This window comes from Erythrolamprus reginae, chromosome 1 (assembly GCF_031021105.1).
Source record: "Erythrolamprus reginae isolate rEryReg1 chromosome 1, rEryReg1.hap1, whole genome shotgun sequence".
NCBI classification, from domain to species: Eukaryota; Metazoa; Chordata; class Lepidosauria; order Squamata; family Dipsadidae; genus Erythrolamprus; species Erythrolamprus reginae.
Window position 1 is genome coordinate 377,282,296 of NC_091950.1, and position 115,730 is coordinate 377,398,025.

The 115,730-nt window shown below is 41.2% G+C and overlaps 1 protein-coding gene across 1 annotated transcript; it reads right to left on the bottom strand.

Annotated features, from left to right (window-relative positions):
• Nucleotides 1–47,117: 47,117 nt before the first annotated feature.
• KCNK12 (potassium two pore domain channel subfamily K member 12) lies at nucleotides 47,118–106,094 on the bottom strand. Its single transcript, XM_070734714.1, has 2 exons — nucleotides 105,752–106,094; nucleotides 47,118–48,013 (listed from the first exon to the last, which is right to left on the bottom strand). The coding sequence occupies exons 1-2, from the start codon at nucleotides 106,092–106,094 to the stop codon at nucleotides 47,118–47,120; spliced, it is 1,239 nt and encodes a 412-aa protein (XP_070590815.1).
• Nucleotides 106,095–115,730: the final 9,636 nt, after the last annotated feature.

The following is a 115,730-nucleotide window of genomic DNA, read 5'->3' on the forward strand; positions in this document are numbered from 1 at the left end:
TGATGTGTCAGGCATTTTCTTGTAACTTCAGCAGATGATAAATGCATGTGAACAGACCCAGTAATAAATGGGTAACACTTGCATCTTTCCCAAGTGAATTATAGCCTTCCCTTCCAGAAGGGAAGAACACGCACAGGAAACACAGAATCACATCTATATTCCCAATAGAAGGGTAACTACAAACAAAAATAAAATATAAATAAATATAAATATAAATAACAATCCCCCCCAATAAAAAAATTGGGTCAACATTTTGATGAGTATCATTTTGTTTTAAAGGATAACTTCAATGTCTCCCTCTCTGCCCTCCAGCCAAGTCTAAGGGAAACACTAAAAGAAAGAGTGTAAACAAATTTGTCTTCACACACGCTGAAGAAGGAAGAAGTGAGACAGGTTAGAATCTTGAAATGTTAGTACATTACATGTGTGACATATGCTAAACTGGATAGTTTTTAGGATATGCTGCCATATTTTGTGTTAGTGTGATATATGAACAGTGAAGGGCTACCAAAAGTTTTACTACCACACTGTGGGCATGGCCTATGCAGGATGCCCTGCATTTTCATTCAAACATCTTTCAGAAATTGGGTGCTCTGGGGTGGAGCTCCATTTTCGCTACCCCACTGCATTCCCCCCAAATGGAAATGTTGGAGTAAATGGGGCCTCTAGTCCGTAATCTGTTTTGTGGGTCATATTCATGATTTGCTCTGATGGTTAACCACTGTCTGTTTTCACATCCTTGTCTTCTGGCTCTATCTGTCTGTCTATCTATCTATCTATCTATCTATCTATCTATCTATCTATCTATCTATCTATCTATCTATCTATCTATCTATCTATCTATCATCTATCATCTATCTGTCCGTCCATCCATCCATCCCTCCATCCCTCTATCCATCCCTCCATCCAGATGAGCTGTATTCGAGCATTGGTCTGGCGAAAGTTTTATATGCTCTGGTTAGTAGAATGAGCAGAAGCAGCGTTAACAACTTTTGCAGCCATTTTGGCGATGTTGTTGCAGTGGGCTTTGGCACTTAGGTCATTTGATATCTCCTGTGATCATCAGTTCATCTCAGATCAGACTGTCCTGGCAGTATCCGAAGGAAATATCGATATCAGGGCTGCATGAACTGAATTTCCTGAGGTGTCTTATTTATCTTAGAAGTCACATAAAAATCTCCATTTATACCAGGGGTGAAATGCTACCAGTTTGGTCCAGTTTGGATGTACTGGAAGCTATGGCTGCTGGTGGTTTGGAGAACTGGTAGCAGCAGCAGCACGTGGCTCCACCTACCTGCCCAGACTTCGCCATTTTATTTTTTAACCCTCTGGGCATTCACAAAGCTGCCTGTGCATGCGCAGTGGGCGAAAGAGTGCATGCACAAAACACAACCTTCCAAACTAGTAAGGAAAGTAAGTAGATTACACTGGTCCTTTACATGTGTAACTTCAGCCATGTAACCCCTAAGATCCCAAATCCAAATAAAACTTCCCACACGCTCTTGTAAGTAATTGATATTTACTTGGGCAAGAAAACACCAGAAAAAAATGGAAGCAGGAGTTAAATGGAAAATTAATTTTCTGTCAGGAAATTTGGCCAATTACTGTGGGTAATTTCCAGTTTAGTCGACTAGGTAATCCTCTATTCTGTATCACAATAAAAATTATTTGGGATAGGGATGATGTATACAACAAAGAGAAGCAGAATTGCAGAAACACTTAACATAAAGTATTATTGTAAATACATTAATTTGCTGTCGTTCAGCTGAAAGACTCGGGACAATTTATGCAAAGCAAACACGATTTCAGAATTACGGCCATCTCAAGCCTGAAATGCTGCATTTGGTAGCTCTAGTACTATCAAACCTCCTCCTCATCAGAAATTTTAGCAGGTCTACTGGATAACTTAATTAGAAGCAATGATTCTCTCACCACTGAGCTGTTACCAAATTGAATGTATTAAAGAAATCCAGCCTTTACATTTGTGATCAGGCCACAAGCAAAGCACATTTTGATGCTGCATTTGAGGAGGAAGTGTTTTTCCTGGTTTTTAGAAAATAAAATGGTTTTGAGCTCAAGAAAAATCTCATCCAGGAAAAATCTTGCTTTCCCCACAGGTTGCAAAAACTTGAAGAATCTGTTGAAGCTCATGCACGATTGTTGTATGAGAAGTACATGATTATGAGCATGGGGGCTGTTTTAATGAAACAATAGGACATTTGGGTTGTGGGCATTTTGGGCAAGGCTATACCCAAAAGTTATTGAGGAAATCTTAAAAGATGCTGTGCAGAAGATAAGAAATTAATTGATCAAGAATCCTCAGTAGGACTGCAGAAGTTGGTAAAGGCCTTCTACACAAACAACACAACTGAGGGAAAAGAAACAACAACAACAATAACAAAAGTATGAGAGACAAGCTTTGTCCACAGCATGATAATCTGCACTTTTGCTCTGAAAAAGCTGTAGATCTACTTGCTGTATGATTAACCAAATGAGTTTTTGGATCAATTGTATGCCCTGACAACTGCCATATTATAGGGAGAATCTTTAGAAATAATAGCTATGTATTGTCCTCTAACAGATAATGATGTATTAACACAATTGTGATTTCAGAAGCTTACAGAGCCTGCAATAATTCAGAACACTACTGCGTTTTACAGGCACTGGTGAATATAAATTAAAATACTCCATAGTCAGATTAAACGGTCTTCTGGACCAAGAGACATTTGCTATAATTAGCCGGGTAAGAACTCTTTGGAGAGCATTAAAAAAGTAGGAACCTTAAATATTTCTCCAGTGAAGATAAGGTTCAAGGAAGGAGCTGTTTTGGGTGGGGGGGGGAGACATATAAAATTAGGGAAGCTGAGTTCATTTAGAGGGGTCACTGAACTAGCAGACATCTGTCTACTAATAAAGTCCAGTAAGCAGGAGAAATAGCATCAGTGATTGCATAATTATAGATCTAAAGCTGCTGAACAAAGGTATGAAAAGACAGAGAAACTTTATCCTGCCCTTCTGTCACAACAATGGGTTTCTGGAATATTCACACAGCTTAAAGCAATAGTCCTTGTTTATATTCAGTTAGATGCAGATTATGACAACTTTTATCATACAGACATAGATGCAACTTAACAGTCTTCAGAACCAACACTATAAAGGTTTATAAGATCCAACAGGGGTGCTGCATGTCAATTGCACTTGTGTACAAACCAGGGGTGAATTCCATTTACCTTCACCACCAGTTTGCAGCATATTTGCGTCCCCTCATGCAATTTCGCTTCCGCTCTTGCTCAGTAGCAGAATTCAGCCCAAAACACAGCTGAGGAGCTGATCAGCTGTGCTTCGGGCAAAGAAATAAAGGTCGGTATTAACACAGGGGCATGTTTTTTTCAAAGTAGAGGATGAAGAGAAGCCACCCAAACACTGAAAAAATGGGCAAAAATTCTGAAAAAAGATGGTGCGCATGAACGACATAGACCGAGCTGGATCCATGATGCCATCTTCACATCACCAGTGGGTCGCTAATGGTTCAGGCAATCTGGTACAAACCAGGAGGAACCTATCCCTGGTACAAACCTCTAACCCCAAGAATGATTGCAGTGCATAGGAATAGGGCATTGCTAGATATCCATTATGTCAGCTTTCAGAGGGGAGATAATCCCATAATCTGCTTGATGTCCAAAGTAGACTACTTGATTCAGCCCCTAGACATTTCTTGATCCTGATTTTGGTGCATTAGAAAACCACTTCTAGATGCTGTTCACAGGGCCAGGTTATCTTCGAGACCGCCTTCTACCTCATAGTTCCCAGCGACTGGTAAGATCCCACATTGTTGTTATTCTCTAGGTCCTGTCAGCTAAACAGTGTTGGCTGGTGGGCCTTCTCTGTGGCTTCCCAGATCTCTGGAACCAACAATCCCCAAGTCTGCCAGAAAAGTCTGAGATCTGGATTGGCACCCAGTCTATTGGCTTTCTGGAAAGTATTGAAGACCTGGCTTTTCTGGCAGACTTGGGGCATTGATCTTGCAATTGTGAGGTCTGGCCTAAATGATATGTATGTGATTTTTAAAAACTGTTTTAAAATCTTTTATGTTGTTTTTAAATGTATTTTCTATATTGTGTTGTAAGCGTTTTTACCCTCCCCCAACTCCAGGGAAGCCTTTGGAGCTTAGGGAGGGAGAAACATGAGCCTACTGGGCCCACCAAAAGTTGGGAAACAGGCAATTTTTCGGCCTCCAGAGGGCCTCCGGGGGGTGGGGGAAGCTGTTTTCACCCTCCCCAGGTATTGAATTATGAGTGTAGGTGCTCACGCATGCATGACAGCTCTTTCGGCTGCAAGGAAAAAAAAGGTTCTCCATCACTGGTCTAGGGAATTACCGGGCCAGTGCCTCACATGTGGAAAGAGTTCAGTATAGCACCTGCTCATCATTTATTTCTAGAAAGTTTGCCCGAACTGAGTTTTACAATGATTTTGTTCACACATACTTTATTAGTCATTTTCTTGATGCAGATTTCAGCTTAAATCCCTGATATTTATTGCTTTGGACTGTATATTCTTTTATTTCCACAGAATATTCCACAGAATATTCCTGAATGAAATGACTCAAATATTTAGAGATCAGTACCATGTCTACATGGAAAATGCTGCCTGCTTTAAGCACCGTCTTTGCTACTCTAAGTTCCCATTTGACTGTGGAGCAAGGGGTCAGCCATTCTTCCTGAGCCTAATCAGAAAGGGTGCATTATTTCCTTATCTTGTCCATTTCTGTGATAGCCAGCACTTTCATCAATACTAGGGAAAAAAATCCCATAAATGTATGGGAGCATTTCATTTCATTTGATTTGATTGGATTTGTATGCCGCCCCTCTCCGTAGACTCGGGGCGGCTAACAACAGTAGTAAACAGCATATGACAATCCAAAATAAACAGTTAAAAAACCCTATTGTAAAACCAAACATACATACAGACATACCATGCATAAAATTGTAAAGGCCTAGGGGGAAAGAGTATCTCAATTCCCCCATGCCTGGCGGCAAAGGTGGGTTTATGATTAGTGTTATGGATACAAAAATTGAATGCGATATACAGCATATATTCATATTTATGTACTTATACGTACCCCAGACAATGGCAACATTTCACAAAAGAGCAGAACCAAGGTTAAAAATAAATGACATAATTAATCATTATTGATTAAAATTGATTTGTTGCAATATAAAGTCTTCCCTTATTCATAATCTATTTATCTTCCAACTGTATTTACACATACTATCGATTCATATATAAATTATTCTCTCAACACACACCACACACACTTCCCTGTGTAAATCTGGGCTCAGGAAACATAAAGCACTAGATGTTTACTTTACATCAAGTCCTAGGAGTTCACCGATGTTCCTGGGATGGATGCACTTGGTTGTTGCTATATTTAGCTGAACTGTTTAGCTCAGCTTATTCCATATAAACTGCATTGCAAATTGGGGAAATGAGGTAGTGAACTATTTCCATCCCCCTTTTTGTTTGCAAAGAGAAAATGGGAAATCTCTGCAGTGCACTATAAGGACTCAGAGACCTATAAATGCTTAGTCTGTAGTAAGTGTGCTGGTTCCTTCAGAACCAGCACACTTCCTAAGCTATGGTCGAAAGCAATGGTGAACCCCATCTTCAAAAAAGGAGACCCCTCTCTTGTCGATAACTACAGACCAATATCACTATGCTGCATCCCATGCAAAGACATGGAATCAATTATAAACAAATCAATTACTCTCCATCTAGAAACTAATAATTTGCTCTCTAACAAACAATTTGGATTCAGAAAAAAACTATCTTGCAACCTGCAACTCCTCCACTGCAAAAATATATGGACAACTCATCTAGATCAAGGGAAATCTATAGATGCAATTTATATCGATTCCCGCAAAGCCTTTGATTCAGTGGTCCACAATAAACTACTCCTAAAACTCAAATCCTATGGCATCTCAGGATCCCTCCACAGCTGGATTACAGCATTCCTGTCAAACAGACAGCAAGTGGTCAAAATAGGAAGCACCATATCCCCGTCCCAGTTAAAAGCGGTGTTCCCCAAGGTGGTGTACTGGGGCCAACGCTCTTCATTCTCTACATCAATGACCTTTGCAATTACATCACAAGCAACTGTGTCCCCTTTGCCGACAATGTAAAACTCTTCATCACTACCGATAACACAACTACTCTCCAAAAAGACCTGAATATTTCTGAGTGGTCTAACACATGGCAACTCCAAATCTCAACTAGCAAATGCTCTGTCCTACACATTGGGAAAAAGAATCTGAACTCCAAATACGAACTGAATAATCAAATTATCACAGATAACCCACACTTGGTTAAAGACCTCGGTATACTAATAACAAAAGATTTAAGTGCCAAAGCCCAGTGCAACAACATAGCCAAGAAGGCTGCAAGAGTTGTAAACCTAATCCTACGTAGCTTCTGCTCTGGCAATCTTTCACTACTTACCAGAGCTTACAAAACTTTCGCCAGACCCATCCTCAAATGCAGCTCATCTGTTTGGAACTCATATCATATCTCAGACATTAACACCCTTGAAAATGACCAAAGATACTTCACCAGAAGAGCCCTTCACTCCTCCACTCAAAACAACACCCTACGAGACTAGACTTTCAATCCCAGCTTAGAAAGCTTAATACTAAGACGCCTTAAACATGATCTAAGTATTGCCCACAAGATCATATGCTGCAATGTCTTGCCTGTTGGCGACTACTTCAGCTTCAGCTTCAACCACAACAACACAAGAGCACACAACAGATTTAAACTTAATATTAACCACTCCAAACTTGACTGTAAAAAATATGACTTCAGTAACCGAGTTGTCAAAGTGTGGAACACATTAGCGGACTCCAAAGTGTCATCCCCAAACCCCCAACACATTACCCTTAGATTATTCATGGTTGACCTCTCCAGATTCCTAAGAGGTCAGTAAGGGGCGAGTACAAGTGCACTAGAATGCATTCCGTCCCCTGTCCTGTTGCTCTCCTATATCTCCTATACCTTTCTTCTATTCCTATATCTCTTCTTCTATTCTTTCATTGATATGTTTTATTCCTATATCTTCTCTTCTATTCTTTTTTAGATATATTTTACTATGAGTATATCCTCTATAACCTTCATTATATATTTTACCATGTGTATACCCACTAAAACCCTCATTGTGTATTGGACAAAATCAATCAATCAATCAATCAATCAATCAATCAATCAATCAATCAATCAATCAATAAGTTCTTTCTTTGACTTAGGATTCAGTCTGCATGCTGCCATCATTCCCCTCTCATCCCACTTCATATGTGGAAGATGAATGCCTGCAATTGAAAACCTCTTTATCCACAAAAACTTTCAGCTGATTGAGAATCCTAATTTCTCAAGATGCTCATTCATCTGAAGAGCCTTTATGAAAGTAATGTGTTTCACTTCCTTTGCTACCAGTTCGGAGATGTGTGAGCACATGCACAGATCATCTGTGATGACATCTGGGCAGGAGGTGGAGCCTCCCGCCACTACAGTTCGGTCAAACCAGGGCGAACCGGTAGCAACCCACCACTGCTTTATGGGTAGGGCTGGCTCTTCTGTGCAGATATGCATCCTCTAGAGGTAGAGGGTTCAAGAGAACTGGGCTTCCTGATACCGCTTGCAGTAATGCCAGTAGCTTCTTTTTGTCTTTACCTGCCTCTACGTTAGCTATTTGCTTTCATTATTTGCATCTATAACCCATTCATTATTTTGCTTAATAGTATTCTGCTATATTTTTAGTAAAAATGTTTTGTCTTGATTCATAAGTATTTAGAAAAAGACCTTGTGCTCTTTCTGGGAGATGATATCAGATATTTAGGGCAGTGCTTATGAAAATATTCTACAGTATTTCAGTATATTTGACCAATCTTTTATATACTGACTTTCTAAACAAGCATTTTCCCCTATGAATAAGAGATATCGCCCCGAGTTTTCGGAGAGGGGCGGCATACAAATCCAAATAATAAATAAATAAATAAAATAATAATAATATTAAGTTAGTGATAATTATTTCCCATTTTAAATTCCTACTGAAGCTATCAGAAATAGGAAACATTTACTGATATTTATGACTTATGGAATAAATTATTGGAATATCCAATAATGAACATTAATAGATCAAAGTTTTAAAAATTGTCAACTTTGTTTCTTTAAAGCTGAAATTAATTCATCAAAAGGTTTTATTCCAAGTTAATTGGACTCCTCAAATTATATATCAGAAAGGCTAGACTTTTGGTGATGTCAGAAAGGCTAATTCAAGAAATGTGTAATTTAACCATTTTTGAAAAGGCTATTCATAAAACATTTTTATTTAGCATAGATTTAATAATATTTCACAAAAATAAACATATGTATAATATATTTTATTAAATTATTAGATATATGATATAATATATATATAATATATATATAATATGTTAATTGCAATTTAGTATATTACATTTTAATATTTTTTATGTTTGCTTATTTTATTGTATTATTTGCTATGGTATTCATAACTTAGTAATGCATTGGAGGTGTGTATATGACTGTTTTTCTTCTAATTTGTATATAGATTTATCTGCATTTTTTTCTTTAAATTGACTTTTGGGATAAAGAACATTGTTTTTGAACTTTCAAGTGTGTGTGCGTCTGAAATTTGTACCTTTGAATTTTCGGGAGACTCATACCATAGAGCCCGACAGAACAATCTTTAAGGGGCCAAAGTTAAGAAACAATGTTTAACTACTGCATCAAATGCTCTCTTTTTTACTTATTGGTATTTCTTTTAAAAATTGGTTCGAATAGCATATATTTTTTGGCAGGCAGGGGCTGCTACTTACCACCGCTACCGGTGCATTGCGCATGTAGATTTGGGTCGCCGGCGTATACATGCACATGTCCCAGCAAGATTTTGCTTCTGCGCATGCGCAGGAAGCAAAAATCTCACAAGAGAATGTGTGTGATTTCGGCATTGTTTTTGCTTCCACGCTAGTGCAGAAGCAAAAAATTGCCAAAATTTCACATGCGCACGCATCCTCTCCCAAGATTTTGCTTCCTTGACATATGCAGAAGCAAAATCTCACTGGAACGCGCATGCGTGCACGCTGGCAACCCAAAGCTTCATGCGCAGCGCACATTTTCCTATCAGTGCGCAATGTGGCCCGTACAAGGTAGGAACACAATACTGTTTTTAGGCCTTAAATAGTGTTTATATTTCTCAGAATCATTAAACATTATTTATCACTTTATATGGTGTCAAATTTAACCTGTATATATATCAGCAAAAATTAGAAAAAAACCTATTCCTTTACACATACATTCCTTTAAAAGCCCATATCTTTTAAAGCATTATCCTTGGAATCGATGCAACGCTGGATGCCAGGGAAATGCATAGAAAAGTGATTGTACAATGTGAGCCGTTTTTTTCAGATTTTGTTGCAAAATGCATACAATTGTAGTTCTGACCTTCTCACCAGTCATCTTTTAAGTAGAGAAGAACAAGCAGGGCTTCTTGCTGTGTGGTAGAGTGGGATGCAATCTCAGGCAACATGTCTCCACAGACACAAAGAAACAGATAGGTCAATTTTGATTTTCTTTCTGTGATATTCCCATTACCTTCTATTGTGAAAACCCCACACAAGTCTTTTGGGTGAATCATAACCCCTTATACACACACACACACACACACACACACCAAATCTTCCTTTTTGCTTCTCTCTGGGCCTGCATTTTACAGGGAGCTATGAAATCCATCATGGTATTAATGTAATAAATCAACAGTTCCTTTTCTTTCTTTTGGACGCCCTCTTGGAGTGAAGTTTTAGGAGTCCTTTAGATCAGGGGTCTCCAACCTTGGCAACTTTAACACTTGTGGACTTCAACTCCCAGAATCCCTCAGCCAGCAAAGCTGGCTGAGGAATTCTGGGAGTTGAAGTCCACAAGTGTTAAAGCTGCCAAGGTTGGAGACCCCTGCTTAAGATAACAGGAGAGAAAAGCTAAGCAATGCATGACCCGAAGTATGAATTTTTAAAAAAGTAAAATCTGAGAATTAAGGATTCTTTGCTTTGCTATGGGAACAGCTTACATAACCACTTTCTACATCATGAATGTTTTATGTTAATTGAAGCAAAACAAACAGGAAAATCTTCATGGCCTGAATCAAGTGCCATAGAAACTTATCGTATGTGCATTCTTAGAACTGTTGCCTTTCTTACAATATCAGTTTATTTAGAAGGCTGAGTCAAGGTTATTTTGACTTTGCACCCATTTGTCTGAAATGACAGCAAAGTTGGACATTTTGGCAGTCTGGGTCTTGCGCCAGATTTCTTCTTCTGTTTGCTTCATAACTCCTCCCTGGGTGAAAGCATTTTCCCCCCTTAGCCTCTGCTGCCAGTTTGAGTGGCTTCAACCAACACCCCAGAGAAATTGCCATTTCCCTGTTCATTGTCAGCCTATGCCTCCCTTGTTCACCATGTTGTGAGCCGCCCCGGGTCTCTGGAAAGGGGTGGCATACAAGTCTAATTAAAAAAATAAATAAAAATAAAATAATAATAATAATAATAATACAGAGTCTGTACTTTGAAAAATCAACAGACGATCCAAAGTGCAGACTCTGTAAAGAAACAGATGAAACAATCGATCACATACTCAGCTGCTGCAAAAAGATCGCACAGACTGACTACAAGCATAGACTTGATGCTGTGGCACAGATGATCCACTGGAACTTGTGCCAGAACTACCATTTTCCAGTGGCAAAGAACTGGTGGGATCATAAGCCCGAAAAAGTGATCGAAAATGAGCAAGCAAAACTACTGTGGGACTTCCGACTTCCGACTGACCAAATTCTGAAGCATAACACACCAGACATTGTGATCGTGGAGAAAAAGAAAGTATGGATCATCGACATCGCAATCCCAGGAGACAGCAGAATTGAGGAGAAGCAGCTAGAGAAATTAGTGAAATACGAAGATCTAAAAATCGAGCTGCAATGACTCTGGCATAAGCCCGTGAAAGTGGTCCCAGTGGTACTTGGCACGCTGAGCACAGTACCAAAGGATCTCAGTGGACATTTGAAAACCATCGGAATTGACAAAATCTCCATCTGTCAATTGCAAAAGGCCGCTTTACTGGGATCGGCAAACATAATTCGCTGCTACATCACGCAGTCCTAGGTGCTTGGGAAGCGCCCAACTGGTGATGAAATACGAAATCCAGCATAGTGATCTCATTTGCTGTGTTGTACTGACATAATAATAATAATAATAATAATAATAATAATAATAATAATAATAATATCATCTCCAGGATGGCTTAGGTCAGCAAAGACTCCCCGATCAGCTGAGATATCTATGTTTCCTCAGGTGTCCCAAGAAAGTGTTCATCTCACTGCGATGCTGGCCATGCCCTCTCAGTGAAACAAGTCCTATATGTGGAGCAGGTGTGGGTTCCACTTACCTTCCCTATCGGTTCACATAATGACAGAAGTGCGTGTTTTGTGAACATGCATGAAGTAAGTACATGCATCCCATCATATCATGCAAATGACCTTCTGCCCAGAGGGTTCTTTGCCAGCCATGGCAACCAGAGAATGGGTTCAGGGCCATGGACAACCGATTGCTCTTGGTTCAGCAAGCAGATGCAAATTTCCACCACCACTCCGAACTGGCAGCAACTTATTACTGATGTGGAGTTCTTGGTCTTTCAGAGCTTGCTGATATTTCATTATCCAACGAGGTGATATCATCTGAGTATAGGCTCCCTGCTTATATACAGTAGACTATCTACAGGACCGCCTCTTGCCACATACCTTCCAGAGACCAATAAGATCACACAGAGTTGGCCTCCTCCAGGTCCCATTGTCTAAACAATGCAGGTTGGCGGGACCGCAGGCTAGGGCATTCTCTGTGGCTGCCCCAGCTATATGGAACCAACTATCCCCCTCATGTCCATACTGCTCCCACCATAGTTCCCTCTAAGCTGAGCAGTGAGCAATGGCTCACTTAAAAATCATCATCAACTCAGAGTTTTTGAAACCTGCCCAGAAGCCGAGAGGGAAAGAGTGAGAGGGAAAGAGTGCCGCCCAGTCCCGAAGGGACTGCCGCTCAGACACTATACTTTTCCGCCCACCCCCCAAAAAAATTAGAGGGAACACTGGCTCCCACCCTAATGGCCTTCCGTAAAGTCACAAAGACCTGGCTCTGCCAGCAGGCCATGAATTGTACATCCTTCATGGCTAATCTGTGTGAATGGTGTGTATGCATGCGATTATGTTTGTTTTTATAATAAATGGGTTTTTATTATGGGTTTTAGTTTTAGATATTACATTCAACTTCTTTTATTGCTTGTGTCTTTTGTATTTGTATTATTATTTTGTAAGCTACCCTGAGTTCTTCGGGATTGAACGGCATAGAAGACAAACAAACAAACAAACAAACAAATAAACAAACAAACAAACAAACAAACAAGTTTTCCTACTGGTATTGGTGATGATGTGGTTTTCTTCTTGGTAGTTCCTTGATTAGGTAGTTCCTTGATTAGGCTTGACTTTCATATCAAAATTATGACTATGTTACACGTTTCTAATCTGGTTGAGAATTCTTTAAAAAAATACATGATAGGATAGGTCTTTGAAGGTTGAACACGGAGAACTAGAAGGAACTAAAGATTACAACTAAAGAAGAAGAGCACTTAAATTTGACTTACTAACATAAAATACAGCAGAATACTTTAACATTAGACATATTGAAAGATTATTTATGGACCCAGAAATTAATTTTAATTTTTAACATTAGAGATAAAGTATGTTATGGAAAAGGAATTAGTTTTACTGTACAAGACTGAGACTGATCTGAACATTGGTTTAAAAATGGAAAGCTGCAAGAAAGACATGAAAAGGCTGCTATGCTAATATTCAAATGAAACCTGCTGATGTCTTAATAATTAAAAGGAATACTCAAATAACAAATCAAAAGAGTGATCTGGATAACTTTTCTATATTGGATTTAAAAATGAGACTTGTTAAAGATTTGAAGAGTTTTATGGGAAGGGACAAGGAAAAAAATAAAAATAAATCTAGTTCTAGGTCGTCATTTGAAGAGTTTAAAAAATAAAGATTATTAAAAGTAAAAGGAAGCAACATAAAGTAGGCTTATTTAATTAAGTTTAAAATAGTTACCTTTGCAACTCTTAATGAACTTTAGCTGACTAGGATTGAATGATGAGGCTTTACAGATGTTTAAAATGGAAAAATGGAAACATGGAATATGGTGATTCAATTTAGATGATAAGTTACTAAAATGTTTATATCATTGCTTTATATATTTCCACTTCTTTTTCCTATATTCTTTTTTCATTTTTTTCCTGTACTTTCTATTTTTTCTTCTTTTCTGCACTTTCTAGCTTTGCTTTGTTCTTTAATTTTTTATTGTATTAGTTTTTATCTTTGTTTTATAAAATTACTACATAAAAAAAAGAAATGCGGAAGCAAGGAGTGCCTACCATAGGAAAACAAGTCGTACACACATTCTGCAAAGATTCAGGCCCAGAAATGAGGACATCATGTTTCCCTGTGATTTGTAGACTTAGCAGAATCAGAAATAAAATCACTCAGATACTGAATGCAGACAATGGTATAAGGTCACTTTGCTATTCTGGAATTGTGCAAAGACTTCATTAAAACTACCCCACATCTCCATAAACTCAATGGCTGGGTTTATGCAACATAATAAATCCTAAAGTTGGTTTACAACACACAGTTGCTATACTCACATAAAATGTTCTGCCTAAACAAATAAATCATATCATGGTCATTTGAGATGCTATAATATAGTGTATAGAGATGTTAGTACAGTGACTGCTGTAGTTTTACAATATACCAAATGACAAGCAACCCAGCCACATTTAATCTAGTGAAATTATATCTTATAGTAAAAGTAAAGCTTATAGTACTGGTTGAAAATGTGTTCTCAGAAAAAAATGGTAAACCAAAGTGGAAGAAATGCCAGAGTAAAACTGCTAATAGTTTGGTTTATGATAAAATAGATGTTCTATACCCTGTTTTCCCGAAAATAAGACAGCGTCCTATATTAATTTTTGCTCCCGAAGATGTGCTATGTCTTATTTTTTGTTATCTTTTCTTATTTTTTTCAATGAAGAAGAATTCACATTTATTGCTGAACAAAAAAGAAAAAGAACATTTATTATACAGTACAGTACAGTAGTTGTCATCACAAACCAGCATAACCAGACAAACTGCGAATCCTATCAAGAATTTCTTACTACTACCGTACCATTTTTTCCATGTACAACAAATACAGTATACTTTCTTCAAATTTGTTCAGAAATGCTGCAAAACGAAACGTCTCCTATGTCTTACTTTTGGGGAATGCCTTATATTAGGCAATTCTACGAAATCTCTCTTATGTCTTACTTTTGGGGGTGACTTATTTTTGGCAAAACAGGGGACTTAGTTATACTCACCCTAATCACTCTTTTGTTGGAGTTCTTGTAACATATTTTCAATAAATTGGGACCACTATTTGGGAGAACACCTTGAGTCCCTTAGCTGGAATAGTGTGAATTTATTTCTCTCTGCATTTATGGAGTATGGAGTAAAGTACCCTAAGGCAGTGTTTTTCAACCAGTGTGCCGTGGCACACTAGTGTGCCACGAGACATGATCAGGTGTGCCGCGAAGCTCAGAGAGAGAAAGAAAGTAAGAGAGAGTGAAAGAGAGAGAGAGAGAAAGAAAGAGAGAAAGAAAGCAAGAGAGAGAGAAAGCAAGAGAGAAAGAAAGCAAGAGAGAGAAAGAGCAAGCGAGAGAGAAAGAGAACAAGAGAGAGAGAAAGAAAGCAAGAGAGAGGGAGAAAGAGAGGGAGGGAAGGAGAGAGAGAGAAAGACATAGAGTGAGGTAGGGAGGGAGAGAGAAAGAGAGCAAAAAAGAGAGGAAGGAAGGAAGAGAAAGAAAGGGATGGAGAGAGAGAGAGAGAAAGAAAGAGGAAGGAAGGGAGAGAAAGAGGGAGGGAGAGAGAAATAAAGCAAAAAGGAGGAAGAGAGAGAGAGAGATAATTTTTTGTCCAAACTTTTTTTAGCCCCCCCGCTCCCGCTCAATGTGCCCCAGGGTTTTGTAAATGTAAAAAATGTGCCGCGGCTCAAAAAAGGTTGAAAATCACTGCCGTAAAGGATGAGCAGAAACTCTCCTGAAGTTTTTTCATTTTTAGGAATTTTCCAGATTTAATTCATACTTGCTATGGTGGGATTCAAATTTTTAAACAACTGTGGCTATGTGACTATGGCTTATTCGGGGATGGGGATTGGTGGTTATGTGACAGGATGGTCGTGGCTAGTTGGTCATGTGACCAGATGGGTGTGGCTACATGCATAGGGACTACTCAGAGGGCTGAAAAAAGTGAATTATGACTGATACTTGCACTTATGACCATACTCACATTTATGCCCATTGCAGCATTCTTAACAACTGTGTCACTCATTTCACAGCTGCTGTTCTTCTCTTCACCATGGTGACAAGATAGGGTGTAAAACTTGAGGACAATCATAAGTGTGAGGACCGGTCAAAAATCACTTTTTCAGCCCTCTTGGTAGTTCCTAGGTGTACCCAGCATGGCCAGGTGGTCATGTGACTGGGTGAGCATGGCCAACTTGATGTCACTCACATTGAGGAGTGTTTCTCCTTGCCTGGCCTCTCATGACCACGGAGATGCTTTAACAGTTGTAAGTGTGAAAACATCACTTTTTTCAGTGCCATTGTAACTTTGAATGATCACTAAATGAACTGTTGTAAGTCAAGGATTACCTCTACAAAAATACAAAAAGCTTCTTTGCTTATAAAAAGCTGCCCTAAATATCAATCATTAGATTAGAAATACCACCAAGCTTGAGTTACAAATTAGGCAGGGCCCCAGAGCACATTGAGGAATTAAAATATTTAAAATGAAATGATAACTATCAGCAGCTAACTGTTGCTCATAAAGTGAAGCCCTTTAGCAGAGAGGTAATTTAAGCTCTCCAGAAAGAGCACTCATAGGAGAAGCAACCCCTAGATTCATTTGCACCACTTAAAGATACTAGCTGGTTCCACTCATCTCATAAAACATCCTAAGGAAATAATCCAGATTTAAGAAAAGATCACATGCCCTCCAAGAAAGGCAGTAAAAAAATCAGTGCCAAGCTTGCATCCTGACTCTTGGAAGTACACCCCAAAAGGACAATGCCAAGAACCACTAAAGCAGTGAAGGAAGACCCCCCTCCCCAGATAAAAAAAATGCTTGAGATAAGCCTAACTAGAAGGAAGCAAAGGAGCAAGCACAGTAGCTGTCGCTTGTTAAACCAGTTACCAGAATAAATAGGCAAGGAACTAGCCAGATTTCTGAAGCTGCTTCTTTTCAGGAACATAGATTAACATTTTTCCTTCCAAGCAAAGCTGACTAGGGAAAATTATCCCATCAATAAACTCAGGATTAAATATCACCAAGCACAGAATTAAACTTCACCAAAAACCAATTTTAGACCAAAAGTCAGAAAGGGTATGTAAACTCACATTTGAATATCAATCTTTCTAGCTAGCCAAGAAGCCTTGCTGAATGTCACTCATCTTGGTTCCTTGTCATTAAAATCTTGTTTCCAGGAGCTCTGATTTGGAAGAACTCCAATAGGGGAGTATTCCTCCCAACAACAGTGTAAAAAGCTTAAAACAACCTTTCCCCTCTAAGAAAATCAAGCCAAAAGAAAAAAAAACCCAACAAAAAGGGAAGGGGAATCCGAAACAACATCAAAATTTTGCAGTGCCTTACAGGATTGACCCTGTAAAGTGAGGAAAAGCAAAATAAGATTTCTTGTAACAACTGATTCTCTGAACTGCTTAGAAAGTTAACAACCGGTTCTACAGAACCTGTTAGAACAGGTAGAATTTGAGGACCAACACATCTGGAAGTTGTCAGATTGGGGGATGGGGGGCTTATATGTTACATTCTTGGTCTCATTAATATAGAAGCCTTCTGGTGTTACCAATCAAAAGGCTTTATTCATCCATTTAATCTTTTCTTTCTCAATAGATTTTTTTAGGGATGAAAAGTAGAAACAGAAATTTGGCCCAATAAAAGCCTGAAAAAGTCCTCAACTGGCACTTACGGTATTCTCAAAAACAATAAGATGTATGTTGTTATCAAGTTAAGAGAGCATTTGGTACAATACTTAATATTTGTTATGAGGGAGGGGGATTTAAAGTATAATATATATCACAATAACTTGGAGAAAATAGTAGATTGTGTTGGCATCATAGAAAAAAGGTAGGAAGAGTTCTAAATGAATCTCCTTCCATAATATCAGGCTTCAATCAGCTCAGATTTATAGAAAATATATGACTAATTTGCAAGTAGAGTGCTTTCTAATTTCACTGCATTTTTAAATCCAGTTATCTACATTAAAAGGAATGTATAATTGCAAAAAAATTCCACCAGGCAGCTTTACCTGCTGTGGTTCATTAATTTTACACAGTCAGTCGAAACGATAAGTATACAAAGCACTTAATTATATTCTTTGTATGCAATGGACAAATTCAAGGGTGCACAACTAGTGAAAAAGGAATGCTGATTCTGTTAAAAAAAACAAACCACCACAAACAAGTATCTCCAGTGAGATCTGATCAAATGGAAGATTTAATGCAGTCTCTCTTGGTGGGAGACTTATAACAATGACAATATTTTACACGATGGACCTCAGGAAAAGAAACCCTGTTTCCTCTGCAGTGTTGCCCTGCATGGAACCACAATCTGAACTTACGGAGGAAATAGCCAAAAGGAAGAAATCTGGAAAACCTTCCATTTCCTTAAGAGATTTGCAGCCAGGGAGGAACTTATTAGTAACCAACTGGTCATCTTTCTGTAGAACAATATAACAGGGGCCAGAGGTCAATCCTAAATGCAGCAGGCTAAATACCAATTTCCTTTTAGTATCGCTCAAATGTAGTAATAGCTTTGTACCAGTTTAGCCTTGCAATCAGAGAGAAGAAAAGCAATTTATGCTTGACTTGGAGGAGTACATAGAAGAGGTCTAACATGTTATGCATTTTATAGTGTGTTGCTACAACAGACCTGCCCTGCTCTGCCCTCTTCTCTTATAGTGTGAGAAGTCTCGGTTTAAAATGGCTTCTGTGATAGCATTGAGCCTTTTATTGATACCTTACAAAATTTGTCAGATTCTTCCATCTCTGAAACCAGTCCCTTTGCCAGAAGGCCAATGATGAGCTTTGAAAGGGCACATTTGAAAGAGGCTATAGACTAATATAGATTCTCAACTTGTAGACAAAATTTGTGGACCATTTAGAAAGGAAAATGGATAAATTCCAAATGGTATTATTATTATTATTGCAGGTCACGGAGCTGTTCTTCCTGGATTTATCACATAGGCATCTTTGAAGGTAGGATGTGGGATGTGGGCAACAACAATGATAACTAAGTGCCATGATTTCCTTTGATGGTGGATTCTCTGTGGCGGCCCCGACCCTCTGGAATCAACTCCTCCCCGGAGATTAGGATTGGCCCCACCCCCCTTGCCTTTCGCAAACTCTTAAAACGCACCTTTGTTGCCAGGCATGGGGAAATTGATTCCCCTCGGCTGCTCCGTTTTATGTATGGTTTGTTTGGGTTGTATGATTGTTTTTAATTAAGGGTTTTAAAACTGTTTTTGCTTTTAACATTGGACTTGTATTTTGTATTACTGTTGTGAGCCACTCCAAGTCTTTGGAGAGGGGCGGCATACAAATCTAATAAATTATTATTATTATTATTATTATTATTATTATTTAATTTTTGTGGAAAATCAATCAGAAATTTTTACTTTAAAAAGTGATGCCTATGCTTCAAAGATCAGAAAGAAAAAAATACCCTTACATTAACAGGTTTCAATTTCTTATATACCTGTGACTCTCAGGAGAACTGGAAACTCTAAGGGATGTCATAATAATATGGCTTTTTAATAATGTTTCATCTTACACAATCTTACAGATCTTATGGATCTTACAGATTACTAGAGTTGGAAGGGATCTTGTAGGTCATCTAGTCCAACCCCCTATCCACCCACCCCGCTCAAGCAGGAGTCCCTATACCACTTTGGACAAATTGCAGTCCAGGTTCTTCTTGAAGGTGTCAAGTGTTGGAGCTCTCACAACAACCTCTGTAGGCAAGCTGTTCCACTGGTTGATCACACTCACTGTCAGAAAGTTTCTCATTTCCAGCTGCAGATTACTCCTAGATCATCAGACTATAAATACCTGAGTATTATTCAACAAATAGGGGCTGTTTCCATATAAGAAAGCAAGGATATTTCAAAACTCATGGTTGCATTTTTTTGTCCCTATCCTCATTAAATTAATGTTGTGGGCATTGACTTAAAGGATTTCACATGCAAGGCCAAGTTGTGTTGATGGGTGACATATAGGAAATAAATAATGTTCAAGATAGTAATTGTGTTGCCTCTTTTATAAATTGCATGCACTGAAAGTCCCAAGATGAGCAATTGCTTTAAAAGAAATGGGAAGCATATAAATAAATATTTGATTGTGTCTAGCTGAATAAATATTTCATATTAAGTTACTAAGATTTCTGTTCGGTTATGGGGCACTTAATAAACCATCTTACATTATTTGAGTTGACCTTTTTCTTCCAATATATGCATCTCACCAGGAAAAAATAGTTTGAGAGAGCTTAACGTCATGTTAAGTGGCTTATACAACATTGGTCTTTAGGGAACAAAAGTGGTGACCTCCTTAATCCACAGAGCCACAGTCAAAATGGGGTGCAGGAATTGAAATAATTGGGTGCCTCTACATTTTTCACTTAGGGAAGTACAATAGATCAATTAACACATTATCTCATTTATTACTATTTCCTGCACCATCATCAGCAGTGGACAGGAAAAAATGGAGGAAAAAGATACATTGTCCTGGGATGCAGGGAGAAAGCCTCCAGGTCATCTCTTGAAAATATGATGCTACACAGCTACATTGTATAGGTGCTGTTGTATTTGGGCTTGGGCCAGCTGTTGCTCCCACAGATGGGAGAGATGCAGCACAAAGTGAGTGCGAAAGCCTGGCTGACAGCCAGGAAGACGTGGCAGACAGCCAGGAGGATGAGGCCACTGGTTCATAGGAGTTGGCAGACAGCACGCAGGACGCAGCAGACAGCCCAAGGGATTTGGCATGCAGTAATTCAGACAGTCTTTCGTCCTTGGATTCCTCTGCAGACCAATTCATAGACATGCGTAGCCGAAGAGCTATGCAATGGAGGGCTCAATTGAAGGATTATTACAGGTGATCAGAGTAGCACCTGGGCTGGGTGTGGTTCCCTTAATGAGGGCTAAAGGTATAAAAGGGAACAGAGGCACAAGGCAAACTGTGGCTGTTTATCTGTGTTGCTTTGTGGTTCCTGCTCTGAAGTTTCTGTTCCGTGCCTTTGGATTTCAACCCAGCCTTTTCAGGCACATGGGAGGTGAAACCTCTGGGACTTGCTGTTTGCTCTACAGATTCAAGGGACTCCTGAAACGTTTCTGCTCCATGCAGGTTGTATTTGTTTGCTTTTTCCTGTGTTTTGTATTTGGCTGACTTAAGCCTTGCACTATCATTATTTCCTGACACTAAGGACTGTTTTGGTTAACCATTTTTTGTTTGTTTAATACAAGTTTGCTGATTAAAAGAGCATGTGTGTGTTTGATTTCTTTTCCTTGGACTGTTACGAATTGCCTGAACCCAGTCAGGCAGAACAGGTGCTAGAGCAGATAAGGGAACCAACAGATCTAGAGTACTTTTCAGAGCACAAGACACACCTTTTCCCCTCTTATAAATGAATGAAAATTTAGGTGCGTCTTAATACGGGTGTTTTTGGTCTGTTGAACCCTCTGTGTGTCAGAAGCTGGCACCCAGAAGTACTCTGCAATGCTCCACATGTCCTGTTTTCACCCAAAATGTGTCCATTGTTGGCCTGCAGAGTGCTTCTGGGGCTGGAGAGGGTGAAAATGCGATACACGGAGGGCTTGGGAACCCCAAAACAGGCAAACAAAATTTGCCATGCACCTCAACACCTAACTACCTTGTTTTTTCTAACGGTTCCTCTCTCTGGGGTTAGAGAGCACCAATGATTTCAGGTGTTTTTGGCCCCCAGGCTCATGTACGAATTCCCTCCTCTCCCCCTAATTCAAGGCGTGATTCAGGAAGTTATTGCAGAGGGAGCAGAGATCATAGTGGTATTCTGACTGGCCCCACAGGTCATGGTTTGCATCACCACCTTGGAGATTCCTCCTCAGCACATTTCCCCCAGTCAGGGGATTCTGGAACATCTGAAGCCTCAATGGCTCCAACTAGCTGCTTGAGGAGGGGAAATTACTCTAAGAAAGTCATTCAAACTATGCAGGCGGCCAGGAAACAATCTACCATCAAGATATATAATGCCACCTTTGTGAAATGGTGCTTTGCATTGAACCTGTATGAGCCTCTGTTACACAGGTTCTAGATTTCCTCCAGGATGCCTGGACAGAGGCCTGGGTCATGGCACCTTGCGATGGCAGGTCACAACATTGTCTATTATGATGGCAGATGGAAAGAAAAGCCCTCTGTCTCACCATCGTGACATTCAAGTCTTTCTCAGATGTGCCGGCAACCTGCACTCCTCATTGGTCCACAGATTCTCGACCTGGGATCTTCCCAAGATACATCACACCTTGACAGAGCCTCCCTTTGAGCCCCTGTGAACTACCAGTCTCAGGTATGTGATGCTCAAAGTGACATTCCTGGTCATCGTAATATGTATCCAATGTATCTCTGAATTGGAGGCCTTATCCATCAGAGCTGACCTCTGCATCTTCCACCAGGATAAGGTATTGATCCCTCCTTCATTTCCCAGATCAACTCCAATTTCCACTGGGCCCAGGATTTGGTTCAGCTGAATTTTTGCCTTAGAGCGAAGATAGCATAAACTGGATGTGTGGAGGGGCTTTAAAAATTATATCAAGCAGATAATGTCCACCAGGAGATTGGAGGCTTTCTTTGTCTCCTTATAAACCTTTTACATGGGCGCTAAGATGTCATCCTCAACTATTGGTTGACTATTGGTCACTGATCAGAGTATTCATCACTAGAATATATCACGCAGCCTCTCCCGGCTCCTAGATGCATCACCGCACACTCCATGAGAAGTGCACTATTATTGATGCGTAGGTCACGCAGGCCCCTCTCAAGGATATTTGCAGGCAGCCACTTGGGTCACCCCTCCCCTTTCATTAAACATTACAAATCAAATGACTTTGCCTATTCTCAGTTGGTGGTGGAATAGTCCAGCCCCATCCTACAGTACGCTCTGGGATCTCGAGCTGCCTTATCTCTAACATTATGTACAAGTCTCCTTTTCAGCCATCATTTCGTTGAAAACTGGGGCATGTGCAGAAAGACATGGACTCAGAAAGGCAGACTCAGTAATTATGGAGATCAGACTGTAGCAAAAAAAAAATAAAAAGATACTTCACCAGAAGAGCCCTTCACTCCTCCACTCGAAATAGAATACCCTATGAGACTAGACTTTCAATCCTGGGCCTAGAAAGTTTAGAACTAAGACGCCTTAAACAAGATCTAAGTATTGCCCACAAGATCATATGCTGCAACATCCTGCCTGTCGGTGACTATTTCAGCTTTAACCACAACAACACCAGAGCACACAACAGATTTAAACTTAATATTAACCGCTCCAAACTTGACTGTAAAAAATATGACTTCAGTAACCGAGTTGTCGAAGCGTGGAACTCATTACCGGACTCCATAGTGTCATCCCCAAAACCCCAACACTTTACCCTTAGATTATCTACGGTTGACCTATCCAGATTCCTAAGAGGTCAGTAAGGGGCGAGTACAAGTGCACTAGAGTGCCTTCCGTCCCCTGTCCTATTGCTCTCCTATATCTCCTATTCCTTTCTTCTATTCCTATATCTCTTCTTCTATTCTTTCATTGATATGTTCTATTACTATATCTTCTTTTCTATTATTTCTTAGATATATTTTACTATGAGTATCTCCTCTATAACCTTCATCATGTATTTTACTATGTGTATATAGATATATACCCACTAAAACCCTCATTGTGTATTGGACAAAATAAATAAATAAATAAAATAAATAAATAAATAGAGAGAAAGAGACTGTGGCAAAAATGGACCATGCGGACCACTGCAGAGTGCTTCTGGGGGCTGGGGGCAGCAAAAACATGCGAAAAACTATTTTTTTCTTGTTTTCTTCCTGTAAAGTTATGTACATCTTATAGTCCAGTGGATATTATAGTCCAAAAAATACGGTAATGGGGGTGGGAAAACTATTTTTAGATCAGACTAGAAAGGAAGAATTTAAAAGATAAACCATGCTCTCCAGATATTTGGGTGCCTCAAGCAAAGGATATAATGAGAAATGAATTTACATGCAAGGTAGATAAATGTCTTCACCACCGAAGGGAGGAAAGCAAAACATTTGCTTGTTAAAATCACCGAAGAATGACTATAATAGATTGACACTAATGAAAATGCATCTAAGGGTTGTGCCACCTACAGTCACTATGGTAACAATGAAGCTATTGTTGTGTTGTACCCATGTTTTACTGTGTTTCAAACAACTGCCCAGATCGTAGAAATCTCTCATTAGAAAACTGGATTGTAATAATGGTTTATCTGATCTTGCCCAGATTCTGAGAACTATTGGCAGTTTAGTTTCCAAGCTGTTAAATATAAATAAACGGTTGGAGATCAGATCTAGACTGCCATTAGATTAAGTACTATTTTAATTGTCTTTCTAATCATGTGGCTTAGAGGTGGTGCTCTTGCCCCACAATCAGGAGGTTGTGAGTTCGATCCTAGGTAGAGGCAGATGTAGGGTCTCCTGCTTGGGCAGAGGGATTGGATAGATGATCTGCAAGGTCCCTTCCAATTTCATTAATCTATTAAATACTACCCAAATTGGGCATCAGTGCTGATTCTTTCGACAGTCGTTATCCCCAAAATATATAATTTAGGCCAAGATCCCCAAGAATCACTCGGTGGGTGATATAGATCCTTGGATAAATAGACATTTGACATTAACATGCTTGAAATTTAGGGATAATCTTAGTGGTGCACCTAGCCCATTTCACACCCTTTTTTAAAATACCCATTGTTCATTGCTAGGAACTGTTGTGACTGGTCCACATCTGGCTCAGCTGGTCTCGGGTTTCAAGGATCAGGAGATGGATGCGCATTGGTATCTTAGGTCAGTGCTCTGCGCATGCGCAGAAGCAAAAAATTGGTGAAAATCACCAAAATCTCACTCACGCGAGCATCCTCAAACAAGATTTCACTTGCTGCGCATACGCAGAAGCAAAATCTGGTGTGTGTGTGTGTGTGTGTGTGCACGGGTCAGGGACACACAGCTGTGTGCACATCCCAAAAATCGCTATGGGAGCATAGCTCCTGAACGTTCTGGTAGTAGGCCATCTGTGGTTATACCCAGTGAAGGGCTACCAAAATTTTTACTACCACACTGTGGGTGTGGCTTATGCAGGATGCCCTGCATTTTCTTTCAACTTCTTTCAGTGCAAACTGGGTGCTCTGGGATGGAGCTCCATTTTTGCTACCCCAACCCCTGATTATAACAATAATTAATAATAATAATAATAATAATAATAATAATAATAATAATAATAGTATGGATCATCGACGTCGCAATCCCAGGAGACAGCAGAATTGAGGAGAAGCAGCTAGAGAAATTACTGAAATATGAAGATCTAAAAAATGAGCTGCAACGACTGTGGCATAAGCCAGTGAAAGTGGTCCCAGTGGTACTTGGCACGCTGGGTGCAGTGCCAAAGGATCTCAGCAGACATTTGAAAACCATTGGAATTGACAAAATCTCCATCTGTCAATTGCAAAAGGCCGCTTTACTGGGATCAGCAAACATAATTCGCCGCTACATCACGCAGTCCTAGGTGCTTGGGAAGCGCCCGACTGGTGATGAAATACGAAATCCAGCATAGTGATCTCGTTTGCTGTGTTGTACTGACATAATAATAATAATAATAATAATAATAATAATAATAATAATAATAATAATATATTATATTTGTATACCTCCCCTCTCCGAAGACTCGGGGTGCCTCACAACAACAATAAATAATGCGGTACAAATCCAATAATTAAAACTATAGCTAAAAACCCACTATCATTTAAAAACAGTCAACACTACCCAATCATAACCACACATAAATCTTACTAGCCAAAAAGAGGATACATCAATTACCTCATGCCTGGCAACATAGATAGGTCTTCAGAGTCTTGCGGAAGGTGAGGAGGGTGGGGCCAGTTCAAATCTCCAGAGGGAGTTGATTCCAGAGGGATTAAACTTTCCTCTTACAGAGAATCTCACTCACTGTGTCTTCAATGAGGTATTTTTTTAGGTTCCTGATAGCAGAAATCTAGGGGCATGATGGCTCAGTGGTTAAAGACACTGAGCTTGTCAGTTGGAAAGCTGACAGTCTGGGTTCAACATCCAACTTAGAGGTGGGTTCATTCAAACCTGTAGTGACCCTCTAGTGATGTCAGAATAATGTCATGGAAGTGGTTCTTTTTAATTTTTTAAAGATTTTTTTTTTAATTTTCCCCAGATTTTTTTTCTTCTGCACATGTGCAGAAGCCTCTTGTTTTTAACTTTTTTTGGGGGGGTTGTTGATTTTTTTTATTGTGGGGGGAGAAATGTTTTCTGTTTTTTAAAATTTTTTACATGCGCAGAAGTTGAGTTCCCAGCATTGTGCGTGCGGCTGCCATCTTGTTTTTTGGGGGGATTTGGGGGGATTTATCACTGTGTAGGTCACGTGACACAGGAGGAAATAGAGGGAAGCGAACTGGCAGTGAGGTAAGTGAGAACCCACCCCTGACCCAGCCCCTGCATGACTGGGTGAGCTCTCATTACTTGTTCCAGCTCCTGTCCACCTAGCAGTTCGAAAGCATGCAAAAGCAAGCAGGTACCACTTCAGTGGGAAGATAGCAGTATTCCGTGCAGCTTTGCATATAGTCATGCTGGCCACATGATCATGGAAATGTCTTCAGACAACGCTGGCTCCCTCAACTAAGAAATGGAGATGAGCACTGACCTCTAGAGTTGGAACACGACTGGACAGGGGAAACCTTTACCTTTAGCTAAGGGCTGAATGGAATATGATTTGCTACTACAAAAAGTGGCTTTGTTTTTATGAGTGGCTTCTGCGTAGGTTATCAGAGCATTAAAAAAATATGCGGGTATTTTATTCCCGCAGAAGCCTTATGAAGGAACTAGATCAGGAGCATTGAGAGGCCACAGACTGATTTTATGAGATTTGAATTTAGACTTAGTCTAACCAGGGGCGGGTTGCCTGCCTACCAGTGCACTGTGTGTACATCATGATGACATGTATGCTTGCTCGCTATGCTAACGCACATGTGCATCTCCTCACACAATTTTGCTTCTGTGCATGCACGGTGTTGTGGTTGGCTCTGGCCCAGCTCCTGCCCCAAGGACTGTGGATGTGGGGGAGACATCCATATGCTGCAGGCCTGTTTTGCCCCCGGTGGAGTCTGCTGATGAAGGCTCCTCTGACCAAGAAGACATGAGTGAAGGGGAGGAGGAGAGTGTGGCAGGCAGCTCAGAAGGAGATCAATTATCTAGCTCCTCCTTGGATTCAGAATAAGAGTTAATGATAAAGCCCCACATGCGGAGAGCGATGCATAGGCAACAACAACTGAGAGATTATTATCAAAGAAAATGAGGCCACCTGTGGTTTGGTGGGGCTGTGGTAATTAGTGAGGCTGCTATAAATAGCAGCCTGTGGGTTTGGCCATTGTGGAGGATTATCTGATCGTTGTGTTTCATGACTGCTTTACTGACTTTGACCTTTTGTGTGCTGATTTTCCCCCGCTTTGAAACTAAACCAGAGCAAAGTGTGTTTCACTTTGTGAAAGAATAAGGACTGTGAATTGCCTCATAGCTGCAAGCTAAGTATCACAGAACTGATAAGGGACTTGTACAAATTACCAATTTGTTTGGAGACAAGTGCTCTTTGCTAAACAAAAGAGGGCTTCATTTAGTTGCATTTTTCGGTATAAAGAACATTGTTTTGAATTTTCAAACGTGTGTGTGTCTGAAATTGTATCTGTGCATTTTTGGGAGGATTCTACCAGAGAGCTTGACAGAACACACAGGAAGCCAAAAAACACTGAAATCTCTCAAGGGGATGCTTGCACACGTGTGATTTCAGCAAATTTTTACTTCTGTGCATACATGTAAGCAAAAAATTGCCAAAATCACGCACATGCAAGGGAGAGATGTTGCTTCCGTGCATACACAGGAAGCAAAATAAAGCCAAAAAAAATTATGGCATTGCGCGACGGATCGGCGAAGACAGCACCAGAGTTGTCACACACAAAACGCGCAATCTGCGGGGCCCTATCGGAACACAGCTCTGGGGCGCACCAGTAAGGGCCCTTCACCAAGTCCAACCCTCTACCCATTGTACAGCTTTGTCTTACTGCTTGAGTTGTTTGTGAAATATTTATAAGCTTGCTTATTCAGTTAAAAGTACTACACTTAGTTTCCATGTTTAAACAAGAAACAAAACAGAATACAATATTGAACGACATTACAGTTTCAGGCCAGTTGGCAAGGAATGCAGCAGACATCTCCTCTATAATGTGAAAACTCCAAGGGAGAAGATTACAGTTTAGCACAGACATGGGAACCTGGATCTTCAGTTTATTTGTGGAAATATCAACTGTGCTGGCTAAGGCTACTGAAAGCAAAGGGTCAACGATTCTAGACAAAATGTGATGGTACAGTTCCATACAGTGTTTATTAATGCCATCTAATTTATAGAAATAGCAGTTTGGAAATCAACTTTGGCACTGAAACTGAATTTCTTTTATGAACGCTGCAGTTATTTAGAGTAAAACTGGTTGTGGAAAGAGCCTGAGCCCTTTATGATTAGCTCCAGTGTTCCCTCGATTTTCGCAGGTTCAAACTTCGCGAAAAGTCTATACCACGGTTTTTAAAAAATATTAATTAACATATACTGTTTTTTCCCCTCTATACCACAGTTTTCCCACCCGATGATGTCATATGTCATCACCAAACTTTCATCTGCCTTTAATAATTAAAAAAAAAAAACTTTAATAAATAAACATGGTGAGTAATAATCTAAATGGTTGTTAAGGGAATGGGAAATTGTAATTTAGAGGTTTAAAGTGTTGAGGGAAGGCTTTTGATACTGTTCATAGGCAGAAATAGTGTATTTACTTCTGCATCTCTACTTCGCGGAAATTCGATTTTCGCAGGTGGTCTCGGAATGCATCTCCCGCAAAAATTGAGGGAACACTGTACAGTAGTCCCTCACGTATCGCTGGTGTTTCGTTCCAGACCTGGCCGTGATAGGTGAAATCCGCGATGGGGAATTTATCGACTGATAGTACTTATTTAAGTATTTATATTGTAATTGTTTGGTAGTTTTCATTGTTTTAAGTGTTTATAAACCCTTCCCACACAGTATTTATTTTAGATACAGTATTTAAATACAGTATTTACAATTTTAGATTTTTATTTTTTTTTGAAAAACCTGCCGATCGAGTTCGGCGGGTTGTTTAAATCTGCCGATCGGCTTCCTCAGAAACCCGCGATGAAGTGAAGCCGCAGTAGGTGAAGCGCGGTATAGCGAGGGACTACTGTTTACTATTTTCCTCTGCTATTTCCTGCTCTCTTTCTTCCGTCTGCACCGAGTAATATTTCTCCAAGTGATGAAGCAATTCCCCCCTCCCTGCATTTCTTGCAAATATCTAGGACTTTCTGATATAAAATGTACCATAATTGGCCATATTTTGTAATGTGCAGGGACTTCTTCAAAAAACATCTCTAATATCTGGTTTCATTTATATGCTTTAGGTTGAGATTATAAATGTTGGCCTGCGATCAAAGCAAATTAAAAATGCTTGCATAAGTAAAAAAAAAAATCATTTGGTAGTATGCAAGAGCCTATTTAAATTGCATTCATTTGGAGGTGTTCCAGTGTGTACTTAAATGGTGCAAAGAACAAGCTGGCTTCCACCACAGAAGATCACGTTGTGAACCAATCTTTACAGTGCGTTAATGTTATTGAACAGAGGCTTGAATTTCAACTGTTCAATTTTATTGACTGCAAAAAGTCTTTTGACAGCATACTGGGAATCATTATGGGACATTGTCAGGAGTTATAGCATTCCAGAGATAAGTCAGTATTTGCCAGTCACTATCTGAATTCCAATTGCTGCATAAGAACTGATGGGGACACTATGGAATTTTTCAATATAAAAACTGGAGTTCAACAAGGTTCTATTCTGTTATCATTTTTGTTTGTTTTGGATATGAACCACAGCCAAACTTTGGAAGTCCAGGGAAAATACATTTTTAAATTTTTTGCCAAGACCTCAATTTTGCAGATGATATTGTATTTGCGCCAGATGCGGAGTAAGAACACGGACAACATATAGCTGGAATTAAATGGGGTCACTTTATTGAATAAACCAAAAACATTTAACGATTATTTACAGAGGCCACTAAAAACATTTGGGGGGGGGGATATTCTCCATAGCATTCCTGGGCAATTCTGGGTGTAACTTCTTGCTGAATCAGGCAAGGGGCCCAATGCATTCACCTGTTACCTGGCCCCGCTAAGCATGTGGGAGGGCTCACTGTCCAATCCCCGTCTGGTTATTGGGTTAAGTGAGTCCCAAGGGCATCCCCCTCCCAATTGCCCCGGCCGCAAGGTACGTTGAGTTCCTGGCGAGAGGCTGCCCTTCATCTTTGAAAGACTCCCAAAGGAGAACACGCAGTTGCTATACTGCCCTTTTTCCACCCCTAACCTACCAAAAAACCCCAGTGACCAAATGGAAAGCCAAATCGACCGAATTATACGCTAAAAGCAAGGCACCCCCTAACCAACCATCCCTTCTCCGCAGGATGGAATAGGCAAAAAACCGGCCGCAGCTAAAATGCCGAGGTCGCAAAAAAATCCTATTCGGCCCCTCAAGAGTGACCCCTATGGGCACACTGAAAGATAGGGAGGGAGGGCAGTTGTTTCCCGTCCGGTCGGGTCTGGGGGTGGAAAGGAAGTGGCTGCATGGCCAGGCCCTTTAAACAGGGCCAGCCAGGCACCGCCCCCCGGACCCAGAGGTTATGCTGTCCTCACGCAACCCCAGGCCGGCAATCTTGCACTTCTCGCGAGATTGCCAGACGCGTCAAAAGATGTGCACTGAGTTTTCCCAGCTCCGGCGCAACTCCTCGCTGGCCGCTGAGCCGGTCGGAGATGTAATACAAACAAAAATTAGGGAAAGCCTGCAAGTCCTGACTGATAAGGTGGAAATTGGGGCCTCCAGAATTGGGTTACAAACTAGTACTTCCATAGCAAAGGTATAATATGCTGGAAATGGTAGATGAGGACTCACAATTCTTTATCAGATGTAAGCATATTGAAGAGGTAGAACAACTCACTGTCTAGGAAGCATACTTTGTAGTGATGGAGATGCTGAGATAAACATCAAATATAGGATTGGAAGAACTTTGGCAGTATTTCAGCAGTTGCATCCAATTTGGTCTATATTAAGCTCTAATTTTATTACAGCATTGTTTTGCCAAATGTAACATATGTCAGTGAAAAATGGAAAATTACATGTCAAGTAGCTCAAAGACTCAAGATGTCCCAACAGTCCTACCCGTGAAAGATCTTTGGTATCATTAGTGTTACATTGCTGAAAACCTACAAAGAAGTGACTCACATCAGATTCAGGACTTTGGAGCAGAATGTCGGGTGACTTTTTCCCAGCTTAGGAAGAAAACAAAAGCAAACCACCACAGAAATCATGCCAAGAAGACTACAGGCAATAAGAAGATTAATCCAGGCAATCACTAAGAGTCAATATTGACTTGAAGGTACCAGACTACATGTCAACTACAGGGGTAGGTTCCACTTATCTTCACCACCGATTCGCATCACAACATTGTGCACGAGTTCCGTTGTGCATTTCTGCTTCCGCGCATGCTCACTAGCCCGATAGAGCCCAAAACACAATTGAGGAGCTGGTCAGCTGCACTTTGAGTGAAGAAATAAGGTCCAGGAGTAACCTGCAGGTGGGGGGGGAAAGCTTTTTTTCCAAGTAGAAAAAGAGGAAAGCCATCCAAAGATGAAAAAAAATCACTAAAAATTCTAAAAAAAAAGATGGCAGTCCCCATGGACCAGCACCAACAAAACCAGATCCATCACCAGTGGGTCGCTAACAGTTTGGGCGATCTGGTCTGAACCAAGAGGAACCCACCCCTGAACTACACCATAATCATTAAATCGGTTAAACTGAGGGATGCTGAATATAACAACATTAACAATAACTTTTTGAGTGAGTGAGGACCTGAATTTGGGTCTTGCCAGTTTTAATCCAACCTGTAAACCACTATAACTGGCGGTGGCCAGTGGGAGTGGCTGCTGTCTTGGGGGGAGTGCCCAGCAGAAGCTTTAAAGAACGTGCTGGCGGGAGCTTGCCTGTGTCAGCTGCAAAGCCAAAAGACTCTTGAAACGCCTGGAAACACCGAGGCACTTGGGGTGGTGGCCAGTGGGAGTGGCTGCTGTCTTGGGGGGAGTGCCCAGCAGAAGCTTTAAGGAACGTGCTGGAGGGAGCTTGCCTGTGTCAGCTGCAAAGCCAAAAGACTCTTGAAACACCTGGAAACATCGAGGCACTTGGGGCGGTGGCCAGTGGGAGTGGCTGCTGTCTTGGGAGGAGTGCCCAGCAGAAGCTTTAAAGAACGTGCTGGAGGGAGCTTGCCTGTGTCAGCTGCAAAGCCAAAAGACTCTTGAAACGCCTGGAAACACCGAGGCACTTGGGGTGGTGGCCAGTGGGAGTGGCTGCTGTCTTGGGGGGGGGAGCCCAGCAGAAGCTTTAAGAACGTGCTGGATGGAGCCTGCTTGTGTCAGCTGGGTGGGATGGGAGGACTACATGGATGTTTGGACCTGCTGGACGATAAAATCACGAAAGAGAAATGAGAAAGATGGAACTGGTTGCTTGGGAATTGGGACATTGCTAATATGAACTTGCAAATGACTATCATTGTCTGTCCCTCCCCCCTCCTCTCCCCCCTCCTGACTTCTGTGCACTTCTATGCACTTTATTGAAGATCCACGCCCCCTAGTGGACCGGCTGGGAAAAAACAGCAGCTTTTTAAGACCTTTTTAAAGTCCTTTAAGATCTAAGACTTATTGAAGCCATACAAAGACACTTCACCTGGACCGACTGACTAACCGATGTTTAACTAACTAATAATTAGTATTAAGATCTGATTTTTACTATTTTACCATTTTTACCATTTTATACTACTAATTATTAATTTTGTGAATTTTTCAATTTCTATTTATATGTATTTATATTGTGCCACATTTTATTAGCTTTTTACTTATTACTAATTTAATCTTTTTTAATATTGGGAGGGTTCGCTAATTAATGGATGATTGGAATGGAGTTAATCTTGTGCATGGAATGAATGATTGGTATGAGTGTGATGGTTGGGGTGGGTGGGAGTACAGTATGGATGAGATGATTGTGAGTAGTATGAATGATAGGTTTGGCCCACCTGACGCTCGGGAGACAGGAGAGGAAGGGGCACCGATCTCTGGGGTGGCAGAGGGCCGGAATATCCTTGTGTTGCTGGGGAGAGGCAGATACGGTGGGGGCCACAGAGTTAGCCGTTCCAGGGGAACGAGAGACCGTTGCTTAATAGCGGTCCCTTGTTCCGGCTCTGTGAGCCCAATCTTGGGTACTGGTGATGAGTGTAACTCTGGCCCTGGACTCAGGTTGCTGCTGCTCAATGCCAGGTCGGTGGTAAATAAAGCTCTCCTCATCCGGGATCTGATCCTGGATGAGGAGGCCGACCTGGCTTGTATTACTGAAACCTGGCTGGGCCCGGAGGGAGGTGTCCCTCTCTCTGAAATTTGCCCAGCCGGGTTTCAGATATGGCATCAACCTCGACCCCAGGGAAGGGGGGGAGGAGTGGCTATTATAGCCAGGGAGAGCCTTTGCCTGCGTAGACTCATTGCTCCGGAAATAGCAGGTTGCGAGTCTCTCTTGCTGAAGTTGGACTTAGGGGTTCAGGTGGGCTTATTTCTCACGTACCTGCCTCCCAGCTGCGTGTCAAAAGCCCTGCCTGTGCTACTCGAGGAGGTAGCCGGGTTGGCGGTGGAGTTCCCCGGACTCATTGTCCTGGGGGACTTCAACCTACCGTCACTCGGCGAAACCTCTGGGCTGGCACAGGAGTTCATGGCCACCATGACAGCCATGGACCTGACTCAAGTAGTAAAGGGTCCGACTCACGAGGGAGGGCACGCACCTGACATGGTATTCCTTTCCGAGCAATTGAGCAATGGTCCGAGACTAAGGGGCTTAGAAGCATTGCCTTTGTCATGGTCAGACCATTTTCTGCTACGGCTTGACTTCCTGGCTCCAATCCTTCCCCGCAGGGAGGCGGAACCAATGAAGATGTTCCGCCCCAGACGCCTGATGGACCCAGAGGGCTTTCAGACGGCGCTTGGGGTTATTCCAGAGGCACTCGTCCACAGTTCAGCGGAGTCCCTTGCTGAGGCCTGGAACAGGGCTGCGGCAGGGGCTCTTGACCGGATTGTGCCTTTGCGACCACTCCGCGGCGCTAGACCCCGTGGAGCCCCATGGTTCAACGAGGAGCTCCGGGTGTTGAAACGCCAAAAGAGACGTCTAGAGAAGCGATGGAGGAAGAGTAGGTCCGAATCTGATCGAACACTTGTAAGAGCTTTTATTAAGACTTACAAAGTGGCGCTCAAGGCGGCAAGATGCGCGTACCATGCCGCCTTGATTGCATCAGCGGAATCCCGCCCGGCCGCTCTGTTTAGGGTGACCCGCTCCCTTCTTAATCAGGGGGGAGTTGGGGAGCCCTTGCAGAGTAGTGCCGAGGAGTTTAACACGTTTTTCGCTGATAAAGTCGCTCAGATCCGGGCCGACCTCGACTCCAATTGTAAAACAGAGTCGACTGACAACGAGTCAGTCGAGGTGATTGGGGCACGTACTTGTCCACCTGTCTGGGAAGAGTTTGATCTGGTGACACCTGATGAAGTGGACAAGGCCATCGGAGCTGTGAGTTCTGCCACCTGCTTACTGGATCCGTGTCCCTCCTGGTTGGTCTCGGCCAGCAGGGAGGTGACACGGAGCTGGGCCCAGGAGATTACCAACGCTTTCTTGGGGAGGGGAGTTTTTCCATCACTCTATAAAGAAGCGCTTGTGCGCCCCCTCCTCAAGAAGCCCTCCCTGGACCCAGCCGTACTTAACAACTATCGTCCAGTCTCCAACCTTCCCTTTATGGGGAAGGTTGTTGAGAAGGTGGTGGCACTCCAGCTCCAGCGGTCCTTGGAAGAAGCTGATTATCTAGGTCCCCAGCAGTCGGGTTTCAGGCCCGGTTACAGCACGGAAACCGCTTTGGTCGCGTTGATAGATGATCTCTGGCGGGCCCGGGACAGGGGTTTATCCTCTGTCCTGGTGCTCCTCGATCTCTCAGCGGCTTTCGATACCATCGACCATGGTATCCTTCTGCGCCGGTTGGAGGGGCTGGGGGTGGGAGGCACTGTTCTTCAGTGGTTCTCCTCCTACCTCTCTGGCCGTTCGCAGTCGGTGTTAGTGGGGGGTCAGAGGTCGGCTCCGAGGTCTCTCCCTTGTGGGGTGCCTCAGGGGTCGGTCCTCTCCCCCTTGCTATTTAACATCTACATGAAACCGCTGGGTGAGATCATCCAAAGACATGGGGTGAGGTATCATCAATATGCGGATGATACCCAGCTTTACATCTCCACCCCATGCCCAGTTAACGAAGCGGTGGAAGTGATGTGCCGGTGCCTGGAGGCTGTTGGGGCCTGGATGGGTGTCAACAGACTCAAACTCAACCCGGATAAGACGGAGTGGCTGTGGGTTTTGCCTCCCAAGGACAATTCCATCTGTCCGTCCATTACCCTGGGGGGGGAATTATTGACCCCCTCAGAGAGGGTCCACAACTTGGGCGTCCTCCTCGATCCACAGCTCACATTAGAAAACCATCTCTCAGCTGTGGCGAGGGGGGCATTTGCCCAGGTTCACCTGGTGCACCAGTTGCGGCCCTATCTGGACCGGGACTCATTGCTCACAGTCACTCATGCCCTCATCACCTCGAGGTTCGACTACTGTAATGCTCTCTACATGGGGCTACCTTTGAAAAGTGTTCGGAAACTTCAGATCATGCAGAATGCAGCTGCGAGAGCAGTCATGGGCTTACCTAGGTACGCCCATGTTTCACCATCACTCCGCAGTCTGCATTGGCTGCCGATCAATTTCTGGTCACAATTCAAAGTGTTGGTTATGACCTTTAAAGCCCTTCATGGCATCGGACCAGAATATCTCCGAGACCGCCTCCTGCCGCACGAATCCCAGCGACCGATTAGGTCCCACAGAGTGGGCCTTCTCCGGGTCCCGTCAACTAAACAATGCCGGTTGGCGGGTCCCAGGGGAAGAGCCTTCTCTGTGGCGGCGCCGGCTCTCTGGAACCAACTCCCCCCGGAGATTAGAACTGCCCCTACTCTTCCTGCCTTCCGAAAACTCCTTAAGACTCACCTTTGCCGTCAGGCATGGGGAAACTAAACATCTCCCCTGGGCATGTTAATTTATACATGGTATGCTTGTGTGTGTGTTTGCTATTACATGGGGTTTTTCTTAAATCGTTAAATATTTTAATTAATTGGATTGTTGTGACTGTTTTTACTTGTTGTGAGCCGCCCCGAGTCTTCGGAGAGGGGCGGCATACAAGTCCAACTAATAAATAAATAAATAAATAAATAAATAAATAAATAAATAAATAAATAAATAACAAGAGTGGGCATGCAGCAGAATTCATGCAGTCCCCATATTCCTGAAATTGAGCAGGAAGTTGATTGAATTTCAGCAGAGCATTTTTTTAGTTTTTGCCAAGAGTATTTTTTAAGGGTGGCTCTTTCACTTCTATTCTCACTCTTCTAATAACAAAAAAAGAAGATTTGGATAATTAATTAAATTGCTTTAATTTTCATTTGTGAAAAAGTAACAAGTCATCCCTTTGAAGATTGCACTAAGTCATTGTGATCTTCTAAAACAGGGGTCTCCAATCTTGGCAATTTAAAACTTGCGGACTTCAACTTCCCAGAATTCCTCAGCCAGCTTTGCTGAGTTGAATTCTACAAATCTTAAAGTTGCCAAGGGTGGATACCCCTGTTTTAGAAGATTAAGAACCTGAGTTACAGTCCCCATCACCGAGAAGTAATCCATCTTTTCAACAACCAATATAATTAGACTGGTTGTGAGTTAGTTGCCTAGATAATGTATCTTCTTTTGGTTATTTATTTATTTGTTTGTTTGTTTGATTGATTGATTGATAGGCCGCCCTTCTCCTCGCGGACTCAGAGCAACTTACAGGATAAAATATAAACAAAGATAAAAATTGTACAATACAATTAAAACATTAAGAAAGATAGACATAGAACTCATCCCTCATTCATACTACTGGCTGGAGCGGAACTATCGTTTATGGCCCCAGCTTGCCAGCATAGATGTGTTTTTAACGCATTTCGGAAGGCAAGGAGAGTGGGAGCGGTACAAATTTCTGGGGGGAGTTTTTTCCAGAGGGTTGGTTATTTTTTAAAAAATTCTGAACTGGAGAGGGAAGATTCAAATTTGAAATCATGATGTTCTACAATAGTATTCTGTGATGCTGGGATTTGTGCAGCTAGCAAATCTCAGTAGATGGATATTGTATTATTTCAATATCTGTTTCCAGATGTTATTGTGCCTCATTCATTATCTTCAATTTCACCAGGAAGAGAATGATAGAATAGCTCCATTATGTTATTTTTTATTTGCAGTCCTAGGAAGTCTCTCTTAGAAGGTCAGCTATCACTTCTGAAGGTTCGGTGATTGTTAAAAAGGCTTGATATTGTTCTGCTCGATTGCTATAGTCTGGACTTCCTTTGGAAACCTGTTTATCTTCTGAGAAATGTGATGGTTCTGATTTTGGAGTAGTTTCTTTAGAAGTATAATGTATTATAATTTTTTAATGCACTTAATCTAGTACTGCATCTGCTTTGCAATTTTTCAATAGTTTTTCCCCCCTTGTGAGAGGATATTCTGTTTCTCAACTCTTTTGTCAGGGTGGTTGAAAACATTTACTTTACAAACATCTCTTTCATTTTTTACTTTATTTGGCCTTATTATAACTAAATGAATGCAAGAACACCAGGCCCACCATATCTGGAATGAAAAATCCTGCATAACCGTTAGAGAAACTCTTTGCAGCTGTTTAAGTTTTTACAACCTAGATATGATGGATCTAAAAACATATGACATTTGGTTTATTAGGATTTCAATAAAATTCTCTTGTCTTTGTGGAAAAAACACTGGATGCAAATTCTTTTTCATTAAATGGCATGGAAATTTAGATTACTTGTTTTGAACAACACAAGATGCATCCAGTAGTATTTATTTTAAAATATATATCATAGAGAAAATTGATTTATAATTCATCTTGGGATTTGTGCTGAAAAAAAGTAGTGAAAAGATAATTTAAAAATAAACAAATAATGTAGATCAGCCATCGTTAATGAAAAGCTGTGATATCAGCTACAGTATGGATTCTATTCATTCATTCAATGTGGTGTTACTAAATAATGAAAACGAAATATAATTGGGTATTTGTACATCAAAGAGACAGATAACAAGAACTGAGGCTTAATCTAGCGCAAGATGAATAGCTGAATACTTTCTTTGCAAATCCGTTAGCTGACAACACTGTGGTGGAAAATGTTTGTTACAATTTATGCTAGTCAAGAGCTCTTAAATGGTTCTGCTCTTTTACTGTTTATTGAACCTTTTGTTATTTAATCCTGGCTTTGTTTTGCTTTAACCACTGTACAAAGAACCAACATTCTAGAAGGAGATGTACTTAATATTTCCTTTTTACTAAATAGTCAACATGTAGGCTTCAACAATTTGTGCTTGCCTTACAACAAGCACACCCCCCACCCCGGTAAAGAGCTACTTTTAGTTTATCAGTAACATTAGTGTTGGAAGGAGACTCAAGAAAGCTGCAGTATAAAAGATACTTCACTTCATTTCACTTCATTCTACTTTACATCTTATGCGTATTTATCAGGGGACTGAATGTATTTATTAGATGGTGTGCGGTGTGGACAAAAGTGTGCATATTAGGCATAAAAGTGTGCATATTAGGATCTTTATTCTTGAGATAAATACTTGGGACTGTTTGCACTTATGGCATAATGGTTAAAATGTGCCGTAACTTATTGATATTGCCATTATCATTAGCAGGAAACGATTTACATGGCAAAGGTACAACTAGGGTTGGTAAGTGTGTCTATTTCTCTGCCTCACTAAAATGTGCTATTCAAAAACCTCAGTTGATGGGAAACCCAGATGGGTAGTAGAGATCAGTATGGTGATGCAAGACTGCCGGGTGGAATTATATTAGGGATATGTGCCTTCCATTGAGGACCTGTATACTGCACGAGTCAAAAAGAGGGCGGGGAAAATATTGACTGACCCCTCACATCCTGGACACAAATTGTTTCAACTCCTACCCTCAAAACGTCGCTACAGAGCACTGCACACCAAGACAACTAGACACAAGAACAGTTTTTTTCTGAACGCCATCACTCTACTAAACAAATAATTCCCTCAACGCTGTCAGACTTTCTACTAAATCTGCACTTCTATTCTACTAGTTTTTCTCATCATTCCTATCACCCATTTCCTCCCATGTTGACTGTATGACTGTAACTTGTTGCTTATATCCTAAGATTTTTATTAATATTGCTTCTTCATTGCTTATTTGACCCCTATGACAATCATTAAGTGTTGTACCACATGATTCTTGACAAATGTATATTTTATTTTATTTACGCTGAGAGCACATGCACCAAGACAAATTCCTTGTGTGTCCAATCACATTTGGCCAATAAAATTCTATTCTATTCTATTCTATTCTATTCTATATGTGTTGGAAGAAAAATCCATCTGATTCAGTTCTAATCCTGGAGGAAAAAACGCTGGAGACAACATGGGGGCTGATGGGAAAGGAGGTTTATTAAACAGAACCACACAGACAGTATGCAGTTTTGGGTCAGCTGAACAAGAACCACAAACCCTGGTGGTTCTGCTTCAGAGGTGGGTTCCTGACAGTTTGCACTGGCTCTATAGAACCAGTAGTTGGAATTTCCGCCCTGTTCGCTGAACCAATATCTAGATAAAATTGCTAAAATCTTAGAAGAACTTAATTGCATTACATGTCTGTTTAAATTCAGGTCACTGGGGTTTCAGGACAATCTCAGCAATTTATTTATTTTATTTATTGGATTTCTATGCCGCCCCTCTCCGAGGACTACAATGTATCTTAAATTCTTTAAATGCTGTCTGCTTATTTCAGTCAATGCTGGATTCAAGGCAGCTTTCTAAAAGAGCAGAAATTCAGCTCTTAAGAGTACAGCAAGATTGTACAAACGCATGAAACAAAAACTTCAAGACAATCCATCAAACAGATACTTCAGATATTCTGGAAGGAAAGAAACACTTCTTGTGTTATGTCAAGAAAATAACTTTGGATGAAATAATTTTGATTTCTGTTTTGTAGCTAGTTATTTTTTTTTAACATCAATGCGCTTTATATTCAGTATAAAAAGTTCCACAGGCTGCTGGGTTTTTATAGCTGTCAAAGTGAAAAACATGGCCATCAATACTGGCAGTAGGAGTTGTTAATGAAGACAACAGGTGCTTGGAGCTGTCACCTCAGTGAGAAAATTTGTAGCCTGCAGGTTTGTAACATACTGTATTAAAAGACGAGCAGTTGTTGCAGGCCAATCTACGAGGCATTTTGGAAAGATTCCTTATGTTATGGGAAGCTTTATAAGAAATGAAATGCGCACAATTTGGGACCAACGTAAGAAACCAAAGGTCCCAATCAACCTATGATGCTAGGGGCCAAGAACAAATCATTCTCCCATATCTGGAGTTTCAGGGGTGGGTTCCAATGTACCTCGCTGCCAATTCGTTTCTTCCCACGCCATGCTTTGCATGCATGCATGTGCAATGCAAAATATGAAAAGAAAATGGTGACACGTGGGCAGTGCCGGAAATTTGGTTCCTACACCTGGGCAGAAGGAAACATTTTAAAAATAAATAATAATAATAAAAAAGATGATAGCGGCCATCGACCGGCACCAACCGATCCAGTTCTGTGACATAATCGGGATGTCACCAGCGGGTTGATACCGGTTTGGGCAAACCGGTCTAAATCACGGGGAACCCACCTCTGCTGAAGTTTTATAAAGCCTTCTTGAAACAAAAGGCTGCTTGAATGTCATTATCCCTGGTTTGTGTTCTGTTGGGCTCTCTGGTAGAATCCTCCCAAAAATGCACAGGTACAAAGTTCAGACACACCCACGTTTGAAAATTCAAAACAATGTTCTTTATAATGAAAATTCACTTAAACCAAGCCCTCTTTTGGTATAGCAAAGAGCACTCGTCTCCAAACAAACTGGTAATTTGTACAAGTCCCTTATCAGTTCTGTGATACTTAGCTTGCAGCTGTGAGGCAATTCACAGTCCTTCACAAAGTGAAACACACTTTGCTCTGGTTTACTTTCAAAGCGGGGAAAAATCAGCACCAAAAAGTCAAAGTCAGTAAAGCAGTCACGAAACACATGATCAGATAATCCTCCACAATGGCCAAACCCACAGGCTGTTATTTATAGCAGCCTCACTAATTACCACAGCCCCACCCAACCACAGGTGGCCTCATTTTCTTTGATAATAATCTCTCAGTTGTTGTTCCCTATGCATCGCTCTCCGCATGCGTGGCTGTATCATTAACTCTTGTTCTGAATCCAAGGAAGAGCTAGATAATTGATCTCCTTCTGAGCTGTCTGCCACACTCTCCTCCTCCCTGTCACTCATGTCTTCTTGGTCAGAGGAGCCTTCATCAGCAGATTCCACCGGGGGCAAAACAGGCCTGCAGCATGTGGATGTCTCCCCCACATCCACAGTCCTTGGGGCAGGAGCAGGGCCAGAGCTAACCACAACAGTTTGTAATGGTAATAGCCCTTCATCTTGCTCTACAGGTTTTCTAACTGAATGCAAGCTCCCTATAAATGCCAAATTGGGCCTTTGGCATTCACATATGGATAATTGGTTTTCATTTAAAAACAACTAAACTTCTAGCCCTTAAATTTATTAACTTTGTAAGATTTAATACATGCATGTTGGGAATGGTCCTAGTTCTGATTATTGTTTATGCTACTGCTCAGGGAATTGGATTTCACTATTAGAGTGATATTCTTTAATATGTTGTTATTATATGTATGCTGCCCCGAGTCCTCGGAGAAGGGCGGCATACAAGTCTAATAAATAATAAATCATAATAATATCATATTGCAATAGGTATGAGTTCTATATTGATAAAAATTCTACACCATATAAAAACTGAAAGTAGGCCACAGGATGCTAATTGTTCACTTTGTTATTTGATGAGAGATAAATTTAAAGCAGTGGAAGTCTAGAGAATTTGCCAAAAAAAATTTAATGAAGGAAGCAGACTTGTCTTGAGATTCCTGGGTGAGATGGCTTCGAATATGAACTTTATTGTTGTTCTTGGAAAAGGGCAATTCATCCAAGTTGACCAGGGACTGCTGAGCATGTATGGCTCAATCCTGAGAGTGAGAGTATTGGATTAGGGCTATGAACACCACCTGGAAGAAAATGTTGTGGTTAGCTCTGGCCCAGCTCCTGCCCCAAGGAATGTGCAGGTGGATGTGGGGGAGACATCCACATGCCGCAGGCCTGTTTTGCTCCCGATGGAATCTGGCGATGAAGCCTCCTCAAGGAAGCGTGAGTGGCAGGGAAGAGGAGAGTTTGGCAGACAGCCCAGGAGGAGATCAATCATCTGTATCATCCTTGGATTCTGAACAAGAATTAATGACACATCCACGCATGCGTAGAGTGATGCATAGGAGACAACAACTGAAGGATTATTACAAGAGAAAATGAGGCCACCTGTGGTTGGGTGGGGCTACAGTAATTAGGGCTGCTGATATAAATAGCAAGGTGTAGGTTTGGCCATTGTGAAAGAGTATCTGATTGCAGTTCTTCAGGAATTGTGTGTTGCTGTTTTCTGGACTTTGTTGATTTTTCACACTTTTGAAACCACAGCAGAGCAACGTGTGTGTGTGTGTGTGTGTGTGTGTGTCTCACTTCATTGGAAGAAGAAGGGGTGTGAAATTTCTTCACAGCTGCTAGCTAAGTACTTAATGACTGCTTAAGGGAAATTGTACAGACTACCCGGTTGTTTTGGGACGAGTGCTCTTTGCAGTACAAAAAGAGTGCTTAGTTTATTTTGAATTTTGTGATAAAGAACATTGTTTTGAATTGTCAAACGTGTGTGTCTGAAATTTGTACCCTTGAATTTTCGGGAGGCTCCTACCAGAGAGCCAGGCAGAACAGGAAAGGAGACCCAAAGCTGCCAAGCAATAAACTAGGAAGGTGAAACTGGCAGCCTGGACATAGAGAAGATAAGAAGAATTGCATTTTGCTCATCACTGCAGCAGCTTCAGTACATATTCCCGTCAGCAGCACCAACATTTCCTGTACCAACATTTTTCATTCAATCCCCAATCCCCAAGATACAGAGCCCCTCCTCAAGAAAAGGTTACTACACCCAATTCTTCTAGACATCATTCTGGATTATAATGGATCCATCCAGGTAATGGATCATGTGGACTCATTTCAGTCGGGCCAGAGTACAGTAGGGAGACAATATTGGTCTTGATAGAGCTGGATTGGTGTTTGTGTATTTATGGCCTGCCCAGCGGTGGGTTCCTACTGGTGCGGTCCAGTACTGTAAATCACCTAGTGATGATGTAATTTTTGGCAATTTTTTCCTGGCTTTTCTGTGTTGAAAAAAGTCTGTCCACCTGCCCGCCTGCCCTTGCATTAATGCCGACCTTTATTCTTGGTCCGAAGCACAGCTAAGAAGCTCCTCAGCTGTGCAAAGTGAACAGGGGGCACAATCTGAGGTTAGTTGGGGGAAAGATCAGAAGCAACGTGAGAAAATATTATTTTACTGAAAGAGTAGTAGATCCTTGGAACAAACTTCCAGCAGATGTGGTAAATTCACAGTACCTGAATTTAAACATGCCTGGGATGAACATATATCCATCCTAAGATAAAGTACAGGAAATAGTATAAGGCAGACTAGATAGACCATGAGGTCTTTTTCTGCTGTCAGTCTTCTATGTTTCTATCCTGAGCATGTGTGGAAATGAAATCGCATGGTGGGACACGTAGATGCGCACCGGCAATGAAATGTGACTAGAACCCACTACTGGGCCTGTCCCCTTTTGGAGAGCCTCAGGACTTGATCTACTTTCCCCTCCAGTTTAATATCTACCTGAACCTGCTGAGTTAAGTCATCCATTAGTATGCGGTCCAGTATCATCAGTATCATCCACATGACGTCGACAATGTTGCCAATTTAGTTTAGAAAAATACTCATGTCTCACAGGTGGGTTCTGCACAAGAAGATAATCTACATGCTAGGGAAAGTAAATAAATCTTTCTTAAATTACTCCCCCCCCCCTGCACAACCTATATATAGAGACAAGCAGCATGACTAAAAAAATATTGAGAGATCTAATGTATGTGAAGAACGTCAATTGGAAAAGGTATTATACATCATGCTGGTTGGTTGACATGGAATACACAGTGTCTAGTAGGCAAAGACAATATGTTAAATACTATTCTGGAAAAATCTCCCTTTTGCAACAGTTGTTTGGAATCCCAGCAGCTTGATATAGACAATGTGAAATACATCCACCCTTAACAGGAATAGAGATTGACTGTAAAAAATATGACTTCAGTAACCGAGTTGTCGAAGCGTGGAACTCATTACCGGACTCCATAGTGTCATCCCCAAACCCCCAACACTTTACCCTTAGATTATCTACGGTTGACCTTATCCAGATTCCTAAGAGGTCAGTAAGTGGCGAGTACAAGTGTACTAGAGTGCCTTCTGTCCCCTGTCCTATTGCTCTCCTATATCTCCTATACCTTTCTTCTATTCCTATATCTCTTCTTCTATTCTTTCGTTGATATGTTCTATTACTATATCTTCTTTTCTATTCTTTCATAGATATATTTTACTATGAGTATCTCCTCTATAACCTTCATCATGTATTTTACTATGTGTATACTATGTGTATTCGTAAACTCCTCAAAACCCACCTTTGTCATCAGGCATGGGGGAATTGAGATAGCTCCCCCGGGCCTATATAATTTATGTAGGTATGTCTGCTTAAAAATGGGGTTTTCTTAACTACTTTAAATTTTAAATTGTAAATTATTAGATTTGTTATGAATTGTTTTATTATGTTGTGAGCCGCCCCGAGTCTACGGAAAGGGGTGGCATACAAATCTAATAAATAAATAAATAATAAATAAATAAATAAACAAACAAACAAACAAACAAACAAACAAACAAATAAATAAATAAATAAATAAATACCCACTAAAACCCTCATTGCGTATTGGACAAAATAAAATAAAATAAAATAAAATAAAATAAAATAAAATAAAATAAAATAAAATAAAATAAATAGGATAGCCAAATTATTACATCAGTGCACACACAAGGTCTCAGCATATGTAGTTTGCGAAGATCAAGTGAGCATTTGCCACTGAAGACACTGCATGAAAAATATTTTGTGCCAAATGGCTGCTAGTTTTAATATTTACTTTGGATTTAGCATAAACTAAATTAATTACTACTAATACAATCAGTGAAACTCATCTTATTGCTTGAAATGATGATAAAGGCTTTTTAGCCCCATCCTAATGGAGCAGAAAATCTGAAATCTTTTGACATGTGCATATAGAAGATAGTTTTGCTCAGTGGATTTGAAGCAGGACTGGATTTCCTGAGTTTCAGTTGCAACTCTCAGTCTACAATGTAGGATGAAAAAGAAATTGTCTTGGAGAATTATTATACATTTTCTTTTCTTTTTAACAAACGTTTTAATAAATTGAGTTTATATCCACATTTCTTTGCTGCTCCAGTTCATGAGCTCGACATAGAAGCAAACCAGAGTTTTGAACTACGATTGCTGCATGACCATCCTTTAAAACAATTAAGTTTTTTTGTTAGCTTAACACTATACTACATTTCCTCAGTCAACAATGCACTTAATTCTATCATACTGCATTTATATTATGTCTAGCAGCAATGTGGGAAATAAGAGTGAAGTAGCAGCAGAGATGTAGGCAAGGTAGGGCCAAAAAGTCAAGATGGCTGCCAAAACCCTGTGATTGAATCTCTGCTTGTTGTAATTCACAGCTTTGATTGCACTTCTTGACTTTGGTGTGCCTTGCCAATGCAACCCTGAGTTAAAGAATGCCCCAAAGGGTAGACCAGGGAGCATCTACACCATGCACCCAAGTGCTTGTTGGCTGACTAGCCATCTTCTTCTGTAGTCTGTAATCATAGAGTGAGAAGCTGACTGGTTAGAAACTGCATACAGTTTCTGGTCCTTGACTTATGGCCACAACTGAGCCCAAAATTTCTGTTGTTAAGTGAGACATTGGTTAAATGAATTTTGTCCCATTTTATGACCTTTTTTGTCTCAGTTGTTAAGTAATCCCTGCAGTTGTTATTTAATGACACAGTTGTTAAGTCAATCTGACTTCCCCATTGACTTTGCTTGCCGGAACAAAGGGTGATCCCATGACCTTGGGACATAGTAACGGTCATAAATATGAACCAATTGCCAAGTGGGGCTACCTTTGAAAAGTGTTCGGAAACTTCAGATTGTGCAGAATGCGGCCGCGAGAGCCATCGTGGGGCTTCCTAGATTCGCCTACGTTTCTGCAACACTCTGCGGCCTGCACTGGCTGCCGATCGGTTTCCGGTCACAATTCAAAGTGTTGGTAATGACCTTTAAAGCCCTACATGGCATTGGGCCAGAATACATCCGGAACCGCCTTCTACCGCACGAATCCCAGCGGCCGATAAGGTCCCACAGAGTTGGCCTTCTCCGGGTCCCGTCGACCAAACAATGTTGTTTGGCGGGCCCCAGGGGAAGAGCCTTCTCTGTGGCAGCCCTGGCCCTCTGGAATCAACTCTCCCCAGAGATTAGAACGGCCCCCACCCTCCTTGTCTTTCGAAATTACTCAAGACCCACCTTTGTCGCCAGGCATGGGGGAGTTAGGATATTCCTTCCCCTAGGCCATTACAAGTTATGTATGGTATGTTTGTGTGTATGTTTGGTTTTTATAATAAGGGTTCTTAGTTGTTTTATTAAATTGGATTGTTACATGTTGTTTTTTATCATTGTTGTTAGCCGCTCCAAGTCTGCGGAGAGGGGCGGCATACAAATCCAAAAAATAATAATAAAGTGGTTATGTCTGAATGTTGATGATATGACCTCAGGAATGCTACAATGGTTGTAAGTATAAAAAACGGCTATGTAACTTTTTTCAATGCCGTTGTAACATTGAACTGTCACTAAACAAACTGTTGTAAGTTGGGGCCTACCTCTAATTACATGCTACCACTGAGATGGCTATGACTGTTGGGATTTCTCTTTGCTTCTTTAGTGCTCTGTAATATCAGTGATATGTGGTAGAGATCTTCTAAGCTGGCCAGTGATTGATGATCCCTGATACTACTTTTAAAGTATTAAAAAGATACTTTAGGGATTAAATACTACTGCATCCCCAAAAGGCCTCTTTAAAAATCTTAAATAATCATGTTTTAGAAACAAGCAAAACGTAAAGCCTTCCAGAAATTTTCCCTTGAGATGGATTTAATAAATTTTTAAAATATCATTTTATTCAATAAAGAATAAGAAAAAAGTCTTCGCGTTAGAGAAGATAATTTCAAAATTTCTACCTAGAATCACTCGTCTCGGCCAGTCTATTGTTCATGATTGCTAAAGCCCCAACGCCGCCAGAAAAATCATTTTGTCTGGTGCTGATGCAGGCATTCCTGGGATAGCCATTGGCCGTTTCCGACAACTGCTTCTGCAGAAGCGCCAGGGAGACTTTGTTAGAAGCCGTGAGATCCCTCATGGAGATCATCTCACCTGAGAGCCTTCTCCCTTCTGTGTCGCTATCATATTGTCCGTCTGTTTCCATAGAGAAATTGTGCCGGCGGAAGCGGGATCCGGGCGTGATGGCATTGCGCCGCCCAAGGCGGGTATTTGGCTTATTGCAATCTGGGCAACATTTGCATCGGACCTTTCTCAGCATCCAGTTTAAAACTTGCTTGATTACAATTGATATGACGTTAAAAAGAGAATATATGCAGCATACCCCCATTAATACAAACGTGAAATTCCCAAATCTGTATAATCCCTGATTTTGGTAGACAGCATTCTGACTGCTCACCAGATCACCAAACCCAATGGTGCTGAAGGTGACAAAACAATAGTACAAGGAGTCAATGTAATTCCATCCTTCCACAACTGTGTACATGGCAGAGGCACAGCAAGCTAGAGTAATGGCAAAGATTCCCAGAATTAGCATCACATGATAGACGGATGGCTTCCACCCAATCAGGCTGTCTGCATCAGACATGGCAGAGCCCCTTCGGCAGGTAGGAGGTAGAAGGCCGCTTCTTCTCAGCTGTCTCTCACGGCAAGCCTTCATGACCAAAGCCAAAAGCGAGATAATACGTTCTAGAAAAAGGTTGAAGAACAAGATGGTTCCAGCACATCCAAAGAGACCGTAAACGATAAGGAAGGCTTTACCTGCTACTGTTGCTGGTGTGGACATCCCAAAACCTGGAAAAATAAGGAGACAATGCAGCTGAATAAACAGAGGCAATGAAACTGAATAAACAGAGATGAGCTAAGGTAATGTGATAATTGAGACTGAAAAAGTTTATTGTTTGCTTTATTTCCTTTACTACAGCAAAGTGATTTGCTGCTGTTCCAAAATGATATTTATTATTTATTTATTTATTTATTTTATTTATTTATTTTGTCCAATACACAATGAGGGTTTTAGGGGGTATATATCTATAAACACATAGTAAAATACATGATGAAGGTTATAGAGGAGATACTTATAGTAAAATATATCTAAGAAAGAATAGAAAAGAAGATATAGTAATAGAACATATCAATGAAAGAATAGAAGAGATATAGGAATAGAAGAAAGGAATAGGAGATATAGGAGAGCAATAGGACAGGGGACGGAAGGCACTCTAGTGCACTTGTACTCGCCCCTTACTGACCTCTTAGGAATCTGGATAGGTCAACCGTAGATAATCTAAGGGTAAAGTGTTGGGGGTTTGGAGATGACACTATGGAGTCCGGTAATGAGTTCCATGCTTCAACAACTCGGTTACTGAAGTCATATTTTTTACAGTCAAGTTTGGAGCGGTTAATATTAAGTTTAAATCTATTGTGTGCTCTTGTGTTGTTGTGGTTGAAGCTGAAGTAGTTGCCGACAGGCAGGACGTTGCAGCATATGATCTTGTGGGCAATACTTAGATCTTGTTTAAGTGTCTAAAAGCAGACTGCCTATGCAGTCATGTAACTAAGGCCCTCACTCAGTGACATAAATTATTGCAATTGATTTGAGAGGGTTAGTACATTCATTAAAGCAGGCGATGAATCTTATTAAGTCAAGAGAAGCAAGTTTTATGGGGATAGGGAATGTATTTGGAATTCTGAGAGTATGTAATTCGCATTCTAATAAATGGCTTCTGGTGTATGACTGTAATTGAGCCCAACATTTCTATTGCTAAGTGAGAAATTTGTTAAGTGAGTTTTGCCCCATTTTACGACTTTTCTTGCCATGTTTGTTAAGTAAATCACTGCAGTTGTTGAATTAGTAACATGGTTGTTAAGTGAATTTGGTTTCTCCATTGACTTTGCTTGTCAGAAGATCGCAAAACGGGATCACGTGATCCCAGGACACTTCAACTGTCATACATGTGAGTTGATTTCCAAAGTGTCTCAATTTTGATCATGAGACCATGGGGATGCTGCAATGATCCTAAGTGTGAAAAATGGTCATAAGTCATTTTTTTTCAGTGCTTTGGTAACTTCGAACATTCATTAAGTGAAGAGTTGTAACTTGAGGACTACCTGTATTGTAAGTATAAGTATACATCAACAGGGATTAGTTTAAGGATTAAACACAACCAGAAACCTTTTGGGTCTTACTATTTGGAAAGTTTTTGGGAGCTACTTTTGAGGTCTTCAAATATGTAACAAGCCAGAATTATGACTCTGACTCAGGGGTGGACTGTTGGGGGATTCACAGGGGTTTGGGAGAACCTCTATCTAAGATTTTGTGCAGTTTGGAGAACCCCCAAATCCCACTCCTGGCTGGCCCTACCCACCTCACCCACTCCATCCCTCCCAGGAGTCCCCGCGGCCCATTTTGAATGCAGGTAAGAGCAGGGTGTGCATGGAGGCCTGGGAAGGGTCAAAAATGGCCCTACCAGAAATTCGAGAAGGACGGAAACTGGTCCGTTTCTGGCCTCCAGAGGGCCTCTGAAGCCTGGAGAAGCCATTTTTGCCCTCCCGGAGGCTTGAGAAAAGCCTCCAGAACCCGGGGAGGTAAAAAATGCATTCCCCACCATGGTGCAAGAGGTTGACTAGGCCATGCCCACCATGGCCATGCCTACCCAGCAACTTGGCAGATAACCCCTTGCTAAAATTTTTGAAGTCCATCCCTGCTCTGATCCATTAGATCTCCCAGAGGGTTGTTGACCTGCATTTTAAGATGTAACATTTGTGGTAGAGGATGATCCTTTTTCAGAATTTTATTAGACACCACTCTGCAACATTTCTTACAGTTAGAATTGTGTTTGGCAACATTGCGATGCTTTTCAAATAGTGAAATCCAAATGCTTAACGCAAGGGGTGGTTTGCATTTGTGTGACTGCTGTGGGGAGGAACGGGAAGTCTTTAATAATACACTGATAGTGGATGAAGCAAAATGTGCAACTAAGCCTGTATTGAAGAAGCAGAGCTTTGATAATACACTACCAGGGAGTCCACAGCTGTAGAGATTTAGAGCTCTGTGGGGAGAAAAATTATAGCTTTGCTGCAACTCTACATCAGTAGAGTTCTTTTCTGTGGTATCTAAACAACTGAAAAACATTTAAAAAAAATATAGGGCATTGTCAATTATGTTCTTGAATCTTTTACTAGTAAAGCATAGAGCAAGTCTTCCAAACAAGCTTTATATTTCATCATGAACTCAAGAATGGATTCTAAGAACTGATTCTAAGAACGGACCTCTGTCTGCATAGTACACAAAATTGTTTGCTACAATATCTTACCTGTCAACCCCTTCTTCAGCTTTGACGACAATAATACATGGGCAAACAATTGATACAAACTCAAGGTAAACCACCCTAAACTCAATTGCAGAAAATATGACTTCAGCAACAGAGTGGTCAAGGCCTGGAATGCTCTACTCGCCTCCATTGTTACAGCCTCAAACCTTCACAGCTTCAACCTCAAACTGTCTACTGTGGACCTCACCTCATTCCTAAAAGGTCCCTAAAGAGGGTGTACATAAGTGCATCAGTGTGCCTATTGTCCCTGTCCTACTGTCCCCATTTATCTGCATTTTCTTTGTTTATGTTTATGTTATACCTATACCTGCTACTTTGTACAGCCCAACAAACAAAAAAACTACAAACCAAAAAGAGTTTGCTGTTTGACAGCTTCAGCTGGATCTGATACTGTGTATGTCTCTGACAATATTGCAAAGCAAACACAATTTTGCACCTCAAATCATTGTAGATTCACACTTTTGGTGGTGTGTCTGCCCTTCAGGTTAGGCCAGACTTGGAAATACTTTTATCTGACTATTGACTGCTTGGATGCTTCCTCCTGTCCTTCAAGACCATTCCCTCTGCCCTCCACACAGTGCAAGGATGACAATGATCTATGTGTATGGTGTGATTTGAAATTTCAGAAGCCTGCATGTCATAGTACAGATGCCACACAATATGCTTTTAGTAATTATTGATTTTCAAAATCTAAGTTCACAAAGTACTTTACTACAAACATGGTGTCACATCTGCAAATCTTGATTCTATAACTGCTTTCATCATATTCATCATATCATTAAACGAAACATATGGAATCAGTGCCTAGTCCACTATGCTTGCTTCCATGAATCTATAATGTTAAATCATGAAATTTAGTTACCGGTAATTCACTGGGAAATCCACTTCCCTACAGAAATTTGGGAATGTTGTTATGTTAACTATATGTATGGCTTAGTGAGAGAAAATATGCTTTGCATGTAGAAAGTCCCTGTGCCTGGGAAACATAAGGATATAGCCCTGGGGGAATCATTGTGAAAAATAGTGAAATAGATTATTATTATTATTATTATTATTATTATTATTATTATTGTTATTATTGTTATTATTATTATTATTATTAATTGGATTTGTATGCCACCCCTCTCCGTACCTAATATTTATCTATTTATTTTATATAACGACTCATTTCACATGAATTACTCTGGATGCTCATACAATTAAAAACAAAAAAAGCCCAATTATAGTACAAATAAAGAAGTAAAACGAAAACCATCAGAAAAACTAATTAAGCAGTTTACAACTTCTGATTCGATGGAATGCAGCATTCTCTAAGCCAGGTAGCAAGCAGGAAAAAAATAATTCTTAGAACCTTCATTGCATTGCAAATTAAACAGTACAAATTAAAATGCTAATACTCAAGAAGTGGAATAAATATGCTTGGGTTGCAAGTAACTAGCCAATAACAAGTAAAGTGAATCATTTTTTGGGGGGGCTAAATGGAATGGCTACCTCACCATCTGAAATACTTAAACAAGCCTAGTCTTTATTCCTTTTTAATTTCATTGCAATTTCTGCTTTTTTTCATGGTATGAAATTGGTTTTTTTCTTCTTTATTAGTCTAAGATAAGGTTAGAAACAACTTCTGCATTTTAAGTTAGCGATGGGGATTCTAAAGGAAAATCAGTCTGACCGCCATAGAATTAGACACAACTCATTGACTCGTTTTGGAAATGGCAAACATGCTGTGTGGCAACACAAGCAATTTATAAGCATGGGGAAGCAGACCTGTTGGTGGGCAAATTGTTAGAATGAAAGCACAGTAGATTAACCTTCCAGAGTCACCAGGAAACAAAAATCAAAACAAAATGTGGAGGCTTAGAGCTTTTCCCTACTTCAGAGTTGAAGTATCCTTGAAGCTAGAAAAAAGCTGTGCCGGCGTGAAATTTGCTCTCCCCAATGTTTGTTTCTTTCTGGTCTCAACGGCCAGAGTTCCCAGTCACTTCTCCAAGATGGTGAGATATAAAATCTAACAGACTTTACACGTGATGAGGCTGATGGTGATGTTGCTTTAAAAACATCTGTACAGTTAAGGGTAATTTAAAATTATCTTAGGTATATTCATTCATTCATTCATTCATTCATTCATTCATTCATTCATTCATTCAATATCGTATTATATATTAATTATTTAATAATTTAATAATTAATTAATTAGTTAATTAATTAATTAATCAATTAGTTAATAATTAATTAATTTATTTATTTATTAGATTTGTATGCCGCCCCTCTCCGCAGACTCGGGTCGGCTCACAACAGAAATAAAACAATTCATGACTAATCTAATAATTTAAAAACATTTAAAAAACCCAGTTATTAAGCAGACATACACACAAACATACCATACATAAATTGTATAGGCCCAGGGGAGATATTTCAATTCCCCCATGCCTGGTGGCAAAGGTGGGTTTTAAGGAGTTTACGAAAGGCAAGGAAGGTGGGGGAAGTTCTAATCTTCGGGGGGAGCTGGTTCCAGAGAGTCGGGGCCGCCACAGAGAAGGCTCTTCCCCTAGGACCCGCCAAACGACATTGTTTAGTCGATGGGACCCGGAGAAGGCCAACTCTGTGGGACCTAATCGGTCGCTGGGATTCATGCGGCAGAAGGCGGTCCCGGAGATATTCTGGTCCGATGCCATGAAGGGCTTTATAGGTCATAACCAACACTTTGAATTGTGACCGGAAATTGATCGGCAACCAATGCAGACTGCGGAGTGTTGGTGTAACATGGGCATACCTGGGGAAACCCATGATTGCTCTCGCAGCTGCATTCTGCACGATCTGAAGTTTCCAAACACTTTTCAAAGGTAGCCCCATGTAGAGAGCATTACAGTAGTTGAATCTCGAGGTGATGAGGGCGTGAGTGACTGTGAGTAGTGAGTCCCTGTCCAGATAGGGCCGCAACTGGTGCACCAGGTGAACCTGGGCAAACGTCCCCCTCGCCACAGCTGAAAGATGGTTCTCTAATGTGAGCTGTGGATCGAGGAGGACGCCCAAGTTGCGGACCCTCTCTGAGGGGGTCAATAATTCCTCCCCCATGGTTATGGACGGACAGATGGAATTGTCCTTGGGAGGCAGAACCCACAGCCACTCCGTCTTATCCGGGTTGAGTTTGAGTCTGTTGACACCCATCCAGACCCCAACAGCCTCCAGGCACCGGCACATCACAAAATACATATAAGTATATACATAACTTGAATACATGAAATGAATAAAAATAAAAAAACATTAGGACAAGGATGGAAGGCACACTGGTGCACTTATGCACGCCCCTTACAGACCTCTTAAGAATGGGGTGATTTGAGATGAAGGCAATGTCAAGGGGGCACAGCAGAAAAAATTACATTCCCGTTTGTGTTGCAGTTAGGTCCAAGGGGGAAAAGATGAGTAGAGTGGCAGTGGAATCTAGAAAATAGTCATGGCTGCCATATTGATTAACTTTACAATAATAGTTTGCATGCATGCTTTTGGACAGGTTGGTACAGTGGTTAAGGCATCAGTCAAGAAGCTGGGAGATCATGTGTTCTAATTCTGCCTTAGAAACAAAGCCAGCTGGGGGGACCTTGAGCCAGCCCCTCACTCTCAGCCGTAGGAAGGAGACAATGGAAAACTGCTTTAGAAAAGTGTTGCTAAGAAAACTGCAGGGACTAGTCGAGGTAGTCATCAGGAGTTAGCACTGTCTCAAATGAGCACCTTCTCAGTTCTAAACTTCTTCCTTGTTAAATAGTTTTTCCTCGATTCCAGTTTTGGTTCTGTTTTCTCTCAACAAAGTTGTATGTTCCATCAGGCAAAGTCAGAACAACAGCCAGGGCCTTCGGCACTTCCTGGCATGAGTGACTCAGCACTTCCGGTGAGGAATGAGTTAGCATTTCTAGGGTTGAGTGACTCAGGGGAAGACGAGGAGCTGCTTCTGGATGCTAGGGTTCGGAGGTCATATAAAAGACACAAATGGTTGGCTAGGAGAAGAGTCACTCATAAGTAGTACTGTGGGGTAATTGAGTCACACCCTCACACTATTTAAGGGTGAGGCATGCCCTGCCTTGTTGCAGAAAAACAACATCATTCGTTGAGGAATCATCTCATCTTAACTCTTGCATTCAGTTTGGATTTTAAAACAGCCACGTTCTTGGCTTTACTAATGAGCTTCGGTCCACTAGTTAATTTCTGAGAACTTTGTCTGAGAACTCTGGCTACAGCTGGTAATTAGTACTGGGTTTATTTTCCTTCTGGGACTTTAGCCAATTGATAACACTTTGATAGATTTTGCTTCTTTCTTGGAAAAGACTCTTAAAAGACTTTACAATATTGGGACTTTTGTAAATATTAAATCTTTTTATTAGTTAGACAATGGCGCTAGAGAGGCAGGAGGGGGAGGGACATCTATCTCTGGGGTGACAGAGGGTCAGGATATTTCAGTGTTGCTGGGGAGAGGCAGATATGGCGGGAGCCACGGAGCTAGCCGTTCCAGGGGAAGGAGGGATCGTTGCTTAATAACGATCCCTTGTTCCGGCTCCGTGAGCTCAACCCAGAATACTGGTGATGAGTGTAAGTCTGGCCCTGGGCTCAGGTTGCTGCTACTCAATGCCAGGTCGGTGGTAAATAAAGCTCTCCTCATCCGGGATTTAATCCTGGGTGAGGAGGCCGACCTGGCATGTGTAACTGAAACCTGGCTGGGCCCAGAGGGAGGAGTTCCTCTCTCTGAAATTTGCCCAGCCGGGTTTCAGATATGGCATCAACCTCGACCCCGGGGAAGGGGGGGAGGAGTGGCTATTATAGCCAGGGAGAGCCTTTGCCTGCGTAGACTTGTTGCCCCGGAGATTGCGGGTTGCGAGTCCCTCCTGGTGAAGTTGGACTTAGGGGTTCAGGTGGGCTTGTTTCTCACGTACCTGCCTCCCAGCTGCGTGGCACAAGCCCTGCCTGTGCTACTCGAGGAGGTAGCCGGGCTGGCAGTGGGGTTCCCTAGACTTATTGTCTTGGGAGACCTCAACCTGCCGTCGCTCGGCGAATCCTCTGGACTGGCACAGGAGTTCATGGCCACCATGGCAGCCATGGACCTGACTCAAGTAGTACAGGGTCCGACTCATGAGGGGGGACATGCACCCGACATGGTATTCCTCTCTGAGCAACTGAATAATGGTCTGAGACTAAGGGGCTTAGAAGTGTTGCCTTTGTCATGGTCAGACCATTTTCTACTGCGGCTTGACTTCCTGGCTCCAATCCTCCCCCGCAGGGAGGCGGAACCGATTAAGTTGTTCCGCCCCAGGTGCCTGATGGATCCAGATGGTTTTCAGAAGGCGCTTGGGGTTCTTCCAGATACACTTGTCCACAGTTCGGCAGAGTCTCTGGCTGAGGCCTGGAACAAGGCTGCAGGGGAGGCCCTTGACTGAATTGCGCCGCTGCGACCTCTCCGTGGTGCTAGACCCCGTAGAGCTCCATGGTTCAACGAGGAGCTCCGGGAGTTGAAACGCCAGAAGAGACGTCTAGAGAAGCGATGGAGGAAGAGTAAGTCCGAATCCGATTGAATACTTGTAAGAGCTCATATTAAGACTTACAAAGTGGCGCTCAAGGCGGCAAGATGCGCGTATCATGCCGCCTTGATTGCATCAGCAGAATCCTGCCCGCCTGCTCTGTTTAGGGTAACCTGCTCCCTTCTTAATCAGGGGGGAGTTGGGGAGCCCTTACAGAGCAGTGCTGAGGACTTTAACACGTTTTTTGCTGATAAAATCGCTCGGATCCGAGCTGACCTCGACTCCAATTGTAAAACAGAGTCGACTGACAACGAGTCAGTCGAGGTGACTGGGGCTAAACGTCTTTGTCCATCTGTCTGGGAGGAGTTTGACTTGGTGACACCTGATGAAGTAGACAAGGCCATTGGAGCTGTGAGCTCCGCCACCTGTTTACTGGATCTGTGTCCCTCTTGGTTGGTTTCGGCCAGTCGAGAGGTGACATGGAGCTGGGCCCAGGAGATTGTCAATGCCTCCTTGGGGAGGGGGTCCTTTCCAGCCCTTTATAAGGAGGCACTTGTGCGCCCCCTCCTCAAGAAGCCTTCCCTGGACCCAGCCGTGCTTAATAACTACCGTCCAGTCTCCAACCTTCCCTTTATGGGGAAGATTGTCGAGAAGGTGGTGGCGCTCCAATTCCAGCGGTCCTTGGAAGAAGCCGATTATCTAGGTCCTCAGCAGTCTGGATTCAGGCCCAGCTACAGCATGGAAACTGCTTTGGTCACGTTGATGGATGATCTCTGGCGGGCCTGGGGCAGGGGCTTGTCCTCTGTCCTGGTGCTTCTTGACCTCTCAGCGGCTTTCGATACCATCGACCATGGTATCCTTCTGCGCCGGCTGGGGGGGTTGGGAGTGAGAGGCACTGTCCTTCAGTGGTTCTCCTCCTACCTCTCCGGTCGGTCGCAGTCGGTGTTAGTGGGGGGTCAGAGGTCGACCTCTAGGTTTCTCCCTTGTGGGGTGCCTCAGGGGTCGGTCCTCTCCCCCCTGCTATTTAACATCTACATGAAACCGCTGGGTGAGATCATCCAAGGGCATGGGGTGAGGTATCATCAATATGCCGATGATACTCAGCTATACATCTCCACCCCATGTCCAGTCAGCGAAGCAGTGGAAGTGATGTGCCGGTGCCTGGAGGCTGTTGGGGCCTGGATGGGTGTCAACAAGCTCAAACTCAACCCAGACAAGATGGAGTGGCTGTGGGTCTTGCCTCCCAAGGACAATTCCATCTGTCCGTCCATCACCCTGGGGGGAGAATCATTGACCCCCTCAGAGAGGGTTCGCAACTTGGGCGTCCTCCTCGATCCACAGCTCACATCTTTCAGCTGTGGCGAGGGGGGCATTTGCCCAGGTTCGCCTGGTGCATCAGTTGCGACCCTATCTGGACCGGGAGTCACTGCTCACAGTCACTCATGCCCTCATCACCTCGAGGCTCGACTACTTTAACGCTCTCTACATGGGGCTACCTTTGAAAAGTGTTTGGAAACTTCAGATCGTGCAGAATGCAGCTGCGAGAGCAATCATGGGCTTCCCTAAATATGCCCATGTCACACCAACACTCCGCAGTCTGCATTGGTTGCCGATCAGTTTCCAGTCACAATTCAAAATGTTGGTTATGACCTATAAAGCCCTTCATGGCACCGGACCAGATTACCTCAGGGACCGCCTTCTGCCACACGAATCCCAGCGGCCAGTTAGGTCCCACAGAGTGGGTCTTCTCCGGGTCCCGTCAACTAAACAATGCCGCTTGGCAGGACCCGGGAGAAGAGCCTTCTCTGTGGCGGCCCCGGCCCTCTGGAACCAACTCCCCCCAGAGATTAGAATTGCCCCCACCCTCCTTGCCTTTCGTAAGCTACTTAAAACCCACCTCTGCCGCCAGGCATGGGGGAATTAAGACTTTTTTCTCCCCCTAGGCCGTTACAACTGTAGACATGGTATGTTTGTATGTATGTTTGGTTTTTATATATTAAGGGGTTTTAATTTGGTTTTAGTATTGGATTTTATTGTATATTTTCATGATTGTTGTTAGCCGTCCCGAGTTTTTGGAGAGGGGCGGCATATAAATCCAATAAAACTTAAACTTAATTTGTGTGGATCATATTATTACTAGGACAGAACAGCAGTATTTATGAAATATTTGTTTGGTGAAATCTGTTTCCATAAGTACTGGATTAGTGTTAGATTGGCCTGTTTTATTTGGGCTACTAAACTCCATAATTCTAAGTCGCAATCAAGGATCATTCTGTGTCTATTTTTGTTACCCAAATATGTTACCATTAATAAATAGTCCAACAACTGAATTGTATGTAAGCTGCATATTTTCAGGTTTATAATACCGTAATAACTTTTGGTAAGAAATAGCTAAATCTTTTCTGCTGGATTCTTTTCCCAATTCTACTTTAAAGAAAAGATCTCCAACGCAAGCCGTCAGAACTAATTTTTTTCCATATATTTTTGGAAAAGATAAAGAAGATAAATTTAACTTAGTGCCAAGCAGCTCATACCAACTGAAAATTAAGCCAGATTCTTATATGAAGCAAAGCATTTGTTTTATTCTTAAGGAATGATACAGTTATTCAAATGTTCCAAGGTAGGACTTTTGTTGAAGTATTATGAGATCTGGAGTCCTGACATTATGATTTGAGTAATGAATTGAATTAATTATGCAAATCATTTAAGTGATTTGAATGTTTCCAATATCATTTAATGATTCAATTTATTTAGAAAATCTGTTTAATTCAAAATCTATCTAATTCTGGTCAACTTGACTTCAAACCAAGTTTTCTCACTGAAGTTTAATATGGTTGTAGTAAACTCCCACCATTTTTATATTACAACTATTAACTTTCCTATAGGAGCAATCAAAACGTTTCACTATAGGCAAAGAGGCATTCCCTCTACCTTGCAAATCCATTTATCTAATTGATTGGCAACTGAACTGTACTTGCCTAATTTAGATGATACAGAACAAATTTCATTCACATACAACTGCCTTCCTACAGCTTCCTGCTGCTTTCCATTCCTTTTCTGCTACTGATATAATCTAAATGGAATGCTTCCCTCTGTCTATTTGAACATATCCTCCATCTCTGCTGCATCTCCAGTCATTGTTACTTAAGGCCTTCCAATGCAATCTGTGCTTGGTTTCATAAATTGGCTGGAATAATTTTGCATTGGCTGTCATGTTACTACTTATGCTGAGATAGTTTAATGGCCAATAAAATATCTTAACAATTAGACTAGAATAGTAATATGCCCAATTCATTTTCCAGCTGCACTTTACATTTCTTTGTGTGCTTTTTAATCAATGACAGTATATCCACCTACTCAAGAAGCTTAATTAACGGAGACAAAAGGGCTCTAAGGAATCAGATTCAAATTGGAAGATATATAAAATGTTCAGATTGCAAGAATAGTTTTAATTTTATTATAAATTAATTGTAAGGATTTAAGTAGTCTACCTGTTTTATAACTGTCGCATTTTAATTGTGTTAATCAAATGTCAGCAATATCAAATATGAAATAATTACCAAAGTTTTGCTATTGTATTGGCCTCCAGTTAGGGTGAATTTTAGACTAAGGTCTCAGCCATAAATCTGAATCTATAAGGGTCAGACTTGGTTGAAGTTTCTAGCAGGATAACAGTTTTTACTGCAAACTAAAATGAACACTTGATTGTTCTTGTTATTATAATGATTGAATGTTGGATTGTTGATTGTATACATTGTTGGTATTGATTAGTTTTCTTTGATACTATTGTTATATATTGTGGCTTTTGTAAGCTGTTTAAATTCTGCTGTTCTAATCAACCCCAAAACACCTATAATAAATATCATAAAATAAAAATAAAATGCGACATCTGTCATTTACCTTTGCTTCCACAAAACATATTTTCAATCTTGCCAGCTGGAAATAGAATTGTTTGAAGTTTTGTTTAAATCTTTCTAGGTCATGTGTTTCACTTTAAAAAGGTGATTCATGACTTGACCCTCATCTTCTACAGTCAAGCTTTGTTCCCGACATGTTTTGCATGAATTGGCTTGAAATGTATTTTGTTTTTCCTTCTTTAGACAAGCACTGTTCCCAATATTTTGATTTGTATTTGAAGACCCTTATCTTTCTAAGATTTAGTTCCCCAGACTATTTTTTTCCACTAAAAGTTTTTTATTTTTTCCTCCACATCAAAAACATAGATTCCATACATCACATATACCTTCAATAGCAATCAATATACATATATTGTTGCTTAAAAACAATACTACAATAGCCTAAGTTACATTCCAATTTTAATTTTATTATTCAATCCATCTCAATCTTCTCTGCCTCTACTGCCCTCTTACTAACTCAAGTAGCTATTCCACCTCTAGTACTTACCTTCTTATACCTTCTCTTCCCTTTCTTACTACCATCTCCTCCTTCTTCCTTTTCTGTCTTTCCTTTTACGTTCTCTCCTTCCTCATCTTTCCTTCCTCCATCTCTACATCCCCTTTTACTCTCTCTCCTTTCTCTCCTTCTTTCCTACTTCCCCTACACCCTCTAAATCCTTCCCTGAATGGATAGTTTTAATTACAAAGATTTTTCTTATTATTATTTTTCTCCCCACTAAAAAAGAACATGCCTAGAATCATAGAATCATAGAATTGGAAGGGACCTCCAGGGTCATCGGATCCAACCATATAAGTCAACTTATTAAACATATATCACCTACTAAATATCATTCATACTACTTAATTTCATAGCTGCTACTTTCTGTATATGTCATTAATCTCATGCTACCTCCTTTGTCTAATTTCATCACCCGGTTTATACAGATTGGTTTGTTCTCCAATTAATTTTTAATGCTATTATTTACTTCCTCTGCTTGTTACTCTCTCTTGCTTAATAAATCAAAGCCATTGTGCTTCATTCATTTCCTTAATTTCTTACCCCTCCTTCAGTTTTCTAAGCTCCTGTTTCCCCAGACTAAATTAAGTAATAGTGATAGTCAGCAACATTGGCAAATTGTTGCCAGGTAAGCCAGATCTGATAGATTCAGGATCCTGGATGAGGTGAGACCAGATAGCTAAATAGTCAAATTTAATCTAAGACAACATTTTATGTTAATAATAGAAAAGTGGATGAGCATTTACCAACAGCAATCATAACTGAATATCCAGGAGCGGGCCACCATTCCCGGCCCTACCAGAACAGGCCAGGAGTGCGCGCGCAACCCCCGTGTGGCATTCAGCTTCTGTGCATGGGCAGAAGCCGAATCTCACATGAGGACACATTCATGCAAGATTGCGGGTTTTTTTGCTTCTGCGCATGCAGTGGGGAAGCCAGCGAGAGCAGACACGGCAGGGTGAAAGGCGACTGGTGGGGGGGAGTGGGCACAAGCACAGGCAGAGCCGGTGCGAGTGTGCACGGCAGGGCAAATGGTGGCAGCATGAGTGGTGGTGGGGATCTGGCACGAGCACGGGCAATGGGGGGGAGTTGGCGTAAGAGGCGAGTGAGGGGCTTGCAATGGGGGAAGGCAGCGCTCACAGCAGGGCAGGGCAGGCGGAGTCCGGGGAAGCGCCATTTGGCATGTACGGGTGTGCACACCCAGCGGCATTACCGGAACTAGCCTACACGGTACCTTGCCACCATCAGAACCGCGTTGCCCCCGTTCAGGGTACGGCCCACCCCTGTGTGCAATAGGGTTGATATTCCTGGAGGCGTCTGTAATATGGTAAATGATTTAGCTTTACTAGATAAATTGTCAAAGCAATGGAAACTGCAGTTTAATGTTTCCAAATGTAAAATAATGCACTTGGGGAAAAGGAATCCTCAATCTGAGTATTGTATTGGCGGTTCTGTGTTAGCAAATACTTCAGAAGAAAAGGATTTAGGGGTAGTGATTTCTGACAGTCTCAAAATGGGTGAACAGTGCAGTGAGGTGGTAGGGAAAGCAAGTAGAATGCTTGGCTGCATAGCTAGAGGTATAACAAGCAGGAAGAGGGAGATTATGATCCCGCTATATAGAATGCTGGTGAGACCACATTTGGAATACTGTGTTCAGTTCTGGAGACCTCACCTACAAAAAGATATTGACAAAATTGAAGGGGTCCAAAGACGGGCTACAAGAATGGTGGAAGGTCTTAAACATAAAACGTATCAGGAAAGACTTAATGAACTCAATCTGTATAGTCTGGAGGACAGAAGGAAAAGGGGGGACATGATCGAAACATTTAAATATATTAAATGGTTAAATAAGGTCCAGGAGGGAAGTATTTTTAATAGGAAAGTGAACACAAGAATAAGGGGACACAATCTGAAGTTAGTTGGGGGAAAGATCAAAAGCAACATGAGAAAATATTATTTTACTGAAAGAGTAGTAGATCCTTGGAACAAACTTCCAGCAGACGTGGTAGATAAATCCACAGTAACTGAATTTAAACATGCCTGGGATAAACATATATCCATCCTAAGATAAAATACAGAAAATAGTATAAGGGCAGACTAGATGGACCATGAGGTCTTTTTCTGCTGTCAGACTTCTATGTTTCTATGTTTCTATGTGATTATCCCAACCGATGCAAGAGTGGGTTCCACTTACCTTTACCACCGGTTCGCATCATGATGTCTTGTGCATGCATGCTTTATTTGCACATGTGCGTGTTCCCTCATGCAATTTGGCTTCCGCACATGCTCAGTAGCTGGAATCAGCTTGAAACACATCTGAGGAGCTGATCAGCTGTGCTTTGGGCGAAGGAATAAAGGTCAGTTTAAACCCGAGGGTGGGTGGGAGTGTTCTTTTACAAGCAGCAGAACAGGAACAATCTTCACAGCAGTTAAAAATTTGCCAAAAATAATTAAAAAAAAGATGCCAGCACCCACAGACTGGCATCAACCAAACCAGATCTGTGACACCATCATCACATCACCAGGAGGTTGCTAATGGTTTGGATGATCTGGTCCAAACCAAAAGGAACCCACCCCTGAACTGATGCCTTTAAATTTACCTTAAGGTCATGGTTAAAAAGATAAAACATATTTCTCTCTCCTTGTCTTCTCACAGAAACACCTGAAGGTTTGTTTGAGTACAGGGTTTGTTTTTTTGGCTAGGTATATGTTCAGTAGAATTTATGTATGAAAGAGAAAGTATTTGAGGACAATTGAGGTGGGTTTCAAGAATTATCTGTATGCTTGCCATCCAGCCAAAGTTTCTTATAAAAATCATTATTAATTTGTCTTCTCTTTTTTTGGCAGAAGAAGGACACATTGCCTACTCTGTTCTTGGGTAGTGAGATCTGTGTATATTTCAGAATATAAAATTAGTTACTGCAAGTAACTTTAGTGTTCAAGATTGCTGCTTTCTTTATATTATACAGTAATTATATAGGTTTTCACTGACTCTCTTAAATATAACAGTTTATGGATCATTAAAACTATTTAAATCCAAGTGAAAGAGGACAATCAAGAATCTAAATATTTGTTAAAATTCACAGATTTACATATTATTTGTGGGCAAAATATTCATCTGATCCAGCAGTGGAAGATTGCATGCTAGGATAGGATTTTAGGGGAGGAAAATATTGGCTTGACATTGTATAAACTCCTCCAGTTATTAAATTACAACTGCCCCCAGATAACAGATGGATCTTAACAGTAAATATGCTGCTTGCCTTCATTTCCCATCTGTAGAACTTCACCCAGCAATTTATAAACACTGTTCTGTTTCATGCTCGTTCTACAATAACAGCAAAGTAAACACAATATCTCCATAACAACCAAACACACAACCACCTCTTGGAAATTAGACTAGCACTGTAACAATGATCTGTTTTACAACTCTGAGAGCCTCAACTCTCCGCCCAGCCTGCTGTCTCCACTCCAGGCTTTCTTTAGTTCCAATTGTTCTTCCAAGTTTTCTAAATGTATCCTGGGGATGCTAAATAAGGTTTGCGGAACATACTAGATCAGTCTAGAGAGGAATTATGTTCAGAAGTAGAAACTGTGTCCAGAAATAGCTCAAGAAAACCCAGGAGAAGTCAATGGCTAAGCAAAGCAAGTAGATAAAAGAAACATGACAGATTGGAACAAAATCAGACCCAGCCTATTAAAAAATGATGGTCTCAGAAATATTGTTGCTACTTTACCACCAATTCCTAACAATCTGCTAAGGGATCTATCAATTTTATACATGCTGTGAATATGGTAGTCCTCATGAAATTTCAAATGGAAGTTAGGTTGACATAGATTAACAATTAATATTGGGTAGGCTCGTTGTTAAAAACCAAAATGCAGATCTAGCATTCACTGGTAGAAGAGATAGGGGACATATCTGCTTGATACAAAGCATATGAAAAGGATTTCAAGATTGTAATTAATCTCAAACTGAAAAGTCTGGTGCCATTACAGAAAAGGCTAATGGACTTTTAAACTGTATTAATAGAAAATAATTTCCAAGTCACAGGAAATAATAGTTCAATTTTGTGTATGCTTAATCGGATGAACTGTGTACATGGTAGGGAATCTTTATTTCAAAAAAGCAAAAACCAGAAAGAAATTGAAAAATCAGAATGGAATTGAAATAATAAAATGAATGAAATAATACAAAAGAATTAAAGCTGGAAAGGGAATAATCAAGGGGCATGAAAACAAGAGCAAAAAACAGGGTCCTTTGATTGTGGGGAAGTGAAGATGGAATATTCAGGGGATATTTAAAACATCACTGGAAAAGATGATGAATACTTTTTTTCTCTGCAACCCAGAGGGCAAAGCTAGATCTCATGTTTTTCCTTAATGAAAGAGTAAATTTTATGCACTGAGATGCTTTGAATGGGGAAGCAATATTCAGAATAAACAATCAACCAACTCGTTCTTCAGCCTGCTGGTGGATTACGATTCTCTTAATCCCTAAAAGTTCTGGTCAAAGAAAACCTGGACAAAACAGGTTGAATAAAAGTGTGTTATGGTCTACTGGCTATCTCCAAAATATTTCATTGTCTGATTAGAAAATAATGAGAACCACTTCTAAGAGTGCAGATGCTAATAAAATGCTGGAAAGTATCTGTTTCTCTTACACAGGCCATGAAACACATGGAAAAACTCCATTGCTATCAGTGGTGGTGTTGTGTCCGTAATGGCTACCTTGTTTCAACTGTAAATAGTTTCTTCCTGTTTAAAGCGCTGTCTGAGCCTGAGTCAGGAAGTCGCTCCTGATTGGCTCAGACGCGGCTGCTCCTTGCTTTGGCGGGAACTGCAAAAGTATAAAAGAAGCGGTTTCTCCCAGGCAAAGCAGATCGGTACTCGCAAAAGTCACTTGCCTTGCTGAGCTGTCACTTCTCTCTCTCTGAGCTGAATAAAAGTACCGTTCTAAATTACCTGTGTCTGGATTCACTTCACTGGCGACGACGGAAGAAAGAAACCACGCTTGCACCATGAGCAACATACAAATCGGCCGGGCTCCCGAATTCTTCGATCCCGAGAAGACTTCCTGGGACGACTACGTGGCCAACTTCGAGATCTTCCTCGAAGCTGCGGGCATACAGGACGCCGACGCCGACCGAAGAAGGGCCATTTTTCTAAACTACTGCGGCCCAGAGATCCGGAACCTCGCCCAGACTCTCACCGACCCACAGCCAGCAAGAACCGTCGCTTGGGACGTCCTACAAGCCAAGCTTGCGGGCCATTTCAAGGCCACGAAGCCAGCTATGGTTTTCCGGCACCAGTTCTCGAGGATGGCCCAGACAGAGACGGAATCGATCAACCAGTTCGCAACGCGGCTTCGAACGGTGCTTGCCAAATGCAAGTTTGACAACCCGGAAGCTCGCCTCACCGATGCCCTAGTTTTCGGCATGAAAAACGCCTCAGTGAGGAACAAACTCCTCACCGAAGACGAACCAATGCTACAAACCGTGATCAAATTAGCTCAAACCGCAGAGGTCGCCGACGCCGCAGCCAAAGAGCTGAAGGAAAACGAACGACGAGAAGTCATCGCCAAGATCGACTCCGCTTTTCACCGTGCCGAGGGATCAGACGACCTCAGCCCGCCAGCCCAAAACGAGGACAACTGCCTCCTGCTGCAAGACCAGCCGAGACAGCACAGAGCTCCTCACCACACAGCCCCTTGCGCCGGCTGCCGGGGAAACCACCAGCGCCAACGATGCCCCTTCCGGGATGCCATTTGCCGCCGCTGCAACCGACGAGGCCACATCGCCGAAGCCTGCAGAGCATCGGCGCCAGAAGAAACCTTCTCCACACCGCGCCATCAACGAGGCCAACACCAGGCGCCCCAGCCGCGAGAAAACCGACCTTCCCGTTTTTCAAACCGAAGGAACTACTCAGCCGCTAACCGCGACTACTCAAAAGGTAACACTAGATTTTCCGTGAATAACACAGCAACGAAAAATGGGGGCAAAATTGTAATTTCATTATTGCTTAACAGCAAACCATGCTCCATGGAACTGGACACGGGGTCTAAATACACCATCATGCCATGGGAGAAGCTCAAATTATACATGCCTAACATTTCTAAAGAGGACCTGTTGCAAACCTCATTGGTGATTAGAGATTTTCAAGGGGGGGTAATCTCTGTGTTGGGCAAATTGAATGTACCGATTGTGTTTAAGGATGTTAAATGTACCCTTCCTATGATTGTTGTTACAGGGGCTAAGCATTCTCTCCTGGGGTTAGCATGGATGGAACCTTTAGGAATTGAAATTTCTGGAGTTTGTACTATTAGCTCGAATAGCATGCCTGATTTCCTACAAGAGTTCCCCGAAGTGTTTAGCCCCACTCTGGGGACTTACAAAGGGCCCCCCATCTCTTTCTCTATTGACCCAAAGATTCCGCCTATTCGACTCAAACCCCGCAGGGTACCCCTCCCGCTCCTCCCCAAACTGGATCTGCAGCTAGACAAGCTTATAAGCCAGGGCATTTTGGTTCCAGTGGAGCAGGGTCCCTGGGAGACACCCATAGTCACGCCTTTAAAACCAGATGGCTCCTTAAGAGTCTGCGCTGACTACAAATCTACTTTAAATAAGGCTCTCCAACATCACCCTTACCCCATTCCAGTTGTACAACAACTCCTGCACTCCCTGGGGGAAGGGAAAAGGTTTGCAAAGATTGACCTCGCCCAGGCTTACCAGCAGCTAACAGTCGATGAACAAACAGCAAAAGCGCAGACAATTGTAACCCACAGGGGTGCATTTAAATGTACCAGACTGCAGTTTGGAGTGAGCATAGCCCCAGGCATATTTCAAAGTATAATGGAACGCCTAATAGCAGGCATAAAAGGGGCCATTCCCTATTTTGATGATATCTTAATCGCAGGGGAAAACCAGGAACAGCTAAACAAAAGAATAAGGGAAGTACTTAAGAGGCTGCAGGACAAAGGCCTAAGAATTAAACCAGACAAATGTGTGTGGGGGACAAACAGTGTTGAATTCTTAGGATATAAAATTGATGGAGAAGGCATCCACCCCACAACCGAGAAACTGAGAGCCATCAGAGAAGCCCCAAAGCCACAAAATAAGACAGAATTGCAAGCTTTCCTAGGCCTTCTTAACTTCTATTCCGTTTTCTTAAAACAGAAGGCAACAGTAGCAGAGCCTCTACACCGTTTGCTCCAGAAAGAAGCCCTTTGGACATGGGGGAAAACTGAACACGAAGCCTTTATCCAAATAAAACAGCTGTTGACTTCTAAGAGTGTGGTAGTCCAGTATAGCACCTCATTACCCATCAGGCTTACGTGCGACGCCTCCCCGTACGGCGTGGGAGGGGTGTTGGCTCATATCTTGCCAAATAATACAGAGGCTCCAATTGCTTTCTTCTCCAAAACAATGACAGATACCGAAAGGAACTATAGCCAGCTAGATAAGGAGGCTCTAGCTTTAGTAGCAGGGGTGAAGAAATTTCATAACTACCTTTTTGGGAGGAGTTTTGAATTGGTTACAGACCACAAGCCCTTACTGGGACTTTTAGCCCCCGACAAGCCTACACCCCCATTTATGTCCCCAAGACTGATAAGGTGGGCCCTTTTCCTCTCAGGATACCAATACGAGCTCATCCATAAAGGGGGTAAGACCATCAACCACGCAGATGGTCTCAGTAGGTGTCCTATGGCAGAATTAGTAGTAGACCCTGCCCCATCTGCAGACGTATTGATGATAGAACTAGATGACAAACCGCTAGTCACTGCAAAGGAGGTGGCTACACACACACAGCAAGACCCCCTCCTAAAACAAGTAGTAAATTGTGTACTTAAAGGTTGGCAAAATGACTCGTTGAAACCTGAATTGTGTGACTTCAAGACTAAACGTTTAGAATTGTCATATGTAAAAGGTTGTTTGTTGTGGGGGGATAGAGTGATCATCCCTAAAACCCTAAGGGTAAAGGTACTCAAAATGTTACATGTGGGCCATCCTGGGATTGTCAGGATGAAAGGCCTAGCCAGGGGACATTTATGGTGGCCAGGTTTAGATGCAGACATTGAGAACTGGGTAGCCAAATGTGACCCATGCCAAGAGTCACGGCCAAACCCCCCCAAGACAACCCCAGCAGAGTGGGAGCAACCTGCAGGACCATGGTCCAGAATTCATATCGATTTTGCAGGGCCAGTGGGGTCACAATACTTCTTAATTGTAGTTGATGCATTTTCTAAATGGGTAGAAATCATTGCAATGAGCAACATAACCACGTGTGCCACCATCAAGGTATTGAGCAGACTGTTTGCTACCCATGGTTGCCCAGATATCCTAGTGTCTGACAATGGGCCACAACTGACAGCCATACAGTTTGAATTGTTCTTAGACAACCTAGGAGTCAGACATGCACTCATCTCAGTTTACTCACCCTGGGCTAATGGATTGGCAGAACGTTACGTTCGAGTGGCTAAGGAAGCCTTACGTAGGTCAGGCCCTGGGGATGTACAACAAAATCTGGACCAATTTCTGTTAACCCAACACATCACCCCAAACTTGCACACGCACATAAGCCCTGCTGAGTTGCTAATGGGTAGAAAGTTAAGGTCACCACTAGATAGATTACACCCAAGGTTCTGTGAAAATAACCAAATGTATGTAAAACCTGAAAGAGAAATGTATTTGGGACAAAATGTATTTGTTAAGAATTTTGATGGGAGTGTAAACTGGAAAAAAGGAATTATTGTTAAACAAACTGCTCCAAAGACATATGTTGTAAAAATGGAGGATGGTCGAATGTGGAAGCGGCACATTGACCACATACGTAAACGCGCAGAAAATTCTCTACAACAAACCGCTAACATGACCTCTCCCAACTCAACAGACGATAACACGCTACCCGAATTAATTAACACGCAATTGGACTTATCGGGACGAGGGGAGTCCTCCAGCGACGCCGAGCCATCGTCCTCCTCCGAAATCAGCAGCCAACAGGCCGGCGCACAAGCTAGGCCACAGTCGCGCCGGGAGAGCAACAGCGAGCCAACATCCACCGTCGAGAGTGAGGACATAACTGAACTGCGCAGGTCCGAGCGATCCTCGCGAAGACCAAGCAGATTGGACGATTTTGTCACATGGCTGTCCTAATGGATGTATCCAAACTAAGGAGGGAGGGGTGTTGTGTCCGTAATGGCTACCTTGTTTCAACTGTAAATAGTTTCTTCCTGTTTAAAGCGCTGTCTGAGCCTGAGTCAGGAAGTCGCTCCTGATTGGCTCAGACGCGGCTGCTCCTTGCTTTGGCGGGAACCGCAAAAGTATAAAAGAAGCGGTTTCTCCCAGGCAAAGCAGATCGGTACTCGCAAAAGTCACTTGCCTTGCTGAGCTGTCACTTCTCTCTCTCTGAGCTGAATAAAAGTACCGTTCTAAATTACCTGTGTCTGGATTCACTTCAGGTGGCATTCAAATATTTTTACTACCAGTTCTGTGGGCGTGGTTTGGTGGGCATGGCAGGAGAAGGATACCGTAAAATCTCCATTCCTAACCTACTCTAGGGAAAGGTTACTGCAAAATCCCCATTTCCTCCCAATCAGCTGGGACTTGGGAGGCAGAGAATAGAGGGAGCGGGGCCAGTCAGAGGTGGTATTTATTGGTTCTCTAAACTACTCAAAATTTCTGCTACCAGTTCTCCAGCTGCTCAACCCTCCTTTCTGATTGCTATATATTCACATTTAAGGTGTCAGAATCTTCTCTGCTCTCCAGTTTTGCAGTTCAAGGCCAGGTTACATGTGTTGTTAAATAGTATTTGTATTGTAAAAACCTTGTTTTTATTGATAGGAAATCTTACAGTACTGCTAATGAAAGTTACATTCCCAAGACCAGCTGCATCTTCAGAAAAGAGTCCTTCAGATACCACCAAAAAGCAAAAGCACTCCCAGTTTTTAAGGAATTTTAGATGTATAGCTTAAAGGATGAGATAGTGCAATTGCTTCCTAAAGGTATCCCATTCCCATTCATCATATAATTTTCCAATGTGAAAATAAATGATTTGAATAAGTGACAATACCTCTTCCATTGACGATCTAATTGACAACCTCTTGCAGCTCTCTGAAACATCGGGAGACCAAGTTGCATTTCATCATCACACAAATGGTGCCTTTTGGGTCTGCTACTAATTAATGAACTATATTTTAATTAAGGGCATTTGTGAAGCTGAGCTATCAGGTTGTGAAATCCAAAGAATTCCAGAGTTATGGTCTCCAGCCATTATAAAACTATTGGCTAACAACAAAATTTATGATTAGGGAAGAAGAAAGTGGCATCTACGTATTCAAAGATACTGCAGAGAATGAAAAGAGTTTTTATGTAAGTCTGGAAATGAAATAGAAGGGAGAGTAGATGTAAACAATTAAAAGATAGAAGGTGAATATAATTTCTAATAAAATGTTAAGCGGTTAGATGAAATTTTTAAAATTATTTTTCAAACATGCCAAACTTAAGATGCTAAAGTAGTTGGGCAATTCTAGGAGTTGAGGTCTATACATATTAAAGTTGCCAAGTTTGAAGAACAGTGTTTAAATGAACAAAAACAATATAAATACAGTGGAACCACGACATACGAGCTGCTCTACTTACGAGCTACTCGAGATAAGAGCTGGGAGGGGAGAGACATTTTTGTTCGTCTCCCGAGCTCAAATCCGTGATACGAGCCGAGAAGAGCCGGGCTGGCTTACTTTCCTTCCTTACTTTCCGGAAGTTTGCCTTTGGCGTTTGGCTTCAGGACTCAGCTGGGAAGCCGCGCGGCTGTTTTAAAAGGTCGCCGCCGGCATGGGGGGGCTTCCTAGCACCCCCCCAAACCCGGGTTGGGGGTTTGGGGGGGGCGCTGGCAAGCCCCCCATGCCGGCGGCGACCTTTTAAAACAGCCGCGCGGCTTCCCAACTGAGTCCTGAAGCCAAACGCGGAAGTTCGCCTTTGGCGTTTGGCTTCAGGACTCAGCTGGGAAGCCGCGCGGCTGTTTTAAAAGGTCGCTGCCGGCATGGGGGGCTTCCTAGCACCCCCCCAAACCCGGGTTGGGGGTTCGGGGGGGTGCTGGCAAGCCCCCCAGGCCGGCGGCGTCCTTTTAAAACAGCCGTGCCGCTTCTGAAGCCAAACGCCAAAGGCGAACTTCCGCGCCTCAGGAGTTAGCTCGCAAACGGCGCGGCTGTTTTAAAACGTCGCTGCCAGCCTGGGGGGCTTTGCAGAACCCCCCCAAACCCCAACCCGGGTTCGGTGGGGGGCTAGGAGGCCCCCCAGGCTGGCAGCAACGTTTTAAAACAGCCGCGCCGTTTGCGAGCTAACTCCTGAGGCGCGGAAGTTCGCCTTTGGCGTTTGGCTTCAGAAGTGGCGCGGCTATTTTAAAACGTCGCTGCCGGCCTGGGGGGCCTCCTAGCCCCCCACCGAACCCGGGTTGGGTGTTGGGGGGGTTCTGCAAAGCCCCCCAGGCCGGCAGCGATGTTTTAAAACAGCCGTGCCGCTTCTGAAGCCAAACGCCAAAGGCGAACTTCCGCGCCACAGGAGTTAGCGGCGAAGTAACGTGAAGGATTGGAAAGCTGAAACCGCCCGGTTTCAGCTCCCCAATCGTCCACATTACTTCGCTCCTGTCCTGGCTAAATCGTGTGGCAGCAAACATGCTTTGGGAGTTTGGCTGGGGGGGAGGGAGTTAGGAAGGTGCAAAGCATGTTTGCTCCCACGGGGAAGGGAAAAGGCGGCGGCTTAAGCCCTTCCCTGTGCTTCGGAAGCCGCTGACGCGCCCCTCTGATGGCGTTCGGCGGCTTCCGAAGCACAGGGAAGGGCAGTGAAAAGGCGCGATACTTTTCCGGGCAGCCGGCTTGCTGGCCGGAGAAGCGAGCAATCCGGGAGTCCAGGAGGGGGAGAGAAAGAGAAAGAGAGAGGGGGGAGAGAGAGAAAGAGAGGGATAGAAAGAGAGAGAGAGAGAGTGAGAGATGCTCAGTGAGCCTTTCTTTGAAGTTGCCTTCCTTCCTTTCTTTCTTTCTTTTTCTTTCTTTCTTTCTTGCTCTTTTTCTTTCTCTCTTTTACCTTCCCTTCATCTATTTCTTCTTTTCTTTCTACTTCCCACCTTCTTCCCTCCCTCCCTCTCTTCACTCATTCCTCTCTTACTCTCCCCTTTCATAAGTTTCCTTGCTTCCTTCCTCTGTTCCTGTCCCTTCCCTCTTTCCTTCCTTCCTTCCCACCCTCCGTCCATTCATTCACCCATTCCTCTCTTGATCGCTTAAAGCCAGTCCCTGGTGCAAAAAGGGTTGGGGACCTCTGTCGTACAGGATTGGGTGGCAGAGAAGTTGAACATATGTAAATTTAAAAGTTTAAGAAAGTTTACAAGTTAAGTGAAAGAAACTTCATTATTCATTTATATGTACATGTACATTTCTTCATTAAAAACATGTCTTTCTGCATAATTTAGACTAACTTTGTGAGTTTTTTGAGGGCTGGAACCAATTAAAATTATTTACATTAATTCCTATGGGGAAAAGTCGTTCGAGATAAGAGCTGCTCGACTTAAGAGCCCAGGTCCGGAACGAATTAAACTTGTATCTCGAGGTACCACTGTATAAGAAATATTTCAAGAAAGGTATAAATCTTTAATTATGATTAATGGCTAAGGATAACAAAAGGGGAAATGAAATAATAGTAATACAGTGATCCCCCGGTTATTGCGTCCCCGACCATTGCGAACAGGCTAATTTGCGATTTTTCAACCCGGAAGTCAAAACACCATCTGCGCATGCGCACCCTTTTTTTTTCTATGGGCAGATCAGCTGCTGGGCGGCTTCCCTAGGTCTTCCCCCTCTTGGCGGGCATCAGCGAGGAGTTTCCCCACCGCCCACGCAAACTCCTCGCTGCTGCCGCTTCCCTCGGGCCGCTTCCCAGCTGAGTACTCAGCTGGGAAGCGGCCCGAGCAAACGGCTTGTCCGCAGCCTGCCTGCCCGCGCGCCCGCAGCTCGCGCGCCCTTCTCCCGCCCACGCCGTTTGCTGGGGCCGCTTCCCAGCTGAGTACTCAGCTGGGAAGCGGCCCGAGCGAACGGCTTGTCCGCAGCCTGCCTGCCCGCGCGCCCGCGGCTCGCCCGCCCTTCTCCCGCCCACGCCGTTCGCTGGGGCCGCTTCCCAGCTGAGAATTCGCTTCAGCTGGGAAGCGGCGCAAGCGAGCGGGGTGGGCGGGTGAAGGGCGGGCGAGCGGCAGCGAGGAGTTTGCGTGGGCGGTGGGGAAACCCCAGCGCCGCTTCCCAGCTGAGTCCGGCTCTTCGCTAGCGCTACGGAAGTAAAAACACCATCTGCGCATGCGCAGATGGTGTTTTTACTTCCGCAGCGCTACTTGACGAAAACCCGCTTGTTGCGGGGGGGTCCTGGAACGGAACCCCCGCATTGATCGGGGGATCACTGTAATAATAATAATAATAATAATAATAATAATAATAATAATAATAATAATAATTTATTAGATTTGTATGCCGCCCCTCTCCGAAGGCTCTGGCAGCAGTGTTCCCTCTAATTTTTTTTTGGGGGGTGGGCGGAAAAGTATAGTGTCTGAGCGGCAGTCCCTTCGGGATTGGGCGGCACAGAAATATTAAATAAACAAACAAACAAACAAACAAACAAACAAATAAAAAACCCACCCTGTTTTGCCTCAGAGAATTTCAAAATAAAATACTGTACTGTGTGTCTATAACAGTGAGCTCATAATAGGGCAACTCTATCAATATCAAAATGCCACTTAAATAGTTGAGCTAGTTTCAAACTAGATTTTGATTTTCTTTCTCTCTTCCTTACTCCCATTCTTTTTCTTTCTCTTTTCCTTCCTCTCTTTTTTCTATCTGTTTCTCTCTCTTCCTGTCTTCCTCTCTCTCTCTCCTTCCCTCTCACTCTTTCCCTCTCGGCTTCTGGGCAGGTTTGAAAAACTCTGAGTTGATGATGATTTTTAAGTGAGCGATTGCTCACTGCTCAGCTTAGAGGGAACTATGTCCAGCAGCATACAATTATTGAAAGTTCCTCCTTATTAAGATTTTTGTTATATCATTTGACTTTGTTTCAGTCTCTCTCTTTTCTGTATCCATATCCTTTATCAGCTTTAAAAATATAGAGTAACTATATGCGTATTATATGATATATGATAAATAAATGATAAAGTTTCATTAAAAAAAATGAACACTAATCATTTGACAACTTAAAAATGACAAGAAACCTAGGGAAGAAACACTAGATCATTCAAAGAGCTCTGTCTCGCTATAAATGTGGTTAGAAAATTCCTCTTACAATTTCCAGAACACTTTGTATTTACCTGCAGATTAGCATGACAGATATTTTAACTTAAATTTATGTGGTTCTTGCTTCCTTGATCTTGCCCAACTGTTTGCAGCCTGACAAGTATAAATCTAATTGCTGAAATGTTAACTGTTCAACTGAAACTGCTCATTTTGAGTAATCAAATCAAATCTTTATTACTGTCATAGACCAGCATATCTCATTATGAATAAGTCTGAAAACATGTCACAGAAATACTCAAAAGGTTAACTTTAATTACAGTTTACTGCCAAGTTATTGTCAGTGAAAACTCAGCTTTAGTGGGTAAAACATTTAAGGATCTATCTAGGCAAACAAAACTGGTGTACAGTAATACTTCCCTTTTTTTAGAGTGATAGAATTTCTAAATTATTTATTCAATTAACCCAACATCCCCTTAATAACCCCCTCCTCTGGTGGAGATTTACCCTGCTTGCTTGCTAATGAGGTAGCTTACCTGGACATTTTCTGGATAAACCAAAATTATTTGAGCACTGATAACTTGTAACCTACATTTGGACATTTTTTTGATTTCACAAAGTTCCTGAACAGACTTCAATGGTGCAATATTGATACTTTGCACCAAGCACAAAATATGGCACAAAGCACTGCTACTAAAATGGATGCTTGCAGCTTAATAGAAGTAATGAAAAGGGACTATGGCTAATATACCAGAGTAGCCATTCTCGCATGGAAAAAGAAAAGACATGTAGAAAGATTCATGGAAGTCTTCATGAGAACATGGAGAAAGAGAGGACTTATGGGATGAAACAGTGAATTGAAGAAAGGGCATAGTCAACATCGCGGCGCTATAGAATTTCCTGTACTCTGTTAAGGAATCTCGAAATCTGCGCTGTGGTTTGGCCTGACCTGGTTCGGCCAGAACCAGGTCAGGGCCACCCTGCGCGGGTGGGGGAAAAGAAAGGCACCTGATGGTAAGTTGGGGGGCAGGGAATCAAACTCTTTCAGTACCCAGCTCTGTCCTCTTGGCCTGCACTGAACAGAAGATGACATTAAGTGTTGTCCTAGCTGCGACGGCCACAAATAGCAGGATTAAAATAGAACATAAGAATATAAGAAGAGCCATGCTGAATCAGGCCAAAGCCTATTGAGTCCAGCATTCTGTGTCACACAGTGGCCCACCAAATGTCCATGGGGATCTTGAGTAGAAAGAGAAGGCAAGACCCTCCCTTTCCCCTGACCCCCAACAAATGGTACTCAAGGGAATCCTGCCTGTCTCAACCAACATAGAGGAGGCACATGGGCATCTGTTTCAATTATCACCGATACACTTGGCATCCATGAATCTGTCTAATCCTGCCTTGAAGCTATCAAGGCTGACAGCTGTCACGACCTATTCTGGAAGTGAATTCCATAAACCAACGACTCTCTGGGTGAAGAAATATTTTCCCTTGATTTGTCCTCACTTTCTTAAAATTGAAGTCAACTGGGAAGAGGATTTTAAAGCAAAGTGCTGGAGAGTGTGAAGAAAGCAGAAGCTGGCGAGTGATTTTGTTGGGAGAAAAACATTAGAAAAAGTATTTTAACAGTTAAAAGAAGAAAAAGAAAGAGACTGGAAATTAAAGAGCAGCTACATAGCAAATGGAGACCATGGAGTAAAAAACCTTAAAAAGAACTGTAAGCACCTACTTGAAAACTTATCTTGGTCGGTAAGCCACTCCCACCCAGTCACATGACCTTTAAGCTATTCCCCAGTCACATGATTGTCAAGCCACTCCCACCTGGTCACATGGCTGACAAGCCACTCCCACCTGGTCACATGACCATCAAGCCACACCCACAAAATAAGCCACGCCCACAGCATGGCAGTAAAAAATTGACAGCCCATCACTGCTGTAGGCCTTCTGCAGGAAGTAAGTAAGGAAAAAAAGCAATAGAATGGATTTTAACATTTACAAAAGAAATGGAATAGGGATCAGAATATTGTGTGTACAATCCTTCCAGTTTAGATAGTTTCCCCCTTTTTTGTAAAGAAATGAAGACCTTGAGCTTAATCTATGTCTTTTAATTAATAAATACATTAATTAAACTGTCCCATTCCATAGTGAATTTGGATGGTAATGTATTCTAATTAGAAATTAGAACTTTCTGAGCTGTGGGGCCAAATCTACATGACTGGGCATGTGGGAGGTTAAGAAAGAGCTATGTTATTGCTTTAAAAAAATAGATGAAAAGAAAAAGAAAGGGAAATGAATACTGTATTAATATTGCGTCGGATGCGAAATGAATACTCAGAAACCAAGCTGGGTAATAAGGGTCACTTTATTAACACATTTACAAAGGGACCTGCAGAGGTCACTAAATGGGGTGGAATTTCCTTAATACAACATACTTGGGCAACTAATGGGCATAACTCCTTGCCTGGGCAGTGCGACGCTATGTCCAGCCTATGCTCAGCCATGGATGCCACGCCTCAGGCGTGTAGGAGGGCTCACTCCCATGAGCTGGAACCAAAAATGATGTAAGTGAGCCCCAAGGGCACCCTCACCCCGGTCGTCTAGGCAGCATGAATTGTGCAACGGGGGAGCCCATCATCTTCCAAAAGATGCCTAAGGGAGAACACACAGTTGCTACTGATACCCCTTCCGCCCGCCCCATTTCTGCCCTACAAGTGACCATGATTAAGCATCAAATTGTTGAATTAATGAATTAGTTACAAACAGATGCACCCCATAACCAAAAATTCATTCCCCATCTTCCAGGATGGAGTAGGCAAAAAAACAATCTAGACCAAATTGTGCTAAGTTTGAAAAAATTCCTACTTGGCCCCCAAATTGGGCGACCCCTTAATCACCCTGGATTGAGCGGAGGGCGGGTGGGTGTCTTAAGAGGAAGCAAGCCCAGCTGAAAAGGAAGGTGTGGGTGGCAAGCAGGCCCTAACATAGAGCGGTAGTTCCGCCCATGCCGCCCGACAGCCTGTGCAGCTTCACAGGGGCTGCTGGGTGCTCTTGCGCAGCTGTGTGAGGTCACCAGCCGGGAAAATGGAAGGATGTCGGGTGCTGAGTTCTCCGCACCATCACAAATGTCGGCCAGGCGTTAAAGCACCCGGCCTTTCAATTCTATTATTTTTGTCTTCAAACGTTAAAAGTTCTATTGCTCCACCACTTCCCTTGCATAACATCTCCTCTTTTTCTTTTCCTTTCTTTCTCCTACTCATTCTCATTGCTTTTCGTCTCCTTTTTCTTCTTTTCTTAGTTTCATTTTGACTTAAATAATTTCAGAGGAAGGGCTGCATATGTGTGTCCAGTCATTTGCGGAAAAAAGGAAGGTGAGAAAATGAGATCTTCAAACATCAGTAAATTTTGTTGAGAGTCAAGACGTTGTTTAGCCTCAAAGTCTTGGAAAAATCTACTTTGGCACTTTATCGGACAAGACTACTAAATGCTTTGGATTTGTATTCTATTTTTTAATGTAATGTATATTTATTATACTTTTTTTTTAAAAAAGTTATCTCTGGCTTTTTAAAATCTTGTATCCTTGTGAAAACCAATTTATGCAGGCTGTTCTCTTTGGAAATGGAAAGATTATATCATGAACCCTTTCTCTTCTCCTCTTGCTTGGCCCTTTCTCTAAATAATGCCCGGATATGACCTGAAAATATAATCTAAATAATTTCACATCTGAAACTATCTTTCACCATGATCTATAGAAAGTGAGTGTTGCAAAAATTTATCCTATGGAAGAATAATATAATTACTAATACTTATTGATGTTTTGATTCTGATGAAGCGAAAGTTTATGTAAAAGATGTGCAAACTGCCAAGAATTCTTTATCAAGCAAGATGTTACAAAATACCAACAGCAACAAATAGAGAATAGGAAAATAAATAATAATAATTAATAATAATTAATTAATTAATTAATTAATTAATAATATTAATATTTCAAAGCTGTCTCAAAATGGAGCTTGTAGACTTAGAGCAGAATCATCATAAGGTGTTGTCAATATCAGATTACCCCTGAACTGGAAATTGTCCTAGCAATTAGTGCTACTTTTATTTACAGAGAACAAGTCATGCATTTGTAGAAACTGGTGGATGATCCCACTTTGTTTCCATTTCTTCACACCAAATATTACCAGTCAATAGTACACATTCCCCTAGCTCATTAATATACATTTTGGCTGGAACTGGAGGTAGGCAGAGCAGTGGGCTTAGCTACCTGTCAAAATTAGTAACTATTTTTTTTACAAATGTTTTATATTCAATGCTGATATTAACTGATAATTGGCCTTCTTTTGAAAACAGATGTAGTCCTAATTCAGAAGGGGCACAGAGAGAGTTGTACCATGAAGCTGCCTTTCTCTTTCCCCCTCTTAATTTTCAGTTTGAGCCAAGGGATTGATTTGAAGCAGGGGGTGGGTTCCACTCACCTTTGCCACCGGTTCACATCGTGAGGTTTCACACACATGTCCCCTCATTTGATTTCACTTCCGTGCATGCTCAGAAAGGGGATTCACCTGGAAACACAGCTGAGGAGCGGCTCAGCTGTGCTTCAGGGGAAGAAATGAAAATTAGTATTAAAAGTGGGAGGGCTGTTCTCCAAGTAGAGGACAAGGAGAAGCCATCAGATCACAGAAAAAGTTGCCAAAAAATTGGAAAAAAAGATGGTGGCACCTGTTGTATCCTGTAATGGCTACCTTGTAACTCTGTAAATAGTTTGTTCCTCTTTCAGCGCTGTCTGAGCCCAAGCAGGAAGTCGCTCCTGATTGGCTCAGACGCGGCCGGCTCTAGCTTTGGCGGGAACCGCAAATATATAAAAGGAGCGGTTTCTCCAGGCAGAGTCAGTCGGTACTCGCTGAATTGTCACTTTACCTTGCTGAGCTGTCACTTGTTCTCTGAGCTGAATAAAAGTACCGATTGCTCAAAACCCTGTCTCTGGGTCTACTTCACTGGCGACGAACGGACGGAAGAAACTTCGCGTGCAACATGGACAAAATCCAGATCGGCCAGGCTCCGGAACTCTTCGATCCCGAGAAATCGACATGGGACGAGTACATGGCCACCTTCGAGATCTTCCTCGAGGCGGCGGGAATGCAGGACGCCGAAGCCGATCGCAGACGGGCTATTTTCCTTAACTACTGCGGCGCAGAAATCCGTAGACTTGCCCAAACTCTCACCGAACCGGAACAAGCAAGAGCCACAGCGTGGGACGTCCTACAACAAAAACTGGCGAGCCATTTCAAGCCGACCAAACCAGCCATGGTTTTTCGGCATCAATTCCACATGATGGCTCAGAAGGAAACCGAATCGATCAGCCAGTTTACAACGCGGCTTCGAACGGTACTTGCTCAATGCAAGTTTAAAGACCCGGAAGCTCGCCTCACCGACGCCTTGGTTTTCGGCATGAAAAGCAGCACGGTGAGAAATAAACTCCTCATCGAAGAAGAGCCGAGCCTACAAAACGTGATTAAACTGGCGCAAACCGCAGAAGCAGCCGACGCAGCGGCGAGAGAATTGAAAGAGCACGGAAGGCGAGAACTCATTGCAAAAATCGACTCCGCGTCTCCCAGCGCCGTGGAAACAGACAGCAGCCAACAAATTCCCAGCGGAGACAACTGCCTCCTGGTGCAAGACCAGCCGAGACACCTGAGAGCTACTCACCCAGCCCCCTGCGCGGGCTGCCGGGGAAATCACCAGCGCCATCGATGCCCCTTCCGAGACGCTACATGCCGCCGTTGCAACCGGAGAGGCCACATCGCCATCGCATGCAGAGCAACAGCGCCAGAGGAAACATTTGCCACACCGCAATACCAGCGACCTCAAAACCAGACCCCCCAAGCGCGAGAAAGGAGACCATTCCGCAACGCGGGTCAAAGGAACTACTCAACCGCTAACCGCGACTACTATAGAGGTAACTCTCAATTTTCCGTGAATAACACGGCAACCAAAAAAGGGGCTAAAATTGTTATATCACTGTTACTCAATAACCAACCTTGCTCAATGGAGCTGGATACGGGCTCTAGATATACCATCATGCCCTGGGAAAAATTTAAACTGTATATGCCTAATGTATCTAAGGCTGACCTAAATCAAACCTCTTTGGTGATTAGAGACTTTCAGGGGGGAGTAATCTCGGTCTTGGGAACAGCAAATGTACCTATCGCATTCAAGAATGTTAAATGTACCCTTCCCATGCTTATTGTAACAGGGGCCAAGCACTCTCTTCTGGGTTTAGCATGGATGGAACCACTGGGGATCGAGATTTCGGGTGTGTGTAATGTAAACTGTTATGATATGCCTAACTTTGTGAAAGAGTTCCCTGAAGTGTTCAGCCCCACACTGGGATTGTATAAGGGGCCCCCTATATCTTTCTCTATTGACCCCAAGGTCCCACCGATCAGACTAAAACCTCGCAGGGTCCCCCTGCCGCTCCTCCCCAAACTAGACATACAGCTGGACAAACTCATTAGCCAAGGTATTTTGGTCCCTGTGGAACAGGGGCCATGGGAAACTCCCATAGTTACCCCTCTGAAGCCAGATGGCTCTTTAAGAGTTTGCGCTGATTACAAATCGACCCTAAACAAGGCACTCCAACACCACCCCTACCCCATCCCGGTTGTGCAACAACTGCTACACTCCCTGGGGGAGGGAAAAAGGTTCGCAAAGATCGACCTGGCGCAAGCTTACCAGCAACTTCCGGTCGATGAACAAACAGCAAACGCTCAAACAATTGTAACGCACAGGGGGGCTTTCAAATGCACGAGGTTACAGTTTGGGGTAAGCATAGCCCCAGGAATATTCCAGAGCATTATGGAACGCCTATTGTCAGGGGTAAATGGGGCCATCCCATACTTTGATGACATCTTAATTGCAGGGGAAAACCAGGAACAAGTAAACAAAAGAATAAGGGAAGTACTTAAGAGGTTACAGGACAAAGGCTTAAGAATCAAGCCTGATAAATGTGTTTGGGGAACCAACAGTATAGAATTCCTAGGATATAAAATAGATAAGGAAGGTATCCACCCCACAACAGAGAAGCTGAGAGCAATTAGAGAAGCCCCAGAGCCACGAGATAAGAATGAGTTGCAGGCATTTTTGGGCCTCCTTAATTTTTATTCCGTTTTTTTAAAGCAGAAGGCAACAGTAGCAGAGCCTCTCCATCGTTTACTCCAGAAGGAAGCCCGCTGGACATGGGGGAAAACTGAACGTGAAGCTTTTTCTCAAATAAAAAATTTATTAACTTCTAAAAGTGTAGTAGTCCAATATAGTGCTTCACTACCCATTAGGCTCACGTGCGACGCTTCGCCGTACGGCATAGGAGGAGTCCTAGCTCACGTTCTACCTAATAAGACAGAGGCCCCAATAGCATTTTTTTCAAGAACCATGACCAGCACAGAAAGGAATTATAGCCAGTTAGACAAGGAGGCTCTAGCATTAGTGGCAGGGGTAAAGAAGTTTCACAATTACATTTTTGGAAGAAGCTTTGAGCTAGTCACTGACCACAAACCCCTACTAGGCCTGCTAGCCCCCAACAAGCCCACTCCACCTTTTATGTCTCCAAGACTAATCAGATGGGCTCTGTTCCTCTCAGGGTATCAGTATGAGCTCACCCACAAGGGGGGGAAGGAAATCAATCATGCAGACGGTCTCAGCAGATGCCCCATAACAGACTTAGTGGAAGACCCTGTTCCTTCCACAGATGTGTTAATGATAGAACTCGAGGAAAACCCACTAACCACAACAAAAGAGGTAGCTGCACACACGCAGCAAGATCAAATCCTTAAACAAGTGGTAAACTGTGTTCTAAAGGGATGGCAAAATGATGTTGTGAAACCTGAATTGTGTGATTTTAAAAACAAAAGACTTGAGTTATCGTATGTAAAAGGTTGTTTGCTGTGGGGGGATAGAGTGATCATCCCCAAAAGCCTAAGGGGAAAGGTACTCAAAATGTTACATGTGGGTCATCCTGGGATTGTCAGGATGAAGAGCCTGGCAAGGGGGCATTTATGGTGGCCAGGGCTGGATGCTGATATTGAAAGTTGGGTTTCAAAGTGTGATCCGTGCCAAGAGTCACGGCCCAGTCCCCCCAAAACAACTCCGGCTGAGTGGGAACAGCCTGCTGGTCCTTGGTCTAGAATCCACATTGATTTTGCTGGCCCAGTGGGGTCTCAGTATTTTTTAATAGTGGTTGATGCCTTCTCCAAATGGTTGGAAATAATAGCAATGAACAACATAACCACAAGTGCCACTATCAAAGTATTGAGCAGACTGTTTGCATCCCATGGTTGCCCAGATCTCTTAGTGTCTGACAATCGGCCACAGCTAACAGCCAGACAATTCGAATTGTTCCTAGATGGCCTAGGGGTCAGGCATGCCCTCATCTCGCCTTATTCGCCCTGGGCTAACGGATTGGCAGAACGTTACGTACGGGTGGCAAAGGAGGCATTGCGCAGGTCAGGCCCTGGGGATGTGCAACAGAACTTGGACCAATTCTTACTCACCCAACACATTACCCCTAACTCGCACACACATGTAAGCCCTGCAGAGTTATTGATGGGAAGGAAGTTGAGGTCACCACTAGACAGGTTAAACCCAAGGTTCTGTGTTAATAATAACCAAATGTGTACAAAACCTGAAAGAGAAATGTATTTGGGACAAAATGTATATGTAAAAAGTTTTGATGGAAATGTAAACTGGATGAAGGGAATTATTGTTAAGCAAAATGCACCTAAGACCTATGTTGTTAAACTAGAGGATGGTCGTTTGTGGAAACGACACATAGACCACATTCGGAAGCGAACAGAAAATCAATTGCCACAAACCGCTGACATGGACTCTCCCCCTTCAACAGACTTTAGTACATTGCCCGAAATAAGAGACACGCAAAGAGACTTATCGGGCCAGGGGGAACCATCCAGCGACGCCGAACCATCCTCGTCCTCCGAAGCCTTCGTTGGGCCCGCCAGGCCAAGTCCGCCGCACCGGGAGAACAGCGGCGAGCCATCCTCCACAGTCAGTGGCGAAGGAGAAATTGAACTGCGCAGGTCAGCGCGAGCTCCTCAGAGGCCCCACCGATTGGACGACTTTGTCACATGGCTTTCTTGATGGATGTGTCCAACTATGAGGGGAGGGGTGTTGTATCCTGTAATGGCTACCTTGTAACTCTGTAAATAGTTTGTTCCTCTTTCAGCGCTGTCTGAGCCCAAGCAGGAAGTCGCTCCTGATTGGCTCAGACGCGGCCGGCTCTAGCTTTGGCGGGAACCGCAAATATATAAAAGGAGCGGTTTCTCCAGGCAGAGTCAGTCGGTACTCGCTGAATTGTCACTTTACCTTGCTGAGCTGTCACTTGTTCTCTGAGCTGAATAAAAGTACCGATTGCTCAAAACCCTGTCTCTGGGTCTACTTCAGCACCCACTGACAGCACTGCCCAACCGGATTGATGACACAATTGTCACATCACCAGTGGGTCGCTAACCAGTGGGTCATTTGGGCAATCTGGTCCGAACCGGAGGAACCCACCCCTGGTTTGACGATCTCAGAGACCCCACATTGAAAGAACTAGGAATCACTACTAAAGCATGTCTTTCAAAGATCCTGGAGGAGCAGTAAGGACTGGAAAAAACTGACATGGTTCTCATCTTTAATTTTAAAAAAGGAAAGGAATAAAAAACAGATCCAGGAACCTGCAAACCAATCATCCTGATATCAATACCTGGGGAGATCCTAGAAAAGATAATCAAGCCACAGATCTGCAAACACTTAGAAACAAGTTATTACTAGAAGCCAACATGGGTTTGTCAAAAATAGATCACTCCAGACAAATCTTATTGCATTCTCGACAAAGTGACTAAATGAATGGACTGGCAAAATGCTGTGGGCAATAATATACTTGTCACAGGGAAGAAGAGTTGACCCTATTCTCCAAAATATCTAAAGGCAGGACAAGAAGTAACGGATGGAAACTTTTCGAGGAGAGATCCAACCTATAAGTAAAGAGAAATGTCCTGACAGTGAGAACAATTCATCAGGGGAATGGCTTGCCTCTACAAGTTGTGGGTGTTCTGTCACTGGAGGTTTTTAAAATAAGATTGGACAGCCTTATGTCTAGAATGGTATAGGGCCGTGATGGCGAACCTATGGTACGGGTGCCACAGGTGGCACGTGGAGCCATATCTGAGGGTGTGTGAGGTTTTGCCCTATGTCAGCTCCACCATACATGTTTACACTGGTCAGCTGATGCCGGAAGGCAGGGGGAGGCCATTTTCACCTTCTCCAGGCTTCAAGAAAACCTGGAGGTGAAAAACGACACAACAGACCTATCAAAAGTTTTGAAACAAACTTCCGTTAGGCTTGTTGGGCCTGTTTTTCACCATCCATAGCCTCCAGAGGCTTCAGTGAGGGATTTGTGCATGTGGGGGGGGGACACACACATTGCATTGTGAGTGTGGGTACGCTTGTGCGTGCTATCATGGGCACACATATCTTTTGGCTCTGAGCAAAAAAGGTTTGGTCATCACTGGTACAGGGTATCCTGCGTGAATAGGGGGTTGGACTAGAAGACCTCCAAGATCCCTTTCAACTCTATTATGCTTCCTCTGCCTGAGGCAGAAGATTTTGGAAGACAAAACCTAGAGACCAGAATGGAAGAGGCATGCCAGCCCTAGCTAAAATGGCTGATAAATGCTTGGGGTCAAGCCCAGGATTTACCGATGGTTGGTGAAGCATGTCAGAATGAGCAATGCCTCTATCAAGATGAGAAGAGAATGCTGTGTTCATGTTCAGGTATTGGGATCAGATGAAGACAATGAGATAAGATCCGGTTGAAGAAAGAAACTACCAGAGCATGTCTCTGCTGCAGTTAGATGCAAGGGAAGAAAAGTTGTTTTTCTCTGGGTGGAAAACAGTGATTACGAATGACTGCATTAATTAATAATATGACACTTTTTAGTGTTGGCAGATGTACTGCAGTTTGTCTTCAGTGTGCAAAATGGATATTTTCTGCAAATAGATTTTACCATCATCAGAAAAGTTCTTAACTGGATTGCAGGAAGGAAAACATTCAATTTTATGTAGAGAAGAGAAAAAAAGGATAACTCCAAATGTCAGGAGTACTTTTTAAATATCACATCAGCATTCTTTTTCCCCCCCACTGAACTATTCAAATGTCTTTGAAAAGGAACAAATGTTCATCTTGTTTGAAACTCATTTCCTATGGAATGTTGGCTTAATTTCAAAGATTTTCGGCCATGAGCAGCAAGCAACTTCTGAATTTTTTTCACTCATCAGTCTTCTTAATAATATCTTTTTATTATCTGCTTTTCAAAATAGATAATAAAACTCTACATTTTTCTTTCTATTCTTCCTTAGTGTTACTTGATGCATGAAATAAAAATAAATGCAAATATTTAACATTTCTCTATCTTATTTTTCTCCTTCCTTGCCTGCTAGGTTTTTTTTGGGTTTTTTTTGTTATTGTTGGCTTAGATTGATAGGCACTTCAGAATAAAACCAAAAGCAATATTCGTTTAAATGATGAGGCTATAATTCCTTTTTAAGATTCTGCTGTCACTGCAAAATTTCTTCATTATTCCTCATGATTAATATACTGTCTTGTAGTTCTTAATTTCCTATCAATTGTTTTGAATGTCAACCTTTCTCACAGTATGTTGGTGGAAATGTTTGCTGAATTCTTGCAATTATATTTCTTTTGTTTGAACAAACATTGGTGCAAGAAATGTGTCAGTAAGAGGGAGTAACTTTGAGACCAATTATTAATTCAGTTTTTAGAGTCTGGCTACAAAATCACTTCAAAATACAGACATATTTGAAATTGCCTCTTGACCCAATCTATTCGTGCATATAAAATGAGATAGTGACAATTCTGAAATGGTAAAAAGCAACTTTAAAAGAATTCCTTGTCAGAGAAAACTTTATCATCCAAACTGATAGCACATTTGGAAGAAATATTCAGACCCATCTTTTTCTCATTCTTTCTATTTTTCTGTCAACCGTGAGTTTCCATAGCAGCATTCAAATATGAAAACTGCTTGCCTGTGGCTTGACTTGATTAAAATATATTTTGCCACCTTAGAAGTCTCTATTAATGAGTTACAGCTGTATTATGCTAAAGGTATACACAAGAGAGAATTGCCGAGACACCTGAAAAACTCTATCTACTGGTCATAGAAGAGAACAATAATAATAACAACAACAACAAAGTTGGAGGCCTTGGAGGTCTTCTAGTCCAACCTCTATTTAGACACTTCAGACAAATGGTTATCCAACATTTTTTAAAAACTTCCATTGTTGGAGCTTTCATGACTTCTGGATTCTACTGATCAATTGTTCTAACTGTAAAAACTATGTAGATAGTTAAACAGGGAAAACTTATTTAGATCAAGTTCATAGACATGTCCTGGTATACTGCTGTCTTATTCCCAAAGGTTTTTTTTTTTAACTTTTAAGCTTAATTTACAGCCCTGGATTTCCCTGGACATCCAAATATTAATCCAAAGTCAAGTCATTCTTGACTTAATCATTTGTTTAGCAATCATTCAGAGTTACAACAAACTCAAAAAAACCTGACTTAGGGCTGGTTCTCACACTTATGACTATTGCAGCGTCCTCACAGTTACGTGATCAAAATTTTGGCACTTGGCAACTGGCATATATTTACAACAGTTGTAGCATGCTGGTTCATGTGATGGCTGGCTTCTGACAAGTAAGTCAATAGTAAAAAACTGGATTTTCTTATTGACTGAATTCACTCAACAACTGCCTTGCTTAGCAACATAATTTCTGATCCCAGAAGGATCCCATCACAGTGGTACCTCTATTTATGAACTTAATTTGTTCTGTGACCAGGTTCTTAAGTAGAAAACTTTGTAAGAAGCAGCAATTTTTCCCATAGGAACCAATGTAAAATCAAATAATGTGTACGACTGGGGAACCACAGGGAGGATGGAGGCCCTGTTTCCTCCCCTGAGATTACTAGAGAGGCCCCATGGAGGCTTCTCCTTGCCTTTTCTGGTTAGTTTTGGAGACTCGGGTTTGTAAGTGGAAAATGGTTCTTGAGAAGAGGCAAAAAAATCTTGAACACCCGGTTCTTATCTAGAAAAGTTTGTAAGTAGAGGTGTTTGTAGATAGAGGTACCACTGATTATTATTATTATTATTATTATTATTATTATTATTATTATTATTATTATTATTATTGTGGAACAGCACATTAATTCACAAATCACATGTGTTTGCATGTTTTCATAAAGTGTATTTATGCATATGCACATATAGCATAGAATGGGTAGATTGAAATGGGTTTTCATACTAATAATTGAGACAAATAAGGAAAAGGAGTTGCGTAGATTAACTATCTCTCCAACCATTTACTTGATTCTTTCATTGTCCTCTGTATTACTATTAGCCAATGGTAAACAATGGATACTGTTATTGTTGTTGTTGTTGTTGTTATTATTATTATTATTATTATTAATAGTAGTAGTAGTAGTAATATAATTTATATGCCGCCCAACTCCCCAAGGACTCTGGGCGGCTCACAACAAAGAGAAAAAAATCTAAAAAAGAACAATTTAAAAACAATTAAAAACCTGTAATAAAACCATGTACTGTATATCTTTTGTGGCCGGATCTAGATAATGTATCATTTGATCAATGGCCCCAGGCCTGCCAGCAAAGCCAGGTCTTTAAGGCTTTCCGGAAGGCCGGTAGGGTTGGACGTCTGTACTTCCATTCTTGATGTCATTATAATATGAGTAAGAGAGAGGTACCTAGCTTTGAATAGGAAGCCACTCCATTTGTACCAGCTTCTGAGAATTAATAATTAGGAAGGGGTCATGTCAAACTTATTCAGATTAATTTTGATTTAAGGCATGTTTGCAATCATTTCGATGGGAGCTCTTTTTACTGATCGGCTGACAGGAAGAAAGCTTTCAGGCTACGTAAGTGGAGCAGGCTTCTCTCATGATTAATGCAAAACAATTCATTTTCAAAATACAAATTAGACACTGAGCCTTTTGATTCAGATTCCACAGCTATTCACAAAAAATTATCTGTCTGGGTGGGTTCCTCCTCCTCCTCCTCCTCCTTCTCCTCTCACATTTGGAGATAGAAGAATGGTACCTGTATAGTACACATATATTAAAGATAAAAAAGCAACAAGTATATTCTTTGGAGATGCCATTCCTCTGTCTCTAAGTGTCTACCAAAGCCAAATTAGCCATTAAATAATTAAAAAGAAGTATTTGGTAATCTGTCTTGGTGGAGTTTAATTTTCTTCTCTGAAATTCTATCAAGTTGCGGGAAGACTACTCTATCCCAGTCTTCATCAAACATTCACCTCATATAAAAATGTAACACATAAAAATGTTAATTGTTTGATAAGGCAATTGAAAAAACTTTCCCAGGTTAATGTTGCAGGATAAAATCTGGGTCAGTTACTAGGAACAGAGGTTTAGTCTTCCAAGCTTTTGGATTTGTGCTGGAGCCCATCCTCAGATAACTTATTTCTACCAGAATGTGTGCTTTGGGCTATTCTGCCATATAAATACTAAATCTAACATATAGATGTAGTCTCCAAGAATAAGTAGGGAAGAATTATTATAGCGCCCTGTAAGAGTAAAATGATGGTTTCGCAGGTGAATTCATGCCAATCAGAGAAATTTTCTTGCTCTGTTTTTATTGAGTTGGATGAAAGGGAATTTCCTCCAGAAATTAATTCAAAGAAGATTATTTTAGTGAACTTTCATATGTATATGTAGTTGTACTATCCTTTGCTTAAATATGAAGAGGCCAAAAGATATACAGTGGTATCTCTGTGCTTCTTATTAATTGGTTCTGGGATGTGCAATGATTACAAAAAATGATTAGTACCAAACAAATTTCACCCCCATAAGGATTAATGTTTGTTTGTTTGCTTATTTGCTTGCTTGTTTGTTTGTTTGTTTGTTTGTTTGCTTGCTTGCTTGCTTGCTTGCTTGCTTGCTTATTTATTTATTTATTTATTTATTTATTTATTTATTTATTTATTTAATTGGATTTATATGCTGCCCCTCTCCGAGGATTGCATTTACAATCCAAAGACAATGCACATTTTATGTAAAAAGATAGGTTTGTGTAGCATTATTTTACATGAGAAATAAACCTAGAAATTAATAAAATACTTTAATTAAATAAGTTTTTCATTTTATCTCTTCTGATGAGAGAAAAAAGTGCAAAAATACACAAAATAACCACAGAAGTTAAGATTGCAAGGAATGTGCAAAGAGCAAGAGGGTCATACTTTGCTTTGATTGGAGAGGGTAGCAAGACATAAGGCAACTGAAACTGACAAGTTCTAGCTTGCATGTTGAGTACCAAACAAACAACAAGTACCGGGACAAACTTTTCTTGTCAAAAGTATTATTTTATTATTATTTATTAGATTTGTATGCCGCCCCTCTCCAAAGACTCGGGTTGAGTTTCAAAGCAGTTGAATGCCAAAGTACCACTGTATATGAATTCATGCCTTTCCTTCTAATTGGTCTACAATTTGGCCTTTTGCCTGCTCAGCTTCCCACATCTTAATTAAATCCCAAAGAAAGCCGTGGTGAGCAAACGTTTCCAATAGATGGGGTTGCCCATTTTCTTTAAACAAAGGAAATGTTGAGATTTGCAGGCCATACATTATTACCTCTTTCTTGAACTGTGAACAAGGATTGTGAATATTTACATCTGAATAACTGCTATTCCTCATTAAGGAGCATTATTAACATAAATTGGCATGCTGTATTTTCTTTGAATGAGAACTTATAACATTGCAGCTTACATTTCTATCAAGGTAGGGTGGAAACCTTATCAGGAATCAACTCCTCAAATTAAAAGACTTCCCCTATTAGTTCTGCATTGCAGAACTATATTTATCTAGCAAGGCTCTGTTGCGGGGTGGTGGTGGTGGGGTAAATGATGGCAAAGTCAGCTGTGAAATGGAAAGCCAAGCAATGTAGGTGCTGGAGTCACTTCTCTACATTACAAAGTTTCAACTTTCAAGGTTTTCCATCTTAGAAAACAAGAAAAAAAAAATGGACACACTGTATAATATGTAGCATGTTTGGATATCTTATTCACATTTCCACATATCTGACAAGGATATTAGTTATGGTTGCAAGATTCCTTTACTGTAAATCTCTTGATGCATTGCTTTGCAGTTTTTGTCACCCATTATACTGACTTGCTACACTTCTAGCATGTTGTGTCTTTGCTAGTCCTTAATGTACAAAGATCAAAGATAATTGCATAATCTTCTAGTTTATGTCTGAATAAATTGATACCAAGAGTGAGGCATTTTTCTACTTTGTAGAGGTTGGAGTGTCAGATGAAAATCAGAAAACGCCCAAGTGAAATCTCCATCCAGCTATGAAGCTGATTAGATGTCAAACAAACATTGACTTGATAAGGGGCCATTTAGTTTAGTGCAGGAATCAAAGCTTCCACTTGAAAGGCTTCCCATTATCTTTCTGGAAAATTGGTTCTATTATTGTGGAGCTCTCTTAGCCTAATTTAAACGCCTAGGATGAAGATAGCAGAAAAATCATATACTGTATACCATATTTTTCAGAGTATAAGAAGCACCAGAGTATAAGGCGCACCTTAGTTTTGGGGGAGGAAAATAGGAGAAAAAATCTGCCTACTAGTATTATCTGGCTAGCATCCTTAGTCTGGTCAGTTTCAGCACATTATTTTATCGCCTGGTTAGGACTTAAAAAACATTCTTTGGAGCATGTAGCAAAGAAAAAAAGCCTGCAAAGACTTAGGGCTGAAAAAATATTCTTCGGAGAGAGTACAATGAAAAAGCCTGCAAGCTGGGAAGATCGTAAACCTCAATGTAAACCTCATTAGGGCTGGAAAAAACATTTTTCAGAGCAAGTAGCAATGAAAAAAAAGCCTGCAAGCCAGTAAGAGCTGGGAAGATTGTTAGCACCTCATTTGGGCTGAAGAGAAAATGTTCTAAAAAGCTACAGTCAGAATAGAAGACACTCCCAAATTTTCAGCCTCTTTTAGTGTGCAAAAAGGTGCATCTTATACTCCCAAAATATGGTACCATTGTGGCCTGCTTTGAAAAGGATGGTACAGGAAAGAAGGAAAAAGTTTAGATGTCTATGGTAGCAGCATCATTTGTTTTTCTGAAATTTTAATGTTAAGTAAACAAAAAGGAAACCATTCATTTGAATTCTTTTCCAAATCTGATGTAAAATTTATGTTAATAAATTGATTTTGAAACAGAAATCATATTCCCTTAGAATCAGTCTTTGTAGTCAGATGGAAATTTGCCTTGTTAAGCCCAATATTACTACTCACTTTGGTCAGGTAAATGCTAGGATCAAAGGAATATAGTAATTAACATCTCTTTCTCTTTTTCTCTGTCTTTCCTTTTTCATTTTCTTACAGTGTTTCTGGACAGTGGACACCACTATGCTCAGAAGCATTTAAAAGGGAACCGGAAGTGTCCATAGCTTCAATCAGCATTTCAATGGCACCAAGTAAGGAAGACTGGCTGGTCCTAGAAACAAGATGGCACAGAGGCATCTCATAAGACCCTTGTGAAGGGACTTCACAAACCAGGCCCCAACATTTCTGTTCTTTCATAGATTTGGGCCACATGACAACATACTGAAATACAGAATACCTTATTCCACCAGACTTGAAATTTTGGGCTTAGATATCTTAGAGCCACATCACCTTCGATCTGATCTAAATGTACTTCATAAAATCATCCACCACAATGTTCTACCTGCCAATGAATACTTCAGCTTCAACTGCAACTATTAACAAGCACACAATAGATGCACTACCTGACTCTGTAGTTTTTCCCCCAAACCCTAAAAACTTTAATCTTAGACTGTCTACAGTTGACCTCACCCCATTCCTAAGAGGTCTGTAAAGGGCATGCATAAGTGCACCATTGTGCCTACTGTCCCTGTCTTACTGTCCTATTGTCCAAATTTTCCTGTACCTACTTTGCTTTTCTTCATGTTTATACCAATACCTACGTTTTTGTCATGTTTTGACATATAAATTAAATCAATAAATAAAATAAACATGACTGTGGCAGGGGTGTGGCAAAAAAACAAGATGGCGCTGCCTATGGCACCACCGAGGGAGACGGTTTGAGGGCGTGGCAGGCCTGGGTCACTGCTGGTTCTAGTGACCCAGTCCGCCACCTGTTCTATGGAACCAGTCCGAACTGGCAGGAACCAACATCTGGCCTGTAGGCAGAGCAGTTATATTGGTTGCAAGTGAACAAATTGATGTACGAATGAGGGGTAAATAAAACCTTTCACTATGTAGCATCGTGACTGAATGCTTTCAAATTTTAAATGTTAGGAGTTAATGAGAGTAAAGCCACTTAAAATGTAGTAATTAGGTAGTGAAATAGCATCAATAATGAAACACAAATTAAAGCAGATTAGGCATAAATCTTCCTTTTCATGAACTGTAAACATCTCTTCTGGCTACCTTTGAGCAGGCACTGTCACTTAGAAAGCTTCTCAGTTTCTTGGTGACCTCAATTTACCCCTTATTAATTGGACCCTAAATGAATGTACTGTACATCCAAACCCATACATGCAACCCTGTACAATGCTGTTATTACTCTGGAACTGGATCAATTAGTAACAAACAACACTAGACTCAGCAACTGCCTTGATCTCATCTTCTGCAATAGTCTAAACTCAATTTATGATCTACAAATAAAAGAACCCTTTTCCAACAGTGATTACAACATGATTGACTTTTGTCTCAATTTTTATCCTTACAAAGAGGATAACAATGATGAACTCCCAAATTATAACTTTTAAAAAGCCAACTATGATCTCATAGCTACCAACCTCTCATCTCTTGATTGGCACATTCTGTTCTCTGGCTGTAATACTATTGAAGACTATTATAATACCTTTTTTGCTTGAAGTCAAAAGAGTCATTAAACTATACATTTACCCTCAAAACCAGGAAAAACAAATTACTTATTTGTTATTAAAATAAGAAAGCTTCAATTAAAAAAAATCCCTTTGGTGAAAAAACAAAAGTGGCTATGTAGCTAACTTTAAAAACTGCTATCATTTTAGGACCCACGCTCTTTATACTTTACATAAATCACCTTTGTGATCATATTATAAGCAACTGCATCCTCTTTGCTGATGACGTAAAACTATTCAACATCACCAGCAATGCTGCTGCCCTACAAAGCGACCTTGACTGTGTGTCAGAATGGTCAAACAACTGGCAACTCCGAATCTCAATTGATACAAACTCAAGGTTAACGGCTGCAAACTCAATTGCAGAGGCTGCTCCAAACTCGATTGCAGACTTCAGCAATAGAGTGGTCAATGTCTGGAATGTTCTACCTAACACCACTGTTACTTCATCAAACCCCCACAGCTTCAACCTCAAACTGTCTACCGTGGACCTCACCCCATTCCTAAGGAGTCTGTAAGGGGCTTGCATAAGCCACCAGCGTACCTACCATCCCTGTCCTACTGTCCTCATTATTCATATCCGTTTTCTGTGTTCATATTCATGTTTATTTATTTTTTAATTAATTTATTTATTTGATTGTGACCAATACACAACGAAGGTTATAGAGGATACACTTGAGTAAAATATATTAAAGAAAGAAGAGAAGAGAAAATATAAGAATAAAATATATCAATGAGAGAATAGAAGAAAAGATATAGGGATAGAAGAGAAGATATAGGAGACATAGGAGAGACTATAGGACAGGGGACGCAAGGCACGCTAGTGCACTTATACCTGTTATCTTGTACATGTATGACAAATAAAATAAACAAACAAATAAAAAAAGTCTTGTAATTTTTGTATGTGTGAGTAAGAAGGGAATACATGAACTTGTGAGTGAGTGTGTGAAAAACAGAGGAAGAATAAGGTACATTTGTCTCAGGCCTGCTCCAAGCTACAGATCCACCCACCTCGAGTCAACTTCCTAATACCATGCAGTTCTTTAATCTATTGACAGAAGTAAGGGATGCTGTTCCCTCCTCTATTGAAATGAAATACTGTATAGTCCAGTCCCATTTACATGGTATACCTAGGTGAAGGGATAGTATTAGTATATCATGCAAACACTTTTACCCAGATAAATGATCCAGTGAAATAACCCACATGGCCATTTTTGAAACATCTCTCAGTCAGCCATGTCTGGGAAAGATACCAGCCTTTCCCCACCCATGATAGAGTAATATGAAGGGCTTGTGAAAAAGTCTTCCTTAAGCACTCTGGCTGTGTTGTCATTGTTGGGGGAGAGTTTTGCACATGCGGAAGTTAATCCACCAAGTAGCCACAGTTAACCGCTATACCTAATTTAAGTCTTCAATGAAAAACACTGCAGCGGGCTTTCTTGTAAAAATATATTTTACTTTCTTCTTATCAAGATACTTCTCTAAATAAACTTTTACATTTACCCATTATAATAAACTATCCACAATACTAGTATATAACTCTTATTACATCCACCACTGCAACCACTAAGCACTAAACATTAAACTACAAACCACCCAGCACAAACCACTCTATAACAAAACACTCTATAACAAACCACACCCATGCAAGGGTGTTCCTCCTTATATAGGTTACAGCCAATCAGGTTGCAGCACATTTAGCAAACCCATGATTACATGCTGATTATGGCTTACATCAGCCTTTCCTATGGTTGCAAACCATTTACTTACATTGTAATATTACCTTCAGAAATAAACTTATTGTAATTCTCAACCTTCTATGATGGAGGGTGGGGAGATAAATAAAGGACAAAAATGCATAGGAGGTAGGAAAGGCCCAGATCAATTGGAGTTAACTGGATCATATCATTAGATATTCCTCCTTTCCCCCACAAAAAATCCTAGATTAAATATATATTATAATCCAGGACTGCTTTGTCAATATGATGATTTGCAAAACTTTCTCAATGTGACTTTTCCCCCACTATTTTGAGGGCTTGTCGCCATGTGTATTGGTATAAAACCAACACATTGTGGTAGTTTTTGTAGAACTATAAACTAGTGGGGTACTATCAGATCTCTTATTTTAGCTGGAATTAACTTACAGAGTGTATCCCTCGGCTACAAATGTATCTAGCTGAAAAACAGAAATTAATTATGCAGTGTTAAGAATATTATAACAATATAATATTAATAAGCAAAATCATAATCACCAACATATTTTGCATCTGACAGATGAACTTCGTGATTGGTAAAAACACTTGCAGGAGCTCACAAAACAATAGAACAGCCAAGAGCTCTCTCCTCCTCCTTCTCTCTTTTTCTCTCTCCCAGGATTGTCAAAACATAATTTTGAAACTGCTCATCATTGTCTCAATTTGACAATAATATTTTAGTTAGTAAAAATATCCAGTAGGATTCCTTAAAGGTTTTGATTACATTCTAGCACATTTTTGAGCTTCATTAGCAAAAGTGCTTTTTTAATGGTCTTTGGTACTGCTGGCTAATCCATTATTTGTTTTGTTCCTAAAGTTTCTCATAAAATAGATTTCACTATTACAAAGGTCTGTTTATAATATGAATAATAGGCATTATAAAACTCACAATAAAATCCACTCTAATACAAATTAGAAATTAATAGGTATATATGTTGAATAAAATTTAGTATGAATGCAAATACAAAAATTGGCTGCCTAGGGAAGAACTAAATGCTGTAGAATGGTGCCCTCAACTCCCAAAACATGCAGATATTCCAGAAGGATATCAATTATTTCCAAGGCTACCTACTGTACAAGTCTGAAACACTTCTGTTAAAAGGGAAGGTTATAAGCCATATCACCCTTCTTAATATGGCCACATACAAGGAGAACATCTATTGCCTCCTTCAGGTCTGCTCTGGTCTTCCTAGAGATTGACCACCTTTGCTACTATTCCCTTCCTGAGATTTTTGAAAGAGTCTCATTGGCCAAGTTCACGAAGCTCAATTCATCAATCACCTCAGAATTAAGAAGCTGAAATAAATCTCATATAACCTTGCAAGATGCTCTTTGCTCCTTAGATCTCTTCCACACAGACTACTAATCTGAGGTCAGTTAAGTAATTTTGCCAAGATACCTATTTCTAGTGGTTTTCAGAATGATCTTCTTGGACTTAGCACATAAAAGGAAGTGGTGGCATTAGCCTACTGTTACAACAAGGGCAAACAAGAAAGCTTTGCTGTTCTTATTGCCACAGTGTAAACTCAGATAGAAGATTTCCATGGTCAGTCAAGTTCAATTCTGCTCTTTCTTTATCAATACCAATTCTCTACCATTGTCTCTTCTGCTATTTCATCTCCCAGAGCTCTTTGGTAAACTTAGAATGCTCCTGAAATTGGTTGATAGAGAGAGGCCAATCTTATCATGGGGTCCTCTGTTATTTTGAGAACCCACATCATATAAAGTTTGTTGCCTCAAGCCAGGATTCTGAATTGGGCCTGCGGATGGAGAGAAAGAATTCACAGGACAGAATCATAATAACCAGTTTTAGTTAGAATTCTTGGAGTTTTGCAATAGACAATTATTCCATATCAGTGTTCAGAGACATCTCTCCTGCCAAAGAGATGACTTAACAAGGGGGGACTGGCAGTTGGAAAAAAACAAGCTTTAAGCCTGGGAAGCAGCGCTGGGTTCCACTTACCTTTGCCACCAATTTGCACCGCGACGTTTCGCTCACGCGCGATCGCTACGCTCATGCATACGCAATCACTACAGCTGTACACATGGCACGTCCCCTCATGCAATTCTGTTTTTGTGCGTGCTCAATAGGTATAATCAGCCCAAAACACAGCTAAGGAACTGATCAGCTGTGCTTCGGGCAAAGTAATAAAGTTAAATATCAACCCAGGGGCCGGCGGGAGGGCCCTTTTTCAAGCAGCACCAGAGGAAAAAACTTTCAATCAGTAAAAATTCAGGGGGGGGGGGGAGAAAGATGGTGACACCCATGGAGTAGTACCGACCGAACCAGATCTGTGACCCCATCTTGATATCACCAGGAGGTCACTATCAGTTCGGATGATCCAGTCCAAACTGGGAGGAACCCACCCCTGCTGGGAAGTTGGTTGCCGATCAATTTCCAGTCACAATTCAAAGTGTTGGTCATGACCTATAAAGCCCTTCATGGCATCGGACCAGAATATCTCTGGGACCGCCTTCTGCCACACGAATCCCAGTGACCGATTAGGTCCCACAGAGCTGGCCTTCTCCTGGTCCCGTCGACTAAACAATGTCATCTGGCGGGTCCCAGGGTAAGAGCCTTCTCTGTGGCGGCCCCGACTCTCTGGAACCAGCTCCCCCCGGATATTAGAACTGCCCCCACCCTCCTTGCCTTCCGTAAACTCCTTAAAACTCATCTCTGCCGTCAGGCATGGGGGAACTGAGGTATTCCCCCCTCCCCCGGGCCTATACAATTTATGTATGGTATGTCTGTGTGTATGTCTGGTTTAATAATGGGTTTTTTTCATTTTTTAAATTTATTAGATTTGTTGTGAATTGTTTTATTGTATGTTGTGAGCCGCCCCGAGTCTACGGAGAGGGGCGGCATACAAATCCAAGAAAGAAAGAAAGAAAGAAAGAAAGAAAGAAAGAAAGAAAGAAAGAAAGCATGGAAAATAAACTAAAATGGATTCCTCCCTAATATACTGAAGTATAAAAAAGAAGGACTTTCAAGATTTTGCTGTCTCAATAAAGTTTAGTACAAAGGATTAAAATAAGCCTAGGTTATAGGTGTGCTTGGCCTCAAAAATGGCCTCAAAAATGGCTATAGGTATGCTTTAACATTAGCAAAATACTAAAAATATAAAACAGTTTACTATAGGTACTGAAACTCCAAATCCAGAGACTAGTTACTAGAAAAGGTGAAGTTGATTCCTTTTGACATTTACCGATTTTGCTCCATTAGGGAAATGGGGAATGGGGAACAATATAAAAATGCAATGGAGTCATACCAAATAGCCAGCGATTCACCTTCTTTTAATCTTCCTTTGCTTGTCCTCTCACCTTTCAGTTGAATAGGCTGCTTCCTTTGAATAGCTATTAGTAGCAGCACACTTCAGTTAATGTGCAACCATTGTTGCATTGAATGAGGAAATCTTTTGGAAGCTCCAAAAGTGCCTTTTAGTTTTAGTAGTGCATATTCCGGGAAACATTAATTTACAAAAACTGATGCTTGATGTTGAAATATGAAGGGTGGGTTGAGGGATTCATTGTTGTTATTGTTGTTTTTTTTTATCAACAATTGACATTTAAGAAAAGTCCACAGAATAGTAGTACAAGCAGTACAATAGACTTCATACAATTATATGGTTGAATTAGTTTCTTTATGCCTTCGGTTTGGGTTATTTATATTTCTAAATAAATTATAGGATTCTATTATTGCCTTTTAGGTCAGAAGTATTTTCCAAATTTATAAAAGTTATTGTTAAGCACATCACAGGAAAGAATGTAGCATTTTAAGTAAAAATGCTAGGCATTCAAGATATGTATATTACTATAATACTGATTTAAAAAAAAAACAACAGAAGAAAGGTAAGCTTTAGAATCTCATTCACACAATTTTGCATGGGGAAATTATAAGGATATTCACTACACGACATCTAGACATCAGTGACTGGATTTTTAACTATTAAAATATATAGACCCTATCTTTCTATAGAGTATGCAGAGCATCCCCTACCCATGTTTAAGTACATTAAACTCACTTTATATTATTTATAAATTAAGAATAATTTAAAATGAAATTATTAATGCCTATTAAAAGAGATTAGTTGCTGAAAAAAATTCAATAGCAGCAGATAACAAGAAGGCAGTACACTTTTTATTCCTTTGGTAGATATAACAGTATTGGCCCATGAGAGAGTAAAAAACCAGAATTAAACATCCATTATTGGGCAATAGACTTTTAGGACCAAGTACAATGCCATCAAAGTTTGGATGTAAACTTTCCAGCTATCCAGAACACTTTTTAAAGATTAAGTATTAAAGAAAGAAGGACATAAGGGAGGAAAGCATTTATTAACAAGTTTTGCAATTAATTTATGTTTAGTTTTCCGTGACAAAGCAATGGGAAGTATTTTTGCTCTCAATTCTGTCTTCTCTGTATCTATGAAATTATTGTGTGGCTGTTTGTATGTTCCAGATCCTTTCTATTGAAGGCTGTCATCTTACGGTACCAGAGATACAGTCCACCTCTCTGTCATGGTGACTGCTCTCTGGAACAGCATCCCCCTAGAGCAGCGGTTCTCAATCTGTGGGTTGTGACCCCTTTGGGGGTCCAATGACCCTTTCACAGGGGTCACCTAAGACCATCGGAAGACACATATTTCCAATGGTCTTAGGAACTGAGAAACCGCTCCTCTATCAGTCTCCATGTCGGTCCACCCACATGCAAATAGTCTATTGCAAAAAAAATAAAATCTGTACCATGGGAACTTCTGAGCATGTGCAGAAGCCGAATTTCCAGCACTGTGCACACATCGTCATCATGTTATGGGCTTTTTTTTTGCTATTTAAAAAAAAAACATTTTTGGCACTGCGCATGAATGTGCGTGCAAAGTGCACACCCGCCCATGAGGCATGGCCATGCAATGCAGGACGAAGCAAACAACCAGTGAGGTAAGTGAGAACCCACCCCTGAGTTTCCTAATAATATTATTCTTTTATGGTTAGGGGTCACCACAACATGAGGAACTGTATTAAAGGGTTGTGTCATTAGGAAGGTTGAGAACTACTGCCTTAGAGATATAGATGGCCCTTCTCTCTTGGGGTTCTAAAAAGGACTCAAGATCTGGTGTTAGCCTCAGGCTTGGTATCAATGTGTTTGTGGGTCCCTAATTTGGTGTGATTTGTTATTGTTATGATTGTTTTAGTCCAGGTACTATATAATTAGTCCAGGTACTATATATAGGTACTATATATAGTACTGTACTATAGGTATTGTATATAGTATAATACTACAGTATATACAGGTACTATATATAGTATAGTTTTAGCCCAGGTACTATATATTTAGTCCAGGTACTATATATTATGATTGTTTTAGTCCAGGTACTATATATTTTTAACTGCTTTTATTAGGTTGGTATTTATTAGAGCAGTGTTTCCCAACCTTGGCAACTTGAAGATATTTGGACTTCAACTCCCAAAATACCCCAGCCAGCTGGCTGGGGAATTCTGGGAGTTGAAGTCCAGATATCTTCAAATTGCCAAGGTTGGGAAATACTGTGTTAGAGCCTAGATTCTATGGGAGTGGTGGTTATAGTAAATTTAAATTTAGTGTATGCAAATATATGAGGTGGGGGAAGGAACAAGTAGCCTCTTTTTTAAAACTTTTCTCATTGGATGAGAAGAAAGAGAAGGATAGAGCAGGAAAAAGAGAGGAAAAATAAGAGTACCAAAAATGGCTGCTTCTTGTTAGAATTGCTGTCACTTCTATCTGTTCACTTAATCCTTCTTTTCACTGGATAGTGTGAAAGACTGAACCCAATTAAAGCTGAGGAAGCTGTTCTTTCTCATTCATCTACTCCGAGGATTTGTAACTTGGTTCAGATTTTTGCAGGGTTTCTACTGTCTTGCCTAGCAGTGCTAGCACTACAGTTCTCAGGATTTCTCAGGAAGAAGATATAGTATACTTTTAAATCAGGATCTGGTAGTGTGAAAAAAGAGAAAGTAAAGGAAGTAAAAGAGAAAAAGAAATGGGGAGGGTGGAGGGAGTCTCTGTTGCAAAATTGGTGTTAAAAAGAAGCCTCCAAAGGTAAAAACCCAGAAAAATAATTTGCAACTACCTGGTTTCAAAAGTGAGGAAGGATTTAGAGCTAGATCCAACAATTATTTTCATTTTATTATTTTTTCCCCTCATTTTTATTTTCAATAATTTTCCTAGCAACTCAAAGTAGTACAAATGGTACTTTTCACCACCTATTATAGATTATTATGGGTAATGATGACTGGTCCTAGGTCACCTAGTAAAATTGATTCTTGACATGAGATTTAAATACATTTTACCTTAAACCAAAATGCTCAATCGCATATCATCCACTTCACAATCCTGTGGGTGTTTAGGGAAAAATTAAAAGATACATTCTCTTGACTTCAATGAGACCAAAGGATGCATTTAAAAAAACATTCTTTTCCCCCCAGTTTAATTGTTAAGAGGAAAGTGCTCAGAGCTGACAGAGGGTGTAAGGGTTAAAAAAAGTTTATATGGTAGCTTTGTGCAATTAAAACCTTATTTCTTTGTATGTAACATGCATAAAAAGAGAAAGGCTGTGAGAGTGCAGTTGTGCCAACCATCTTGACATTTTTTAATCCTCCTTGCAGATGCCTGGAAAGTGATGGAGAATATAGGAAGAGGTTATAGAAAATAATCTCTTCCTGTAAAGATAGAGGCCACTGCTAACCATCTGCTGCTAATCTCCTGTTGATCAACACATATTCTAACATCACCCTGAGCTAATTGTTATGATTTATTTATTAAATTTTTATGCTGCTCATCTTAGCAGAGGTGACTCTGTGTGCCTTTATAATGCTGTAAGCATAATATTTATATACCCTGTTTCCCCGAAAATAAGACGTACCCCGAAAGTAAGGCACGTCAGAGGTTTTGCAGAATTTGCTAATATAAGGCACCCCCTGAAAATAAGGCGTAGTCAAGTTTACATACGGTACGGGGGAAAAACATACGGTACCATTCAAAGCTGTTCATAGCGGTACCGTAATAATGTGGCGTCCCCTGCTGGCCTTTCCATCGCTTTGTACCATCCAGTACAGCAGACACAGTCTGCTGCTATCTCACCGCCAATACAGTCTCCACTACAGTGCGTAGACTGTAGTTCCTCTGGTGGCCAGAAACTGCAATAGCGGGAGTATACTGTTGTACCATATAAGTGCCATTGTTTGTGTGTGTGGGTGCCATACTGACAGGTACCGTACCATAATCAGTGTACCGTACGGTAAACTTTCTTTGCGGGTGTTAGCTTTTCTGCCTGTGAATTTGTCTTATTTGAGAAATATAAGGCACCCCCCGAAAATAAGACGTAGCACAACTTTTGGAGCAAAAATTAATATAAGACAGTGTCTTATTTTCGGAGAAACACAGTATTTAGGTGGATTTAATGCAATATCCTCCTATATAAAGTAGAAGCTAGTGTTAAAAGAAGTGGGGCCAGGAAAAGTGTTGACAGGGAAAGCAACTTTCAACACTAATATTTCCCAATATCTACATTTCAAGGAATAGCACTATCTTATTATTTTATTTGCGAAGGAGACTGTATATGTTTTTAAATTTGGGGTTTTTTTTAGATTGTTTTAAATATTGGACTTCTGAACTGGTTTTTGTATTTTTATATCTTGTGAGCCACCCTGAATGTCTAGTAGATTGTGACCAATAATGCTAGTTCATAAAGTGGTATTCTTTATGAAAAAAAAATAAAGAAAATTGTTTAATAGATTGTTAGCTGTATGTGACAAAGTCAGCCATATCTGCTAGTATTTTTTTTGCAGTTACAGTAAGGAAGTAACCAGGACAGGGATAGGCAGGAGTTAAATTTGAATCTACTGGTACATCACTATGTAATTGGAATATACACAAAATTGGCCACTTCTGTCTAGAAGGTAGAAAGCCCCCCCCCCCCCGAAAAATGTCCTTTATGCAACACTTTTAGCATCATCTATCTCTCAGGGCAAAGCTTGGAAAGGTAGAAGGAAAGAGAAGAGAATGACAAGCAGCAAAGATAATGGTCTCAGTTACAGCAGTGATGGGTGCGCTATTGTAAGACCTGAAGGACAAATTTGGGACAGGTTGTCCTGAGAAAAATAGTTAATTAAAAGTTAACACTAATGTAATCTACATAATTACATTAATCAAATTCATTAAAAATAATTAATCAATCAAATTGTAGGGCACCAAAATGCCTGTAAGTGGACAAAGTAATATGTAATTTTTTTCTGAAAAATGTAAGGATATTAATTATTAGAATCCTTGCTGTCACTACTTTTCTAAAATACTAAAATATATGGAACATAGCAATCTTCAAAATATAATGCATATCTCATTTTATGACATAATCATTCAGTTTACTTCGCATCTAAGTGATAGGGGCTGTGACATTTAACCTTGCATTACATCAAAGGGAAGTAGAATTAAATATTTATAGATATTTAATTCTACTTCCCTTTGATATGATGTAAGGTTAAATGTCACTCCCCCTATCACTAGATGGGAAGTGAACTGAATGATGGGGACAAGAAGAAAATCTAAATGCTGTAATACTTTATTGGTACTGAATAAAATTTCATTCTGAAGGAATTTCGATAGCATTTATTCTGGCCATCTAGTTCAGCGTGATTTTAAATTTGTCATCAGAAAACATAGAACTATTTTAGCAACATCAAATTGCTAGCCGACACAAAATCAGGGATGCAGGAAACAGGAACTGGACATTTTATCCCATTCACTCTATTTTTGATTCAGATATAAAACACAATTAATTGTCCATGATGGCAAGACCAGCTCTGTTTATGAAGGCATCCTAACTTTCAGATCACTTTCCAAACTTCAGTTGCTATAGCAACTTAAGAAAGCTTTCTAGAAAAAGAAACAACATCACTTCTGAACTTCACCCATTCTACTTCATTAAAATATACCAACTGTTTATGCTTGTTTGGAGTTTTGAAAGCAACATGCATATAGTGTGTTACACAAATCTTGTTTCATTGTGAAAAATTAAAATCACCAGTAAATGTCACTAATATATTAATTGCTAATCTTTCAGAGAGCCAAAAAAAAAAATTCCTTTCCTCCTTCCCATGTAGACCCTTCCTTTGAATTTTGACTGTATTGTTTTCTTACGCACCATTTTTGCATGTCATCAAAAAATGCATTTCAGCTCTCATACAATACTAGTGCGAGGTTAATTGGCATAGGACATAATAAAGAAAAGGATATATTTGTGCATTAATTAAAAAAAGTTTTATTTGGTTTAAAGGCTGATTTGCATACTGATTTTAATCTTATATCTGAAAATGCCCTTTTCAGGAAAACTGTTGCATTGACATACCTAATAATATAGGAAAGCTTTTCCTGCTTTGAATGCAAAGACATGAATTTGACACTTCAGCTTTCAAGCATAATAAGCATTTCTCTTTTAGCAAAATTCAAATTATATTTTTGTAACTGATTTCTAACGTAAAGTTGAGGAGTGATGTCTTTCATTTCCAGCCAATGATGTCGATCCTGATGAGTTAATGCCTTTGGAGAAAACTAGGTTAGGAAAACTTTCTGTTTACTTCTAAATATACTGCATATGAAGATCTTGTTTTACTGTAATTGATTTCCATTGATTTTGAGGTAAAGCCCTTGAATTAATGACATTTAATTATGAATACTTATAGTATATTTGTATTTTAAAATGTAACTCGGAAATAAATTCCTTCAACCTTTTATTTAAAAATGGATGGGATAGAAATAGTAGAGAACAATGGTTGTTTAGTGGGTTATGACTCTTCATCTGCACAATTATTATTCTAAAATAAAATGTGAAATGATCAGTTTTAAATAAGAGGATATGTCCAGATATGTGGTCAATAAAATTCTTAGTCAGATTGGTCAATACTTTCATTTATTTTTTGCATTTATAAACTGCTCTGTGCTAAAGAGGTTGAATGCAGCATACATAATATTTTTTCCTCCACTTTCTTCAATGGCCCTGAGATTAGGGGAAAGTGATTGGCTAAAATTTGGCCAATGAATTTCCATGACCAAGGGTGAACTTGAAACTGACTCTCCCTGATTTTAGCCAAACACTTTCTCACACTTTCTGGAGAATATTAAAATGTGAAAGGCTACCTTTGGTATTTGAAAGAGAAGGTAGGACGGTAGGACGGTAGGAAGGTAGGATGGTAGGAAGGTAGGAAGTTGGGAGGAAGGAAGGAAGGAAGGAAGACTTACCTATTGTTGAAACCACTGTGCCCACAAAATAGAAAGCTCCTGCGAAGTCCCATCTTGGTCGAAGGGCATCTACCCTGATACCTGCGGCCATGGCTGCCTCATAGCTTCTTAAGAAGGCCTTCAGCTCAGGGAGACTAATGTTTAAAATCTGGCTAAAGTTGTGAAGGGTCCAGTTCCAACGATGCTGTGCTTCTGCTTCAGATGGGCTCTCAATGGCTGAGAAGATGGTAGCTCCAACAGTCAGGTATGCCACAATGAGTACTGCTAAAAGGACAAACCTACCATTGTCCTCATTGAAATGTGACATGCAGCAGCAGCCCTTAAGTCTCCTGATAGACATCATCCAAATTTCAGCACCACAGAGGTGATGGAAAATGACCAACACCTCATTGGGGGGACTGGCATGGAGATATTATCCAGTTAAAGCATCTAATAGAGGCAAAAAAAGATCCTTATTTTGAAGGGTTTCCCTTCTGAGTCATGGGTATTTGCTTGTCATGCTTATGTCAATACAGGCTTCCATTAACTTGATTTCCATTGAACTCTCCCACATCAGCCGAGGCATATCAATTTTCACAGAACTATTTCGGGAATTCTGTTGCCTCTGAAGACCACTTCCAAGCATTGGCTGTGCCCTGTAAGGAATAACTTTTCTCTTCCACCTCAGATAGTTGCACTTGGCCATGTTCTTTGTAGTCTAGCCTTTATCCTGATCAAAGAGGTCCAGGTCTAGTTGAGAGAAGGAAAAAAACAACAGTCAAAATTTAGTGTTGCTGAGGGCCAATAGAATCTAGGATAGTCCTCCTCTTAAAGGATGCCAAATGTTCATTTCACCTCCCATCATTTCCTTTTTGTGCTTGCCTCAGACTTTGCAATGAATCTCCTTCCGTTATGCATCACCAGCATCGCTCTTCTTTCCTGAGTCCTTTAAACTCTATGCAGGTAGCATACTCATGTATTGAATACACTTGGAAAGCTACAAGGGACAGCTGCATTCAACACGATTTATAAAGGAGAGCAAATGCTCAGCACATTTACTCAAATGTCACCACATGACAATGGAAAAAGCCGGTTGGATAAATCAATTTTAAGTAAAGCTTTATCCAACCAACTTTCCCCATTTTTTTTCTGTATGTTTCAACTAGATGAGTATTCATCAGCTTCATGATTGAGAAAAACCAGCACCCATGTAACTTCACCCATGTAACTTCGTTTACATCTCCGCCAAATAAACTCACTTTCCCTCTTTCTAACCACTCCCCATGGATATTTGTTCAATAAGAGATTTGGAAGTTTGGAATATTCAAGACTGCATTTGTTTGTGCTGCATATTACTTCTCCCCTCCGCAGTAAAGTTATTCCTGTCCCTGGTAAATCTAAATTAAAATGGGGAAACTGGAGCCCTTCCGTATTCAACCACCACTGGATATGCAGTTTTGCATGAAGAGAGCAGAAAGCAGACGAGAAGGCGAAACGAACCAGTTTCTCTAATTCATCAAAACAGATACCTCCCCCCACACCTCAGTCCCCGGCAGCCCGCCCAGCATAGCCTTCCCCATATTAGTTCATTCCCTGTAGATGACAATATAGGGGAGGGAAAAAGCAAACGAAGCAAAAAAGATGTAGTTTGCCAAAGCATCTTCTTCAGTGGTTTTTTTTTGTTTACCTTTCTTTAGATTCAGGTGAAGTTACCTTCTTGGGACTCTTCTTTCAACCTCCGATTGAGTAGCTCGGGTTTTTTGCCATTTGCTCCCGGCAGAGTCCCGGCCACCCGCGCCTTTGCCAGCCTCACCAACCCCAACCTGGTTTCCCTCGAATCTCATCATAAGCCAACAAACACACCATGTCCTTTTTATTCACAGCAGCTCGGGGTCCTCCTGTAACGTGCAGTTGTAAGTCCCGGACGTGAATGACGGCAGGGTTGGGTTGGGTGGGTGGGCGGGTGGGACGATCGCCTTCTTTCCTTGCACGGCTGGTTCGCGGCGCTGGGATAACAGCTGGGGAAGGAAGTGCGGCTGTTTCAGCACCACGGAGAGTGCACTGCAGCTCCGCGTGCGCCCGCGACTCCTCGCTCTGTCCCCGCCTATAGTGGAGCTTCGGAGGGGCTGGGCGGGCGCCGGGGATGCTCCAGCTCGCCAGTTCTTCTATAACCAACTCCGCCTTTGCCTTGCCTACTTCTCGGTTATTTCTGTTGATTGCGGAACCTGCGGCGGAGCGCGCTCAGCTCCAAAACGGGAGGAGGTGGAGATTGATTTTTGCCTTTTTTGGCCCATGAGTTCGGGAAAGCTGGCACGTTTGTGGCCGCCGCCGGTATTTTCGGATAGCTCTCCTTTTTTTTCTCCCGGGGTTGTGAAGTGGGCGAGAGGCCGATGCATTTGCTGAGTGGTGTCCAAAACTGCGGGAGGAAAGACCAGCCACAAACCAGCATTCGATTCTGAAAGAAGAGTCGCCTTTCCAGAGGCTGCAAAAACGACCCCAGGTTCGCTGCTTTTCTTTCCAACGAAAGTCCAGGAGACTTTTCAAATATTTTTCTGTCACTTTGCTTCTCTCCCCCCCCCCCCCCGAATTTAAAGAGTTGTGCCTCACGTAGATGGTTGGATTATGAGTGTCTAAGATGTGTTTTGGAACAAGTCTTTTTCGTTCTCTCTATATAAACAGGTAATACAGGTTCTTACAGAGGTTGGAAATGCAAAAAATCCTCCTATGTCCCTGTTTCAGAGCTCTGGCTGAAACTCAGTTAGAGCATCTAATGTATGCAGATGTGGTGAACAAAACTCCCATCCTCCCCAAGGACATGAGGAAGTGATAAGAGTTGTAACTTGTATCTAGAGGACACTATGTTAGGGGATGGTTTTGGTGTTGTTTACTTGACTGACTTGTGTCTTTGAGTCTATGTTGATTCCTGGCTGAAAGAAGCCCCACTATTTGTTGTATACAATAATAATATTGTTCAAGAGATGCATTTTGTACTTTGGAAGAACAACAATGGAAAAGAAGTAATCTGTGCATGTTGGTCTTCAGTTCTTAAATGCCTTTCTCAGTCTGTTTAAGACGTACTCAAGCAATCAATAAGGCAAGACTTATATCAAAGATTTATATCAAAGCCAAGAACTGTAGGTCATTTTCTCTCGCTTCATTTTATCCTTAGGATCCTACAGATTGGGTATTTAAGGAAATAGCAACAGGAGAATAGTTAAAGGACATGGCACAGTGCAACCATGATTTGAATTGAGATTAATCGAGGTTTAATTTAAGATCTAATCATTATGCTTTATTGTTCTACTGTATATGACAGAAATGCTACCTATGCAGTTTGGATTCCAAGGTTCATAATACCTTATTCTTAATCATGGCAGCTGATGAAATAGGCCAAGAAGGGATTCCACCTTTTCCCATAAAGCAATTCCTTCTGTGCTTCAAGTTGGATCCTCTCCTGTACCATCTGGCTTCTCTTTGGAAGACTAGACATTCTCTAAGTAGAAAGAGTACTTAGTGGATATAAAAACAACAACAATCTAGAAGTGTTGTGAAGAGTTGTTTTTGTGCTTCAACAATGGAATGAGAAAAGATACTATTTCTGTAATGTGTCTGCTTGTACCCACCATTGTTTAAAAATAATATCACACAGGAGTCAAGAACAGGCAGTGCTAACATGCCTGGGCAACTCCAAAACAAGCCATCCAAATTGTATTTCCTTTCCACAAGGTTCTCCTAGAGCAGAGGTAGGCAAAGTTGGCTCTTCTATGACATGTGGACTTCAACTCCCAGAATTCCTGAGCTAGCATGATTGGCTCAGGAATTCTGGGAGTTGAAGTCCACAAGTCATAGAAGAGCCAACTTTGCCTACCCCTGTCCTAGAGCAAGGGTCAGCAACCCAAAACTCTGGAACTGCATGTGACTCTTTCATCCCTCTGCTATGGCTCCTTGTTGCTGGTCAGCTCCACAATTGATAGGGCTTTTGCTTAGGATAGGTAGAAGAAAAAGGACCCGCACTAGGAGACTCTATGGTAGAGGAACTGGACTTTTGTTTGTCTCCGGAATTGAACAGGAGGCTTCCAGTTAGGACCTTTGTGGTTCTTTGAGTATTTAAGGTTGCCTAACCCTGTCCTAGAAAAATAAGCAGCAGTGATCAGGAGGTACAATAGGCAATGGAAGGCACAATATTGTGTGAATTACGTGGATCTATATGTGAGTTCACACTTTTTAATGAAACAAAATTCTCCTTCTCTGTTGAATGAAAATGATTTTAAAATGAATGTCTGTAAGAAACTTCGTATGGAGGCAGCCTTGGTCTCTGCATTATAGCATATCCTGGTCAACATGCCAGTCAAGAGACCTCTTAGAGACAGCATCTCACTTACCCACATTTTCATGTTTTGAAGTGATTGCCTGAATCAATTCTTCCCCCCACTCCTGTAAGAATGGGAAGATGAATCCTTTGAAATAATCAAATCTACTCCGAAGCCCTCTGGATGTTTTGGACTATAACTCTTATCTTCCCCAGTCATTTTGACTAAAAGTTGTGGGCTATGCGATATAATATAATACAACAGAATCAGAGGATGTGACAAATGTGTGCCATGATTCTATTTAATGACTTTACATGATCTCCTTTACAATGAAGGACAAGACTAGTCAAAACGTAACACAGTTTAACACGGTCTTCTTTCTCCTGTGCTGTTTTTCTATTTGCAGGAACATTTCCCCATAAGCAAATATTTTAAAAAATTACTGTAGCCAGCAGTCTGTGACAAGACCATCTATTTCAGCTTTCTGAAACCAAGCTGGCTGAACGTTATAGAGCTGAAATCTAACATGTCCAGAGGTGTCAGATTGAAGAATAGAAGATGATCTATTCTTTTTCCTCAACCTGATGTATGCATAAACTGATCCACCCTTCCTTGATTATATTTCAGAAAATAAATCCAAAGGTTGTCTTGTTCTTATCATAGGGTGAGTAACTGTGTAAACAAGCTTTGGCTAATCAAATGTTATAAGAGGTTTCCTCTGGCCACTTGGATAAATGAGGTTATAGAGTACAGACCAGCAATAATGTAGAATTAACTGGGCCATATCCATTACTAATCAGGTTGCGTCCCAATCTGCAAGAAATATGTTCTTATTCTGCCTCTTCTTGACTATTTTTAATCATCATCTTATTTAAACATGTTTTAATGAAGGACCAATCATAAGCAGAACAGAAGCTCAATTTCCTCTGTTTATATACACAGTGTTGACTTTATTATTATTTTTTTAAAAAGAATAGGACTTGTCTTATGAAAGCAAATTGTTATAGGAATAATAAATAGTATTAACTTAGCTATTTGGAACAATGTGCTTGGAGGGAGGAGAGGGAGGGGGAGGGGGAGGGAGAAAGAAAGAATGGAAGTGCATTTATCAATTCTTTAATTAAATCACTAAAGTATATCAAATCCCAGAACATCATGTACTTCTTAAAAAATGCAAATTTCCAATTGCCAATTTTTAACTGATGCATTAACACCATTGATAGATGGAGTTTTCAAGAAGCCATATTTCAAAGTCTGACAGATGAGTTTAGAACAAAGATTTATTAGACTAGGATTAGACAGATTTCAAGCATGCAAGGATATATTTTATTTTCCACCATACTCCCCAGACCACTTGCTTCAAGTTTACAGATTGAGTTTACAGATAATTCATTGTTTCTTTAAATATGGATTGCTGAATAAACCAAAGTTGACTAGTTCATACAACATGCTGAGGGCCTAAAACTATGGTTGCATCACAGAACCTGCAATGACTAGTTTGTACAACATATTATGTCAAAACTGAACAAATTGCATTTTGACTTAACATGTAGAATGATGTACTCTTGGACAAGTTTTAGCATTCTCCTATGAAACTTCACTCCTCCACTCGAAACAGAATACCCTACGAAAGCAGACTATCAATCCTAGGTCTAGAAAGCTTAGAACTACGTCGCCTAAAACATGATCTAAGTATTGCCCACAAGATCATATGCTGCAACGTTCTACCTGTCAATGACTATTTCAGCTTCAATCGCAACAACACAAGAGCACGCAACAGATTCAAACTTAATATTAACCGCTCCAAACTTGACTGTAAAAAATATGACTTCAGCAACCGAATTGTCGAAGCGTGGAACTCATTACCCGACTCAGTAGTGTCAACCCCTAACCCCAAACATTTTTCCCTTAGACTATCCACGATTGACCTCTCCAGGTTCCTTAGAGCAGTGATTTTCAACCTTTTTTGAGCCGCGGCACATTTTTTACATTTACAAAATCCTGGGCCACACCACCAACCAAAATAACACCCTAAGACACTCTCCTCTCTTTTTCCATCCCTGTCTCCTCCCCACCCTTGTGTGTGTGTGTGTATACACACTCTTGAACCATTTCCAAAAACAGGTGAGGGCTGGGGGGGGGTTTCTCTCTTGCTCTTTGGGTGCTTTTTATCATATGCTTTAAATCAAGAGTCACTTCTCTCTCTCTTTTGTTTATCTCTCTTTCCTCTCATTCTTTGTCTCAATCATTTTCTCATTTTTCTTTTTTCCTCCCCTTTTTGCTCATTTCTCTCTCTCCCCCTTCCTCTCCTTTTCTCTCTCTCTTTCTTCCTCTCTCTTTCTCTCTTTTCTCTCTCTCTCTTGCTTTCTCTCTCTCTCTCTCTCACTCTTTCTCTCTCTCCTGCTTTCTCTCTCTCTCTCTCTCTCTCACACTCACTCTCTCTCTCAGCAAAAAGTTGTGAGACTGGAACCTGAGCTTCCTTCTTCGCGGCACACCTGACCATGTCTCGCGGCACACTAGTGTGCCACGGCACACTGGTTGAAAAACACTGCCTTAGAGGTCAGTAAGGGGCGTGCATAAGTGCACCAGTGTGCCTTCCGTCCCCTGTCCAATTGTATTTCCTTATCTCATTTATCTTTTCTTCATTTCAAATATGTTCACCTATACTTTTATATCTTATCTTCTATTCTTTTCTTTACTTATATTATTACATATCTTTCTCTTCAATGTGTATTATGTATTGGACAAAATAAATAAATAAAATAAATAAATAAACTCATCCCCAATATTTATCATTCCCTTTCTTTTCTCAGATGATTCTTAATATGGAATGCATAAACTCTTATGGGGAAGATCTCTTTGACTGCTGTTGCAGCATCCACTTGTCCGATACTGACCTCCCTTGAAATTAATTAAAATTTATAGACAATAAAGCTATAAATATCATCTCTCCAAGTCTCAGTTATATGAGTTTCCCAAATAAGCATCCATCATCTCTGCCAATGCAAACAGTGATTATTTCACTTGTCTTAAGTCATAACGTGGCTTGTTTATATTTGGCTTATTTTTATGACATTTTTATGACATAGAACCTCAGTGGTGCAGTGGTTAGAGTGCTGTACTGCAAGCTACTTCTGCTGATCACCGGTTGCCAGCAGTTTGGTAGATCGAAACAGTAGGCTCAAGGTTGACTCAGCCTTCCATCCTTCCAAGGTAAAATGAAGCCAGATTGTTGGGGGCAATGTGCTTACTCTCTGTAAACTGCTTAGAGAGGGCTGTAAAGCATTACAAAGTGGTATATAAATCTAAATGCTATTACTATTGCTATGCTTAACTGAGTCACTTAAAGCCCAGCATGTTGGCAACTCCATAACCCTGATACCTAGATTCTGACAAATGAAAATTAACTTGTTATTTCCCTCGGTATATGTTCTCTCGTTAAATAAGACAGATACAAATGAAACACCAATAACACTATCATTTATTAACATATATTGCGGTTTTCAGAAAATTGTGGCATTTATCTTACATTGGCAATATTTACCTGTGAGTGTCAACATATATTACATTTCAATAGCTTAATATTAAAATAAACTCTTTATATTGCATTATCTATGAGTTGTCAAATAAAACATTGCTCCCAGAGTGAATGGATTGTTATTAAATTATGCGTTCTACTTTTTGCCTCTATCAAAGGACTCCTGCAGTGAAGTTATGAATACAGTATGCTGATAGGCTCCTTAGGAAGACACGGAGTTGTGTCATTTACCACTCACGGCACTGAGGACCTGACTTCCTGTTGTTCTAGCCTAGACAGGAAGAAGTAAAAGGTTCCTGGACCATGAGTTGCTCTTGGATCCTCAGTCAATGGCTCCAACCAGAAATGCTTTTATGCAGCATCCCAGCTGTATTCTTTCCTGTGCATTGTACCCAGATTACTGTGAAATGCTTGTGAGGGAATGAAGAGGGTGTTACTGTCTGCACTTGGAGAAAGCAACTGCAGCCAGGTAGAAACACCCCCCCTCCATTCCTACTTCCACGAGACTCAGCTCAGCAAAGCTCACCTCAGTTCATGCTATTTCTTAAAGAGAAAGCCCTGAGAATAAAATCCATTCATTTCTGGAATCCTCACAACAATCTAGGCTGGTGCTCCAGGTCTCACTCTGGAGTTTTTAGGAACGTGCAAAAGTCCATTGGCAGCCTTACTCCACACAGTTTCTTGGCCTACGAAGTGTGTATAGAAAGGAAGAAGACAAAAAGCAGACAAGGAAGTTGGAAATGGTGTCTGGGTATTTATGTGGTATCTGGGAACTATTACAGGCAAACAAGTGAGCTGTCAGTTAATCGCCCGAAGTACAAGCTCCAGCAAGCTGCCCAATATGAGGTGATTCCTACCTGGAGCCTGAGTTAGAGCTTGTCCTGGAAATTGGCAACAACCAGAAGAGAAGCAACCAAGCTGAAGCAGCACCTAATTCCAGCTAGCACAAGAACTTTGTGGGGAGGCAACGATTGTATGCCATTTTGATATTTTTGATTGTTTTAAGGGCTGAGTATTAAAGCTGTATTTATGTCACTCATCAACTTGCAAGGACCACCAAGGGTGTAACAGCCAACCCAGAACACTTGCCTAATGTTGATGAAGATGTGTGCCAAAATAAAGCATTGTGAATACTTATTGTATTTTCTCAGTTATGGGTAATCCAGCCCTTGGAAACCAACCCTCACAATATGTGGGACATTTGGAAGCTGCAATTGGAAAAAATGCAGCAGCCAGAGTAATAATTGAAGCTAGATTTGGGGTTGGGGATAGGGCAGTGGTTCTCAACCTGGAGGTCGGGACCCCTTTGGGGGGTCGATCGACCGTTTCACAGGGGTTGCCTAAAACCATGGGAAAAGATACATTTCCCATGGTGTTAGGGACTAAAGCTTCTATTCTGGCGCCTTGGAATGTGTTTTTACAATCCGACCAATCAGGCATTTACAGTGGGGGGTGTTCCTCTGACCTTCCTGCCAATCAGCTTAAAGCTCTTTTGGGAGAATTGGTGCTAGACATATGGTTGGGGGTCACCACAACATGAGGAACTGTATTAAGGGGTTGCTGGATTAGAAAGGTTGAGAACCACTGGATAGGTGATGCGATTCCTCTGCCACAAATCTAATAAATTATTATTATTCTTATTATTCATTGACTTCTTAGAAACATAGAAACATAGAAAACTGACGGCAGAAAAAGACCTCATGATCATCTAATCTGCCCTTATACTATTTTTTGTATTTTATCTTAGGATGGATATATGTTTATCCCAGGCATGTTTAAATTCAGTTACTGTGGATTTACCAACCACATCTGCTGGAAGTTTGTTCCAAGGATCTACTACTCTTTCAGTAAAATAATATTTTCTCATGTTGCTTTTGATCTTTTGCTTTTGATCACATCTTCTTGAACCATTACATTCACGTCCAAGCTAAATGTTACATGTAAAAACCATAAATGACTTGAATCGAGGATTTGTTTACAAGGTTGGGCCAGAAAAGCCATTGCCATCTGGTGCTGATAAGGTAATTATAAAGCTTGGTAAGAGAAATCTATAAAACATGATAATTCTACAGCAAAGGCAGCAATTTCAGCTCCGTAGTTGAGAAAGCCCAGAACAGAAATTCAGCTGAAAATGGGTCTAATGCAATGTTTT

What these genes read in the sequence shown, in the direction of transcription:
- KCNK12 (XM_070734714.1), bottom strand. Translation starts at nt 106,094, where the DNA reads ATGATGTCTATCAGGAGACTTAAGGGCTGCTGCTGCATGTCACATTTC. An exon ending in CACAGTGGTTTCAACAATAG is followed by an intron (nt 48,014 to 105,751) that starts GTAAGTCTTCCT and finishes TTATTTTTCCAG; the next exon opens with GTTTTGGGATGTCCACACCA.